This window comes from Cygnus olor, chromosome 3 (assembly GCF_009769625.2).
Source record: "Cygnus olor isolate bCygOlo1 chromosome 3, bCygOlo1.pri.v2, whole genome shotgun sequence".
In the NCBI taxonomy this organism is placed as follows: Eukaryota; Metazoa; Chordata; class Aves; order Anseriformes; family Anatidae; genus Cygnus; species Cygnus olor.
Window position 1 is genome coordinate 63,716,969 of NC_049171.1, and position 121,896 is coordinate 63,838,864.

Sequence of the window (121,896 nt, forward strand, 5' to 3'; positions counted from 1 at the left end):
CAGCACTACTACAGATTCAGGACTTTAATGAGATGACAATAGAGTAATATATCTACTTCTGGTTTCCATAACTTTAGAAGGGTAGTGAAAACTGGAGTCTGTGCTGAGAACAATATAGAAAAATTACTGAAGGATTGAAGAAATTATTAATGCCTTTAAATTTGAAGAAAAAAAAAAAAAAGACAATGATGATATTTGTTTACAAGATAGACGATTCTTTACAAGGATGAACTACCAATCAGTAAACAGCTCTTTAGTCTAGTGAAGAAAGGCGTAATAAAACCAATGATTGAAAGTAAAAGCCAGACAAGTTCAAACTAACAAATTAAGCATAATCTTTGACTATGATTAAACCATGAAAATCAATTACCAAGGGTAATACTGCTGCTTCTGTCTCTTGTTATCCTTAGACAAGGCTGCCTGTTTTTTTAAGATGAAAATTTCTAGCTAAATATAACAGGATGAACTCAGTACGGTGGTGGTGGAACTTTGTGAAGCTCACCAACCTGATTTAAACACAGCAGTGTGGATGATCTGGTATCTGTTCTGCAATAAATTACAAGCACCTAAACATCTGATAAGGACTGTAAAACTTGTACAGTCTGTCTAGAGTAACAAAACTAATGAAGGGCAGATTCATATGTAGCGTCTAGGAAGAAATTAGACAGATACAGAGACTAAGGAAATCAACACTACTACACCAAAAAGTTAGACATTCAGTTCCAGGACTGAAATTCATTCACAATGCAAGTTTAGTTACCCAAATTCCATATGTCCTGAGTGTAAGACAATGGCATCTTAAAATGCAGGGGTGTTGAAAAAACATCTGACTATTGCACAAAACACTAACGGTTGGAGAAACTGAAACTCACTGAAGAAATGTGGGCTGAGCTTGGATCCATGGAGGAGTGTGAAATTTCACAATGCCAGAAGATTATCCTTTTGCTGTATAGTTTTCCAGATAGACTATACCTCCAAATAAAGCTAGGCCAATAACAGGCAAGAAGAATCACGGGGATTCTTCTGGAAGAATCATGGAAGGATGAGGCCAGAAAGGACTTTTGATTATAGAACACTTAGCTCAGGTAGATTTTAATTGAGGCCATTCTGCATAGTATTGATTCTTTTGGCCTTTCAGTGTAGATTTTTGCCATTCCTTTATGGTAGATTTCATCTCTTTTCCTACCCAGTGCACAAGGCAGATAGTGCAGCCTTTCCTTCAATACTGTTTAGTTTTTACTGCCTGGGCTGATTTTGAAGTAGAAATGGAATAGACAGTCACTATTCCATTTAATCTACTTCTGAAAGGACAACTGGCCTTTAAAATGCCTGCACTGAAACTTTTTTCCCTCTAGGGATGTTTCTTTATTGTGTGTTATGCTTACGTTCTTTGTCTATCCTGTGAAACAAGAAAGATGAAGGGGAAAATGTGAAAAAGAAAATATGGAAGGCTTTTTGGACACTCAGAGGACAAAAAAAAATTATCTCCCAAAATGGCCTTCAAAATTTTTAACCTCTTAACTGGCATACCAATATATATTTTTAACCCTACTTTTCATCATACAAATCCTACTAAAATTAAATATCTGAGTGATTCTACTTCTAAAGTTCTTTGTTCCTCATACATACATGAACTACTTAATTCCAAATCATCTGATCCCTTTATGAAAGTGCAATGGATATTTTTATTTTAGTTTGTTTTCAATTTCTTCTCTTCAGTACTGAGACAAGTTAATTGAATTACTTTTTTAACGAGCAAAGATAGTTGGCAGGAATGTACTAGTCTGTATCATGATTATGTCACCCCACTCTTCAAAGCAGAGTGAAGTTTTTTTGGGGGACTCCTCTATCTGATCCATGTCAGAAATTGAACTGAAAGCTGAATTTACATTTTGTCATTCTGATGTGTCAGGGATACTGAGGAAAAATGAAATGCTAGCATCTTTACGATGAATTTCCATATGGAAACTCATACACCTCGTGGTGGTTTTTTTTGTTTGTCTGTTTGTTTCATGTTTTCAAGGGAATGAAACTACAGCTTTATGCATTTTTAAATACCAAGAGATGTATTTGGCATTGTTACCTTTCTCCTTCTATTCAACACATATAGACTTAACCATAATTCAGACTAGAAGCTCTAGTAGAGCAGAGACCGTTTCTATGTCTCCACTCTTGCTTAGCACAATGGGATATTGGTGTACTGTGAAGATCCACCAATAAATAATAAAACCTGAATGATTTGGTTACAGCAATATGTATATTAAGGTTATACTGGGTCACTGGAATGTTTCATTTTCTACTTTGATTGACTTCAATAGCTGAGTGACTATAAGATCTGTGGCATTGATCTACACTGGTATTGCTTTCAGCAAACAGCTTTATTACTTTACCGTTCTCAGTTATAATGATATATATAGCTAAATCGATGGAGTAAGAAATATGGTGTTATCATTACTTTTGAAAATTAACACCCTTTAAAGTTGAATTGGTATAAAAGAAGTATAAAGCATAAGTAATTTTAGGTCTGTTATATCCAGGTAATTAAATAGCTATTCAATACATCAGCAGTGATTTTATTCAAGAAAAAGGAATTTACTAGAATACCGTACATAGAAGTACAGAGACAGTTGAAAGCTAATGGGAAGTGCCCTCACCAATGCCTAGTGTCATGTTATTTATAATATCACAGTGAGTCCTAGGTTTATTGGAGCAATACCTTATACAACTCTTACAATGTGCAAAAATTTCATCAAAGATCAACTCAGTGCAATAAAAGGTGATCTTTACTATCATATTTTGCCCATGATTAAGATAAATGTGCATTGATCTTTGTGAAGCTCAGAAAATTGCAAGCTGACATGGAAAACTGCTGCAAGACTGGCATTACTGTGACTTTTAAAGCTTTTAAATCCCCTCTCTGACACCAACAAACATTCTGGCTGTGCCTGTGTTAGTCAAAATCTAAGCAGATGTTGCTTTCTGTACTACGGCAAACAATTGTGTTTCCCAGAGTCTGAGACAGATATTCTGCAAAGGTGATTAACAATTTTTAAGCAGAATTGGAACTTCTTAATCAGATATTGGCAAAACAGAAAATCTGTTGGGAATGAGGTGTTGAACCATGTATTTATTTGCAGTCATTATTTGAAGTAAATTGTTGTATGAAAGTAAAATTCATTTAAAATCTATTTAAAATAAGCCCAGCTATTTAGTTACAAAATAACTCTATTAGTTTAAAACTACAAAAGTTACCTGTTCCATTAAATTGTCTGGGTCACTCAGGAAATCATATGCCTTACTTGCAATAAAACGAAAATAAATATACTATCAGGAATTGTATCTGTGTTAATTAAAAGATTACAGAAATATTGTGTAATTATTACAATGAAATCATTTTAACTGACCAAAACTTTACCACATCCATTTTGCGGAATAAAATCAAAATGAAAATGAAGATGTTTGTAGCACTCATGGATTATCAAATACAGTAATACTTTCAGAGATCCAAATAACTGATCAGGAAAAGCAACAAAAAACTTTGGATGGTCTTAGAAGCACACACACATAGAACCAGTTTGACTCTTCAGACATTCAACAAATGGGGATGCTGCTGTGCAGATATCTATTTTGGCTGCACATGAACTATCTGTGGTCTGAATCCTGTATATATGTATATTTGTGTAGTACCTGCTAACCTGTCATCATGTATCTGCAAGTACATAGCCTCTAGCCTGAAGCATGTGAGTCTGCAAAGTGCTGTGTCACACTACACATGAAGGGGAGAGAGACAAATTTACCTTAGATTTCTACCCACTACATGGAAATCTTCACCACAATGCATTCCATGCCATAGTCATGTTCATAATACCGTTCTTCTCTCTTCCAGAAAGACCTCTTTACTCACCCTCACCCATTTAATCTGTATACTGAAAGGCAAAAAGTAATTAGTTTTCCAGTGATATCTCAGCTACTTTTAAATCTGAGGTGAGAAGGATTACTCCTGAGGTGAATAGCACAGCAGGTGCTATTGGAAGCCTCTGAACTAAAGATATTCATCCAGAGAAAGGACTCAGAGGGGAAATTCAGTAATATAATGATAAAGAAATTAGGGGAAAACAAGAAATACAGCAGCTCTTTTTTATTATTTCATAAAGAGAGATGTGTCTTTCTTATCCTTTCTTCTTACTAACAGTGCAAGAGTGCCTTTGACTCTGGAAAGGTATGAAGGGAAGTCTGCCTCACCTTGGTACAGCACTGAGATGCCCTGAATCCACCCCAGGCTCTTCTATGACAGCATTACAATGCTGTCTTTCTTTCCTTTAGAGAATAATTTTTGTTTTGTTTTGTTTTGTTTGTGTTTTCTGTGCAACTACTGTGTATTATAATGGTATTATTCAGAAACAGTGGAAATGTGTTATGTTGTGCATGTTCTAGAACTAGTTTGTGGAAGAATTAGGAAAACCACACTGAAAAAAAAAAAAAAAAAAAAAAAGGAGCATTTTATTCCTGAGGATGAGTACAGAAACAACAGATTTTTCTTCTCAACATTTTGGTATGCAACAGATTACATTTATTATTACAATAATATTACAATTTATTATTACAATAAAGGAGCATACTTGAAAGGGTTGTGGGTTTATCTGCCAAGCTGGAAAGCACCACTGGGGAGAAGCATATTAATGTAAAGAGAAATCACAAACCTTGCAAACAGACCATGATAAGTGCATAAGCAGTAAATTACACATTCATTTATAGATTAAGAAATATTCAGTGGCTGCCTTACTGTGCCAGTATGTATCTACGCAGGGAGAGGAATCCAGAGTAAATTCTCTGCAGTCTCAGGGTGGATCTTCCACTGGAGACACATGGAGGTGCAGCCTTCCAGCAGGCAGCTACCTGGGACATCTCTGCAATGACTGAATCAAACCTCACCTTCTGTGACAATTACAGCTGAACTACAAGTCGTTTCCTCCACTCTCCCCATTGTGTCTGTATATTTCATGTCTAGCATCAAAACAGACCTGTGTAATGGCATCCACATTAAAGCTGCTGGCTTATCAGCTTTTCTTTAGTTGTTGTTACTGATTAGTAGTCATTTCACAAAAGGTTGCCATGGCTATATTGTCAGAAGTTAAAGCCTGTTGATTATAGAAAGCCGTTGATGATATTAAATATGTCTGCCTATTTTTTGATAAACCAGTTCTGCTTAAAAGTTTGGCAAGTATAACACAGGCATCACAATGTAGTCTTTACAATTTGTCATAACAGTTGTGGAGAATTGAAAACAACGTAATGGAAGCTGTCATGTGTGTCGGGAAAGCCAGGAGGATTGGAATGGCTCCAATTTTCTCTAGGAGATATTTGAACTAAAATATTCTCTTTTAATCCATTTTGCAAATCTGAGTAGGTTTACAAATTAAATAACAATTGAAGTTTATTGAAGTCCTCATTAAAATTAATAATAATAATAATCATAAAAACCCTAATTAGATGGCTTCTTGGGGGAAAAAATGTGGGGGAAAGGTAACTTTTCTATAAATAATATTATACTGCATGGCTGCAAACCAAGACTGGATCTAAGAGGTTTAGAGACTTAACCCAATAAACACCAATAAACACATTAAAACTGTGCTTCTGGCTCAGGAGATGGAGAAGTTAGGCCTCCTTAAAATAGTAAGCACAATGAATGGGCAGCTCAATGCTGTAATCTTCATTGTATATCAGCAATAAGCCCTGTAGGTTTATGGATTTGCCAAACTGCAAAATTGGAAGGATAGACAGTGAAAAGAGGGGCAAGTGTATGAGAAAGAGAGTCTGGAATAGCAGCTGAAGGCCAAAGTAATTGTAAAGAGGCTATCTACGACTGTGAGGTGCCAAACTGTCCTGTATTTTGATGAGCTGACTGTAGAACAGGATTAAAACATTCACACTGTGCTCATGAAGAGGCAAGTGCCAGAATAGCTGGGCTATGGCAAGCTAAGCTCAATTATACCTGCAGAAAAAAAATCCAGAATTCTTCTGGAGTTTGTGCCTTTCTGTTGCCTGTGTGTAAATGTGTGAGTGATTGGAAAGTGTAAGCTTGAGAACAAGATCAAATATGTGATATTTGATAAACCTGGAGTTTCCTAGACACGTAAGTACTTGAAACATTTTGGCAAATTTCCATTTTTTTATTTTTATGACTGAAGGACTTGGCACACATTTGTGGGAAACAAAAACAATGAAAATAGAACAAGTCTCAGACACTTCTATGTGAGCTTCCCACAGGCTGATGTTCTTCAAGAACTGCTCCAATATGGGTCCGTACCACAGGATCCATCCTTCAGGAGCTGACTGCTCCAGCTCAGGTCCCCCACAGGTGTCAGGTCCAGCACAGAGTCTCCTGCTGCAGGGGTTCTCCATGGGCTGCAGCCTCCTTCAGTCCATATCCGCCTTCTCTACTGTGGGCTCCTCCATGGACTGCAGTGTGGAGATTTGCTCAATACAGAAGTGTTTCTGACAGGATCAAGAACACCCTTTGCTGAAAGGGAATAAAAAAATCACTCATAATAATTTCCAAGATTATGTTATTTCAAGGCTCCTGTTTAAATAGAACAAGGCTGACAATTCCCAGACAGAGATCTCGACGATCTTCTACGATATTGCTTAATTAACCCTTTAAGAAGCCCTGAGATAAGTAAAAATCAGGATTTTTATTCCCACAATCAACGTTAACTGAACGCCACTTGGCCTTACCAAAGTACTTTATACATGAATGTATTGGATCTATAAAGGTAAGGTTTTGGCAGCATGGAGGCTGTAGGCGTGGCCTCTATATGATGTCCAGAAGCTGCCCCCTGTCATATAAGACTCATTTCCAACTGACTCCAAGGGCCCCATCACTGGCCAGAGCCAAAACAAGGAGTGACGTTGGTTGTGCCTCTGTGAGACCATGTTTAAGAAAGGGGAAAATGCTGTGCAACAGCTGCTGGGAGAGAGGAGCGATTTAAAATGTTGAGAGAAACAAATCTGCAGACAAGGTCAGTGAGGAAGGAGTGGAGGAGTTGTTCCGGAGGTGGTGGAGCAGCAGTTCCCCCGCAGCCTATGGAGAGGCCCTTGGTGGAGCCGGCTGTCCCCCTGCAGCCCATGGGTCCCATGGCGGAACAGATCTCCACTCTGCAGCCCGTTGAGGAACCCCCACTATAGCAAGTAGATAAACTTTGAAAGAAGCTGCTGCCCATAGGGGACCCATGCTGGAGCAGTGTGTTCCTGACGGATAGACCCTGCGGTACAGACCCATGCTGGAGCAAATCTTGAAGAACTGCAGCCTATGGAAAGCTCAGGTTGGATCAGTTCAGGAAGGACTGCATCCTGTGGGAAGGACACCACACCGGAGCAGGCAAAGAGAGAGACAACGAAGGCACAGCAAATAATTGTTATGGACTGACTTCAACCCCCGTTCCTCATCCCTCTGCACTGGTCAGGCATGAAGGAGGTAAAGAAGCTGAGGTTGAAGCTCAGCCTGGGAACCAGGTGATAGGGGCAAAGTGTTTTAATTTGGTTTTAATTCTCACTATCCTAATCTTCTTTAATTGTCAAAAAAATAAATTAATTTTCCCCAAGTCAAGTCTGTTCACCAAGTACTCTCATGGGCAAAACAATCTCCCCAACCTTATCTCAACCCATGACTTTTTTCATCTTATTTTCCCCCCCTGTCCTGCTGAGGAGGAAAAGTGTAAGAGTGGTTTGGTAGGCAACTGGCAGTCAGCCCAGGGAGACATCTGTACCATCATTCCACACGAGGATGATGAGAGACTATGAGAGACTATAGCTGCAGAAATCCAAACGCTAGCTTTTCCATGCTCCCTTGATGTACCCTGTTTATAATCTTTATCCTTAATAACGCCAATAAAAAATGAATCAGGTTTCTTCTAGTTTTGAATATGCACTTTGAAGAAAACAAGCTCATTTTCTGTCCTTTTAATCACTCACCCAAATATAATGTAGCATCCCCATCTTCCTCAGATAAGTTTTTCCACAAATCAAATTACATTCATTTTTGACTAATTACAGTTTTAGGCTTGGCACCCTGATAAGACCATTATGTTTTATTCTATTGGTTGTTAACTCTGTCAAACGCAACAAGTATCCTGTTCCTGTAATGGGTGACAAGGAGTATAATTAGGCCCAGATGCTCAGCTTTAGTTTTCCATCTTGAAGCTATTAGAAACATGCTAATTGTAACACAGCAGGTAAATAATAATCTGAAACTCTATTTCATAGCAATTACAAGGAAGCTGAGATAAATGTGTGAATTACAAATGGATCTAGAAAACAGTGTTTTTATTAACTGCTAATACATAATAAAAATCTTGACTTCATAATAGTCAAACATATTAATCTCAGTCTAAGTTGTAAAACAAACAAACAAACAAAAAAACACATTCTGATGAGAAGGCAAGAAGATCTGTAATGTTTCTGCATCTTCCAGATCCACATATACAAGACTGCATAAGAAATTTTCAAATTTTCATCCTTGGTATTACAAGGATGAAATGTCTGACTCCTGATATTAGCAGTTCTTTGATCCCAGGCAATAACAGGCCTCCTCCATTGCAGACAAACAGTCTTTCAGCACAGCAGCAGCTTTAATTCTTTTCCAACAGTGGAGATGTCAAAAAGCCTACCTCATTAAATCTGTAAAGGCATATAGGAGAGTGTCTGCTATTTTAAGAATATCTGGTCAAGAACCTTTTCTAATGCAACAAAGGATTAATAAGAAGAGGAGGAAGTGATGGGAACCAAGTCTGATCAGTCACACTAATTGATGAGGGCACGTGAGAATGTGGGAATGTTTATTCATAGAATCATAGAATGTCTTGGTTTGGAAGGGACCTCAAAGATCATCTAGTTCCACCCCCCTGCCATAGGCAGGGATGCCACCCACTAGATCAGATTGTTCAGGGCCTCATCTAACCTGGTCTTTCCAGCTGGGTTATCTGATTGAGGACTTCTAATTTGGAAGACTGCCCAGAAAAGCCTAGTGAGTTGTACTAATTGATAGGGAAAGATGGAATATGGGATTGTTAATTCAAGCAAGTGAGAATTCTGAGTGAGAATCCATGGATCAGGATGATAAGAAGTAAAGAATGGGAAACAATAACCAAAATGCTGAGACACAGACCTGACAAAGCAAAAATGGAGATAATAACAAGAAACAAACCTCCCAGCCACACTTAGTTGAGGAGCTATCAAGCTACAGGGAACACTTCTAGGAAGATCAACAGCTGATAATAACAGCTTCACAGCTGATAAGACTGTGAGCCAGGGAGGGGTGGGGCTGAGAGAGTGCACAGCCCTGCAGACCCCAGGTGGGCATGTAGGGGGAAGCGGGAGCAGGAGCAACAAAGATGGCTGCTAGGTAGAAGAGGGTATAAAAGGGCCAGTCACATGTAACATGCACAGCTGGTCAGTATGCTTGTTTGCCTGATCACTACAGTCTGTCCTGTCTTCTTCTGTTTTTCTCTCATTAAATCTTTTCTTAGCTGTCTCTCTGCATATCTGCCCTTTCTCTGCTGTGTGTACTTGAGCTGCAAGGATTAAGTGCTAGCTATTGGTGAGATCTGGATGTGGGTGAATGAACCTTAGTATCAATGACTGGAATCAGGTCAGTGAAGGGCCTGAGTTGCCAGCTTCAAAAGCAAGTGTGGGGGTCTCAGCCAGTCACTGGTGCAATCTGTGTGAATAGAGTTGATGCTAGCTACTGGAGTAAGTCCAGGGGTGTAGGTGCCTGTGGACTATAGTGCCAGCTACTAGAGCAAGTGAGGATTTAGTGTCAGTAGCGAGGGTGGGGGGCATAGCTCTCTGGATCTAGTAATGGTCCTATGGATTTTGTGCCTGGAAAAGTAGCTACTGGTGAATTGGTGTGTGAACTTGGTACCAGCTACTGAGTCAGGCTGAGTGTGTAGGCCCCACAGACTGTGGTGCCAGCTACTGGAGCAAGTGGGAGTCCTAGCATTGGTAGTTGGAGGGGCTGTAGCAGTCTGGATCTAGGAAGGGCCCTACACGCTTTGAGCCCAGAAAACTAGCTTCTGGAGGTACTGGTGTGAGAGGAATTCTGGTGCAAGCTACTGGAATCAAACAAGGGGTGTAGGCACCCATGGTCTGTGGTGTCTGCTGTTGGAGCAAGTGAGGGTCCTAGCATTAGTACCTGAAGGTTCCTCTCTAGACCTATGGAGATCTCCAAAGACTTTGTGCCCAGAATGCTAGCTACTGAGGGACTGGCACGAGTGAACTGGGTGCCAGCTAGTGGAGTCAGCCCAGGAGGTGTAGGCCCACAGACTGTAGTGCCACATACTGGAGTGAGTGGGGTCCTAGCATCGGCTCCTTGAGCGAGTGGTGTCTTCTGCTCCCATCCACCTGGGATGGGAGCAGTTCAGCTACTTTGGTAGGGGGGAGGCTGGCATGAGTGAGGCAAGTGACAGGCCCTGCACCGGCAGCTGGAGCAGGGCTATGTGTCATAGCCCACATGCCTGGCTGAGGTGGGGTGAGTGTATCTTCCCCAACCCAGTGTGCATGGGGTGTGTATGTGTATTCACTAGCAAACATTAAGCTGGACTTACCAGCGAGTAGCAGGGGCTCTGGCTCCTGGCCAGAGTATCAGGTGGGTGGTGGGTCTGTGATGGTAGTTCCAGGTGGACTTACAAATATGGTGTGCATGAGGGTCAGGTATGTGAGTGTGCATGTTGCAGCAAACTTCAAGCTGGAACGGCCAGGGATTGGGCAGGGGTGCTGGGCTGACAGAGTGGCCACACCAGTACTTTAAAATCCAGGCAAGGGCTGCTGGACAGACAGAGGGGCCATGCCACATACTTGAAAGATCCGTGGATGTGTGCATGCTTTTGAGCCTAGAGATTGGTGTCTGTGTGTCAGCCAGAGAGGAGGAAGGGGGGTCAACCATCTGTTTCTATGTTTTATGTGAGTCCTGTCGAATGAAGCCTTTGGCTAGAGCTGCCTGTGTGGCCAATCGTGTCACAGCCCTCTTCTCTGGGACACATGCTCAGCTTTGCTACGGGTTGAGCCTACAAAGGGGAAAGCAGAAGCTGCATCCCCCAGCCTGGTCAGAGACCCACAGTCTGCGGGTACTGGGCTGGGCACCAGCACCTGAACAGGAGTGGTCCTGGGCTAGAGAAGCTGGACGAGGCACAGCACTCAAGTTGTTCTCCTTTACCTCATTTAACAAATTTCATTGTAAAATGCAGGATCAAAAGGCAACTCTGTCATAAATCCTCACTACGTATTTTATGAACAGAATGACAAGAAGGCTGGTTGTTGGGGCCTTACGCCTTTCTCATATTTAATGTTCCTTTCTCATACACAATGTTCTTATGCTTAGCCCATACAACCACACACCTTCAGCTGCAAGGATACCCTGCAAACCCCCAGTGGTGGGCTGCTGCATGTGTGCAGTGCACTGCTTCTGGCAGTGGGGGCTGGCTGGGTGCTGGGATGGCCAGGTGGAAATGAGGTTCAGAAAGATGTTACCCAGAAGTTCTTTGTGGGGGTAGACCTCAATATACACAAAATAAGAGCCACGCCTCTGATGTTATATGTGTCCAAGAGTGAAACATCACCCAATGTGTTGAGAACACTTACAAGAATTAGTTTCTGTTTGTGATGCAAGTTGTACATGCATTTATCATTTCTTCTTTAACAGTTACGAACTGGAACATTTGCCTTATGAGTTAAATTCTGTAAAGCTCATTTATTTCTGCTTCTTGAAAATGTGTCTTGATAAATAAAGTGTTGTTCACATAACTACAATGTAAAACATTATACAAACTACTTACAGTTACATAGGATTGTCAGCATTATAAAATATTGTTACGATGGTTGAAGCAAAACTAGATATGATCTCATCCTTGATGGCTCAACACATTTTTCCATGTGTGAGCAGTTAAAATGCAACTGGAGGTCTGGCATAAGACTTCTGTGGCTGCTCAGTTTCAACCAGCTATCTGCATACTGGTACATTCAGTCAGGATGCCTGACTTAATATATCCTTCATCACCATCACTTTTGTCAGGATCAGCTCCAAAGCACCACTACAGCAGAAACTGGGAATGGGTAAGGGGAAATACGTTAAACTCTCCCCCTACTCATTCTTCTGCAGTAGTATTTTTAATGAGAAACAAGTACAGGTCATTGTTACAGATTTTATTGTGAGGATGTTGCCCTCAATCTAACCCTTTTGTTAGAAAGTATGTTTGAAGACCAGATCCTGGTTGTTAAGCCTGTTACTTCACTAGTAAAAGGATTACATTGCAATAAATCGGTTCTTTTAAGAAAAAAATATTGAAAAGACACTCATAACATTTATATCAATGAAATTCTGATAGAAATATCGTGAACCTCTGCTGAGACAGGAGATGTACAAAGGTAACAGGACAGAGATAATGAAATAAAAGTATATAAGAACAGGAGAGATTTATTGTTTTTTCTCCTTCCTCCCCTGCAAATGACAAAGAAACTAGAAGGAAGAAACAGAGCCTGAAAATGACAGAACAAGCATATAAAAAATTGAAACAGACAGAGGAAATTAATAATTTCCTGTACAATCAAGACAATGTTTTCAAGATACACAATATGTTTACAGATGAAAACAGTAAAGAAATATAAAGTTTTTAGAGATCATTGTTACTCTTTGAAATACCGAATATCACAAATTTGTTGTATATTGTAAAATCATCTTGAGAAAAAGCTTTGGAATTGATCTAAATTTAGGAAATATATTTCATTGCCCTTTTTTTTTTTACAAATGGCTCTGAAATATATAACAAAATTTAGCCCAGTATATTTATCGTAGTAACAGCTTTTCATGTGGATACTAAGAATAGCCACCTAGAGTGTTCTTTGCATAAAATTATGTGTGCTGCTTTATGATGGTTATGTTATTTGCATTAAATAGCCAGTGCTGCAAGTTAAGGATACATTATATTAAATTATCTAGGACATTATTATCATATAAATAAAACATGCCTTTAGTAATGTAGAGTATAACAACACTACTTAGGGGTTAGAATCCCTAAAAATTAATGTAGAAAAAAATACACTCTAAGGAGCAGAACACAGCATGGGCCAGCACATACTGGTGCAGCTCTATTCACATCGGTGACACTGATTTCCATCAAGTGAGGATTAGGAATGAAACACTCCTTTTTCCCATTAGCAGTCACCAAGGAAAGTAGATGAAGATATGATTTAGGGCAACTGATTGATACGGTGCAGTACAGCTGCTCTGTGGCCCTTTAATATCCTGTGGCTCATGAGCAGTTCACAAGCAGCTCCCAGCCCAGGGCAAAGTCACACAACTAGCAATGAGATTTGGTGACAGCAGGTTGCCAAGTAGTTCAAATCAGCAGCTGTGGTAGCTGCTGAACCAGGCACAGGCTAATGAGTCTGATATCAGTGACTGCCTTGACGTCCAAAGGGACCTCCAGGCATGCTCTGCAGAATCCATGAAAATCCATGAAAAACAGATGTCACAGTTCACAGTTACAAATTGTAGATAGACATAATACTGATTTTTCATTTGTCATAGATTTTCTTTTTAAAAAGAAATTGAAAATAATTTCCATTTAAAAGTGAATAAAGAGCATATTAAAAAAAAAAAAAAAGATGAACAAATAGATGACACTTTTCTGTTTGCTTGGGACATAGGGGATATCATATAGAGCTGCATTGTATCCTTTGGGCCTCACAGCTCCATAGCAAGAAACAACACACTTTTGTGATGTAATAGGGGCCTTTCTATTTTCAGTGGCTTGTAATATAAGTCAACAGTCATTTACTAGTCTTGACAGGTAGGCCAAAGTCTAAGATTTTATAAAAATCATGATCTTCCTTTCCCTACTCATATATTGAATCACAATATAAGTACAAGATATATAGAAATGCTCTAGCATCATCCATGTGGCATGATTCTATGATTCTATTTTGCTCTACGAATTTGAAAAACGACCTAGTATTGTTACAAGTATGTTTCATGTGGTTAATGTTATATACTATCTTACTCATGCAATAAAATTAAAAATAAATTTAAATGAGCAATCTGTGGCTTCACTGTATTATCTACATTCATCTTGCAGAAAATTCCTAACTACTGAATTATAACTTGTGAGCAATAATTTATACACAGGTGCTTTATATTTAAAAAGCAAAAATTAACCTCTTGTTACTTGGATCACACAAATTGTCTGAAAGCACAGAATTTAACACTCTAAGAGACAATTTGTTCAGTAGTATTAACACTCAATAAGAGCTCTGTGGTACTGTCCTGGAAGATAGTAAATCTTTCATCTACAAAGTGTTTTAAATCACAACTCTCCCTTACCTGCAATGCTACAGTAAAAAAATAAAAGTGAGAGATATCAAAATAGTATTAATTACAAAAAAGTCTTCATAACATGATAAAGTAATTTTAGTTGGGAAAATGTTTAATAAAATTATTTCTTATTCTGAATAACTTTTAATATTCCTTGAGAATGTAAAAACTGAATGTGTCTCTTTTTACTCTTTTCATAGATGCATTGAGATGAAGAATCTCAAGCAACAAAGTAGAGTTCACATTGTTTTGCCTACAGAAAGTAAATATACACTGCTCTGATAGAAACCTGACAGAAAGAGAGGATGCCACAAGGGGGGCTCATGTTTAAAGCGTATATTATTACTTCCTATTAACAACTGCCAAGGATAAATGACTCTTTGCATGTATAAAAGGAGAATTCCTTTTTGCTTTCATTGCTTTCATTTTCAGATTTTGGTTTAATTTTGTTTTCATTTTCACTCATAGTATTTCTATTCTTTTTGGAACAAGTAAGATGAATCCACAAATAAAGCAGTTCCCTGAAGTAAGGAAGCTGTAGGACACTCCATCTCACACCATGAACAAAGATATGAGACATTACAAGGGAAAACATACAAGTACTAAGAGGAAAATTAGCACCACAAAAGTTGTCTTTTAATTTACCAAATAAGGTGTAAAAGCATAAACAGGAGAAGACGAGTGTAAACTTAATAAAAATAATTTTTCCATGCATAAATTTGCACCCCACAATCCCACAATCAGCATTTGAAAAGGACAAGTACCTTAGAAGGTCATGTAGTGGTCCACAGTAATGAGAATAAAATATATTTTCATTAGGATTGGTAGAAAAATTAGCTTCATAGGTGATTCTGAATAAAGCTAGGAAATGATACAATGGAAACAATTAATAAATTTAGGAAACCTTAAAGATATTCAAAGTTTAATGTTTTGTTCATAATATTATAAGTAGGTATATATAGTATATATTATTCATACTATAGTCTTACATACAAAGTGCACACATATACACACACATACACATGTTTATATGCACACATATATATAATTTCATTATGTTATAGGCTATATAACATATTGCAAACAAATAATATACCATAACATAATATACATGATATACAAATGGGGAGGAAGGAAAAGAGGAGAGAGTCATGTATATACTCATATATATAGGTAACACATTTCTAATATTTTACTTCTTGACCATTTTTGTTTTGAGCATCTATGAAATTTTTATCAAAAAACTTTTGTTTGGAAAAGGCTTGACTCTGTTTAGAATCCCATATTCTAGGGATGTTGTAATGTTGGTTGAGACCTTTATAATTTTATAACATTTATGCACATTGTCTTTGCCAAATAAAAAATATTTTTGGCATAGTTTTTAAGCATAATTATAATTAACATTATCACTGGTGATAATCTTTAGTTACTTGGCACACCGGCAAGGACTAAACTGGCATATACTTTGAAACTGCCAAGGCAGAAGTGAGAGACACCAGGCAGACTATTGGCCTCAAAAGCTTTCCAAATAAAGAGCAGTTACAGTAATTTCAACTGTTTCCAAGAGGCTAAAATTATAGTCGCTGAATCCAAAATAATGAGCTTCCTGCTAAGCCTTAATGGTTTGGATTTTGAGACATTTGATTTATTAAAATGCACATAAAGTAAGAAAAAAAAAAAAAGGAAAAAAAAAAAGAAAAGATATCGCTATAATTCAAATGTTTTCTATATGTTCAGACAGATGCTTCATTCCTGAATTTCCGTGCCAAATTGTTGCCAGTACCAGCTTGTTGCCATTGACAGAACACAGTAAAGGACAAGATGGTGAACCAGGTGACAGAGTGAGCTCTGTACATCTGTTCATCTCTGGAGACTGGATTGCTTGTATCAGCTAAGGACAAATGAAAGCGAATATAGTTATCCAATGTTAGGGTCTGCCAAAACCCAACACAATTTGGCTAATTCTTTCCTCCTGATTTAATTATCTGTTTAGCTCAAGAGTTACCATATTCATTATAATTCTGGACATCTCCTCAATCTATATTAATTATATGGATAATATCATTTAAAACACAGAGCTCATGGAGTCACATAGCCAGTCAGGGAAACACATTATCCTCAGGCTAATTGCTCTAGCAAATTGCTCCTCTGTATGTACCATTTAGATCCTAATTCTGTTCACAACATAAATACTCACTAACTTGGACTAAGATATCCCTTCTGTAGAAGTTCCAATACATTCTTAGAGGAGGGAAGATTCTCCCATGTGCATAAAGAAAAAGGTTTTATTTATCTTCAGGTATGTATAATTGCACAGTAGTCCTCCCAGCACTGTCCCTTTTGTTTGAGATGGAGGGATGATGAGAAAGAAAGGAAATCAGTATGCTCATAGACTTAGTGGGATCTTGCTTCATAAATCATTTGTAGATCTAAGTTGAGACTGCATAAGACAGGATGAATGGCAAATGATAAAGAAAGTGCAAGGCAAAATGGGCAATGCTATTTATATCAATCATAACTGATAAATCAATAATTAAAGAGAAATGTGGATAAATTTAGCTGGTTTTGTCGACAATCAACAAAGGCCACTATGTTCATGAATTTTAGCCTTGCTGGGAGATTGATCTAGATGTATTTTGCAGAGCACAGTGAGAGAGTATCTTCCCTTGCACAAGAAAAAAACACGTTATATCAGGATATTCCAGCAATGCATAAAGCAAGTAGATATAAACAGCCATCATTCTTGGCATGGTAAATTAAAAAATAAATAATAAAAAAAAAGTAAGCCTGTTTTGTCAACATTTCCTTCAATTCCAGATATGGCAGTCAGAACCTCTACATAGCAAAACATTACTTAAGATATCATTTCTGTGTCACACTGGTTTATGAAATGGGTCATTGGTAAACAGAAGTGTTTAGTGTCTGCTTTGGAAATCAATCAGGCTGTATATGGGGAAGCATGGGACTCTGGAACAAACAAATTAACACTAGCAGATTCAGTGAAATCAAATCAAATCAGACCTAATTCAGGATATGTTATCAGTGCAAACAGGTGCTGGAAACAAGATGTATAGCCATTTCCACCAAAAGGTTTTTAATTGTATAAACTGGTCTTGGCTTGTCACCAGTCAAGAAAATGGCTTCTGTGTTCTCAAGACTACTCGATGCCATACTAAACATGCCTCCCCAAACATGACGGGTAATCTGAACAAATGAGATGCTCTGCTCAGAAGAGCTGTCCTTTTCTGTGGAGTATGACAGAGCCTGGAGCTGTCAGCTTGTATTTCCTATGCTACTAATTAAATGATCCTTCAACACAAGAGAGGGCTCACGTTAAAATGTTCTAAAAAACACATTCAGGTTCCTTTGAAGTTTGCAGTAGTCTTTCTGCTGACTTCATACAGCTTGGAATTGGCTCTGCTATGGATAAACAGAGAGAAAGAATAAGGAAAGCAAGGAAAACACACTTAAAAAATAATGTTGGTACTGATCTGAAAAGAAACAACATGTATATTATAGAGCATGTGATAAAGGCAGGGAGCTCTCATGTAAAAGCTGCATTATAAATAACACATTTTATGTGCATGCGCATTTAGGAGGGAAATTTCACCATAATTATCAAGATTGCAGGTGGTATAGCACTGAGCCTGATGCTTCAATATAGTACACTGGTGAGGTAAAATTTTCCAGAAGACTTTCATGCCAACAGAACCACCAGACTATTTCTACCATACTCCAGTCCACCAAAGCTACTTCTAAAAGCCATGTTCACCTAAGACTGCCTTGCCCTGCCTAAGAGACAGCACCTCGTGACTATTTCTGGATCTGACCTGCTGTACCCACTAAGAATTTCTGTTGTAGCTTGTTACCTTGGTGTCCTTTGTTAAATTAGGAACTCTCTGCCTTGGTCTACATTAGTAGTGCAAGCATGTTCTCAGGCATCCTAAGCATTAATTTTCCATGATATCCACTGATGATGATGATGTCAAGTTATAATCAGGTGTTTCATCACAACCATACAAACGTGAGGTATCCCTGGTTGCTCCCAGTATGAGCCTGGGATGAGACACTGCCAAATGATTGCCTTTCTTCATGTACAAAACTTTCAGAAAGTAAAGGAATTCATTAATTAGAATGCTGCAACTTTGCTTTGGGAAAAAATAAAAAATAAGATAAAAAAGAGAATTAAAAAAAAAAAAAAAAAAGGCCATGGTTTATCTAACAGCATTTTCTGGGGGGAATAAATACTAACTCTGCATTGCACATATTCTACTTAGCAGGCCACGGTCACAGAATTTCCCGTGGCTTGATCTTTATGTCATCTACAGTGTTGTTCTGAATGTTCATCAGCTTATTTTTTGGTCCTAAAAATTTCATTTCACTACATGTTGGAGCAGAAATTAGGAAAGGTAGGGTTTACTACCAATCTCCAGATTTTATTAGATATCACAGCTGTTTTTGAATGATTATGTGAAACAACCTCCCCCCTGCCTTCTCCCATGTGCTTTGTGGATTTATCAGTTGAACTGGAAAGTGCAATTGAGACATAAAAGCATTTTTCAAAGTATTATCTCTATAGAGCTTTCTTATCCTTCTAAGATAAATCCTTCTTTATACAACCTCAGTATTAGGAAACAGCCCTGAAAGTTTTAAAGAAAGGGAGGAAAGCAGAGAAAAAGGCATTGCAGGAGATGTACAGAAGTAGATTTCCTATTCCATCACTACTTCTTTATACACATCCCTTATGCCTGTTTCATGCATTGCTACTACATACACAGTAAAATTTTTTTAAAAGATAGACATAGAAATGTTGATACAAAACCTGAAGGCCAGGAAGAACTCCCATATTCTTTGATTTAGAGTACATCTTGAATATCTCATAGTTATTCTCATATTAATCTCAATAATTTGAAATTGGCCAAAATGTTTTCCTATAAAGTATTTAATCTCAATCAAAAGACCTTAATCAATAATAGTTCTGATTATAAAAATACTGTTCTTGCTTATATTTACTTGTTTCTTTTTCATATTTATATTTAATGTATCTTGGTAATTTGTATAATTGATTATGGCTTTCATCAAAATGTATTTAATTTCTCATCTAAATTATTCAGCTTTGATTCCAGATCATTGACTTTCTTCACATTTTCTGTTTTAGTGAGCTGGAAATAATTTTAATAATCCCAGTCCTTTCTCCTTCTGAAGGAGAAAAACTTCCAACTGAATGATGCCATTTCTCATTTTCCTTTTGATATACTACTCTTCCTTTTGATACACTAAACAAAGTGAACTCTTCCGTTCTTTAAAAGAAAGCCATATGTTACAGATCTTTCATCACTTCTAGTCTTGTGCAATTTTTCAACATCCTTCTGAAACCCTGGATAACCACAGCATAAAGTACACCCATACTATAGGAACAAAGCCCTTTACAGAGGTGAAGCCATGCTTCTACTCAATAATTCCATTTTCATGGCACTAAGGGTGACACTAGACTTTTTGTTACACCATAACATTGTAATTTTATCCCCAGTTACTTACCTTTTTAGAAAATACATTTTGCCATGAAAGAAGCATGGTGGTAACTTCCGTATTTGCAATTGGTAATGCTTATGCATCTTTTTCTTTGGATGGCTACTATTTAACAAAACTTGAAACTATGACTGTCTGGCCATCATTATTTACCACTCAGAATCATCTTTGTGTAATATGTACATTGTTTTTTCTTTTCTGTTTTGTTGTTGTTGTTGTATTTTAAATCTGGCTCTTGATTACTGATGAAAATATTGTGTCGCACTGTGCTAAAAAGTGCTCCTTGAAAATCCTCAGTGGAAATTCCAGCACTACAAACTCCATTTGCTTGTTATTTCTTAGTAATGACAAGGTTTGAGAGCTATATGTCAGCTCTCATCTAATTATCACAAGCTAAGTGTCACTTTTCAATCTGAAGGTCGTAAATACAATTTAAACTGCTTACCTAAGGCTTTGTGTTTTACAGATTATTTTTTTCCTTACTCAGACAAAATTATTATCTCAATTTAAGAAGATGATATATATCATATATATATAGATATATAGATATATAGAAAAATGGATATACTCCAGTACTCTTTTTTTGTTGTTGTTGTTTTCTTTTTCTTTTTTTTTTCCCAGCTTCTTTGTTTGTTTTGTGTGTGTGTTTGTTGGTTGTGGTTTCTTTGTTCCCCCACCACCAACACCCTCCCGGAAGCTACAATGGCTGCTACTGAAAATATTCTCTCCCATTAAGTCTTTATGGATTGAATCTAGGCCAAGTTTTTCTCTTATTATCCCCAGGCAGACCGTGACTCTCCAAGTAAAATAGCGTCTGGTCTGCAGGAGGTGTAAAACAGTATTTGATGCTGGTGTCATGACAGCCTGTCTATAGAAAAATATCTGGATTGTTAGTCAGAATTGTAATATAAGCAATAACAGCCAGCATGGCAGATTTTCTTTCTAATTCATTGAACCTCCAGAAGTTAGGAAAGTTATCACCAAATATCCTGCACTCTGCAAAAAGTCTTGTATTTCACAACACACCCTTCTAGTTGTTAAATCTGCTATAAAGCAGGCATAAATCCCAAGGATTTCAAATGTACTTGTCTGTGACCTTTATCCCTGATTTTTTGTGAAGTCTGAATCCAAACCTTGAAGTAACATCACATTTTTTGCTTGCAAACTTTGAACACTAGTGATTTTGGTCTTTAATTTTGTCTCAATCCTACCGGTCAATTACAGCTTTTGAAACAACAAGAATGTGTATGCTTACTTATGTTGCTATGGCTCCCTTTGTTATGCTGAGCAAAACCCCATGAAAAGAATTTGCCTTTTGCAAAGAGAAATCGGTCTTCTGCTTTTGCTCACCAGGAGATTGTTCTTTGTGATATTTCAGTCTCTTGCTGAGAACATTGTCTTAAAATCACAGAGGATTATGGCATTACATGAGAGGACAATAACAAAAAAAAAAAAAAAAAAAAAAAGGAAGGTTGCTCTTCAGAAGGAAGGTTGCTCTTCAGACAAATACAATTCTTTATAAAAGTGCTGTAGTGAAATGTAACAAAGATTATATCACCAAATTAACAAAATCAAGAAGAATCAAACAAAACACAGGATACTATTTAACAGTTTATAAAGGTTATATCAAATATATATATATATAACTTTAATATATATAAAGTTTATATCAAAACCTCAAATATAGTTTTCTCCCCGCTCCGTTTTAACTTCTACAGAAACAAGAAGGAAAGAACTAAGGCATTGGAGTAGGTGTGATGTAATACATAAACTTTCTGATTGCTTTTGTTTCCACATTTCACTATTTGAAAAAATCACCCAGATGTCAAGGAAAAACCTTCAAATATTTCAGGTTTTCACCTGAAATTGATCATTTCAAAGCTGCAAAATGCAAAAATATGCTATTGTTGCTATGCAATATTTTGTAAACCAACATTTTACATCAACGTCTGATGTACTTAATACTAATAAGATCAGATATAACTAAAGCGTTTAATTCATGGACTAAAGAATAACACTTGTGAAATGTCTACATCTCATGAACTGACCAAATTTATGATCAAACAACAACAAAAACAACAAAACAAAGCAACAAAAACAAGAAACAGAACAATGTTGCAATTTCAAAAAGATGTAGTGCTTGTTGCTCTGTTAAAATTACAGGGGTATGATTTTGGTATAGAGAAGTACTTCAGCCTAGAATTAAAAGGCTGAAACCCAGAAATCTAAATTATGTTCATTCCAGGATCCAGGTGAGGATGCAAAGTCATCTATATATACGTAGTATATGTAGACAGAGAGATGACCTCAACAAATGATGACCAGATTTGGAACTGGAGCCCATAGGACACTGGATTTTCTGTTCATACTGCCACACATACTGGGATGCTGTTGCTGGCACAACTTAAGGCGTTTTAGAAACAGATTAACAGCAAATGTCGGCTTGATATGCTAATAACTCTGTTAATGCAAACGACACAAGAGGTACTAAAACTGTGTCCTTGAGCTGCACCAAGCTTGAGCTTCATGTTGCTGAGGATTCATTCCAGATAATCAATGGGCATCCTTCTAGTTATTTGCAGTAATGATTGTATGGTTCTATTTTCACTTCAAGTTTTTGTTGTTGTTGTTGTTGTTGTTTGTCTGTTTGTTTGTTTTTTACAGCAAATAAGAACTTAGTCATAAATAGGAAATAACAAGCTGTGTATACGTGTTGAATAGAAGGACAGCTTCTCCTTTTTATGTCATCTACAGCAGGAGGCAGCAATAGATGTCCAGGTATACAGAAATGGAAGGGAAATAATTGAATGATACTCTAAGGAGTTGCATTCACTTTTTGATGTTTAATACTTGCAAATTAATGCTCCTGCACTCTAGCAAGTATTAGGTTCAGTTTGTAATAAGTTACTTTTGGTGAAGGAATTACACATATTGAAAACCATACTGTAAGGGAAATGTTACCACTCCACTGCTGCATTAGCTGAGAATATTGACCCCACAAATTAATCGCATTTTTACAACCAAATATTTCAAGCCATGTGCAGCCACACCCACCTATTCCATTCACACTTTAATATCTCAAACATGCTAGCACTTACTGTAGTTGCACCTAAAAATGGTCAGAATAACAGTATGAGGAAGAAAACACAGGGTAACCATTCTCTTCTGCTTTTCAAAGCATAAAGGAGCATTTTAAGTCCCCTGCCTTCACAAAAAATGGCCTTTTGAGTGACTGGGTCCCACTTCCGCTGCCCTCGTCTTCCCTCTGCCTTTCTTCTTTGGAGCTGGGGAAGCAAGGACCGGGTGATCACAGGGTAAAATGCAAGCACTGCTACTGATGTTAGCAGATCCTAATGCTAGTATGTGGAGTTGCAACCTTTGTCTAGAGGTGAGATAAATGTTGTTTCTAACAGACAGTCATGCAAAAGAAGGTAGACAGGATAACACAGGTATCTCTAGAAAAGGAAAAGCTGTATTACTGACTGGCATTTTGATTGTTAAGAAGAAAACAACAAATCTAAATGTAATTTGGGAGATATTAGTGCATTCCAAAATGTTTAAAATCATTCTTCATAGTGTCTTTCTAGTAACTTGTGAAGCTGCTTATTATTCCGGGCTATCAGAAAGAGATGCTATCTTCAGACTCATAATGAGAAAAGCTGATAACTAAATTGGCTGTGTGAGTTATTGAAATTAATTTCCAGTGCTAGACTTAGACTCATAACACCTGCAAGCCCCACAGTATTAGAAAGCATTGCTAGAGCATTTGTGCCTAAGACCAGTTCCCTTGTCAGAAAGCAAATCAGAGAGCATTTGTTCATGAGCTGAACTTTGCACAATCATCAATAAGAGCCAACATCCACCTGAGCTTCATGTACAAGAGTATTCTTCTTCAAAAACTCGGTCAGATGCTTGATCACAACCAGCAATTATTCACGTAGATAAGTCAAGATTTTATCATTGGTGTAGACAGTAACGGAACAGCAGTGATTAATGTAATTAAGTGTAAACCAGAATTCAGACTTGTAGTCTGAATTGGCATTAGGTATTATTCACAGTTTAATTTTGTAAGAAGCAGCTTCACTTACTCAGTTCCTCAAACTCCACACAAACGTGTTCATAAAAAAGATTAAAAGGTATTTTGCTGCTGGAGATACTGCCTCCTATGGAGATAATAAAAAAAAAAAAAAAGTTATTTTCGTTATAGAGACAAACACAAATGCTGAGTCTATTGGGGTGAGGAAAGCTAGAGATGAGTCTATTTTCTTTGGCATCCCTGTCATATTTCAACATAAGTATCTCTGGAAGTCACAGGTTTTATGATCAGAGCAGAAAGAGCACCCACATGATTTGTTTTGTCTTCGTATTTAACATAATCATATGAGTAAAGCTTGCCTTTTAAAAAACAACAGTACTAAAGAACAAGAGAAGATAAGACATATCCCTTAAAATCATGGTTAAACTTTCCATCTTTCCTGTAACTGTGTGTGGTGGTTTTACTTGGGTGGGCAGCCAAGCTCCACCACAGCTGCTCTCTCATTCCCCCTCCTCAAAGGGGAAGGAGGAGAAAATACAACGAAAAGAGCTTAAGGTTAAACACAAGCAAAGGCTGGACGGAAGCACAGAGAGAGAAAATTACTCTCTACTTCCCATCAACGAGCGATGTTCAGCCACGTCCTGGGAAGCAGGGCCTCAATACACATAGTGGTTGTTTGGGAGGACAGACATTTTCATAACGAGAGCCCACCCCTCTCTTTCCGCTTTCCCACATTTTATTGCTGAGTGTGACATAATATGGTATGGAATATCCCTTTAATGGGTTTAGGTCAGCTGCCCTGGTGATGTCTCCTCCCCATCTCTTGCTCACCCCCAGCCTGCTGGCTCCTGGGGTGGTTGGAGGGAGTCCTGATGCGGTGCCAGTATTGTGCAGCAGCAGACACAACACTGGTGTGATACCAGTGCTGTTCTAGCTACAAGTGCGGAGCACAGCACTATATGGGCTTGTCCTGGTTTCAGTTAGGACAGAGTTAATTTTCCTCCTAGTAGCTGGTAGGTTGCTATGTTTTGGATTAGGATGAGAAGAGTGCTGATAACATGCTGATGTTTTAATTGTTGCAGAGCAGTGCTTACACCAAGCCAAGGACTTTTCAGCTTCTCGCTCTGTCCTGCCAGTGGGCAGGCTAGGGGGTGCAGCAAGAGCTGGGAGGGGACAGACCCAGGACAGCTGACCCAAACTGGCCAAAGGGGTATTCCATGCCATTTGACGTCATGCTAAACAATATATAGGGGTGGCTAGCCGGGGTGGAGGGGGGGGCCAGCTGCTCGGGGATAGGCTGGGCATCGGTCAACGGGTGGTGAGCAATTGCATTGTGCATCACTTGTTTCGTACACATTTAGTAGTAGTACTATTATCATTATTATTATTATTGTTATTATTATTTTCCTGTCTTAATAAACTGTCTTTATCTCAACCCACAGGCTTCACTTTCCCATTTCTCTCCCCCATCCCAGAGAGGGAGGGGGGAGGGTGAGCCAACGGCTGTGTGGTCTTTAGCTGCCAACCATGTTAAACCACAACAGGGCTGCTACAGGGAAAGGTAACTCCATCCCAACCAGACCCAGCACATTGGGAGGGAATACTCATATGTTACTTAAATGTAATCTAAGCTCTTGGATAAGAGTACAGGGACCTTCATTTCCCACCTTACTTAGGTGGTGGTAGATGCATGCCATCATGGAAACCAGGCTGGCCTGAGTCACACCACAGCATGTGGTGTTTCCCTCTGCAGTTACTGTTTTGAATCCTCACAAATGCTTTTTAGGTCTAACATGAGATGCCAAATGCATGTTAAGTCCATGCTGACTTCCATTTCACTGTCTGAGATACGGAAAATAATGATTAATTCAGATAATCTCTTGTGCCTTAATATCCTTTCTTCTGTACATGCAGTTCCTTGGAATCCCATTTTCATGTATTCATGGTGCAAAAAGCTATCAGCAGATTTGTACAAGGAAATACAAAGTTTTAGGAGCTGTGAGCATATCTGCAACTACAGTGAAAGAAACCCTTGGGAATGGAAGGGCATTTAATAGGACAGTCCTTTTTCGGCAGTAAGGTGTCTCCAGTTTAAAATGGAAGGGCATTTAATAGGACAGTCCTTTTTCGGCAGTAAGGTGTCTCCAGTTTAAGTCTTTTTTTCTTTCTTAAGGTACATCTCCTCTGAGAAAGCTATGTGAGGCTGTGGGATGGGGTGACATTGTAGAAATGTTTAATGGCTTAGACTGTGTCCTAGTCCTCGGCTACTCATAAAAAGGACTTCTAGGAAAACAACATGAAAACCACTTTGGGATCTTCCAGCATGCAAAACTAAGCTAAATCATGATAAGATTTTTTTTTTAATTTCCTCTAAATTGTCTGCTTTTTTTTCAATTAAATTCAAGAATATAGAAGAGGAGTGTAAGCCAATGTTTTAATGAATATAATTCAGAAAGCTAACAATATTTTCCTAAGGAGTGATAAAGAAATCAAAGGGTTTTACAGAGACACTTCTCTGATTTATTTCTTTATTCAGAGACAAAGGAATGGGAGACAAATCTGACAAAGATCATGTAATTCAGTGCTTGAGATAGAACAGAAACCAGTTTTTCTATTTACTTAAGAGGATAAAATAAGTTACTGTCCTCTTCATACGAGGAAGAAATAGGCTAAATATCAAAAGAAAAGTTCTATAATGGCAGTGTATCAAACATCAGGTCAATGGTGCTCAATGGCAAGGCAGATCATGAAATCATAGTGAGTGGATTCATCCTTTTATTTCAATCTAGACTTCGTATCTCCTTATCAGAGACAAAATATCAGTGGTTAAACTTGCTGCGAGAGAGAATAGGCTAAGGAGGCCTTTAAAGTTCGTTTTAGTTTTTGTTATTTCAGATTTCTCCTGTATATCTCTCTTTTCACCCCAAGACATAAACAGTAATATTTCAGCCTAGGAAAAGTCTGCATTAGAGATCTCCTGACTACACAAATCATTCTGGAAGTTAAAAGGTTCATTAAATGTATTTAAGCAAATCATTCATGCTCATGATTTACCCTTATGCCCAAATTCTCATAAGATGATGTAGCTCAATTGTTTGTGAAGTATGATTTCCTCCAGCCAAAAAGGAACAGATAAAAGAGATAAAACAGATTTTTAAAATCAATTTTATTTTCCTTCCATTAGGATGATTCTCTAATTTGTTCTCTTCCCTTTTTCTGACAATTCTTCCCCTTTCTTTCATCTTTTTCTATTCACTATTGGCTACAATAATTGTAGTGAGTAATAGTAACTCATGCTCTCTCAAAAAAACATGTGGTATCCATGTGGTTAATAATATAATTAAGAAAGTGATTGCTGCAACCATTTTGGGGCCTGTATAGAATACAATAATACACATTGTAGAGGACTGTGCTGGATTAACAATGCATATAAATGACTAGACAGTGCAGAAATGTTGTTGTACAAATATCTGAGAAAAAAAAAAAAAAAAAGCAGAGAAGAGAGAAGGGGATTAAAGCAAATTTATTGTGCCTGTGATTAGGATTGGCTTTCTTCCCAGTCAAAGAAATCAAATCCCTTTAATATTATTATGAACGAATATTGTGCTGAAAAGGCAATATATTTTGTTAACTCATCAAAGCAGATCTACATATTCAGATCTAAATGAAAGATATTTCATTTATAATCATCTCCTCTTTTCTCTAATTGCATATCCATTAATTTAGCTCTTTCTTATCACATTACTGAAAATGAGTTTTCCCGTCTTTCTATCATCATTTGCAAGCAATTTGGTGAGGAAAGAACACCTAAGTTCTCATTTGAGTTAGTAGTTCCTTGAGCCTTGCTTTCATCAGGAGAAAAAGGCATTTTCACAGTTTTCACAGCTGAAACACAATGACTAATCCTTGTGAAGAAAAAGTGGTCTTGTAGCTGTCACATGAATCAGCAGGCTATAGTAAAGAATGATAGGAAACCAAGCATATACCTTGTGCTGATATGCTGACAAGAGCTATTTATGTTACTCCTATGTCATCTCTTGCTTCATGGGTTGTTGCCAGAATATGTTATGTATTTTAGTAAAAATTACGTGGCTTTCTTTAACATTTCGAAGTTTTGTCCTTGGCCACAACTTAGTGTCCACAACAGAAATAAATAAATAAAGAAAGAAGCTAGAGCGAAATAGAGCAAGGAAATGTATTTTCTCTGTTATTAAGAGATGAAGTTTGTCTTCCATGAAGGCAGAAAGACTTCCCTGCAAAATCATTAATTCATTTCTAAGTAAATAAGTGGCCTGATTTATTTCTGTCAAACAACTACCTGTCTTCTCTTCCAGTCATTTCTCGAAGGTTTGATAACATGATTTTTTTTTTCATTGGAACCTTTGTCTGAAGTGTTAAAATGTCAAAACTGGAATAATGAAGTCTGAAATATCAGCATCGATGCACTGACAATTAAAATAACTTGTTAGATCATTTTTACCCACTTATTTTATGAGTCTCATGGCCACAGATGACAGCACCAGCTTTGGAGTGAATGAATTCAACACAGCAGATACACAGAAAAGAATTTTTTAATGGCACTTCCAAACTCTCATTTCAAATGCATTTTTCTATTAAATAATTGAGCCAGTCCACTGATGACACCACATCCTTTGCTTTGCATTTTTTTTCTGCTAAAAGCTCACTTTTCTCTGTTCAAAGAGGTTTATATTTTTTTCACGCTGACATTAGATTGGTAACTAGAAAATTTCATTACCACAGTATTAATACCATAATTATCATAGCCTGGTATTTAATTAGTCAAGTGAATTTTGCTGAACCTTAGAAATCATTTATATAAGCTGGTATTTAATTAGTGTGCTGATTTTTGCTGAACCTTAGAAATAATTCTGTGTTTATAATACTCTTTTCTTAAGCAAAAGGAAACAACTGTTGCCGGGTTGTTGCCAGAATATGCTATGTATTTTAAAAAATAATCTCCTGACACTTATGCTTAGCAGAAATTTTTCTTCTTGCACAGAAAAGTGTTTACTCAGGGAAGGATGACTAGAAGCTATAAGGTGTCATTTATGGTTCCTGGATGCTGTAAGCTGATGTCAGTTGGCCTTAAGGCTGTGCCAGGTAGGAACTCGTAGGGCACAACTACACTTGTCTCCTGGGCTGGAATCTTCTTTCAATGCAACTGGCAGTGGCAGGGATGTTACCTAGACTGGGTTTAAACTAATTTTCATTTGAAGCTTCTTTCTTCTAATTTGTACTGCTTAAACAAATGAGCTGAAATGGAAAAGAGACCCTGCAAAACATCCAAAGATTATGAGCCAGCTATTAGCTAGATGCCTGGCAGGCTTTTTTTAGGCAGATGAGTACAAGGCCAACCAATTTATGCTATTTAAATAACTAATGACTTTGCAACTTGCCAGTACAGGAACAAAAGGCGAAGTGAAACTTCAAGGTTAAGTCCTAGATGGGACATGGGAACCCAAATTTGCCACTTAAATTACCTACAGTTTTGGTCCCAGGATCACAAAGTTCAGATCACCATTCAACTCCAAAAGTATCTACATTTCTTCTGTGAGGTGTGTCTGGGACCTCCCAACAATAAGTGCCTTGGCAGCAATAAAATGATCAGGATCTAAACATCTGAAATATTTGCCAGTTGGCTATTTTTGTTCTTGTCAATGGAGCCCCATCCAAGAGGCTTTCTCTGAACACATCCTTCCTCTTGCAGGGGAAATGAGTAGGAGGCACTAATAGTGAGAAGTTGCCAGTGAGCCAGAATTTAAAGCATACAAGAAAGGCATACAAGATTTCTGTCCAATTTGTTATTTGAACCTGCTTCTCTGAGGGGTATTGTCAGTCATACTTTCCTCTGTCTCCACCATGGAAGCTGCTGTGGAAAATACCTGGATGCTCCCTGAAGCATGGATCCCGGAGGGTTTGGACTTGCTGATTAATATATATATACATAACATAAATATATATATATTTTTTATATCAGTGTTTCCTGCTTATACTTAAGTTTTATTAGAGCAGGAAACATTAGCGCTGCAAAAAATACTTCTTCATACAGAGAAAATCTCAGATCAAAGGTCAGGTGAAGTAGATTAAAACTAATTGTGTGAAAGGAAATCTCCTCTGTTCCCACTGTTTCTTTAAAGGACAGGATATTTTCATCAGAAGCTGCCATTATTTCACTCTGGTCCCTTGAATTTCCTTCTCTCTGTCACTTATATGTCTGCTTTTTGCTGTAAGAGCTTCTCTCACTCCTCTGAATTATTTTCTAGCTGCAGTCTGCTTTTCTGACCCACACAGATTTTCTTTCCTGGCATTGCCCAGTTGCTTTCAAGAGAGCTTTCAAGAGAGCACCACCAGAGAGTAGTGCAGGAGTCAGACAGCATCACCTAGAAATAAGCAACCTTTCTCCTTGTTTCTCAGCTAGACCTTTTTCACAGAAAGCAATATAGAGTAAATTGAAAACAAATCAAGCTGTTACAGCAGCTGCCAGAAGTCCCACAGGTGCTACACAGTTTAGCACTGAGCCACTTTGTACAGCTGTCTTCCTTGAAGAGATCTTCTGCATGGCCAAAAGACACAAGACCACAGCCTACTGACAAACATACTGAGTAGCTTCAGCTTTCCTTAGCCTTTTTCCCAGCTCACTGCTGCCTCTTCCCTCTGAGGTACCTTATTTCCAAGCCAACAGATCCCAAGTCACTGCTTGGTTTGTCTGTCCAGCCCAGGGTTTCCTGTGTGCTTTTTCCTCATTACTGTATGACAGACTCCTGGCTTCTCCTCAATCTCCACAGTTAGTCTGTCTTCTAAAACCTACTCTACTCCATTTTAGGTAGCTGCTGGCAAGCAGATTAATCACTTGCTCACTCTCCTTCTCCTCCCATTTGCTCTTGTCATTTTCTCAAACGCCAAGATGATCATGAACACACTGTTGGCTTTATTCTAGCAGATATGTCCTGTTTCCGATTTTGGATTCACCATTCAGTACAATGCATGGAAACAGCTGATGGTCCACACTCTGCTTGGATTACTGACTTCCCTGGCAGATTTTGTGAAACACACACTTTAAAAAAGCTAAATGAAATTCAGCAGATGGAAGATAAGATGGGATCATATGCTATGCACATTAAGCAGAAATATAACTGCAGAATTACCATACTTAAACTCATTGTGAATCCCCAGAGAAAGTGGTGGGTTGGTAGGGTATACCAGTGAGCAAGATTTAGATGTTGAAACTCAGCTCATAGGTTTCAACTTCTTGTCTACTTACCTAATTAGTACTTGTTCTTGTGTTTTCCTGATTTTCAAAACCCCAAATATGACATTCAGAGAATACTTTCTTTCAAGTGAGACAGTCCTTTTGTGTGTGGCTTGCAGAATTGCAGCCACTTCACTTCATGAGTGCTGGGTTGAGCCATTGCTACTTTAAGTCAATGACATTGTTGTAGACTTACCTAAAGAGCACACATTTATCCAAGAAGGAGAATTTTTGTCTTTTTGCAAGGTTGATCATTCAACCATTCAACTTCATTTTTTTTTCTCCCAATAAGCTTAAGCCTTCTCTGTGTTGAAAATACCTGGAAAAAGCGAGGTTTGAAATTGTGTATCATGAAATATTATTCTGGGGAAGTTAACTGGCAAAAGTTTGAGGGGCCAGTCATTAGGGGATTTAAAGTAATCTTACATTCTGTTCAGCTATGTCACCAAAGAGCCCAATCCATTATGGTTTACAACCAAAATATGAAATTCAAAATCTTGGAGAGAAAAGCCTTCATTAGAACAGCTACTATGCTATGTAGTACTCAATCCTCTTCTTGGCAGTCATTACAGATAAGTCAACAGCTGAATGAACATGAAGTCTGAGGACCAGGCAGCTGCTGACAATTTGGGGATATGCATAGTGTAAAGTACACCAGAGACAATTTTTTTACTATATGTATTAGGTATTGAATATTGTCATTAGGGGAGAAGCATAGTATTGGCCTAAGGCTAACATAACAAAACTAGTGATTAGGTTTCTGATTTATCCCCTTCTTTTTCCCATAATAATCATCTTTGTACATACTGTTCTTACCCTTTTTTAACAGCCATATTAAATGGTTTTAGAGAGAATCAGGGAATCAAGCACCACACATTTTTTCAGCTTTATCAAAAATATTTTCAAAAGATAGCTAAGCTGCATAGTTTGGCCGACATTATTCCTTCCAATTAAGATTGTATTTATCATGATAAGGTAGGGGAAAAAAAATGAAATGTCTCAGAAAAGAAATGTAAACCAATGTCTATATAACTTAATGATACATCTACTTGTCTGCTTAGTACAGGAGACAGTAGGTCTGAGTTTATTAAATGTTCTTTCAGAAATAAACCACAAGACGAGTAAAATTCAGGCTCTCAATCCTCACTGTTATTGGTCCAAATGGTAAGCCACTGTGTCACAGATGAGAAACACACTTCTCTCAGAATAGAGAAACAGCAATGTGGTTTATTGATATAAAGTATTGATTTAGTAAAGCTTACATGAGTTCACAAAAATTCAATGATGGGAAGGTACACATTTGATAATTTACTGCATAGAGGATAGGGATAGATAAAATTGTTAGGGAGGCCCTCCCATTAAGTCACAAGGTTCAGAATGCTCTCCACTCCCACCCCCCATTGCTTTCTAAACTCCTTGAGACAAGGAGGTAAGGAGTATAAGTGTGCCTGAATCCAGTCTTAGTCCCAGACTTGGTCAACAGTTTATGTCTAAAGGATTCTGTATGTGCAGTCCTTTATGTTGCTTAGCTAAGATCTCCCTATAAAGCATGCATAGCAAATTACTCTCTGTATGAACAAGGCCTCGAGCGTAACTAGTACTGTAGTCACCATCTGCTTGAGCAAGGCCGGTGTTTGAGCAAGGCAATGGCCAGACCAATGTCAGGGAGGAGCACATCATCATACATCAAGGGTCACAGAGTATACAAAAAGCAGCCATTTTATACATCAGCATTTACGATAAGAAAAGAGTTGTGAAGAGATATTTTGAGTAGGATGTAACAAAAACATTCCCCTAGCATTACACCCAGAGTTCCGAAATAGATAACACAGCATTATTTTTATTAGCATTGGTTTCATTGTGCTATTTAAAATGCCAACAAAGAGTGGGCACCTTCAGAAATACTGTTTATATATACATATTTACAGGATAAATAGATAATCCAGTGAAAGAAGAGGAAATGAAATGGAGGACCACTTATCTTAAAACACATCATGGCCAGGAAAAAACTGCACTGCTGTGATTGTCATGTCCGTGTTCGTGCTGGACCGGTGGAACATCTTAGCACTATAACACACCTAAAACTGCCTGAGACTGGATGAATGGCTAGGTGAGCACAGTTATACGAGCACATAGAGCCGGAGTATAAATGTTTTAAATTACTGCCGATCTTTATCATTTTCAGCAAGACTTTCCATTTTCTATTAATTCTTCTTATCAGTGTGTGCATGCATGCGTGTGTGCGTGTATGTCTGTGTTAAGGGAGTGTTTGGACTTGTCATGGACCATGATTCTGTTTTCTTACAGTATACCCAAAGATAGGAAAGGAGGACAGTGACTGTCAGGTGTACCTATAGAAGGGAGTTGTAGGAGGTGCAGTATAGCCATGTGCAGTTCCCAATCTGTGTGTAACATAAGAGGTAGCAGAGGTATGTAAAGAGTGTGAGGTCTACTCAGCCAGCCCACACAGCCTGATAAGGCCCACAGGACCAGCACATTGGTGCCTTCATATCTTGCATGCCTGACTGCCTTGAGCAGAAGCTAACCCTCACTCCAGAGTTCTCAACTGGTGGTCATGATGGGATGCATATTGTGGTCACCAAAGCTCACAAGTCAGGGTTTTTTTTGGAGCAAAATCAGGCTGATCTGGTCAGCATAAAAGGCAGTCATATTCATGTACCAGGAGCCTGAGGATCTTTAACCTATTGTGGTACCTCAAGTACCAGTCAGTTTTCAGATGTAAAGACTGGAAAAAAGGATATTGAGATAGCTTTTTTTCTCAGCAATAGTTTGAGAGTTATCCCAGACATGCAAGCTGCCCTTGAAATTTTCTTTATCTCCTCAGGCTGAGATAGCGGTGTCTTATTTCAGCAAGGCTTTAAAACAAATATAAGATCTCTTCTGTTGATACAAGATGCTAGGATTTACTTTTAAACTAAATAATAGTATTTTATGATTCTTTTACCATGACTCTATTTTATGATTCCTCTCATCTACTTTCCTCTCTTTCTATCATACTTACAATAAAGTGTTCATCCGAATTACAGTAAGGGTCCTACCACAAACACCTACCATTCCTTTCTAACGTGATCACAAAACAAGAGAGTTTCCCTCTTAATTACCATATATATGAAGTATTAGTGTTTTAGAGACCAGCCCCAATGGTATTATATTCTTTCTTGCTGAAATAACAAATACCAGTGCTGTAAGAGTATGTCTGTATTACCTGACACATTCCAGCTTCCAGGTCAGGGTGAATGCCCTACCTTTATCCCAACTTTATAACAGCACAAGACCCTGGCACATATTACACTCTTCAGTCGCCACATAGGGCATATCACAGCTGGTTGTAAGCACAGATGTATGTAAGCACCAGCTTAAGTTGCCTTCCTAAGCACCATAAACCTTCTGTAGGTAAAGTTAGTACTGCATAGCCTGTGAAGTCTCATATATTACTTCTTAAGACTTAAGGCTGGTCTCAAATGTCTCCTTTCCCCATCTCCAGAAAACTATAATCTTATAAGGACCATTGATTTTTCAAGTTAATGTTCTATGTTCAGTTCCCAACATGGCGAAAGTGGTTTTATCTTATTATTTGTACCATGGAGTTTTTCCAGAAAGAACAATACTAGCAGTGCCACAGTAATAGGGAAGAGAAGAAAAGCAAAATGTTATTTATCACCATAGCCTGGGGCTGTAACAACAGACTGAGAAAATCATATTCCTCATTTTTTCTTTCAAGGCATTTCTATCATACTACTATATGAAAGATTAATTTCTGGTGTTTGTTTTTTTCCCTTCTTTCTTGGAACTGAAAAACTCACTGAATTTAAATAGGAAGAAAAAAATTCTCTCAACCACCATAGAACATACCGCGGTATACAAAATTGTCTAGATATTTCTCATGGTATGGACTATCAGAACACTCAATAAAATCGAAAAATCCATCTGTGGAGCATGACAGTGAAGTGCTCACTGAAAGAGGGTGGGAGAAGTTCTTGTGTTCAAACTCCCTGATGGCGGATATTTTACCAGACTCGTCCTCTTTGTTCATGCCAAGCTGTAGCTATGCATTTTCCTAAAGAAAGGGCTCTCCTACCAGGAAGATGTATATCTACCTTTATGGAATTAACCTTTTATAGTCCACCATACCCCAAAAAATACACTGAGGTCCACTGAGGTCCTTGATGAAGTACATGTCCACTTCCTTCTGAACTGTAACTTCCAGGATGAAACCAAGTCAGGTTTCCAGAGTATTGTTCACTGTTTTGGGAATCCTTAGGGGTTTCTTCTCTGGTACCTTCCCACTGTCTTCTCCTAGATTATTTCCCCATCCCATGTCAGAGGAAATTCTCTTTCTGGAAAATGAATCAGTCATCATGGTCGTGTTACAGTATTCTCTGAGAAATCCCACCACTTCTGCTTTCAGCACAGGTCTTATAGATGCTGCACATTCCATAGGATTCCTCTGTTATTGGGTTTTAATAAGCAGAAATAGTTTATTTTATTTTATTTTATTTTATTTTATTTATTTCATTCCATTTCATTTCATTTTTTACAATAGAGAGTTATGTATTTGATGATGACAAAGGAGCACTATGTACAGAAACCAGTGTTCACTTGTGACTGCCCAGCAAGCACCTACTTTCTAGTTGCAGTACTATATAAACAACCAGGCATTCAGGCTCTGCATTATTCTAGATGAGGGCATAGACATCTACAGTGCAAAGCACTCCATAGAAGGTGAATTAAACATCTGTGCTAGGAGGGGTGGATAGCAGTTAAAAGGAGCACCAGTACAGGAAGATGCGTCTAGCCTGTATTTGAATGAATACTTAGAGCCAGATGAAGTATTCTGATAATATTTCTATCAACATAATTAACATTTATATTAAAATTAAATTAGTATCTAATATATTTATGATGTCACCTGAAGAGTGATACTTGTCTGATTTCATGGGGTTCTGTCAAGTTCATGCCCAGGTGGCCAAGAAGGCCAATGGCATCCTGGCTTGTATCAGGAATAGTGTAGCCAGCAGGACCAGGGAGGTGATCGTGCCCCTGTACTCTGCTCTGATGAGGCTGCACCTCGAGTACTGTGTTCAGCTTTGGGCCCCTCACTACAAGAAGGACATCGAGGCCCTGGAACGGGTCCAGAGAAGGGCTACAAAGCTGGTGAAGGGCCTGGAACACAAGTCCTATGGGGAGCAGCTGAGGGAACTGGGCTTGTTTAGTCTGGAGAAGAGGAGGCTCATGGGAGACGTTATTGCTCTCTACAGCTACCTGAAAGGAAGTTGTGGGGATCTGGGGTCGGCCTCTTCTCATAGATAACTAGCAATAAGACTAGAGGGAATAGCTTCAAGTTGCTCCATGGGAGGTTTAGGTTGGAAATTAGGAGACATTTCTTCTCAGAAAGAGCAGTCAGGCATTGGAACAGGTTGCCCAAGAAGGTGGTGGAGTCTCCATCCCTGGGGTTGTTTAAGGAAAGATTGGACCTGGTGCTTAGAGACATGGTTTAGTGGGCAATATTGGTGGTAAGGGGATGGTTGGACCAGATGATCATGGAAGTCTTTTCCAACCTTAATGAATCTATGATTCTGACAAGTCTTGTGGTGTTAGCTGTCCCCACTTCTGACCAGTCCCCTAAGATAACACACTTTATGAAGAATATTGAAGACCTCAGCAGGACTATGTGAGTGTCTACTCAGCAGTATCAGCTACGTGACTTATTCTGGTCTTCTATGTGTTTACAATTCATGAGGGTTTTTTTATCCCTCTAGACATGTTTGCCACTAAGCAAAGTATATAATAGATACACTACAAAATCAGCATTGTCCCATTGTCCCACCTACAATATTTTCTATTTTCTATGTTCTTTATGAGCAATCTGCACAGTCATTGAACCAACAAAATTTCATTAAAGACAATTTACAAAACAGGAAAACTTTTAATATATTTAATATGAATGGAAGGGTCTATATCTGTTGCGTAAATTTTTGTCACAGTAAGAGGGGAAACTGTTTTTTTAATTAAAACTTTCTTTCTTTTTGTTCTGCCATTATACAAGCTCTGGGAACAAGATGAAGGGTTATGATCTACCCTGTCTTCAGCTGAGCAGTGTCTGATACAAGAATTTGTCAGAAAATATCTTTATTTTCACCTTACACACTAATGGAATGACCATTTTAACTTTCTGCACTTTTCATCAAATTACTATATTGGGCTTGTTCATATCAATATTTTTCATATGAAAAAAAAGACGTGCAATTTTCTGAAATATCAAGGGGATTCTCTAGTAAAAATTCTCTATACACAGGACAGACCCTTTAAAATTTGATTTTTTATTTAGCTTGCTAAATAAAAAGCATCACTGCTGCATGGGAACTGTCAGTCACTTCCTTAGATTTAAAACCAACACCAGAGAGTATGAATTGGGCATTTTGTTCTTCTCCTCAAAAACAAAGACTCTCTGAAGTTAAATCTCATTTTTCTCTGCTTCTTGTTTAGATTCAAAACAAGTTTGTCATTTACTTTAATGGATTTTCTATTACCTTTTTTTCACACAAAATGTGACATTTTCAAGAAAAATTGCTTTGTTTTGTTTTCATATGATTTGTTTTCTTGGGAAGGATTTTAATATATTTTTTTTTCAGACAATCCTAGTGAAAATCATAGCTCAGGACACCTGGGTTTGGTTTTTAGATGTTCTTCATTGTTTTTTTTGTACTTCCATGGGAATTATAGAGGCCAAGTGAGATAAATAAATGGATTTTTAACAGGCTTATTACAGTGAACACTTGCCAACATGCTCTCAGCTTGAAAAATAAAGCTTTTAAGATTTAATTTTTTAGCAGCCTTTCTCCAAAAGTAAAATTTAATTAGAACCCAATTATACAGAAATTAAGATAACTGCTGAGGTAGTGCAATGAATACTCAGTCCCATATGGTCTGATTTATAGTCCACAGACATTTGAAGAACCACTTTATTGTCCTTTCTGTATTCACATGCACTTCCTATTAATATCAATGACAACTGTATGGCTTCTACAGAACAAATAACTTTACATTTATTTGAAAGATTTTTAAATAAAGTCATATAAGAATCTCAACTTTATTAAATATTTATCATTGCTTTCCACTGCCAAAAATAAACATGTGTAAGTTTATGTTAAATTTCCAGACCTTACAAACCATGTGAGAAAGGTAAAGAAGACAGTAAGTGGATATTTGATAAACAGTATCGCATTTATTCTTTATTACAGTAAAGCCTTCCTAGAAAACGCAGCTTAAGGTTTCCTATTTTGTACCCACTTACTTACACCAATGTAAGACCAAAATAATGTTTCCAAACTCATCATTTCCAGTTATTCCAAAGCTATAATTGTGTCTAACATCTCTAAAGCTATATGGCTAACAATATGATCCTTGTAGGATCAAACCAAAAGTCTATAAAAGTAGTATCTCCTTCAGTGGTCAAAAGAAGATGCCGAGGGAATAGTATAAGAAGAGGGTACATCTAAGTGGTAACTTCCATGAGTACCTTCTAAGTGTCTGGCCTTTTGCAGCTCTGAGATCTCCTGAGCCAGACATGGTTTTGCAACTAGCAATGCCAGTAAGATACAGACATATGAGGATCTAGGACAGATCAAGGTAACTCTGAGGATCAGAACTTGCAGAGGTTCATTGTAAGAACAGCCATAAAGCATCAAGCAATCTGCCCAGGTTCCCTGTCTCCTTCTGGGCCAGTAACAAACACCCAGAGGTATTTTGCCAGACCACTTTCTCACCCTCCATCATGTTTATCTCAGAGAATTCCTAGCACTTTTAAAGGACTTGTATCTGAGACTGTTAGTTAATTTCATGACCAAAACATAGAGCAGAAAGCTGTCTTAGTACTCTCTCTACATCAGGGACAACAAGAGGTACAAGACAATGGAGAACGAGCAAGGTTAAAAACGGTAAAGAAAGTTGGTCTGGAGAAACGACCTTTTTTGACTCATGCTCGAAATGACTTTCAACAAAACTTCAGAAGTAGCAATTGCAAATTTTTTAAGTCTAACGGGAAATGTTAATTGTCAACTGGTAATTAGTTACTTACAGATTAACATTTCCTGTGAGATAACTCTGAAGTGGACTTAGGCTAGCTAGTTAAATTCAAGCTATTTCTCCAGATGACGTTTTGTATTTTCAAAATTTCTGTAAGATAACAACCTACATCTAAAAAAAAGAAAAAATAAATAAATCTGATTTTGCAGGCTAGCTAAATGGCAGTAATATACCACATTAGTCTATTAAATAACTGTAAATAACTGTTTCGTAAAGATAAGACCTAAAAAAAAAAAAATTAATTAATAATTGCACTGAATGTTGACAGGGCACATCAGCTTGTAACTTCTTAGATCACACCTGTATATACGACCCAAACACTGCCAGAAAAAAGTAACAGGGAATACTAAGAGGAGGCCGGACTCTATGATCTCCCATGCAAACAACCATTAATCTTCAGCATTCAATACTTGATTATACTCTATTGAAAAGTAGAAAACACTACAGCAGTGTATTCTTCTTATTAGCCCTGTTCAGACTGAATTGCCCTTATAAAACCATCATAAAACACCTTTACAGTCAGTTCAGAATTCAAAAGGAGTTGTGAAGTTGGTTAATTGCAGAGCACATATTTGCCCATTCAGGAGTCTTTTAGTGTGTGATCATTTGCATGCTGGCCTTCTTGTACATGTGGTGCAAAAGTACCATTTTTGTCCTCTGCATGTATTCTCTCCTCTCTTTTTCACTTGTGGGTAAAAGAGCCACACTGTGAATTTGCTTCTGGTCAGGTTCTAATAATATTATTTGGACATGCATCTTTATTAGTTGCGTTTATGGTCAGGCACTGCTGAATACTGCCTAGGTATAGGCTGGCTTGAAGCTTTGATGTTTAATTGAATTATGTTTTTGAGCTTGTTAGTATTGGCCATCATGCTGGAAAATGCAGCCTGACTTCTTGTGATACAAGCTGTTAGAGTGACTGGGACACTTCATTTCAGTAAAGGATAAACCCCCATACACAGAGACAAAAATACTTTTTCCCCTGTAAACATCACACAGAACAAAGGTCATTAGCAAAGTTAAGCACTTCAAAATTAGGAAATGTTGGATGTAGAGTGATCCTTGCTATCTTCAGGACCTGTGCTGTGCAATGAATAAAGAGAAATCCCATTAGAGTGAAGAATCTCTGGTCCTAGAAGTAACAACTACCTCAATGAAGTCTCACCCAAAAAAGAAGAAAGAGGCATCGGTGATTTTAGCTTTCCCTTCTTTGTCAGTGCTCAGGTCCAGAAGCTGAGCCAGACTATTAGAGCATCCATAGATAGATATAATGTCAAACTGAAGCACGAGAACCTACACAACTCCTGAGGGTAAAAAGGTGGTTTAAAACAGACTCGTTCCTTCACTGAGTGAAACGCTGCTACCAAAACCATGTGTTTTCTTTGCTGAATCTGTAGGAAAGTGATAACAATAAAATATGGTGAATACATCTGTCTTTGTCTAGAGGAAATGAAAGCACACAGTGTCTAGACATGGAAGAAGCATTTAACTGCGGCAAGTGCCCAGCAGAATCTATAACGTTTGCCACTGCTGGCATTCTCTCTTACAGATATTTCCTCTGCTACAAGATCAAATCAGAGAAGTTGCTGTAGAGTCCCAAGCTCAGACAAAGATGTGCTGAGCTCTGCTGAAATGGCCGCTCTGTTGCAGAAATCAGGTAACTGCTCTGAGACTGGCAAAGCTGAAGAAGGCTTGACAGTATTTAGTTTCAGACGTTAGGATGCTTGAAGATAAGGATACCTTGTCATTTTGTAACTGGCAATGCTTTTCTATCTTATTGATTTTATTTTGTTGTCTTCAGCTCATCTACCCTTCTCTCTGAGTATAACTCGACTCTCACAAATCTAAAAATATATACAGTCAAAGGCTATGTGTAATTGAACACTGGAACGCAATCTGCAGCTCCACCTGGGCAGTGGGCCGTGTACAGCTGTGGGCAGCGCTGCAAAAATGCCAAAAGACGGTACTGTCACTGGGAATAGCAGGGCCCCAAAAGCAACAGCCTTGGCACTCAGTAAAGGATTAGTTTTCCATGCCAGCTTTTGCAAAGATTTTCAGCAACGGTAGACAAACCTTTGGATGTGCTTATAGGTTTTATGTAAGTCTGGGGTTTGCAGCGCGAGGAGTGACAGTCACAATGCATGGAAAGAGGACACAAGCAACTCTCAGGCACTCACCCTCTATGCCTATTATATACATACAAGAATTTATTTAGCAGCTCAGATGTAACACAGTTAGTGACATCAAGCATAGCTAGCTTTCCAAAGGTGTTCACCCATGTTGGAACTGATTTTCTTTTATGCATATAGGAAGCGGACAAGCATGTATAGGATACAGCTGAAGTACCTCCCTCTCATCCTTTCTCTGCTCTCCCCTTCAAGTCTCCAGCTACTGTGAGAAGCTGGCTGCTACATGCCTTGGGCATGAAATGGGAGAATGGTGAGAGAACTGTAATGGGAGGGACGTTATGTGACCGGCAGGTGAGGGGCTGCCTGCTATAGAGCCAACGCTTGCAAAATTGCTAATGTCCACAAGGATATCTTGTCTCTGATGTCATGTGGAAATAATTGTCCTACTCCATAGCAGTCTGCAGTTTTTGACACAGATGGGGCCCTCCAGCTTTACGGGAACTAGGGCAGAATGTTGCGGCCCATATCTGCACAGCGATTCTGATGGAGGTGGACTGCTGGAGATGCATGGTATTGGCAGTCTGTAGGCATGGGGCAGTAGCAATACAGACAGCCCTCCACACTGGTTCATGGAGCAGCTCAAAAGTGGGAAGCATTGAAAACTGCTATGCTATGCTCTCTTGGGAGTGAGGCATTATCAAGACCTTTTTGTGTTCACTCCGAAGCATGTATTTTCTGAATAAAATACCATTATGAGGCGAATGTGTAGTGCATTGACCCAGTAATGATACAGAGCTTCTGACTTACACATGATTCCCCTTGTTTAAAGAATGAAGTAATAAAATCCCTCTCCTGACTGATAGCTTAAAAACTGTTCACCATATTAGTTGAGTAAGGGTATAGATTTTACCTTTCTGTTCAAAACCAATGCTACAGAAATGTACTAAATGTATCAGTATAACATAAAATCCAAACTTCTCTGATTTACCTTGTTTAATGACAATCCCTTAACTATACACCCTAAAAGACAAACAGAGGGGTGAAAAAAAACATTTTCAGCTCCAGTATAGTATTATTTTCCTTTTGACGTAGGTCATAAAGGTCATTAATGGATGTTTGTTTAAAAGCAAACACAATTCTTTTGCATTACTGCTATTTGCCAAGATAGAAGTAGTACTTGGAGACAGAAATAAGTCAGAAACAACCAAAAATGAAGGTAACCTGTCCAAAATTAATTAGACAGTTGTCTAAATTAAAAACAGATATGACTAAACCATGTTTTTGGTGTCATGCTGCCAGTTTAGCAGCTGCAAAACATATTGTAATGTACGGACACAAGTTCTTTGCTCAGACTTCTCCCTTCACAGAAGATTTGACTTATTGCTGTGATGTTGGTTTGCTTTTGAAAGATCCCCTCTCCACTGGACCAAGACCGGCTCTAGAAGTGTCTGAATGAACTAGTGAATTGTAGTTGGTTCTACCTTCGTTGTGTATTTCCACAACTTGAAATATAAAACTTTCATTCTCTTTTGGAAAGCTACATCTCTTGAGCTATAGCAGCCACATTTTCAGATGTCTTTTTTCCTGTTTCATAATCCCCAGATCCCAAGGGTCCCCTAACTATTAAAAGTTTCTATGGTTTCAAACTGTGTTTGCCAAGATGCAGTCATGTTGGCAATCTTTGAACCAGCAAAGGCCACTTGAAGGCTTATTTTTGGTCTATCCTTGTTCTCATTCTTCCTCCTTCCATACTGTCTTTTGGCCTGGCAGATAGGGTCCCTCTAGTCTTTCTCAGGGAGGAGAATGTGAAGACTCACCATAGTACCAGAAAGAGGGAAGAAACCAGTAGCAGGTAATACTGAGCATCAGTGTAGAGCCCTGTGATTGTTGCAAGTACTAAAAGCATTCAGATGGATTTTTGAATTGTTTTTTTAGGCTCAAATTGCAACATCTTTGAAAGGCTGACTAATATGTGACAGACTCTTATTTTAGAAATAAGTGACAAAACAAATGGTACTGGAAATCAACACTGCAAGTCTTCAACTTAATATGAGTCTGTTTAGATTATGAGAAAACATCTTTTCTCTCCTACTCCCAAATTTACTCTTTTTGTGCTTGTGTTTCTGTGAATCTGTTTTCAATGAGAAAAAAAAAATATATAAAGGGGTCAGGTGTCTTATGAAACAGAAATGCATTGTTCTGTATTATAACTAATGTGGTTCTGTTGAAGACAGTTATCACTTCACAATGTACCTGAGGTCTGTCAGGTCTCAGGTCAGTCAAGAATTTAACTATACTGACATCCTTAGAATTCAGCATTGTAATGTTTCTATTACGGGTGGGGTGGGGTGAAAACATGCTATCAGACTTACCTTGAACTAGTTCTAGTCTAGGAAAAAAAAAAAAAAAAAGTCTTACACAGAGGAAAGTAATTACTTCTATTGTCTCATTTTTCAGAGACTGTGTGGTAGTTTTATCAACAATTGAAAACAATATTAGTGAAAGATGCTAGCAAAACTCAGGAGAGAGACAAAAAGAGAACTGATGTTTCTGAAATAAGAAAAAAAAATCACAATAGAAGAAGAATCAGATGGCTTTTTAACCACTGTTTTGGCATAGACCTCAATGTAACACCTGAAAAGTTGCCATTAACTGATTGACAGATTTCCTTTGTTTGTTTGACTCCAAAATTAGAAGAAAATACTCCTTTTTATACTCCATCCTACAACCATCTCTTTCATTGTTAGCAAGCAGTGTTTTCTGGAAATAGAATAGCATCATACATACAGCTGTATCTGTACTAATGTGTATGAAAGCACAGTAACAGAGACTTTCAAAATGTTCATGTTGTATTAGCAATATGCCTAGCAAAGCTCTAGACAGATTAAATAATTCTCCCACATTGTGCTACAGGAATTTGAGAAGAGGCATGTACAATTTAGGTTACTTAATCAAAACCAGCTTTGAATATTAGCCTTAGGAAATAATGAAGCAAAATTATGTGCTGATTTCCTGACAAGAAGGAGTTACAGTCTACCTGGGAGTACCTTTCCCACACAATTGAAAAGAACAGGTTGCAGCTTGCAGTTCTGCCAGAAGGCACAGTCTCACTGTCTATACCACACATAGCAATTTAAGATGCCGAGTAACAGGAATATCAGTCAAACATAAGCATCAAATCTAGTGTAAATTAGATTATTATTTTTTTGGTAGGGTATCTATCTGTATCATCTGGTAATGTTCATATCAGACAAATGCCTTTAGGAAATTAAAATAATATAAATAAATAAATAAATAAAACCACAGTGGATTTAAAAGTCCTATGAAATGCTACATTGTGTAGAGATTGCCAAATAAAATGATAGGCAGAGAACCAGAAAAAAAATGCAGAAATAGAAGGGAAACTTGATCACAGTCAATGACAACCATTGAAAATTGAGAAAGGAAAGCTTCAAGCTTTTGTGTTTTTTGGGTGCAAAGTATCTGGAGCTAAAATTTTTTCAAGACTGACCAGAATAGGGGAACTGAAAACTCTGGCTGGTATCCAGGAATTAGTGTAGTAAAGAGAAGTCCTGAAAAGATGTTAGCTCATGCAGAGTTATGGCATAGAGGGAGAGAAGAGGAGAAATGGAGATATGGAGAGGATGAAACAGTATTACACAGTTATGGATGGCAGTTTCCTTAACTGTTCCAGATAGAGTTACAAGATCTTGTCAATCTGCATCTTCACGTAAAGTCTGCCATGGATCCACTGTCGTCACTGAGATACTGCAGTCAAGTAGGGCAAGCAGTATGGAGCTTGTCTACAATGGACACAATTTTGGCTACAGCAGTTACATACTACAGGTCTTACCATGTAAATGTTATAACAATATACCTTCTTGTTGTTTTAAAAATAGCAGTTGGATGATGACTATCCTTGAAGTTATGGGATCTGGTAAAGAAATTTTGAACTTCAGCTCATTCCAGAGTTACAAATGGAACTAAGTAACAGCAAGTGCACTGTTAAGGACAAAAGGAAATGTAAGCTACTACACTGCATTAACACTTCAGCTTTCGAATTTATAAGGCTTGCAACTAATTTTGAAACCAATCAAAATTTCTGGTGTCATTTCTACTATTCAATTTAAAGAAGTTGCTGCAGAAGTGCAGGTTAAAATGTTGTAACAGAAGAAGATCTGTGATGGACCAGTTCCATCCAATTTGAAAGGAAGAGCTAAAATCACCTTTGCCTCATGAACTGGCCACAAAAAAAAAAAAAATACTTCCAGAAAGTGCCATTGTCTGCCACTACAGACTCTTCTTGTAAGAATGACATTATAAGTGTCTCCTCTCTGGAGCTCAGACCCAGAACAGACCATGTCCCAGTTAACCTCTCATGCGGGATGGAGAATGACAGTGCACAGCTGTATAAGGGGAGAATCAGCTCCTACCCCATCATCTATTTGAACAAGATTTCGTGCAGCCATGTTACAGTTTAGAAATGTTCATATAGATGCCCTTACATGACTTGTTACAGCAACAAATTTCAGTCATTGTGTCTATTTGACTACTTGTCATGACCTGTGAGGTGATTCTCAGAATACTAATAAAGAACAGCTCTTTTTCTTAGCACAAAATGATATGCATTGTTCATGGCACTGGAAAATGATTCACCAAATAAAAATAAAAATAAAAATCCTTATAGGCAGCCCAGATAGAATTTTCATAAGTGCATTGGCTATTTATACACAAGGGTCTTCAGGAAAAGAAACGCCTTTTAAAGGTGAGATTTTCAACTGTATTTACATTTTGTTTAGACTGGTAAACCACGTGCAAGAGGACTGAGCATCCAATGCTGGCTGTTGGTTATGTTTCATTTGGGCATATTTCATATTAGAGCTTGCCTGGTCCCATGGGCTGGATGATCATTAGTGGTCAGAGAATGTAGGTGTGTTTCAGCAGGCCATCCTTTAATTCGGTTTTGCCTGGATGTGATCTGGTTTCTATGTAATGAGACTACTCTGAGATGTAAACTGAAACCCAGAAAGAGATGATGACAGGGAAATTCACTTTAAAGGAGTATCTCTTGTTTCAGCTCAAACACAGACACGCATGTGAGTACCTAACTTCCTGGTCATAACTATCCTAAATTAGACTTGGTCCCCAAGCCAATTAATTTCAGAATAATCTTATTTTTGCTTTTTAATTTTAATATTGGTTTAAGTTTATAGTACTCATAGGAAGCCTTGCCACAGACCCTTTGAAAAAGCCACTCTGAACTTTATGTTTCTGAATGTTCTATTCCATTTAGTGTCCTTCTTAGCTGCGTAGTGATATCAGGAAGATCTGTAGCTTGTAGCAAATATGAAGTATGTAATTACTCTAAGCCAAGGTTGCTGCAGAATTAACAAATCAGAGAAATGAGGATTCAGACAATGAGTTCTGCATGTCACACACAACATTTTTCTTTTGAGTTGTTATTCTTGACAAGAATGAAATTTTAGCAGATAAAATTATGACCACTACAGAAAACAGTAAACAGATACGCCCAAAAGTAAATTCTCATCTTTATAACTGCCAAAATGAATAAACAAGGCAGATTTAAATGAGGCACAGATCTGGCACTTGATGCTTTAATATTTTGTGTCTGAAACTAGAATCTATGCCTTTGAATGGCTCCTTAATTGGTCCAAAAATGCCTACAAGTCTTTAATGAGAAATGCTTGTACAAACAGCACAGCTAAAATCATGCAACAATCTATTAGAGTAAGACATAAGCCTGGATGAATATTCACTTAAAAATACATATTTTTTAGATCAGAAAATCTGTAATTTTTCAAGCATTAAATAAACTATACTAATATTCACACCATTATTTTGTTTTCTTATATGTTAATTATATACTGTCATCTCCTTTAACATATAAAATGGAGCCAGTCAGCTTTGTCTTCTCAATAAACTATACTCTTCATGTCTGTCTAAAAGTAAAACTAAATGTGAAATAACCTCGTATTGGACAGACTTCAGTAGATCCTCTGTTTAGACCATCTAAGCATATGCGAGCCAAAACTGAGCTACAAGCCACAAAGAAAAAGTTCAGATTTGTTCCACAGTCAAAGATCACACCTATTAAATCATAATGACATTTCTTGTTTCAAGTTGTGCCCATTCAGTTGTGTCACACTAGTCACTGTGTTCCTGGTATTGCTTTTCAGGGAAGTCATCTGAACAGCAGAAGAGTTGTGCGAGTAACTGGCAGATCTCTCTTGCTGAGATTTCTTCCTGCAGCGAAGCTGGTTGTTGAAATGTCTTCTAAAACTCTCACTGAGAAAATACAGTGCAAACGGGTTGACACAAGAGTTGCAGAAGCTTAGTACTCGGGCAACTAAGGTAACAACCATATGACCTATTGATGAATCAATCTCATTGTAATTAAAAGACCGGTACATGTATAACACATGGTTAGGAAACCAACAGATAGCAAAGAAGGCAACAAAAACTAGAACTATTTTTGCCAGACGTTTCCGAGTTTCCATCTAAAAAGATGAAGAGAATCCAAATGAACAACAAGGAATAGAACTACTATTACACATAACAGACAATTAAAACATGTAGCATTTCACTTTATATTAACTTTAACAATTATCATAAGTAAAAATACTTCCTTTAGGGGCTCAGGTTTTTTTCCATATCATTCACTTTTCTTTCCCACCTTCAGTTTATTTACAGAGAAATATCATAGATGTCTGCAGTTACAGAAGGTTGCTTTTACTATGTGATATACTCAACAAGAGCAATTCATGACCCAAGTATGCATTGGTGTATAGCCTGAAAGCACGCACCAAAGGGTGCCATAAAATATAACATTTTCTGATGAGATGTCAGTACCTGGCTTGAAACTTAGCTTTAATTAGAAAGCTATTTAGAAACTGTTGGTTTTGAAATGTAGAGACATTGCAAGTCTGACACCTAGGGTTTTAGCCATAACGTGCATCCCATTATTTTGCTTGAAATGACTCAGCTTGCACCTCTCTCCTAGGGAAATGAGTAAAATGGTGCATCACATACGCTGAAGCATCTTAATTCCAGGGTAAGTTGAAAAGCTTGACCAATCTTCAATAATGACTTGAAAGAAATGTACCTTAATTGCAGTGCTAAAGTATAATCGGATTACAATGTAAATATTTAGAGCGGTTGAAGAGCTGAAAGGAAATAAGCCTACACAGCGGTTCCAAAACTGAGAGAGAGAGAGAGAGAGAAATGGGCCAGGTGGAAGGTACAAAAGGGAAGTAGGAACTTTCTATATGTTCCTACCAAAATATTTACTATGTACGTCAGGTACCAAACTTTCCCAGAAAGAGGAAATTTTTCTGGCTTTCCTCAATTTTCTATCAAATGTGACCTGAACAATATCAAATGATTTTTTTTTAAACAGGTTTTCAAAATCTGTGAAATAAATCTGTAAGTACAGTTTTCTCTGCTCCACATTAAAAAAAATAATAATAATAATTAAAAAAAAAAAACCACAATGGAGAGTTCTCAAAGGATGGGAAAACTCTACCATTTCAATTTTGTAGGATTTGCACTGTACCAGTTGGCAACAGCAGACTAAAATATTAAACTTTCATGCTATTGCCTAAAGAAACTTGAGTTGAAAACAACAGTCTGAATTTACTTTTTCTTGCTGGGAGATATGTAAGTACACTGGATTTTTCTGCTCTGCTGAGTCTCATAGATTAAATAAATACATACATAAATAAATAAACCTAAGTTGAATGAAAAAAAAAATGTTTTAATTTTGAAAATACATTTCAGAATGTGAGTTCAGAAAGGTGATATAAATTAAATATTTTTTCTAACCTGAGGGTTCAGCCAAAAGGCTCTCTATATTTCAGATGAAAATAAAATAGTACATGAAGTGCTAATATGCTTGCATTTTGACAAGAAACAGGCTAGAGTAGAAATGAAATGCTGAACAAAAAGGGCATGAGGGAATGTGGTCTTTCTTTTTCAAAGAATGTGTATGTTCTATGTATGCAAACAAATCTCAGTGAGTAAAAAGGTGTTTTCTACAATACTGTCACAGAAAACTCTTCCAAATTGTTTTAATGGGCATAAGTATTTTTCTCTTTCAATACCAATGTGTTTGTAAACTGTTTGAGTTACTTTACTGCAAGAGCTGTGGTTCATATACAAATGTTCCTGCTAATGAACAGCCTGTTGCTATCTTACTGCTTGATACTCATTACAGGGAAGCTGGCTGTTAAAATGCTCTGTCTCAAAGGTGTACAGAAGCTATACTGAAAGTTCTGTAGCAAATATAATAGAAAGGCTATTAAGAAAAGTTTAATTGTTAGCTCAGGATTGTATCCAGGAAAGATCTACTCAGAAAGACAAAAAATAATCATTTCATGCTCTGTGTTGATATTTTCAGCACTCCTTGGTCTGGGAAGAATCTCAGAGACCCTAAGAAAATATTTACCTTCCTATGTCATTTTTTTTTCATTTTGAAGTATGAATAAAAGAAGATGAATTCAGTAAGAACACAAGCAACAGTTACACTAGCAACACATACATACACATAAACCAGTCCTATCTCTTTTTAGGAATATGCTTTGATGGCATTGAATTTATGTTTTTCCTCATATTCATTTACATACTGGGCCTAATACTAATTAATTGTGAAAACAAGGAGATTTTTCAGATAATCCTGAGCTTAGCTCATACATGTGGAAACTGAATTAATCCTCTGCTAAATCCAACAATTTGGATGTTTAAGTTTTTGTGCTTTCATTTATAAGTGTACACAGCAGATAAATCTTTCATTGGAAAGTAAATAGCAAACTGCTTACCTGTCTTTTGGAATGCTCGCTGTATTCTCCTGGGATGTTGTGGGCACTTTTTATTAAACTCTTTGCAATATGACAGTAGTAGATACTAATAATGGTCAGAGGGATAAGAAAATACACTAGGAAAATCAGCACAGAATGGATCTTTGGGTGCATGTCATCCTTCATGGGGTATGGTATGCATGCTTTGAAAGTGGCGTTATCTGTGTTATTGATATGGGCCAGCTCAGAGAACACTGCTTCAGGAACTGCCAGGAGCATGGAGATTATCCAGATGGTAATGGCTTTAACACAGGTCCATAGCACTGCACTGGAGGTCTGGATGTCCATGGGATTTACAATTGCTTTGTACCTGAAAGTGATCAAAATGCAGATGCAAATTAAAAGGTATCTTTTTGTATGATGCATAAGGCCACTTCATAACTTTGGTTAAAAAAAGGTCATTTTTTGTTCCCCTTTGAAACATCAAGGGGTGTGTAATCTTTAACAAATTTACATTTTCTAAATCTCTAAGCTTCCAGTTCATATATACCCATTAGAAGTGGCAAATGAAGCCCTGGTTGCAATCTGTGGCTGTAGGTGCCCATTCTGTGCCAGCCTTGTGAAAACACAGAAGCAGGCACCACTCCACTTTTCCTTTCCTGAGACTGTCCCACCAAATCCCCAAATCCACATCCTACCTCCATACTTACATCTGAGTCTCATACCAGCACATTCGTGACAGGGTTTGTTTTCTTCATCAGCTTCTCCAGCCCACGACTCCTGCCTGGCATCACCTCGTTTCCACTCACAAACTCAGTGCCACTCCACTAGCCCCGCCCCCCCCCCCCCCCCCCCCCTTGTTTTTTCACCTCAGCACCTTTGTATACATGGATATACTGTCCTGACTGCAACACTCAGAATATAAGCCTCTTCATAAACTCAGGCAGGAATGACTCCCAAAAGCCTGGGCAGAAGTATTAAACTCTTAAATAAAGTAAACATTTTCACATAAATAGTTGGAAACTGCTGCCTCCACGTTTTGGGAAACTGTCCCATAATGTATGATTACACATAAACTTTTGCAGTATTTATAATTTCACGACCATTACAATGAAAACAGGAAACATTGCAGAGGAAGGCAATATCACACTGCAGTAAAGCAAAATAAAAGAATAGAAGTAGATACGTGTTAGGAATTCTTCTATAAAAAAATGTTGCAGAAGTTGACACAGAGGGATACTTTCCACAAGAAGAGGTCCATTTTAAAAGGCTAGATGTATTTTGAGAAAAATGTTTCAAAACTCCCTTAATGTTTTGCTTATTTGTTTAATTCTGATTTTGAAAATTATTTATTTTCAAAAAGTAAATTAATTTTTATGCTTCTATTAAAAACTGAACATTTAATAAAACATTTCAGTTTAATTGAAAAGTTGTGGAAAATTAGAATTTTAGAAAATAAAAAAAAAATAGAAAATTAAACTCAGTAAAGTGCTTCTGTTAATGCTGTAAATGTTGTTTAGCATTTCTTCTAATACACAGTGAGAAACTCCCTGGACACAAAGGTGTAAGGAAATCCTTTATACTGTCATAGCAAGGATAGAAACTTCTGCACAAAGCACAAAGTCTCACCAGCATAAACTGTGACCTTATTAGTCAGTAATTTGCTTCCTATTGTTGTCTGCCTTGATTTCATTACATGAAGACAGACCTTCTATTTCATTTCATTCAACTTAGGTGACGTCAAGTCCTGCTCATTTCTTTTAAACTTTACATTGATGGAGAAGAGCTGGTTTGGGGACTTAAAGGGGAAGGGCATTGGATTAAAAAAATATATATATTGTTTTGTACTGTAATATTTTTCTTTCTTTTTGCAATGCAGTGATTCATAGAATCAGGGAATCACTGAATATCCTGAGTTGGAAAGGACCCACAAGGATCATCAAGTCTAGTTCCTGGCTCCACACACAACCGCCCAAAAATCAGACATATCTGAGAGCATTGTCCAACACTTCTTGAACTCTGGTTCAGGCTCAGTACCATGACCGCTTCCCTGGGAATCCTGTTCCAGTGCTCAACCACCCTCTCAGTGAAGAACCTTTTCCTAACACCCAGTCTGACCCTCCCCTGTCACAGCTCCATGCCATTCCCTTGAGTCCTGTCACTGTCACCAGAGAGCAGAGATCACTGCCTTCCCCTCCATTCTCATAAAGAAACTGTAGGCCACCATGAGGCTTCCCCTCAGCCTCCTCTTCTCTAGGCTGCACAAACCAAGTGACTTCAGCTACTTTACGCTATTTTGATCACTTCGTGCTATTTTGTCCTATCACTCAAGTCAGTGACCTTGTCACAATACATTGTTTAAGCAGCATTTGGTCTGGTTAGTATCTAAATGGGAGACTTTTCAGAAGCCTTTATAATACCAGAAAAGGTGGCATATATTTGTGCTTTGGCACATACTGCTGTTTCAGCAAATAAAATAAAATAAAAATAATATAATATAATATAATATAATTAATATAATAAAAACAGTTCAGTCCAAAAAACTTCAGAATTGTACTTTAGCTGACTAGCCAACTGCAAGACAGCACTCTTCTTCCAAGGTGTTGGTAGTCTGTGTCAATGGGAACAAAAAGGCACTAAGCACTTTACAAAATCTGCCATGTTGTTTATATCTCTGATATAAAGATAGAGATATATCAGAGATATATCTCTGATATATCTCTGATATCTATCTATATATCAGAGATATATCTCTGATGTAAAGATAGAGACAAAGATAGATAGAGAGTAGAGACAGGTGACAGGTAAAATCAAATATAAACTAGGTGAACTTAGAAGTGTTCCCAAAATGAATACCAAGCCTCTTTCTTTGTATAAAAACAACATAAGGCTAAAGCATATCACCAACCATTAAAATTAGAAAGTGTGTATTTTCTATAAATGGTAAAACATTGGCAAGCCAGAGTAAGAAGCAAATTATTTAGTCAGATTAGTAAGCAAAATCCATCTTTTCCTTTACTTCACAGATGAAAAAATAAAATTATAGGTTGTCATGAAGATCAGGAAATAATTATAAGTATGCATTTGGTTTTAATTAAATGCTTTCATGTAAATTCTGTCTTCCTACATCATCTGTTATTATTGCTGCTGACAAAGGCATCCCAATTCAGGAAACATTTTATAGTTAGTTTCCTTTCTTTGAAGCTATGGTTTCTGCCAATGGACACAAGCAAAAACTTGCCCACTCTGCAAATACTATTTTTATTTGTATAGTGTTTTTTCACTACAAAGCCATCTCTTCCCATACACAAAAACCAAAATAATCATGAAAGAAAGAATATCTTCTTCCTATAGAGTTATAACTTGTTTCTACCTTATAAACTGTAAGTATAGCTTGTCTACTCCTCCCTATCTGTATATTCAAAGACCTTCATAAATGTATGTCTCAGTTCCCAGTTAACATGTAAAGCTAACTGGGAAAAACACTTGTCTGTACTGAGTCCATAATGCTATTCCTCTCTCACATACCTGACTTCAAAAGAAGCTGCTTCATGGTTCATCCTAAGCTGTCCCTCCATTACACTGGGACCTCTTTCTCTAGAGTGCTTTGCTGTGATGCCCTTCAAAAACACATTAATAATAATAATAATAAATAAATAAATAAATAAATAACAGACAATACTTAAGAAGCCACTGGACTATAATTACAACCTATCATAATAACCTGGGTTGCCTTAATATTTCTTTGCCCTTTTGTTTATGTATCTTTTTTTCTCTTACTTAAAAAAACTTTTTGGTCAGCGACTTTCTTCTTCTTGTTCATAAAACCACGAGAACAAATGTAGAAGGTCATATATTATCAATAAGATAATATAAGTAAAGCTGAATAGAAAACAACATCTGTTTCTCTTCCTCCTAATTGTTTTCAAATCTTTACCAAGCAACAGTTTCTAACTCGCTGAAGATAAAGCAGAAAGGGAATATATTCCTTCAAAAACTGCCATTTTCAAATGTTTAGTTCAAAGATTGCAGCCACCTTCTACTTAAGGGTCTATCTCCTCTCCTAGCGGTGCACTCATGCCTTACTTGTGCCCTAAGCTGCTCTGAGTACTCTCATATACAAAGATATATAGTAGATCTTGTGGTGGAGCTGGTTTACATGCTTCACTTCCATTTCTTAACTGCTGGATTAGACTGTTTATTCATAAAGCCCTCAAGCATACTAGCCTCAAGCTTTCCAATGTTCTTCAGTCATCTAGTGTGTACTGTTTCAACACAGAAGAACAAACTGAAAATATCACTCTGTCTGTCTGTGATGTTTCTTTTCATTCTTGTTTCCCAGCTGTCTGCTTCATGTAGCACCAGCCCAAGGAAATATTTGTCACAAAAATGCAATGCCAGAATTTTCCTAGTATTTCTATCATTGACACAATTGGCATGTGTAGGTCTTAAATTCACACCATTAAAGACTGAGGGAGTAACTGAATACACAAGTAGAACCTTAAAACGATCTTATCTAATTGTTCAAGAAAACAATTGCAATACTGGCCAAGAACAGTGATTTTCATATTAATCTCTAAGAAATGTCTTTTTAAGTTTCACATTCTGGAAAGTCCACCAGTCTGACAGAATGAAAACCCCCAGTTCTGCAGTTTTCCATAAACCTCAGCCTTCAAGTTATGTCCAGTAGTTGTCCACTCCACTAAGTAGAATGAAGTTTTGCATGGGGCCAAATCCCTTTCCCTAGTATTGGCAGTTCTGTTGACTAAACAGTTGATCATTAAAAAGCAGAACAATATAACTAGTTGAGAAAAAGATGAAATCATTTGGTGTCCAGTGTCGTGGGAACTTCTTTGATAACATACAAGAAGTCTGAGATTATCGAGTATTCTATTTTATTCTTTTAAATTCTTGCAATTTAAAGTGCATATATATGTATATATATAATTAGTGCTAACATTTTTGTTCTTTGTTTATCTCTTAAGTGCAGAGAATTGCATTCACCAGGAATGAGGTCTGATGGCTTAGTATAATAAACAGTGCTTGAAGTGAAGACTAGCAGACCATATATAAACACAATTAAAATGAATATCAATGGCAAGTGCTCTGTACCTCCCAGGGGTAAATTCCTAAGATTTTTTGAAGGGGAAAGATTTTTCCACTCTGTAGAAACGCACTATTTTGAAACAAAAACTGTCAGTAATACTTCAACAAAAAGTCTGATTTAGCGTTTTGGATGATGATTTCCCCACCCAGGAAATAATGAAAACAGAAGATTCTCAGGATGTTGGAGGTTTTTTTGTTTGTTTTTGTTCTTCCACATGAAATATACTACTTGCCCTGTCCACTCAGCATTTCAGATGAGAGTGGTGATTTTTGTCTGTTTCCTCTTTATTTTTAATTTTCCCATCTCTTGCTATTCTTTCTCTTGCTACTCCCCTCATGTTAGCTAGCTATATTTCTTATGACCTACTACAAATCCTGCAATAGCTCACTGCCTGCAATCTGGCTTTTTAGTTGTTTAAGTCCATTTACTTGTAACTGCACTAGTTAAAAGCACCATCATTCATTTGTTCAATTGTCCTCCTGAGGACAGTAATAGTAAAGTGCTTCATTGACTATTATTCAGAAAAGTTAGTATATACTAGTATTTCCAGTAGATTCACATTTCACTTCGATAATGCCCAGAAAGAGTCACTGATGAAAATATTTTTACACATTTTTAAGATAGACAAATGAAAGGAAGAGGAGACAATGGAAGGGAAAAGGAAGAGGAGTGGAAGGGGAGGGGGAGGGGGAGGGGGAGGGAAAGGGGGAGGGGAGGGGAGGGGAGGGGAGGGAAGGGAATGGAAGGGAAGGGAAGGCAAGGCAAGGCAAGGCAAGGCAAGGCCACATTGTGGGCTGCTTTAACAGTTTGATAAGGTAGTTGACTTCAGTGCTCAGGCCTATGTTTTGACACTTCTGAATATGTTTGTATGTGTGTATATATGTCTATATGCATATATGAGCACATGTACATACATGCACAACAAAAAATATACATTTTCCAGTGCCTGATCCCAAGAAAACTACCCAAAAAACTCACTCAATGGCTGGCCTACCCTCTTCCACTCTGTCCCTCCTTTCTTGAATTTTAAATTATGCAAGTAGCTGTTATTTCCCCTGCTGTGCATGACCAGAGCTCCCCTGACTCTGATCTACTTAGTTTGCATCTGAACTTTATTGGGATCCTGAAACTAAGCCCAGTGAAGCTGAGGAACCTGAGCTCAAAGTAGGGTTTAAATAATGCCTGGAGCCCACCAAAGGCATTAGATTTCTTAAAACAGCTGTGACTGTGACAGAGGGAACTGTGGTACCTGCCTCTCCAAGAAGAAAATGGAACACTCATTCAGCCAGCACATCCAAGAGTCATTGTCCAGGCCTGCCAGACAGTGGTGCAAAAGTAATATTTCATCAAAGACAAGAGAAGCTTATTCTTACTAGGCTGTGTCATACAAATCCTAGATTTTGCATTTCCCCCTGGGAAGTATGAGGCAGCTTAGTATGTATTTTCTCTTGGTTTTTGGTGCCTTTCTGGAGCCCTTACCTCAGTGCAATACTAATTGGAATTTTGGATTTTGGATTCTGCTTGGGAGGGTTAGGCAGGAGGAGGGGAAGATCAACACCTAGGTTAAAGGATAGGCATTGCAACGTATAGCCTAGACAAGCTCACGAACTGTATGGGTTTGTCCCTTAGTGCTGTTTGGATTTGTCTCCTAGTGCTCTGTTCTCCATTTAGATATTTCTTCTACCTTTCTATAATTCCATTTCTTAAAAAACAAATAAATAAATAAATAAATAAATCATAGAAAATCACACCTAACCTTCTCTTGTTCTTTCTGAGTTTATATTCTGGACCTTGAAAGGTCAAAGGATTTTCAGGAAATAAACATTTCCCAAATGGGGCTCAGTCCAAATCCTGTTGATACTCGTGCGTTTAGAGTGATGAGACAGAGTTGTGCGCTTATCTGCATATCAACTATATGTTTATTGCATGTCTTGCAGCAACGATATCCATAGATACTTGAATGAAAAAGATCATTTCCTATCTCGTAAAAGCATGAGACCTATCTCATAAAATCATCAGTGCTGGAGCAGAAGATCAGTAAGAAATGCTCTGCCCAGAAGCAGAAATCCCACATGTAAAATATGCTCAGTGCTAGTTTACCCTTATAAAATTGTTGTTGTTACAAAAGCAGTGCTCCTATTTCCTTGATTAATTCAGTAATATCTCATGCCTATGTTAGATAACAGTTGAAGAGAACGTTATATGGTCAGATGATTTTTAGAAATGATACAAGCCAGGAAGAATTAAATAACTAAATCTCTATTAATGGATCTGGAACAGACTTAGAGTTTACCATTTTAAAATCTAGACCCAAAATCTCTGATTTCTAAATTCAAAAAGCTACAACTTAATAGATTTGCTCCAGTATTATCATCTAGGAGGCTCCACTCTGGCACTTTTAAGCTTGTTTCCATTTCCATTTAATTTGTAACTTCTGTTGTAAATTGCCATTGAAATCAATGTAGATTGCATTGAACATTAAAAATAATGGAGGAAAAGAGTTAAAATACAAATCCCTAAATTACAGTCAAACAAACTTTGAGCCAAAGTACAAACATGACACTAAGTTTAAAAAAAAATTTAAAAAAAAATGTTAAAAGTAGTTGGAAAAAAAAATGAAACAGTATTTGGGTTAGACATTTAAAGAACAAAAGATAATCACACAAGATAGAATGATAACACATAACATATTAGAATAATCCACTTCTTTCATATTCATACACACACCATAATATTATTTGTAAATATGTTTGTGCAAAGCTGGAAATATTTAATTAATACTACACACAGCAGAATTAATTGCATCAAGGTGCATACAGGTTATTTGTCTCTGTTACTTTCTCTAACATCCGACAACTTCTATCAACATAATTACAAAACAAACTTCTCTTTAAGGGAAACAAATTTGCCTCTTGCCTTCCACAACTTTTTGTGAACTTGTAGGAACTTGCTATTTGTGATCATGTCATCAAACTGGGCTTGGCATGGATTACTAAATGTTAATAGCATTAATAGTAAATAGTAAACACTTAATCAGGCTTAGGAATTGTGGTTGCACATGCTTTGTTTATTAGTACATACTAAAACACACGCAAAATTCAGCACTAGGAATATATAGTCTGGAAGAATGGGCCTACAGATATAACCTATGTGAGAAATACAGCAGTTCCTCAATATTTAAACTATTTAAAACAAGGATTCAAAGAAATTGTCCCTTTTGGGGAGGACATTTGAGTGATCCATCACTCTGCACATCTATAATAGACAAATATATTTATTACTCATTGTCTAACAAATTTATCTTCACAGAAAACATGTGAAAGCTTTTCCCTCAAGGTAGAATTGGTAGAGCATATCTGATCTTCCACATTATTTCTCAGCACCTGATAAATGCAGACTTGAGGATTCCAACAGTCCAATTGAGATAAACACATTGCAACAAAGTATATAAGGGAATCGTGTTCACCATGTTATTGGGAGAGGCAAACAAGCAAAATAAATGTATGGAGATCTATGTTCAGCCCTGCTTAGTAAAAGTTCAGCTAGATCTGCTTTTCAGTAGCTATTTTACCTGTCAAAGGCATAGGCTCTTACTGAACTGATCAAAGAAACAGGAAACAGAAGAAATGGTTTTGTAACAGTTCTCCAGGTTTTAGGCTGCAACCTACAAAAGGCTATCGGACACTAGCATTTACATTAATCAAAGCTAGGTTGGCTGCTGTCAGCACAATAAAGGCATCGCACTGATCACAGACTAGGATAAACACCACAGCCATTTCTCACTTTGCCATGTTGAGGACTAATCTGTTTTTGTATGAGTTGAAAAGCACACACAAGACACACACACACAGAGAAAAGAGTTTAACAGATGCTTCTATCTGAGAAATTTAAGAACAGGAGAAACACAGTTTGCCTAATGTGGGTAGAAAATGTTGTTTTTGAGATATCACTTTCAGCTGTGCCAACATGAACTTCTCCAACAGCTGATTTGAATTGCCTGACTTAGACTAACTTATCCTAGAAAAGGTAATTCCTGAAACAACTTCAAACATAAAATTTCTCCTGCATTTTTTCCCATCCTCTTTTTCTTTCTGAAATATTTTCCATCATATTCCTTTTAGCTGTATGGAATGGTTACAAACAAATTAGAACATTTTGGGGTGGGAACAGGTGAGAAAAGGTTTCACTGTTAACTTGACAAAAGTGATTGTTCCTGTTTCTGGGTGAACTTCAACCTAAGGACATCTTATATGCAAGAAGGCAGAGAAGAGCCAATAGACCAATACATGTAAAAACTGAACTTCCTTTTATAACTGGCTATCTATAAAAACTTCTCTTGAACTGTAATGCAGGCTTCTTGTGTGAGTGTGAGACTAATATGATAATTGCCCTACTAAGCGCAAATATCCCACTCCCCTGCTTGTCTTGTGCAACCACAAAGCCGGGCAATTAGTAACATGCTATGTTACTTGGAGCACCACTTTCAACATGCTGGCTACCCATCTTCACAAATATTTGTCCTATATGTGAGGTAATGGCAAGGAGAGAAGCTCTTGAAGAGGGTAGGCCCAGCTCTGCCCAACAGGAACCCTCCGGGTTTGTAAACACACAAAGGACATAAAGGTGGTCATAAAGGCAGAGCTCCAGTAATGACAACCACCTTGCTGTGACTGGGGCAACACTGTCCCACCCCTCATCATCTTCATTTTAAGCAGCTGAGCTGGGAGGTAGAGGGTTTTCTCCTGTACGCATCCTTTATCCTGTGTGATGGCACTGAGCTACGGATTAAATACAAGAAAAATCTCTTTCAAAACATAAGGAAAATAAATGTTTACTGTTAGGGTGATCAAAAAGGTTTTCCCAGAGAGGTTGTGAAGCCTCCATCCTTGGAGAGATTCAAAACTCAGATGGCCATTGCCCTGAGCACCCTGCATTAGATGACCCTGCTCTGAGAAGGGGTTTGGACTAGGCAATTTACCAGGTGTTCCTTCCCACCTCACTGGTGCTGTGATTCAATACTTTTATATCATGCCATTCTCTGTTGGACCAAAATGCTTGAATTTTATGCAAGGAATTGTTTTACATGGCTGCTGCTGCTACATGAGCTTCACACTGCCTTCTTCTAATCCATATAGCCTCCCAAGACAGAAGCCACATGACCAGATGGAGTTTCTTTGTATGAAAAGCTGAGAAAAAGTCCAGTCCCAACCCCATGTCTCTCCTAAATAAAAGGTTGATAAGGATCAGAGACTGTTCTGATACATTTTGATCCCTACAAAATAAACCAGAGTTTCATGTCCAGAAAGCTTTATTTTGTGAGTCAAGTTTGCACATATAAACTAAAAGGTGAGCTGAAAAAAATGTAAAAGACAAAGCTTGCCCAACCTTTCTTCAATTTATTTTGCCTTGCCTGTTATCACATAATTATAACCATACTGCTACAGCCTACAGTGAGAAAAACATCTGGACCATCAATTTTGTTTAATATATTTCAGTAAGTCATTCATTCAATATTTTAATTTCAAATGTTAGGGTTTCCAAGATTTACACTTACAGATTTCATAGTTCTACTAGCTCCACATAATTTTGTTTTCATATCTATTATATATTACAGCCAAGGTATTTTTTTCTCTCTTACACAGATAGACTCTTATTCTACTTCTGGATATTTTTTTCTTTCTTCTTCTTTAGTTATAAGTCATTTCCAGGATGTCATTTAATGCTACTTTCTTCGTCAAGGCTCTTTAGTCATTGGATGTTGGCTATTAGAACTCAAAAGGAAATCATGTCCACTTTTCTGCTCCACCTATTCCACTACTTGTAATAAGAAATGAGGATTTTAGAGGTCTCCAACCATTATATTTCAGCTTTAATCAGCACCTGACAAAAGAAGAAACTTTAAATAAGTTCAGAAGAAAAGTAACAAGAAGACAAGGTGTGCAAATTGAGCCAGACTGTTTTTTGTCATCTGCTGCAGTCAGAAGTCAGCACATCGATATTAAACTTGCACAAAATGTTTTTGAATCTCTGTACACTTTTAAAAATGCCAATTGCAATCTTCCAAAATTAAATCAAATAAATAATCATCATCATCATCATCAAAGAATCAAATACTTTAGCTATTCAAATTTATAGCATTTATTTTTAAGCATTTCATTCAGGCACTCTAGTTATTTAAGTGTGAATTTAAATTTTTAAAATACTTTCTTATTAAAATATAGGAAAGGTGTCATAGAACTCATAAAATAATTCTGTTACCCGGTTACTCAAGTAAACGTCTCATCAAAGGTCATATTTTTGGGGAAGAATATGAAGAAGATGCTATTTGAATTGCAGTAGGGCCAGTTGCTTCACTGTTCAGCTTCACTGTCTTCATTAGAATGCAGCAGGACTGTATTTGAGTTAGCACATTTAAACCCTTTATTAGAAAGAAAATTAAATCTAGAAAAAGTAGCAGAGTTAAATTTAATCCTAGTTTTATAGTTCACATAAAGAATGAGGCATAAATAACAGTCAAAGAGAAAGGGACAATTCTAAAGCTGTTGTAAGGGGCTGCCATTTATTCCTTCAAAACCTGTTCACCCTTAGCTCTGAGAGGCATTTTGGAAACACTTTTCTGGTGTTTCAATTCCTTACCCTACAGTCCTTCCCAGGCACAACATTGCAAGATCCCTTACCCTGAGAAGAGGGTGAGGAGCCCCATGGCCCCAGTTTACATTCTGAGCTAATTTTGTGTCCCACCATGGATGTGATTTGGAAAAACACAGTGAACAAGTTCAGGTCAGGTAAGCTATGACTTCTGTCCTTTTTCCAGCAAGGAGTTGCTGGCACAACTTGTCTTCATGTATGCCATGCTGCAATCCCTCTGGCTACAATTCTGTCACCTCTTATCCTTAACATCCTCATCCAAGACCACACTGAGTCCTGGGGCTTCCTCAACTCCCATTGGCCCAGTCAAAGACTGCAGTCCATGGCCCCTGGAGAAGAAGCATTGGCAAGGGTCCCATTTTCATTTCCTCAGACCACCACCCCTCTAGTAAGTGCATCCCTGGCCATCATGCGCAAGATCTGTGTGTATCTTCAGGGTGTGCCGAGTGCTACTGGGGATGTTTTGCCCCTTGGTTCTCTTGTGTTGTTGTGTTTTTTTTTCATTATTTTTATTTATTTATTTTGTACCCCAGTCTCCTTCCTTTTTTTCATTTTTCATCCACTCTAATTATTATTTTTTCTCTTTCTGTAATCCAACTTTGTATTTTTGTTGTCTTTTTTTTTTTTTTGGTTGGTTAGTTGGTTGGTTGGTTGTGGTTTTTGTTGTTGTTGTTGTTGTTGCTTAAATAGGGAATTGTTAAGTTACCTAGAGGTGGTTTGGTTTCTCTGTGATAGAGAAAAATCAATAGGAGCAATGGCCATGAGAGGAAGGGGTGCTGTCCCTGTACATTACATCTGTGTCAGTGAGAGGGGACACCTGGCTCAGCAGTACTGCTCCTGCGTCACATTCTGCAGCCCCAGGCCTCTGCCAGAGGAGGAGATTGTGCCCACCTCTTATGCCAACACACTGTACTGACAGTTCCACCACTGCACTGTCTCTGCTGCCACACCCTCCTGTTCCCCAAAGGGTGGGGCCACAGCAGGCCACTACTGCCCACCTCAGCAGACAGACATGGAGAGACAGCTTGCACAAGCCCAAGGCTGAAAAAGTGTCTCTTTGGGACCCGCAGCTAGTCTTGGAGTGGAGACAGACAAACTTGAGCACATTTGTTGTGTGCTGTTGACTGTAATCTGAAAGCATGCTTTAGGGAAGACTAGGAAGTACTGTTAAAAATTTCATATGACATTTGTATGCCGATATAAATAAATAAATAAATAAACAAATCTCAGTATCAGGTAATGAAGCTTAAAAACAGAAGGTGTACATATCTCAGACTAAAAGCACTAGTGATGTTGTGTTATTGACTAGAGACTTCTGCGGCAAAAAGCTATATGAAATTAAGACAGTTTAGAAAAGAGATGTACTTAATGTATTTTTCTTCCTTACGGCTTCAGTTTTAGGTAGTGATATACCAAAGTTTAATTCTACTGTAGCTCTTACTGCTAAATGTATCACATACATGTAATTTGCTATGCCAAATTTCCTACATAAAAACTAAGTGCTAAATTCACTCTGGAAACCAAGATATCCTTTGTTATTCTAATTCATGCAGGCAAACTATAAAGAGTTGTAAATATTTTTAAATCTGTTCCTTTGTGCACTCACTGCCTGGAGTTCTATATATTTCTGTGGTAATAGTGAGTAAAAAGTAGGAAATGTTCATATATAGAAACATGCTTGGAGCATTAACTGTGAAAGAAGCCACTGTGAAGACATTATAGTCTGCCAGACCAAACTTGTACCGGATTATAACAGAGCCTTTTTAGCCATATCACTGCTACCAAATTGCTAAAATCCTGTTTTGCCTATCTTGAGACAATATTGTCCCCACCAGGCCTTGCCTCCTTATCAGCTCTTAGCTGCAGAATGCTTCCACCACTTCCCATGTGCCGACATAATTGCCCGTACATAATTTCTCCATAACTGAATCTTATAGAGATGATGCAGCTTAGGATCTGGCCACAAATTATCATAACAAAAACCCCTCCACACCAATGCCTCCTCTTTGAAGACAAGTTTCTGTTGTACAAAAAAGTAGAACTGAGTCCAATTCAAATTCCATTAAGAGTCAATCCAGCTTCACTGAGAGATGACTTGGGCCCCAGGATAAAAGACACTGATTTATGAAGTCAGTGGCTTCTCTTCCTCACTGAAAAATAAGTGGTTTTTTTGTTTTGTTTGGTTTTGTTCTTTTGCTTTGCTTTCTCAAAAACTGAAAATGTAACTACAGAGGTTAAAGAAACAGTTGCCAAATTCTTTATATAACCATTTCTGATACTTGCATATAATGTGCACTTCAAATTTCTGGAGGAATACATTTATTATGAGCTTATATGGTCACATCACACCATCTGTAGCTGTTTGGTAGGATGTGTAATTCTAAAAGCATTCAGTGCAAACAGATTCAGCATTATGACTTCTTGAATTTATTCTGAAGTTAAAAGAAGAATATAAAATTATATGAGAAGAAAAATGTTCCAAAGCTATAACAAGTAAATGAATGAATCCTTAACATTAAACCACCAACATTTCTTCTCATTATATTTCACTAGAGATATCTCTTCTGCAAATAAATTCTTTCCATTTCAAGTAATATGCCACATTTGTTCTTTTTAAACAGTGAAAATAGAGCAGAAAGGAAAATGAAAGGTCTGCTTGTCTCTCTGAGGATAGTTTTTGACATATTCCTTAACTGAGCTAATCAGGGAGTTACAGGTGTTCACCTTAAAGTATGTTTTGCATGCTCTTGTTCAAGAACACAATCCATTTTCATATATTATAAAGCCTTTATACAAAAGTATTTCAGGTCCTGATTCAACTACCAGTGAAATTGATGGCCACTGAAGAGTATTGTTAAGTGGAATCAAATGATTTACTGAACTGTCTGGGAAAAATAAATAAATTACAGTTATACTTTATGGAGGAGAGGAGAGGAGAGGAGAGGAGAGGAGAGGAGAGGAGAGGAGAGGAGAGGAGAGGAGAGGAGAGGAGAGGAGAGGAGAGGAGAGGAGAGGAGAGGAGAGGAGAGGAGGAGAGGAGAGGAGAGGAGAGGAGAGGAGAGGAGAGGAGAGGAGAGGGGAGGAGAGGGGAGGGGAGGGGAGGGGGAGAGGAGGGGAGGGGAGGGGAGGGGAGGGGAGAAGGGTACCTCCTATGAATAAGGATTTTAACCTTTTCATTTCTGTCTGAATAAAAGTGTTTAGATAAGAGGGGTAAGGTAACATAATTTAGTTTAAGGTTGCCAATTACATTGCCAGATTTGGTATTTCAGTGCCTGAAGCACAGTCCAACAGCTACCAAGTTTCTATAAATAACTTTAAAATCAGTTTAAATTAATTGGGAGGAAAAGTTCTGGGTCCAGGTCTTTGTTTCTTCCTAATTTGACAATTACTAGAGATGGATTTTTTCCTTTTTGGTTTTGTTGCCCTCCATCCCCTTTTCTTAAGTTTCAAAGAAGACAAAATGGATAGTCTGAATCAAAAGTTTAAGGCTGACTAGTCCAATAGAACAGTTTGGTGCCTCCAAGTTCCCAAAGGCTGAACAATTTCTGGCGGTCACCTTAGGTAACATGGTGTTTTCTTAAGGCACAAGCACACAAAAACACACACACATGCTCTCACACACACTTTCTCAGCAAAAAGAAATAAATCTATTAAAAATCCTCCTGTGCTTGATTTGGTTTAAGCTGCTTGCTGACTGTTGACATATCACTGTGGCTTGGCATGAATCATGTTTAGAACCTAAACCCTTCCTTTAATGAGCAAAATTCTAATATGCAGGCTGTATTTCAATACACAGGTTCTGGGATGGCTCTGGGCTATCACAGAGATGCAGACAATAGGAACCCCAGTCCTGCTTCCAGCATCCTGGAAGCTGGAGCCACAGGCACACCCATCTCCAGAAACCCTTTAACTTCAGTTAGTAGCAGACATGCCATCAGTCAGTGAGGGAAGGAGACCTATAGGTGACTCACAAGTTGGACTGAGGGGATTGAAAACCAGGGATAGCTCATCAGAGGGGTGCCTTACCTTTCGTGCCAGCACTGGCTAGCTTTAGCCCAAGCCACAGAGGACTGGGAAGGGCAGCCTAGCTTTCCTACCTGTCAGCACTGAGGGCCGTGAGCGTGAAGACAGAGACGCCAACAGAGGTGAGCTGGATGGCAGGGATGATCTTGCAGCCCACCTCCCCAAAGAGCCACTCCTCGGAGAAGTAGCGGGAGGCATCCACTGGCACACAGGTCACCAGCAGCAGCAGATCACCAGCAGCGAGGCTGGAGATGAAGATGTTGGGCACGCTCCTCATGGCACTGTTGGAGATGAAGATCTTCATAAGGGTGACGTTTCCCAGCAAGCCCACAGTAATGATGAGCAGATAAAGTGAAGGGATCACACAGCGGACGGTGAACATGGCCGTGCCCTGCCCCGGGGGCAGCAGGACTTCGTCTGGCACCAGCTGGGCACTCCCATTCCCCTCGAGGGACATAGCCGCGAGCTCGGACAGCAGCTCTGCCTCCATCCTTCACCTCCCAGCAGAGCGGAGGTCTCCCGTGTAAAGTGCAGTGGGAGTCACTGAAAATCTTCACCTCTCTGCCAGTCAACCAACTTTATCCCCTTTCCCTTCTGCCTTTCCTCCTCTCCCTTTTTCTCTGTCAGGGTTTGTCAGCTCAGAAATGTGAAGGGCACACCATTTGCCAGCAGAGTAGGGAGGGAAAGAAGGGAAAAGGAAAAGGAAAAAAAAAAAAAAAAAGAGAGAGAGAGAAAAAAGAAAAAAAGAAAAGAAAAAAAAGGGGGAAAATGGGAAAAAAATGAAAAAAAAAATAAAAGAAAGAAAAGAGAACTATTCCACTCCCTTTCAGCTCTGTGGACAAGCCCTTCTCCGGGAGGGCAGGAGGGCGAGGTCCTGAGCCTGGGGTTCAGCAGGAGCCATCACGACAGCAGCCTGCCCTCGGCCCCCCGGACCCCCCGGACCCCCTGGCGGATGCGCGGTGCTGCCGCCCCCCGGGTCCGCGGGTCGGGGCCGCACCGCGGCGGAGCCTCCGGAGCTGTCCAGCGGCGCCGGTGCTGCTGTCCCCGCGGCGGCGGCGGGCGGCTGGCGGCTGGCTCCCGGCTCCCGAGCCGGGGGCGAGGCGCAGAGCAAGCCCCGCTCCCTACTCCGCGGCCCCGATTTATACCTGGTGCTGGGAGGAGACTCCCCGCCCTCCCACCAGCGCTCGTGACCTCGCCCCAGCCCCGAGACGCCGAGGAGGGCCCTGCGCGGAGGGGAGCCGCGGGGGTCCCCGTCCCCGAGAGATGGGGACGTCCCCGGAGGGGCCGAAGGGGACGGTGCCCCCCGCCGCTGCCATCCCGGAGAGGCGCCGCCTGGGAAAGCCGGAGAGCTGGCCTCCGCGTCGGATGGGAGGTGGGCTCTCCTTCGGGAAACCCGTCTTCCAAGCACGGATCTTCCCAGTTCACGCAGCTGAAACCGCAGCGCTTTGAAACTCAGGGTACCGGGGAGCAAGGGACATGGAGATGAAGGGGATTTCTTCCTGCCACCCATATGTGGGTTCTGAATAGCTCCTACTGAAAGACAGTAGCTGCCTTTAAAGTTTTGGGGTTTACTCTCCAAAGTTGCAACTCATATTAGTCTCAGATAGGGAAATGGGAAAAGCTGATGAGTTAATCCATTACTTTTTATGCAAATTGTATATCTGAATGGAGAATAATGTTTTCTTCTATGAAGTGTCTCTTGCTTTTCATTCTTGCTTTTCAACATTTTATTTCCTAGTGCATGCACATGTATTGGCTTTCCAAACAGTTTCATCTATTTCCAGGGGAAGCCATGAATTTAGGTAGCAGTTCAACTATGCTGCAAGACAAACAGTTCTATTGGACTCAAGTTTTCAAGAAAAAGAGTTAACACAGAGGAATAACAGCATTTGCCAGTAACATTCTCCATGGACTGATCGTTGCCCTTCCTCTTCTCAGAAAGGAGGATGTATAAGTTTGCAGTGACCTTGCTTGCTCATATTATTAAAATAGTTCCCTTGAAGCCCTAGGGGTTTATGACAGGTATACGGAAAAAGAAAATGAATGCATGGATGACTTGCTGAAGTGGGAGAATGAGTTTGAGCACTGAAATACGAGAAGTGGTGTACCACATATGTGCAGTTATACATGGCCTGCCTATGATTTATCTTCTGGAAACAGTCAGTGCTAGTGTTCGGAAATAATCAGGCTAGAAACTTCACGTTTACTAGGCAGGTAATAGGAATTTTCATGGAGCTCCCTCATAAGTGATTCCTGGCACTGACAGTGCTTTCCTCCACACTGTGTTAAATTCATCTACACTCCCTTTCAGGCAGCCTTACAGTTTGCTTGGAAATTATCACAATTGCTAGCCTGCTCTACTTTGCTGAGTGCACACAGACTTTGCTAGGAACATCAATATGCATGCTCCTGCAAGTAATCTGAACCATTCTTTTTGATTTCCATTGGTTGGATCCAATATTTGTCTTTAACCCTGTAAGCCCAGAATATGAGCTGTGGTCCTTCCACTTATTTGAAAATGGGCTTATATGTGAACAATCAATATAACTCCCATATCACATAGTTTAAAATCAACATGTATCTGATATCAATTTACCAAAACACCAGAAGGTGAGTCTTTTTACATGAATATCAACAGAAGAACAATTTAAAGCTTCTGTTGGCATAAGCTACACTTACAGCTTGCTTGGAGAAAGCTGAGACCCCTTGGGTTTTGTTGCACTGAAACTACACTCCCACTGCTGCCCTCCAGGAGAATTTCTTCTACCCAAGTAAGTTATACCTATCATCTAGACTGAAATATGGAATTCCTTAGAATTAGGTAGAATTAGGAACATTTCCAGCAGGAATATACCTTCCTGATTTTCACCAGCACTTGATTTTATCTACTCTGTGTTTTCAGAACTCTAAACAGCAAGGAAATAACCTTTGGAGACTATGAGTGTCTCCAGCTCAAAGGAAACAGAAAGTTAGATTATGTTTCTAATGTCATTCAGCGGATGTCTGTGTAAAGGCAAGAGAATATACTCAAACAGCATGAATATAATTTCCTGCAGAAGCAAAAAGGAGAGGGAAAAGCTCCACAGACCCTGACATAAAACAGCCGGAATTTAGATCCTCACAGGCAAACTGTTCGTCATTCTCTTTTCAAACAAAAAAATCTATCCATCTCTTTGGATTTTATTTCAGATTATAGTCTAGAGACAACTTCATCTTGCAGCTATGACACAAAATTTAGCACAAGAGCAAAGGAGAGAATGAGCAGTGCAGGTGTGTCTCCTTAGTGGGAAAGAATCTGCGCACAAACTGAAATCAGGCAGCACACAGGGAGCATATCTGGGAGTGCAATATCACAGGGCAGGGACTGTGACAACTGGGAAACGTGGGAGGCAAATCTGCTTCATCAGTAATTCCCAAATGTGGGGATGCCAAATCAGTCTGTGTAGGAATGAAGAACTCCACGCATCTCACAAACGCCCTCTACTGAGACGTGCTAACAGCAGGGAAAAGGGTTCCCTTCCCATGTATTCGGGCAGTTTGAGGCACTTGATACTCCAAGGGCTAATTGCGGATTTGCACATCACAACAAACTTTGCATAGTCCCACAAAGATCCAAGTATATCTGCCACTAAAGCTACCTACAGTAAGTAGCCTGTAATTAAGTATGCAGGCTTGCAAACTGAATGAGAGAACTGTGTAGCTGCATTTAAATACAGCCTTGAAAGTGGTCATGTTTAAAGCCTGATCATCAGTCACGTGAAGAAGAAACAAGACAACGAACAAGCAACAACTATTATTTGACTTTAAAACACTGAGCATTAAGGACCAAACCTTCGGGAAAAGTTTCTAGTATCACACATTAGACCAACAGTTGGGAAAAGTGCATTGTAGTGCAGAGTAAATTCTCCCAGACAGCTGGATATATAATAACCTTAGGTAAGTCATGTCTTCTTTCTTGTTACTTGAGTATAGCCTTTCTTTATTTGGGCTTGTTTTGGCAGAGACTTCCATTACCTTCCAGCTTCTTGAGTCAGAGGATCTATTTAAAGAGTAAGAGGACAGGATTTAAAGGGTAGAAATAGAGCACTTCCCCTCTCCCCAGGTTTCAAAACAGATAACAGGCTTTGCCACTGCTGCTGTGTGGGTAGCAGGAACTCAAGCAGCTCAAGCAGTAACTGGGAGCAGTAGCTGGACCTCGAGAGAGGAGAGGATGTAGACAAAGTTCTCCCTGAATATGAAACACTCTGTGCTGTGTCTCTACCTTGAAGGAAGACAATGTTCAGCTTCTAAGGCTACATATCTAAGGATAGATCCCAAACTTTAAGGTTAGACATCAAACCCCTACAATTCTTTTACTAGTAGAACAGCACTGAAAGTTAATCATCTCATAGGCAATGCCAAAGGTTTCCCTGGGAGAAATGGATGTGGGAAGAACTACTCTAAAAAGAATTGTTGTGGTTTTGTGTAGAGAATGTCACAAACAGCGTGAGCTAGCAAACTGTGTATATTCAAAAGTGAAATGCCAAATACAACTATGGCTGCCCAGGGACAAGCTCTAAACAGCAGCTAATTAATAGAAATGATGTCAGATATGTGCCACGCAGCCCTTTCTTCTCCTGAGACTCCAGATAATGGAAGAAGTAGCTACACTTTGTGGTCAGAGCCAAGCTGTGTCTGCCTGTGTACAGGCCTGGGAAAGCTGCAACAAACACCAATATGAAATCCCCTCTTTGTTAAGGCTGGATTACTGGACATGAGGACTGTAGAAAAGAAAACTAGAGAGTGATTCTTTGTGCCTACTTCTTAACTTTTTAAAATATGCTTTTTCAATTACAGATTTTGTATGTAAAAAAAGCTGTGATGAAGAAACTTAACATATGACATGCACCTCCCCAGACTAGGTGCCATGGCTGAGGCCATACCCTTCTGTAATAAACCCAGGCTCTCTTTTGTCCATCCTTCTCAGCTCTCAGCCTTTGCACCCTGACACATCCTGTAAGAAGCATGTGGTCCTGCCTACCGCTCTTCATGCTAAACATAAAAAAGTTGGGACGAAGTGAGGAAGCCACCGATACCATGAGTCTCCTGCCCTAGCTGAAGGTGAGCCAGCCTCCATCTCAGGTCAGAATTGCAGTGGAGGCACCAATCTGTACCTAGCAGAGGCTTCCACTGGCCCTAAGCTTTGATGCATAGGGAACTCTGCAAACCAAAACTGACAGAAGAGGCTACTTTACAAGATTTAGCCATGAGAGTTCTCTTTTGGCAGACAAAATCTTATCTTACTGACACCAGTTTATTTTCAACAAGTCTTCTTTCATTGTAATTATTATTTAATAATGATAATATGTGCCATTACATTTAAACACACTAATAAAGCAATGAACTGGGTACTTACTGTTATTCGTCCCTATCAAACTCTAAGCAAAAGTGCATCTTTATGCGTGCATTTTTTTTAATTGTTTAACTGTGATTGTTCAGTAGAACTTAAACTCATTAAAAGGTTAAAGAGCACACTGCTGAGTTGCAACCTCGAGCTACAAGACAGGGTAAAGACACACTTAGAAACAAGGATACCAGACATACCAACATCTTCTGTCTTATTTGTGTGAAATAGACAACCAACAGGCAGCCTCTCCTGCAAAAAAAAAAAAAATAAGACAACAACAACAACAAAAGATTTTCTGTCAAGAAAGTCCCAAAGAACTGTTTGAGTTGCCTTAGCAGATAGTATTCAGAAGGCACAATGCCAGCTTACTCTACTCCCATCTCAAGTCATCCTCTTAATGCAGTGTTATGAAACACATTATTGAACACACAAGACAAAAGAAAAATCACTGCTTTCCGTTCCTCCTAGTGGGAAGATAATGGGCTTCCTGTACTTCAGCTCATAGGACACGTTTGAAGCACTTCTAAGAATCTGACAGATTTATTATGGACCCATTCATCACGGTCGGTGGGGTTCAAGCACAGACACCCATGGGGTTTGTATCAGGCTTATTTGACAGCCTCGCCAAAATTCATTTTTAATTTCAATTCAGCTGTAGTCATTATGTGCTACCAGAACTAGAGCAGAGCATTGCCAGCTAACTCTTAGCATCTTTATCACAAGACAGATATCCAAGTTTCCATATTGTTACTGCAGTCATACAAAGAATGATTTGATTGTCTTAGATTAGGTGACTCAGTCAGGTAAGTAGTTATTTTATCTCCAACTAACAACAAAAAGCTATAGAGTAGCATTTGTATAGTGCAGTTTTTTACCCAGAAAGCGTCCTTAAATATTGCTTCTATCTATAATGAAATCAAAATCTTCCTGACCAAATGTAGTGTTTACTGTAGATTCATGTTCATGGATTAACATGAAAATAATGGCTACTATATATAAAGCATAATAAAAGGCATTGCAAGATCTATCTCAGCTTAGAAACTAGTAGATTTCTCCATTACTGTCTTTTTAAACATTGCTTAGAGGCCATAAAAAATACCACTACATATATTTTTAAAGTACATTCAACCATATGTTTTCAATGACAACTGACATTTTAAAATAATTAAATGATTAAAATATTACTGATATTAAAAATCTGTCCAGCATGCTGAGCTAATTTAGTGATTTTATAGTATTGCGGGAACAATAAAAATTGCTTTGGATGCTAATTAAGTTCCACATGTATTATGAGTAGAAGAAAAAGAACGCACAGTAATTGTAATTACTGCATTTTTTTAAATGTAAAGGTTCATCACATACCCTGAGAAGCACAATATTTTATTGCTGATCACATACCACTATGAGATATTATTGTTTGTAGTTGATTCAATAGGCACAAGCATTAGCATTTTCTATATGCAGCAGAGCACTTTTAAAAAATTTAGAAACCCAGTCTCACTACTAACACAACACCTTTTACAGTCCTCCAAGAGATAAATAGACATTAATTAACTGCTTGACAAGGGAGATGTAGTAAATAACACAGTTACAGAAGCATTTTTCACCATCTTCATAACTGAGCACTCAGCTAATCTTGGACCAACAACTTCCAAGTTTGGCTACATCCCTCTTTTTTATGGGACTTTAAATATAAAATATTTTTAACTTAATAACCCCAGATGCTGCAAACTGAACCTGTCAGCTTCCCAGCTGGCGTAGGAAAGTGGTGGTGCCGGGGGACTCCTGCAGCTGAGAGGTGATCACTGGTACCTGGCGAGCAGGGCTGTGTGTTCCCCCCAGCCAGGGGAGAAGGACTTGAGTGAGCCGGGTAGTGAAACTGACAGATTAGTTGATAAAGGTTAGATAAATGAGTGCTTATGGAAAACACGTAGCAACAATAACTTGTTCTAAGCCATTATTTTGTTAGAGAGCTACTACTGCCTTCACAGGCAAACTCTTTCCTTTTAAAACAGGGAGGATAAAATAAATATTTTGGATAGTGATAAAGAGCAAGTAGGCCTCCAACAATAATTATTTTGCTCATTTTTGTTTTCATGTTGAATAACTCTGTGATGTGCAGCTCAGGCCACCAAGGGTAATTGGCGAGTTCCACACCCTTTGCTTTGGCTCAGTCCTTATGTTTTTCCTTGGTGTTTTGGGCTTTGCTGTTTATGGAAATGAGGCCTTGCATTTCAGCTGTGACCCAGATGAAGGTAACCCAGGGAGGTTAATCTTTTCTGTTACAACCAGTTCAGCCCTATAATTCCTCAGGTAATTCTCTCTCTCTCTCTTTTTTCTTCTTCTTTCTTCTTTCTTTTTTTTTTTTTTAATTGTAGAGATCCAATATTAAGACAATAAACTCCTAAAAATTAAACATAATTTTTCCATATAAGAAGCAGTAACTGATTGGTCTAATTATCACTTAGCTTTTTCATGGATACTTTCCTTTCAATGACCTTTCATTTGTGACTAAATATGGAGTTGTACTTTCTGTCCTTCATAAAAACAATCCAGACCTTTCAGAAAGCAAGTGAGCTTTTCCAGTTGAAACATAACAGTGATTTCTACCTTTACTGTGTCACCTATGTTCTTATACATTTGATTTTTTTAAAAAACAGGCTTGCAAATTATTCCAGTATGTGCCAACTTTAGCTGTCCCAATGCAGTTTTAAATGACCTAACAATGTTTCTGCTACAGATTAGGTATTCTGGGCATTACAGCTGGTGATTGTAATGGTACCCAGAGCATTTTTTTCACCTTTATGCCACATGTAAGAGCATCAAACAGGAAGACATCCTCCAGAAGATGTCCCACACTATCTTTTATATCTTCTCTGTTTTGTTAAGGATTATTCTTGAAGTTGTGGCTTTTAGGCTTCAGGTTCAACTTTTTGGTTTTGAAGTGAATGCAATATACATGTGTAATGTGGCAGCACTTGATAAAATATTTAACATTACCTCATGTGTGTTGCCAGAGGGCATTGAAAATACAATTTTCCTTCCTGCTATGTACACATTCACTGTGATTACAATGGTCTTGTGTGTTGCTGAATTTTTTGAGATCACATTTAGAAGGCTATGTTTCATAAAAAGTCAGTGATGTCAATCACTTTTAGTCATTTATTACCCTGTCCACCTGCATATTTATAAAGATCTAAAGCTATAACAAAAAAAAAAAATCTCCTATCCTCTATGTAGCATTGCAGAAGAGAATCACACTCATGATTACTGCTGAAGAGAAGTCATCTAACACTTAATCCCCACCTAAAAAATACCTCATTATGTGAATAATTTTTGTTTCTATGTATAGGACAAAGGTAATAAGATTCACACAAGTAACATGTTTATGACCTGCTGCCTACAGTAATTTGTCTTCCAGAGGAATGCCTTTGTGATGAGGAGGTTATTTATATACATATTTTTATTGACAGCTTCGTAGAATATGGTACTTTTCTTAACATATGCAACTGAATTTGTTTGTTACTGGTTAATAAGGTTGTCAGCCTGCCAGGAAAAGCTATTCCAAATTCCTTCCATGTTCATATGGCTTGAAAATTAATCAGTAATGTGGGATATTCTCTAAGTATCAGAAACTGTTCAAACATTTTTCCCAAGCAGCACCACTGTTGCAATCCACTGTGGTGACAACGCATTCATTGGTATCAGCCTAGGGTGCAGCATTCCAGCTGGAGTCATCTGCTAGCTGTGAATCTCCTTTTAGAAGTGAAAGACTGGCATGGTATTCTTCATGCTGATTTGAATGTCTTACCTTCATTATCTTTTGAATTTAAAATAAATTTTAGGGTTGCTTTGTTGTTTTTTGTTTGTTTGTTTTGTTTTGTTCTGTTTTTGTTTTTTCTATGTGTGTGTGTAACTTGCTAGGACATATACTTACGGTTTAAGATGCAGTATTAAAGGGAAAAATGGAGCACTTTCACAAAGCATTTACCAATTTTGTACAATTACAATTTGAAGGAGTAAAGGGGTTTTATGACTTCATTTTGCATAAGAAGCATAAAAGTGTGAAAAGAAAATCTCAAAAAAAAAAAAAAAGCCTTTTTTGGGTCCAGTCATACCTTGATTTCAGTGAGAGTTTTGCCTGTGTATGACTGCAGAATTAGACCCATAGAATTTTCTGCAATGTCACAGAATCACAGAATCGTCTAGGTTGGAAGAGACCTCCAAGATCACCTAGCCCAACCTCTGACCTAACACTAACAAGTCCTCCACTAAACCATATCACTAAGTTCAACATCTAAACATCTAATCTTAAAGACCTCCGGGGATGGTGACTCAACCACTTCCTTGGGCAGCCCATTCCAATGCCTAACAACCCTTTTAGTAAAGTTCTTCCTAATATCCAATCTAAACCTCCCCTGGCGCAACTTTAGTCCATTCCCCCTCGTCCTGTCACCAGGCACGTGGGAGAATAGACCAACCCATACCTCGCTACAGCCTCCTTTGACTAGCTATTGTTTTGACTAAGTTGCTAGTGTAACAATTAAAAAGAAGTCTGCATACAGAAATCATTCAGTGAAATATGTGTATTTTTCTAGGTTAGGACAAGAACAAGATGTTTTCTTGTGCTACAGTTCCATTTTAAGGACTAATAGGTACCTCAGCTTAGAAGTAATTTCATTCCTTGTGCTGAAGTGAGGTCATGGAAAAAATCAGATTTCAGAAATGGAAAGGAGGAGATAGCTTCCTGCATAAAATATGGACAAATTACAGTCATAACAATCAGCTATTTTTCATTTGTTTTTCAAATACCCTCAATTTCCAAGAAAAAAAAAAGAAAAAAAAAAAAGAAAAAAAAAAGAAAATCTCCTTTGCTAATAATTTTCCGCAGCTACTGAACTGAACAATTTCTGTTCTGAATCTCAATATGCCAAGAGACTCAGACATAGAATCACAGAATGGCTGAGTTTGGAAGGGACCTTTGGAGGCCATCTGTTCCAATCCTCTGCTCAAGCTGGGATACCCAGACCAGGCTGCCCATTGTGCTAGTGTTCAGCCAACTGCACAGTAACGTGCTTCCTGATGTTCATATGGAACCTCCTGTGTTCCAGTTTGTGCTCATTGCCTCTTTTCCTGTCACTGGACAACACTGAAAAGAGCCCGGCTCCATCTTCTTTGTATCCTCCCTTCAAGTATTTATACACATTGATAAGATCCCCCCTGAGCCTCCTCTTCTCCAGGCTGAAAAGACCCAGCTCTCTCAGCCTCTCCTCATAGGAGAGGGGCTCCAGCCCCCTGATCATCTTGGTGGGTCTGTGTTGAATCCTTTCCAGTATGTTCAGGTCTCTCTTGTACTGCATGGGGAGCAGAACTGGATACAGTACTCCACGTGCGGCCTTAACAATGCTGAGGAGATGGGAAGGATCACCTCCTTTGACCTGCTGGCAATACTTTGCCTAATACAGCCAAGAATACTGTTAGCCTTTTTAGCAGCAAGGGCACTCATGTTCAACTCAATATTTGCCAGGACTCCTAGGTCCTTTTTTGCAAAGCTACTGTTCAGCTGAGTGGCCCCCAGCGTGTACTGGTGCCTGGGGTCGTTCCTCACCCAGGGGCATTCCTCCCCCAGATGCACTGAGCAGTGACTCTTTGTCACTACTTAACAAAGACTTGGGAACCAGCAAAGTCAAACAGAATCTATTAGTGTCTTTGGGCACAGTCTGAGGCCTGTAACACTGAAGGAAATAAGAATAGCATTACCTCCTGAATTAAGTGTAACTTTGGGAAGGGAAGGGGAGGGAAAGGAAAGGAAAAGGGAATGGAAAGGGAAAGGTAAAAGGGAAAGGGAAACGGAAATGGAAACGGAAAGAAGCATTTAAGAATACATCCAGTAGAAAAGCATATGAAGTTGAGATCCTGCTGAGAGGAAGGGTCCTTTTAGGAATATTTGAAAAAATCTGGAAAAATTACAAGAAAACCTTTTAGCACCAGCTGTTAGTTAAGCAGTCTCAAACAAGGCTGGGTTATAAATGCTTTGTAATCCTCACCCACAAAAGTAGTCCTCCTTATGTAAATGGAATTGCGTGATTTAGATTTCTAGGAATTGATTGCTCCTGTGCCATGGACATCAAAGTAGCTCACAACTAGCTCTGTCTTTTTTTTAATGTTTATCAAGAACAAGATACATTTCAGTACTTTCACTGTATTAGGGCATTAATGTTGTGACATTTTTCCATATGGAAATAAGTTATACGTTGTCTTAAATATATGTGCAGCCAACACTATCAGATCTGTGCAATGATAAACTAGTCATTTGATATTTGTAAGCATTGCAAGTGGAATAACAATCACCGTGCTAACTTCTTATTTGCATAATATGACATGTGCCTTGGTCAATACATTTAATTTTTTGTTGTATACATTGGTATCCATCTGGAATTACTTTTTGCAATTTAAACTTGCAATTTCAGTTAAAAAAAAATACTTATAAATAAAACACTATGCATTTATTTCTACTAAAAAGAATTACTTCTATGTTTTAAGTACAGTGGCAAACAATTGTACTCAAATCACACTTAATCAGACCTTCGTACAATAAGAAAGTAACTTCATCACAACCCCATCATTATTTTTCCTAGTACTTCATATTTCCATTGCTTGTTGTTCTTCTGCAGATTTCAAAATACTTCAGAAAGGTTAGAAGAGTGTCAGAGTCCCCAGCCGCTCAGGGGACTTCACTATTACCTCCAGGAGCATTGCAGAGACAGGACTGGCATGGGACTGCCTGAGGACCATTTGGGTGCGTCTAGGAGCTGGACTACTCATCACCATGCCCTTTCCTTTAGTGGTCAAAGCCTGGAAAATTTCAAAACCTGTTCTGGTTCAAAATCAGACCAGATGTAGATTTTTTTCTACATTTCCAGTGAAATGAAATTTCCTCGGTTTCAGTTTTTCATTGTCAAACAAAATGTGCATTGTTGCCTTTTAGTGCAAATGTTTTTCTGTGACTGATTCCATCATTAGTTTCTTGAACAAATAGATTGTGATTTTACATCCATGTAAATAAACCTTTTCCCCACGGCTGTCAAAACTTCTCTTTCCTATATTTGTCATCTGTTTTCCCGGAATTTAATGTATTCTTAAGTGTCTCTCAACTTTTCTTTCTTCTAGTCTTCCCAATTCCCATCACTTTTGTCATCATTTATGTTGCTTTCTATCAGCTTCCCTCCACCCTCACGCCCTCCGAGATTTATGGCATGCCTGCGTTTATTTCTCAATGTTGTGCTGATTTTACTTCAAATGCTTAGCAATTATTTGAGATGATCTTGAAGGCTTTTTTTCTCATTATGAAAGGAATTACATGTTAAACTTGGGGATTCTTTGATTCGGTTCTATTTTTTTACAGAATGAACATAAAGTCCTGCCTCCCAGAACGCAATACAGAGTATTTTTGTGGCTTATATCAAGCACACATTTTAAGTGCTTCTTTGACTTTTTCATTGCTTTCCACCCTACTCTAGCTGCCTCGTTTTCTCAGACAGCGCTCAAAGCAATCCCCAGCTCATGCGTTTGCAAGTCAGATTTGTCTCTAGCCAGACATCACACCCATTTCAGTTCTCTCTTAACAAACAGCTGTAATTGTTCCCTCCATGATCTTCAGTGAAACAAGCCCAATACACCCAGCAAGTGACGTGGCTGCCTTTACATCAAAGGCATAGCTGCTTTGGGCCGGCCAGCTTCTACACCACCACAACATCCCAGTCCTATAACCACTCGTTGTTCTGTTGGTTTCTTGTCTTCCTTTCTTCTGCTCAGCCATCGTTTCCCTTCCACTCTCCTCTCGGCACTCTCCCAGGACAGCTATGAGATGATGCAGCCATCTCTCCTGCCCCGTGGCTCCCACCAACGCGCAGCTTCCCTTACGCTCTGGAGCATTGACATTCTCCTGCCTCGCAGACAGCCATTTGGAGCCCAGGGGAAGCTTGGCACCAGAGCTATTTAAAACAAATCAAAAAAAAACATTTAACCACAACGTCAGAAGACAACAGGTGCTACAATATCACAACTTGGGAGATCCATTTTAAACGATTTTCCTCCAACAGCTCCCCTTTCTTTCGCTGCTCTCACCCCCTCTCGGCAAAACCGCAAAACCCCCGGGGGTTTCTCTGAGGAGGGAGCTACGGGGGAAGCGTGGGGACACGGCGCTGCGCCCGGGGCACGGAGAGCGGAGGCACCCGGGACCGGGGTCGGCCCGAGGGCGTCGGCGGGCCCCGGTTGAACGGCTCTGGAGTCCCGCAGCCGTCCTCCCGGCCGGCAGGGGCCGCTCTCCCCGGGCGCCGCGCCGCCGGTATCGCCTCGCGTCCCGCAGCAGGCCGGAAGCGGAAGGTTCCGGCGCCGGTGTGGGGAGAGAGAGCCGCCCGCTCGGCGTTGCTGCGAGATGGCTGCCGCCGCCGCGCTCCCCCCCGCTGCCGCCGCAGTTCAAGAGCATCCAGCACCACCTACGGACCGCGCAGGAGCTGGACAAGCGAGAGCCGGTGGTGGCGTACTACTGTGAGTGCGGCGGGGGCAGCGCCGCCCATACCCTCCCATCCTTACCCTTCTCGTCCCGTCCCGTCCCGTCCCCTCCCGGCCAGGCCCGCCCCGCCCCGCCGCCGCCCCCGTTCCCCCGGCCCGGCCTCCTGCACGGAGGGAGAGCCCTTCCCCTGCTCTGCCTCTTGCGGGGCTACGCCTCGGAGCAGGCAGCCGTGGTGGGCCTGCCGGCGGGCTCGTCGTGTGCGTGGGGTGTTGGGGTGTTGCCCATGGGTATCGCTCGAAACTGTCATACGGGAGGCTCTGCAGGGTTGTCCTGTCACTGAGAAGTCCTCCTTTTTGTCCTGTATCTGATTAAGCAATTTGGGTTTGGCAGTCTTTAATCTTTTTATCAACGTCCGATTTATTTTCTAGCCAGCTACTGTTGTCACTTCTTCAGGATTCTTTGTTTCTTCTTCGTTTGTTTCGTTTGTTTGTATTTTTTTGAAATGAACAGAGCAAAAATCATGCTCTCTTCATGTACCTCTTTCAAACAAACTCATCTACTACCCTGGTTCTGATCTGTGAACCTTTCTAAAAGTTTCCCACTGCTAGTTAAGAAATGGCAGCCTGTTAGTCAGCTTCAATTAGTGTCACGGTTGATCACCACACTTGGAACATCCCTAAGATGAACAGATTATGAAGAGTTACAAAGTGCACTGACTAGAAACCTGTCTTTATGTTGTTTGCTTTTTTTTTTTTCTTCTATTTTTGAGTTGGGACATCATTTGGGGGGATTAATTGGCAATAGCTTGTGTTCAAGACATTAAAAAAATACAGGTGGAACTGATTGCTTGATTTGTAATAAACAGTCTTAGTTTTAGAAGGATGAACTCACAGAGTTCAGGCTTCAGAAAGCTCTGAAAAATTATCGACTTAGTGTCAGAAGACACTAATTTAATTTTCACATGTTATACAGGAACAGCTAATTTACACAGGTAATTAATTAATTAATTGCACAGCTAATGCAGAAAAGTACCACTAGAGAAGCCAGATAGCCACATATGAGAACCCTGGATGTTCTCAGTAGTATTTGCCACATTTTTACTGGAAGAACATAGGACAAATTGTTCTTTGTGTGACAGGAAACACTAGCTAGGTCAAGGTGCATTGTAATCTTGTTTTTATTTGTTCTTTTTTAACAGAATGTATGGCTATTAAAAAATGCAACAACACAAGTTCATTTTTATTTTAATTTTAAACCGAAATGTTTTTGTGGCAGATTTCTATTATTTTAATTCTGGCTTTGAACCTAAAATAAGTTTATGAACCATTAATTTTAAATGTTGCAGTTTTAGAACAATTGTATGGGGTCCCAAAGTGTTAATTATTAAATATTGCTACTGTCAAAAAATTGTAAAGTTCCAAATGTCTACTTCTACCACATTGTAAATAACAAAAGTTTTCCTAAAAAGATAGAACTGGATATGCAAAGAATGTTCAAGATGTTTTTCAGGTAATGTTTTGAAAGCAACACATATTAGAGTTAAGAGAAAGCAGTATGCCTTACTGAAAAGGAAAAAAAAAAAACAACCTCAGAGCATCTCACTGCTGAGCCTCTGAAATATGCCTCAGAGGAGCTCTGTACTCTTCCAATAACGTTCTGTGTGGAAAGGATTGTGTGAGAAAAGCTTGCTATGTGCTTGAACACATTGGCTCGCCTTCACTGCCCTTGTCTGTACAGGTATGCCTGCAAACACGCCTGTCATGGGACCAGGCTGGTGGTGTGGTGCAGCAGTCAGCCGGGGGGGCCCTGTGGTCACGAGATGGGCCAGTGCTGCCTGTTCTGTCATGGGGCTGCTTGCACAGCCACTGCGTGAGGGGGAATATCTGCAATTTGGTAATATGATGGGAGTAGCTGTCAGTGCAGAGATGCCAGGAAGGTGTTTATAGCTTTGGTGTATTGCCAGAAGTGGTTCATCCATAGCCAAAAGTTTTCATTCTAATAGTAACATCTTCATGGCACCGTTGCTTTGAATACGGACATATATTGGCTAGGATTTTGATTTATGTGCATTTTAATTTAATTCCACATATATTTCCGATAGTAAGAGCTGTTACACATTGTAATTTGAATACCAGAAACAGATGGATTCTGGTAAGATGTGATTGCAGCCTAAAATATTACAGTCTGTGCCTTAGCAATAAAATTGTCGGAAGGAACCACTTACTACACGTTAATATTTTGTGTCTCTTCAGCATCTACTGGTGCCAGAGGTATGTTCTTAAAGTCCGGAATTTCAATGGCAGTTGCACATTTCATTTGCATATACCATTTTAAATTTTCTTCTTGTACTTTTTTTTGGATGTAGTTCATCTGAAGCCTTAAGCTAGTATAAACCAGCACTACCGCCTAAAGAAGATATTGTAGTTTGATGTCACATTCCCACACCAAAAATACTTCAGAAGCAAACCTTGGTGTAAATGTATGGTGAACAAGAACAACAAGCATTTTCAGCCAGGCCAGTTTGCTACCACTTAAACAGCTGTGCTCATGCACAGAGGCAAGGAATAAGTAGCAGTAGCTTGGGCAGAAAGCAGGACTTTTTTGATGTTGCTGGCTTATGTTGATTTAAAGAAAATGTAATGTGATGAATGTTAACCTCTGTTTTACACAATGCAGGTAGCTGCAGCAGGGATGGTTTGTGTTTTTCAAATAGCACGTACTTTTCCACATGAAAAATAAAATGTTACAGAACAGCATTGATGTTCTTGTACAGCATGACAAGTGGTATTTGTTTTGGTGCTTCCTAGAAAATCCACAGAAATTGAGATCCGATTTTATTTCTTGTGGTCCTGTACATTCCTTACAAACCCTTCACTCAGTTTTTAGGTGTTTAGATTGGCACATGATCAAATTGGCTTTATACACTGTATGAAAATAATGACTTTTTTAGCCATGGCTGCTGTTAATAGCAGAACAGAACTTTCAACTGTTGGTTGAAACAATAAAAATATATTTGGTTTCTGACAGCATGTACTGTAAATTTACATGGTTGTAAAAATTGTTCTTCTTAGAACATAAACTGTAGAGAAACTATAATACCACGCTTATTTTTTAATTCGTACAAGACTATCTTCCAAGACTATTCTCCTTTTAAAGAGATTAGAAGATGCTTTATAGTTAATAAAATGTTCAGGCCTGTTATACTCTACTACCTTCCTTTAAAATCTGTACTGTTCCATATTATTCTACATTTCATGTAATTTTGTTAATTATAGTCTTACTGTAGCTATAAAATAGTTACTTTGTGTTCAGTAAAGGACAGTTGTTTCAATAGGTATAAGAGAATACCAGTAAAGAATGCTACATAGGTTGCCCAGCAAAGGAAAGGGAGTGTTTGGTGGTCAATAAAATAACTTTCATGTGTTAAAAAAACTTAAATGAGCTTGACTCTTTGGCTACTTTGAGATGTTGTACTGCAAACACAAGGAGGCAGGCTTTGATAAGAAATCTTTGGCCTGCTTAATAGTTGAAGAAATCTAAATTGTGCCATAGGCAGATTTATTGAGAAGTTACTTTTTGATAAATTGCATTGTTTGAGAGGTAGGTCTGTCTTTTGAAAACTTATGTTTTAATGTTTAAAACAAATCTTTCCTTAATAGCTGTTGTTTTAGGCTTTCAGTAGTGTTGCAGTAGTACATCTTTTCAAACATGGTTGGTAGTGCTATTAATTTTATTCTTTTGTACCTGTTACTCCTTGATGTTTTAATTCAAACGTTTTGGGAGCATGCTAGTGAGTTGCCAGAAAAACACACATTTGAAGTGACATCCTCAAACCCATATGGTGTTTGGATATCTAGTAAATGCAGCATGAAATCATATGATTCTAGTAGCTTCTGAAAGTCTTTGTTTGATAGTCAGCTAAGCATCAGAAAACATTAACATGAAATCAGTAGACTTGATCTGTTTAAAAAGATGTGAAGAAAATCTCCCACAATTCTTAAATTCTTCAGATAGAAAAGTGCAAGATAAGTGCTTCAGAAGGATCTTACTTTTGTGTTGACATTTTGTTTTTGTGGGATACAGCAGGACAGAAAAAGAGGTGATTTTTTTTTTTCCCCCACAACTAGTTGACAGTCTCTTGAATCAGAAGTCATTCAGCTCATAGTGGAAATACCCATCTGCTAAATTTGACTCTTTTTACTTTCAAGTTTAATCAGACATCAATGAAGCAAGGTTCTCAGTGCAAACCAATTATAAAACCCTCAATTTTGTGGGGGAGAAGGACAAAGTAGAGCTCATGTCCTGAATCAGAACTTTGGGAATACAAAATTACCTTTGAATTTTACAATTTAAATAGTATTTTGTCTAATGATCTTTCCTCAAAGCAGAGAACCCTAATAACCAATATTGAACTTCTATTTTATTCAACTTCTTACTTGTCTTGATGCATTTTGACCTAATTTGGAATGATTAGTTAGGAAGATGCATATAATTCAGAAGTATTAATGGAAATAAAAGTAACTAATGTTTGCTGTATTTCACTGGAGAGATTCTGCATATACTTACTGACTGGGTTTAACTGTGACATCCTAGAACTGAAATGCATAAAATAATATTATTAACGTCAGTTAACTACTAAAATCAAATTCTGTAGCTTTCCAGTTTAAATACTTACTTTTGTACAAGTTTTATATAATCCATTTGTAAGAGTACATTTACCAAATTCTTATGTTGCTGGTGTCATAAAGCAGTTTTGCTTGCTACTAATAGTACAAAGTATTTAAAGCCTATTATTAGAGATTAGGTACTGAAGAATAGATTTACTCAATCCTTTACCCAGAATAAGGTAATTGATCAAGTCAAATATTTAAGAAGTAGATCTCCATTTCATAGTGTACTGGAGAATTTTTCTGATTGTGCTATGAGTATAAACTAAAAGTATTTCTCATTTTTTTCCATTGCTTTCTTTTTTTTTTTGTCTTCAATCTTAGTTTATTTGCTCTGATTTGTTTCAGAGATTTGTAAGTAGGAAAAGTATACTTAGAAAACTGTTTTGTGACAGTAGGAAAAGTGTGCTCAGAACACTGCACTGTTTTTCTATAGAAACAGAGGAACAGGCAGAACTGATGGGAATAACGAAGATAAATACATGAAACCCACAGACCTCAGAACAAGCTGTATGTAGAACTAAATAGTAAAGATGTTAACTACTGTGTAGTGTTTCTGGCACGTGCTCTGATTACAGAGGTAATATTTTAAAAGAAACTGCTCTGACAGAGACAGGAATGAAAGTAATAAAATAGAACAAGTACATTTCAGAGATTAAAACTTAATTTCTGATGTGCGTGTATTTGTTTTAGACTCCTAAAGTTCAGTTGTACAGTGTAAATATACTAACATGCATTTTTCCACCAAATATTTCACATTCTTTTGGTGGATCTGTTCAACTTGAACTTCTGAAAGTAGAATGAAGAACTGCCTGAGATTTGCTGCTGCTCCTGAAGAAGGGATGCATCAATGTCAACATTTCAGTTTGCAGAATAGCAGAATCATTGAGGTTGAAGAGAATTGTGGACATCATCTAGTGTAATCTCCTGGTCACTAGTTCAAGTTAGTCAGGACAGTGTCCAGGCAGGTTTTGAATGTCTCTGAGGATGGAGACTCCACAACTTCTGGCAGCAACCTGTTCCAGTGTTTGACCACCCTTGCAAGTTTTTTTCTTATATTTAAATGAAATTTCTAGTATTTCATTTTGCACCTGTTGCCACTTGTCCTGTCATTGGGAACAACTGAGATGGGTCTGGCTTTGTCTTCGTTCCCTGCTGCCCCCCTTCCCAGGTCAGGTATTGATGCACTATCATGCATCAAGGCCAAACAGTCCCAGCTCTCTGTCTCTTCTGGTATGACAGATACTCTTAGTCTGTCATCATTTTTGTGGTCCTTCCCATGTCTCCTCTACTGGGGAGCGCAGAACTGGACCCAGCACTCCAGGTGTGTCTCGCTGGACCTGAGTAGGGGAGAGGGATCATCTCCCACAACCTGCTGGCATTCTCCTAATGCAGTGCAGGATGCTATTAGCAGTTAAGGTTAGGAAACATATCTCAGTCGTGCCCACCTAGAGTGCTTTGGTTCACCGCAGAGTAGTTGAGAGCACAAAATGGGTTTCTTCCACTTGAAACTGAACTGGAAGGTGTTCCACACGAGTGCTTCGAATTTACTCTCTAATAGCTACAAGCTGGTTTATTCATATGAACTTGTCTCTAAGTGAAGAGTATCTACCTTCTTCTTTTGCCTTCTTGAGAGCTCAATTACTACATCCTACAGTTAAGGTAGTTCTTCCATTTTAATTATAAAAGTTTTGTTATCTGTATTAGGATATAAAGATAGGCTTTAAAAACACTGATTGTTTAAATATTGTGCAAAAGTTTAGAAATGTGGCAATTCCATTTATAGATCTCTCATTCAAATTTTTGAGAGCAAGGGTGGTCTTTAAACTGTGGTGAAGAATGGCAGTATAGAATACTGAGTCATATCTTAGGATAAATAATAGATATTAGCTTACTTGGGTTGTCTCATCTGACCTTAATAATTACCACCCTTGTTTGGAATTGCAGTTTTTTTCATTATTTACCTTGTTTACAAGTTGCTGTTCTTCGAATAATTGTGAATTTTAATGTAACTCACTATAACTTTCAGTAGTTTTAAGAAAGAAACATTTTACTTGAGATTGTTTTGACTTGACGAGGTTTGTCTGGCATGTAACATAACCTTGGAATTCTGCTCTGTAGGATTTTAGAATATTATAAAAGAATCTGAAGTGAAGAGGGTGTCAAGCCTTTTATTGTTTTGGGTTTCTTAGTGAAATTTGTGTTGTCTTCCTCCCAGCCCGCACCTTTCTCCTCAGAAAGAAAGATTTTTTTTCCCTTGCGTTTCTCCTTAAACTAATTTTACTTGAAAGTATTTATAAATAATTTGTATTCTCTGGAAAAATTCAGATTTTGAGTGGATGCTACTAGCCTAATACTTTTCTTGTCTTGTGCCAATTTCCTTCAGCATCATATAATGGAGAGGAGGTATAGGACCCTCCAAAGTTTGTTTGTCAGTGCCGTTAAATCTATTTTAAAGTCTCTTAATTCAGACACCTTTGAGTTGGTCATGTAGAAATAGCATATATTCATGATATGCATGCAAAAATTACATGATTGATATGATACGTTAATGTTCATGACAGCAAGAATAATTCATTTTCTGTGCAGATGTATTCTTAAGGAAAATACTTTTACAGTAGTTTTAGCACAATCTATTTTTCATGTTTTTGTGTCCCCGGCTCCGCACGTTTGTATTCCAGCTATTGTTTTCCTGTTCCAAGCAGTTTACAGACATTTTTCTCAGTGGATTGATTGATTGACAGTGGGAAGAGGAAGGTGTAGAATATCAGTGAATAATAAATTACAGAGTGAAAAAGCTTTCATCTCTTAATCAGAATCAAAATATGACTAAAGGTTATGGAAATGTTTTTGTTACTATTTAATGTTAATTGTGGAATATGTGAATGAAAAGTATTAAAAGTATTCCAGTTCTTATTAATTTATTTTTCTGTACTGGAAGAGAATTAAATATGTGTTAGGGGAAAAGAGCAGTAATCTTTTGATTCTGGTATACCAGGAGAAATCAAGATAGATAAGTATGACAGAATTGAGAAGACAGAATCAGTGTATTGTGCATACTTGCTGGCTAGAACTTTGGTTCTCCAGTCTTTTTACTTGGCACAGAGTTAGTTTAAAATGGGAGCAGGGGGAGTGTCAGTTGTTATCCAAACATAAATCTGGAATAACTTACTGTGTATTAGGAATGAATGCCTGGCACATACTGAAGACGAAATACTCACTCTGAAATTGTGCTGTGTATTAGCAAAGGAAAAATAACGTGGTATTACGTGACATAAATAAAAGCAGAGAAGTTTCTGTAAAGCTCACTGTATAATTCCTTCCAGCACACCCACACTTAGTATTTACTGAACAAAGATTAAGGGCAACAAATCAAGACATAAATTTTGTCGTTGTCTTGGCAAAACATTTTTCTGAGAATGATTGCTTGCCAGGTCTTTATGAATTTGAAGATAAATGTCCTGTCTGCAAACTGAGAGCAAACCCTTTTTTAGTTAATAATTGGCTAAACAGTCCTGTCTTTGTGCGTAGAAGATTACAAGCGACTTTAGCCCTACTTAAAATATTAATAATATTTAGACATAAGCACGATGTAGTCTTTACCTCTTTTGTGCTTCACTTTCTGCTTATACTCCCGTTGTTAGCCACATTAAAAATCTTTCCTTCTGCTTGGTTTGGGTAAAGGAGACAAAAAATGTAGATTGTAAAACATAGATTGAAAACACCAAGTAATTTCATTCATTTGTGTGTTTCCAGGTATTCCAGATCTTCATCATAGTATTGAATAGAGATGACAATTATAGGTCAGTTATTTCCAAGAGTGGCTGTGTTCTCAAAATGCTTTGTTTAGGCTTTAAAGTCTTGGAAATTTTTCCAGCTACGATGTATAGTTTTCATTGTCTTTTTATATCAACAATTTTAGCAGCTTGGCTTCTCACAAAAGAAATCTAATATCAAATATTACTGAGCAAATGGTAATGTAAGTCTAGTTGTTTAGTTTTATGGAATATTACTGTGGTCATTAAGGACATTTTAAACATTTACAACTCAGGTTCTTGAAGAAAAGTGCTCCAAAATCATTTTGATGTAAAATGAGGTCTCTGGTCATTTAAAAAATCATGTGCTGTATTTTTAAAATGTGAAAATTTGTGTGATTTAGCAAGCACAGTAATAATGCACTCTATTGCTTTTACAGTATTATAGAAACCAAGATAGCTATATTTAAAAGAATGTAAATAATTTCTGTTTTCTTTCAGAAACAGAGAAAAAAGCTGAATAGGATAGAGAGCCTTCACAGCAAACAGAGATTTTGGAGGTGATAAATAGTTGGCTTCTTGCTCAGGAGGTCTTTGCTACTGAGATTACTTGTCAACATAAACATGGAGGACAGTTCTTTGAACATTAATTACTAGTTTAAAATTTCACTGAGGATACTAACACAGGAAAATGTTATGTTTTGTTTACTCCTGATGAAAATTCAGTAATGAAGTAAGTTTGCCTATTTGCTGCAAGTTAGATAGGATAAGGACAGTAAATGGATTTCCTTCACTAGATCAAAACGTATCTTTAGTTACTATTGTGTATGCTTACCAAAAGTAATATTTGTGTGATAAACTACATGTAAAAGCGAAAGGTACTTAAGACTTTTAATTGGCAAAAGTAGTAGTTTTGAAAAAAGTGTAGTCTTGTAGGAAATGTAAAAAATAGAACAACTGAGCACTTCGTCATTGTCTATAACAAGGCAAGGTATTACTCATTTAGGTCAAAATGCAATAAGTACAACTTTAGTGATTAGTGTCTTCATATTTACTTGCCTATTGCTCTTTATACACATAATTTTAAAAGCAAAAATTCAAAATATTAAAAGAATATTATTTTTATTTCAGTACTGTCTGTAGGGGCAAATACAATATTATTTCCTATCTATCCTATTCAGCTTTTGTCAGAAATACTGTATTCTTTCAGTTTTTCAACTATTTCATTTTCTTTCTGCATAATAAGTTAAAAGATTGATAATAGTTTTTCAACCTCCAGAGTTTTGACTAGAGCACCACTGAGTAAAGCAGTAGGTGTACCAAAGTGTACTTAGCAGCATTTTCATAGAATTACATGATGAAGGTTTGGGTTGGAAGGGACCTTAAAGATCATCAAATTCCAACCCTCCTGCCATGGGCAGGGACACCTTCCACTAGACCAAGTTGCTGAAAGCCCTATCCAGCCTGGCCTTGAACACTTCCAAGAATGGGAAGTGTCAACAGTAGTTTACATAAACGTCATAATCTTGGTCACCACTTACTTCAGGAAGAAGGAAAAGCTTTTGACCTTACCTCAATGATTGCGTCATCAGAGGTGTGTCTCTGGGCAGGTGTGTCTCTTGATATGCAGTATTCCTTTTGAATTTATTACTGTGTGTGAAGAGGTGAATATGTTAAAAATTCGGAACTTTGAAAGTTCTTAAAGGTTGCCACAAACTCTTTTAATTTGCTAAGTTAACTTAAGTGTGCTTTGACCTTGTGCCAGCTAATAAGATGCAGGAGTTCTCCCTTGTGATGTATATTGATGTTGGTAAATGTGAGAGGGTTCGATGGGTAGATGTGGTATATGTCTCGCTATGTATTTGGTTGCGTGATACAGAAATGTCATTGCTGCGACAGATGGAACACATTTAACCTTAGTTCAGATTCCATAAATAATCTGTAGAATGTCTGTGTTTGTATAGGTAGGGCATGTACTAAATTCTATGATTTTATGCCATGAAATGTGTTTAGGGAAGCTTGCAATCAAATAATGTACTTAAAGATCAGCTTAGTTGAAGACTGTAAGTTCCAACATGAGATTATGACACTTTAATCTGCAGTAAACTCAAATTAATTTGAGTTCCTGAAATGCAGATCTCTTTATCTTTGTGTGGATTTCTTTCCAATATAATTTCAAATTTACATGCGGTAGTTTCAGAATTTAAATGTTAATATGACAGGATCATGAAGATAAATAAGATGAGTCTAAGTTTATGTATCAGTAATTAGTTTAATTTTAGTGTTGTCACATAACTACATAACAAATACAATTTTTGTTAAACTTTGTCTTGGTCAGTTATTTTAGTTGTTCATAGCCTTTACTCATTCCTGAATATTGACTTTTATATGGTTGTTCATAGTATCACGGAATGGTTTGGGAAGGCCATCCAACTTGACCTTCCAAAGATGAGGCATACGCAGTGTAGGTAACTGCACTCTGGACAACCAGTTTCATTGCTTCTCTGCCCTAAAGAAGTAAAGAGTAAAGAATTTCCTCCTTGTATTTAATGTAAATCTGCCCTCCTTTAGTTTAAAGCCACTACCCTTTGTCCTATCACTATACTGATAAAGAGTCCCTCTCCATCTTTCTTGTAGGCTCCTTTTTGGTACTGAAAGGCCACTATGAGGTCTCCCTGGAGTCTTCTCTTCTCCAGGCTGAACAACCCCAAATCCCTCAGCCTGTCTTCATAGGAGAGGTGCTCCAGCCCCTTGATTATCTTTGTGGCCCTCCTCTGGACTCATTCTAATATGTCCATGTCCTTCTTGTGCTGGGGGCCCCAGAGCTGAACGCAGCACTCCAGATGGGGTCTCACGAGAGCAGAGCAGAGTGGGAGAACCACCTCCTTTGGCCTGCTGGCCGTAATTCTTTTGATGCAGCCCTGGATATGATTGGCTTTCTGGGCTCCAAGTGCACATTGCTGGCTCATGTTGAGTTTGTCATTGACCAACACCCTCAAGTCCTTCTCCTCAGGGCTGCTCTCAATCCAGTCTCCTCCCAGCCTGTATCAAATCAACATCTAATTTAGACAAGGATGTTAGGTGGGACAGTGTCAAATGCTTTGCACAAGTGCGGGTAGTTTCTCATCAGTTTTCTTCCCTTGTCCACGAATGCTGTAACCCCATCATAGAAGGCCGCCAACTTTGTCAGACACAATCTGCCCTTAGTGAAGCCATGCTGACTGTCACCAGTCACCCCCCTTATTTTCCATGTGCCTTAGCATAGTTTCCAGGAGGATCTGCTCCATGGTCTTGCAGGGCGCAGAGGTGAGACTAACTGGCCTGTAGTTCCCCAGTCTTCCTTTTTTCCATTTTTGAAAAATGGGAGTTATGTTTCCACTCTTCCAGTCAGTGGAAACTTCATCAGTCTACCACAACCTCTGAAATATGATGGACAGTGGCTTAGCAACTTCATGTGCCAGTTCCATCAGGAACTTTGGATGTATTTCATCAGGTCCATTGGACTTGTGCACCTTCAGGTTCCCTTCAGGTTCTTTAGCTGGTCTCGAACCTGATCCTTTCCTGTAGTGGGTGGTTCTTCATTCTCCTAGTCCCTGCCTTTCCATTCTGTGCCTTGGCTGGCTAGCACACTTGCTGGTGAAGACTGAGGCAAAAAAGTAATTGAGTAGCTCAGCCTCCTCCATATCCCAGGTAACCAGGTCTCCTGTTTCCTTCTGGAGAGGACCAACATTTTCCCTAGTCTTCCTTTTATCACTGATGTTCTTACAGAAGCTTTTTTTGTTGCCCTTGACGTCCCTGGTCAGCTTTTAATTGTCAGGGCTTTAGCTTTCCTAACTTGATCCCTGGCTGCTCGGACAATGTCTCTGTGTTCCTCCCAGGCTACCTGTCCTTGCTTTCATCCTCTGTAGGTTTCCTTCCTGTGTTTGAGTTTGTCCTGGAGCTGCTTGTTCATCCATGCAGGCCTGCTGGCATTTTTGCCTGACTTCCTCTTTGTTGGGGTGCATTGCTCCTGAGCTTTGAGGAGGTGACCCTTAAATACTCATCCATCCCCCAGCAGAGCTCCATGCACTCCAGCTGCTCACTGACGTAAAGGGCAACATCCCCTCCTCATGTCCCCATTCTTCACTGTCTCTCATCCTTCATTGAAAACTTAAATAGAAAGTTGCTAGGTTGTTCTGTCAGTTATTTATGCAAGAGCAGAGAGACATTAGAGGACACAGGTACTTCAGTGTATGTTTTTGTTATGTTTTGGTCTTTAAATGGTTGGGCAGCCCAACAGCTTTAACATTCAAAAATGTGTCAGTTTTGCAGTCCTAAATAAGGTGTGTATATATATATATATATATATGCTCTGTATGGTTTGAATAATCAGTTGTATACGAAACAGGAAATACTATTGTTAAAACCTAGATAAACTAGTTAAATTGTGATGCCTACCAGAAAAACGTAGGTAAGTTTTATGGAGAGATCTCATTTTATTAGACAAACTGCTAATAGGTGGAAAATGCAGATAAGCTTCTGTGCATATAATGCTTTCTTCCATAGCAAGCATCAGGTTAAGTACAGGCTGAAAACAGTTGTTTTATGTGTGTTTACTGAGATAATTTGAAGCGAAAAGGTTCTCCCTAGTGCATAAAAAGATGCTTGGAATAGGAGAGAGAGTAAAGATGTGAGGCAGTAAAGGTTCACTTGCAGAACGCTATCAGCACTGGGATATGCTGTAATGTTCATGATAATGTTCAGGAGAGTTAAAAAAAAAAAAAAAAAAAAAGTATAGTTCTTATACTCTGCATTTGAAGGTGTTTTGCAGGACACCTTTGATGGTCAGAAATGAGAATTCAAATAGAGTGGTTTTGTGGAAAAATGTTAATGTCTCCATTGGGTTACTGAATGTTTCTGTCCATTATCCCTTCTGTGTGTAGTAATTCTGGTAAATAATAATTGTTTGGTTACATCCGCAGTTTCCTAAAGCATATGAAATTTTGCCAAGTACATACATGAAATTCATGTTTTGATAATTCTGTTCATCATTTTTAACCAGAGGATAGTAATCATAAGCTTTTCAAGATCACACGAAAGAACTGTAACCTTTACTTGCAGGGAAAGTTTAATAAAGTCTGTTTTGTTTGATTTGAAGATCAGGTTTGTGTCCTTGTTTGCCTTTTGATGATGTGTATGCATTTATGTGGGTACAATAGATTGTTAATTCCCTTTGTTAAAGTAATGGTTTTAAAGTTGACTAGTTCCTGCTACAGGAAACTTTTTTTTTTTTTAGGTATATCCATACACTATGTACTTATATGAGTTGTGTGAAAATTATTTGTGGATACTTAGGGAAAAAATCAACTTGAAGCTCATATTAGAGAGTTGCATTGGAGAGTAGTGATTATTTAGAAAAGCACTTACAGTGATACAACCATCAATTTGAAATGAGCAGAGATACTCATTGTGAAAAATAAAGCATAAATCTTAGAAAAAAAATACTTCCTAGTATTTATGCAAGATTGAATAGATCTCAAATTACCTGTCAGTGCTCAGTAGCACTATAGTATTGCATTGTTTCATTGATGAGTTTCTTTCAGATATAATGGGAGGTGAATTGCTTTGTCTGGTAATGGGTTTTGCCTTAGATACTTAATCTTTTTTTTTCTATGTTTTGTTTCCTTTAAGGTCGTTTGTATGCAATGCAAACAGGCATGAAGATTGATAGTAAAACCCCAGAATGCCGTAAATTTTTATCTAAGCTTATGGATCAGTTGGAAGCTGTAAGTATAATTTATTGCTGTCCTTTAAAATTATTCATGATGTTATTTTAATTTCTATTTAAGCTTCTGCAAATACTGTCTTTCCTATGTCATCATTGTTTGAAGCAACTGTTCTGTATGCAGGCTTAATGTAAGAATTTAAGTGGTATGTCATAAATCAGCAGAAGGGTTGGAAGGAGATAAAGCTCTGTGTGTGTGTATTTATGTGTGTATATATATGCATGCATAATCATAACTGTAACTTCATACAGTGGACATTTGCCATAAGATTTTGATCAGACAATGTGAATTATGATACTTTATGTATATTCTCATGAGAAATCATAATTAATTATGAAATATATGCTGGAGACCTTTTTATTGATTTGTCTTTCCTTGAAGTCTGTGAGAGTTACTTGTAATGCTGTAGGAGTGATTAGCTTAGTCCTTACTGCTTTTAAAATCTTTGACCTAGGTTGTACCCTGGGAGTTTCTTTAAATGTTCTCTAAAAGATAAACGTACTTTTGATGTTATCCTCTGTTAGAGATTAGGGATCTTGTACTATGATTTTTCGTAAGCATAGTCTTATCTGTTGTGGTTAAGAGATAGTTATGCCTTGCTCTTTTGAGCAGACCTGGTAGCATTAAAAAGCAAACAGTCTTAAAAAGAACAGAGTTAAGGTAAGAAAGGTAGTCATTGTACAGATAGTTTAAATTCCAGGAGCTGTTTGTGTTCTTGTTCTGTAGAGTAGTTTTCAATAGTCTGGGAGGAAGTAGTGCATGGATTTTAAGGTTTAAGTGCTCATTTAGAAGCAGAAAGTAACACTGAAAAATGAAGTGGCACTTCTTTTTGTGTTCAGTGTTAATGATTCCATCCACAAACTAACCATAGAAATACCTGAAGAATTGGTGTGAAACTAATGCAACAGCCTTCAGTTCTTCAAGGAAAAAAATGATACGTGAACCATTTGCCTTGTATTCATACCTTGTTGTTCATGTTATGTTTTATTACTGATTTTTTTTGGCAATGGAAAATCCTGTGTACAGTGACTTGGTGTGTTATTGCATCAATTTTTGATATCTTCAGTGGATCTGGTTCTCATGCTGAAAAGGGAAGAGGTAGCAAGAGAGATAAGATTTAAATCTCTGAAAGGTGTTCCCCTTCATTCCATAACTATTCTTGAAGGTGTATTGAATCCCTTGTGGTACTGCAGCAAGTAATCTGTCTGTAGTGTGCGGTTACCCCTTTTGTTTCAAATTTGGAAAAAATGGAAAACCAGAAAAACCCCCAGTTTAATCTCTTAGTTTAAGGTTCTCTCTGTGACAACTGATGCGAAGGTATCAAAATTCCTTTTATGTAGCCAGGTGGTGGAAGACTGAAGAGAGTGCTTCTAAGCAGGTGTAATACAATATTTGGGAGGCTGGGAAGCTTGAGTATTGATAAGTTGGTGTGTGAATACCTCTGCAGTAATTTAATAGCAGCCATTGTCAGTCTACCCGTACCAGCAGGGGGCACAAAGGAGTGTTACAGGTCTGTGCTAAATGGTTCTCACAGCTTCCTGTGGCTTGCCACAATTATTTTAGAGGTTAAGACAGAAACTTACGAGTGATCCTGAATTTTTTAGTAGCAAAGAACAAAACGATATAGGTGTATCTGGAAATTACCAAATGTTTTAATTTGCAAGCAATTTCATACTATTTCAAATATGTGTAATTAATTAGATACAGTAATTTTAGATATAAAATGCTTGTTTCAGTCAGAAATATTTTTACATATGATTGTGTTGTTTTTTTTTTCAATAGGTAACTGTTTCATTTAAATGTGTTTACTAAAATTAAACCAATTTGCTTGATTTTAGGGTCGAATTATGAATAACAGTTTTAAAAAATGGTACTGCTGTACTGAATCACAAATTCAGATGTTTGAAGGATAATTTCAGAAGTAAATAACTTGGTTAACTTGAATTTTTGAGGAGCTTATGTATCTGAGTGCCATTTGTGCATTTGAAATTATCTCTATTGAACACTAGATTAAGTATAGCAATAAATTATTTTCCAAGTGTAAGGTATGCATATAGGCTGGTAAAATACATATTAGCAATTTGCTTTCTCTGTGAACTTCAGTATTTCATTTCAGATATATATCTTGCAGTTTACAAAGTATAACTTTTTTGTGTCATAATTTGTAAAATTAATACTTTTTGAAAAATATATAGGAGTTTGACAAGTCTGCAGATTTGAAGTACTCTTTAGAAAGTTTATTTTTCACTACTGAAATCAATTTAAAAAAAAATATTCTGTGTATTAAAAAGTTGGCAGCAACGTAAAAAATATTATGGAAGTGTAGCTTGCATGATTAAATTTTCCTCACACACTCAAAGTGAAAAATAACAGCCATTCAGATGCTGGTTTTAAATCTTTTGGCAAAATAAAGGCTGCAGGTTAGTATCATGCAGTGTTCCTGTTTTTGTTCTCTAAGGATAACCCAAGATTTCTTTATGTGCAAACAGTAAGCCTATTCAGAAGCTGTAAGTCCACCTGTTGTAACTGTTAGTGGATTATTTGCTTTACTGATTTTTATTAGGAAACCCGAGGATTCTTGTGCTCCAGCATCTTTGAAAAGAGGTCTTTCAATTGCAGTACACTGCTTAGACTGAAAATTCCAGTAAATCCATAGGTCACTAGACCAGTTAAGGTGGGGTTCAAACTTGGTGAAAGATGTAATGCACTGCAGTGAAATATCTTATAAGAAAGAAGATGCATAGTCACTCTGATCTACAGTACCTTAATAATGTATGCAATACTTTATCAATTGAGCTGTGTTGAATTGCAGTGCATGCTTCAGAGTGCTTTGTCCTTTGGATAAAAAGGGGAAAATATCTGCAGATATTCCTTCAGAATATTACAGTTGTATATTTTTGTGTTTGTTTTTAAGGTGATTTTTCTTTAAAAAGTATTTTCTACTAGAAGATAGTATTAAGATCTACTTATTCTTAACGTTTCTCTCTCCAAAAGAGTGTATTTTCTCTTTGGCATGCTACTTTTAGTGTTTGTTATGTTAGAAGGTGGAGATTTGAAAAAATAAAGTGCATATGGTTTCTTTTTTAAATTGTACTCGGGTTTGTCTAAATCAGCAGCTGCTTCTTGTGTTTGAATTAGATTGAAGTTCTAGGGTCTAATAAGGTAATGAATGTATTTTTTTCAACTTTTCAGATGAAAAAGCAATTTGGTGATAATGAAGCAATTACTCAGGATATTGTTGGTTCTGCTCATGTGGAGAATTATGCTTTGAAGATGTTTTTGTATGCAGACAATGAAGACAGAGCTGGGCAGTTTCATAAGTAGGTGAAAATCTTTGCTTTGTTGTCTGAATTAAGATACTGGTCAGGAAATTTGAATTTTCAAACTCTTTTCAATTTGACTATAAGCAGGAGTTGTGCTTTAATGCATTCATCTTCCAGAAAACTCCATGTGTTACTATTTCTGTCTCTAACTTCATTGGTATATTCCATCTTGTGTTCTTTAAGTGGTTGCTCACCTTCTGTCAAGCCTTTTAATTAGCTTTCTCAGACTAATATTGAACTTGTTGTCATGCATATTATGTTTTTTACTATCCACTGATATCAAAATTGTTGTGATGATGCATGATGTTATTTGATTTACAGTGATCACTACAGCATGCTGGTGATTTGGCTGGGCCCTTTTGAAGATAGTACAGGATGTCCAGTGTCCTGTATTGAACATTCCAAACTAGAAACTAAGTGTAGAACACATGTCCTGCTTGAAAAAATATGACCACTATGCAGAAAGTCTTCAATGATATCAGTCAGTATGTTCCTAAATTTTAACATTGTGAAGTTCTGTAGCATCAGATTAAAAGAAGAAATCAGGGAAGATTTGTTTGAAACAAGCCAGTGTAATCTAAACTGTTAAAATGTGATCCTGAGAGGATGACATTGCCAAGTTAGCAAAGTGTTTTCTTTTTTTTTTTTTTTTTTTATAGAAACATGATAAAGTCCTTTTATACTGCAAGCCTCCTGATAGATGTTCTGACAGTATTTGGGGAGCTCTCTGAAGAGGTAAGTGGTAAGGATGTATGATTGCTTTTCGTAGCACAGTTGCAAGTTACTGTTCTAGTTCTGCAATATTTTAATTTTTTTTATAATTTTGAATACGAGCTTCAAAGAACGTAGTGACGTGTATTTGACTACACAATTAGAACCTAAGTTGTAAGGAATTGTAATAGCCATTTCAAATTGTATTTAAAATATTAGATAAACATTAGCAGTAGAATATTAGAAATAATGTGAAATACTAGATATCTGTTATAAGATGACTTAGCAAATAAGCAAGACTTAACAGGTATTCAGTTAGAATTTCAAAGTCTGATTTTTACTGAGGGACAGCAGTGTTCTGTCAAGCAAATGAGAATGATTATAGGGAAAAAATGATGCAAGGCTCTTGGCTTTTTCCATCTTCCTATTTTTCACCCTGCAAGTAAGAACTTTAGTGCTAACATTTGAGTTGGAATTATATACACTTTTAGTTACAATGAGTATCTTTATTGTCACAACAAATCTCACTTTTAAAAGGTGATATTATTAAGTTGAAAGGATATGAATTTACTTTTTTAAAAAAAAAGGCTTGCTGTATGACCGTTTGGAAACGAATATTTTATTTTTAAAAACTGTCTACCAAAGTAACTAACACAGACACATTGTATCATTCTTTATGGCAGATTATTTGCAATCAAACAAGTTTTCCAGAACTGGCTGAACAAAATCATGATTTTATTAAGGTATACCAAAATAATCTTTTGGTCTGTTTTAAAGAAAACTTTTAAATTAGGTGTATAGTCAGCTATCCGTTATTCATGCCACACAGGAGAGTTACTCTCCAGTATAGTGGAGTAGATACTCTACTCTTAATAATGTATTTCTTGTTCTGAGAATTAATTTAGCAAAGAACACTTCAGTTTTTATTGAATGATAAAGTCACTTTGGAAATGTAATGGTATAGTTGATAACTTCTGACAAAGAAAAAAAGATATAGAAAAATGGTACTGACTGGTGAAAACAAGTTTCAAAGGCTGTTAAAGGAAGGTTGAAATACCTTAAATAAGAAACGGCAGTGATACTAAACAATTTGTGACAAAATCAGCAAGGACTGATCACGTAAGTGCTTAATATGTTTCAGGCCAACTAAGTCTATATAGGTAATCAAAAAATGTTTTATGCCTCACATACATGAGTGCTGTAGTAGGCTTCTTTGCTTCCGCTTGTAATATTTCCTTAGAAACAAACGTTCTGTTGCTTTGCAGCTCCATAACAGCCCTGTGGTTATATTGGTCCCAAACTACTCCATGCCATGTTAGGAATACACAAACTACACATTCTGTATGTAGATTTCAGGTCTGATAAATACGGACATGCACATGAAAAATAATTGTTACATTTAAAATGCAGTAACTGTGGCTACTTTCATTTGTAAACATTGGAAGGAAAGTAAAAGAATAATTTTGGTGGTGGTGTGCTTCAGGTTCATATTAATCATAGAGTTGTTGCGCAAGAAGGGGGACACTTGTGCAACTGTTCTTTCAAGATTCTACATCTTCTATAACCTGAGAATATACTAATCTAAATTTTTCATCTATCAAGTGCAACAAGTACAAGTGTTTCATGTGTTCTGTTAAAACTGGCTGCTCTGCACGCTCACATCCTTTATGATATGAAATAATAAGTCCCTAGAGCCAGAGAGTGAGTAACGTAATGGACCGAAAAGACACTCACCTTTGACTGTAGGAATCCAGTGCATTACCAATATTCAGCAAGCTTTCAGAAGTCCCGAAAAATTCCTTTGTGTATATACGAAACAACTATAAAACGTCAATGGAATGGAAAGCTAGCAGTGATGTGTTTACTGCTGAATGTTGTTTTTTTCATTGATGTTGAAAGTACAGAAGTGCTTTGTAATTGGAAAGAATTATTATCTCATTTTGTTTGTTTAATTAGTGAAGACATTAAGAGTGTGTACAAGAAATACAGTAAAAGGCTTGCACTTCTGGTTAGCATCATTAAGTTTCACCATTTTCCTTATCCAGTGCCACATGAAGGAATGTTGGGACAAGTATGACGTGACTGTCTTAGATTTTTTGCAAAAGCCTTTTTTAGCCTGAAGGAAGTCTCAGTCTGACTCCTGGTTGTGTAGTAAGATATCTAACTCTTCTACCCTTTCTGACTATTCAGACCATCCATGTTTCTTTTCAGTAGGTAGTTGCCTTTACATGTATGGAATGTTGACTATTAAAATGCTTTTAAATCAACAGCAAAAGATATTTGACACCTAAAATTAGAAATTCAGTATTCTAAATAATGTGTATATTTCTAACTGCCAAGTGGTTGATTATAGGTTAGTATGAATGGATTATATTAGAGGAAACACTGGATATTCTGTATCTCAACATTAGAGCTAGACAAAAGGGTTCTCTAGAAGACATGTTTTACACAGCTCATATGAGATCGGTAAGAAGCTGTGTGGTAATAGTTATTTTCCTTTACCTCAGTAATGCTGTTCAGAGGGCAGCCTTCTGAAAAGAAACAGATGTTCACATTGAAAAGAGACTAAAAGCAACATCTGGGTTCAGGCGTTAGAGGTTTTGCATTTAGGTGCATAATAACGTGTCAAAAGAGGGTTCACTTACTTGCCTGTAAATTTTGTGATCTTTTATAGATTATTCAAATTGCCTTGCTATCACTGCCAGAAAGAAAATGCCTTTAAATAAAAAAATCCAGATTACGCTTTTTTTAATGTTACTTTAACTGAAATGTTTATTACCAAAATACTAATTTTAGTCAGTGATTGTGGGCTGTCCAAAATGTCCCTAGCTGTTCTTTCCATTAATTAGGTATTTTCTTCTATTCATTTTGGAGAAAGCTTATGGAAATAATTTTGACTAATTTAAATCTCAGATAAATTATTAGTGGGCACGTCAGTGTTTCATGCGCTCCTGAAAAGCATCCACTGAAAACTAATTAGTTGACTGTATTTAAAACATTCACAGACTATATTTAAATAAAGCATTCACAGTTTCTGAGAAACGCAATTTTTACTTTTTCAGGGAAGTTTTCTGTAAACTTCAAGTTGTTTCAAAGGAGTGTTAAAAACTGTAATGGGGTTTGGAAGAGTTTTTCTAGCCCATAACTGTGAATCTTGAAGAGTTCTGTCTTAGTGCATCAGTGTGGCAGAACACTCCAGTTAAGTTTCTTTAGGTAAATTATCTTTAAAACGTCCTTTTGGTATTTAATATAGATTACTGAACTTTGTCAAATATTTTGTAGTGTAACGTTCCACCTCTTTATTAAAAATGTGAAACTAATTTTCAAGAAATGCTGCTGAGAATGTTGTATTCAATACTGAAAAAGTAGAATAGAATTCCAATACAGTTTAGCTTTTCAACTGCTTTTCAAAACATCTGTATCAATCATTTTGTGCAGTGTTGCTCAATAACTTCTTTAGGATCATCGACAAGTATACTGTTGCAGTTGAATTTTATGGTTACTTAATGGCCATTTAATAAAAGAACGGGAAATAGATAATCTGGTTTCAGACCTATATGAAGGAAAGCAGATTCCAGGGAAGAAAATGGTATCTAATTCCTGAGATCCTGAAGTGTAATCTAATCCCTTGTCTGATATGCTTTGCAGTGTTTTATATTGGTCTTTGGAGTGTTCTGATTGTTTTTTATATTCCTATTTCAGTCTGTTAATAACATTTTATAGATAATTTTAAAGGTAAAATATAAGTGAAAACTACATCTGTAGTACATCTGTTGGTGTTTTAACCTTAGTTAACAGTGTAACTCCAAGTCAACCACTTGCTCAATGCCTCTTCTTCACAGCACCGGTGGAGAAAATAAGATGAGAAAGCTTGTGGGTTGAGATGAAACAGGGAGATAGTTTACCATGAGAGAAACAGGCTAGACTTGAAGAAAATTTAATTTATTGCCAGCTGAAATAGATTCAGGTAGTGAGAAACGTTAAAACAATCCCTTTCATCCCTACTTTCCCAGGCTTAAATTTATTCTTTCACTCTCTGCTCCTCTTCTGCTCTGCCCTGAATACTGCATGGGTGGATAGGGCAGGTTATGGTCAGTATATACCGATTCCTCTCTGCTTCTCCTTCCTTCTCACATTTTCCCTTGTTCCAATATGAGGTCCTCCATAGGCTGCAGTGTGAATCTCTGCTCTGACACCATCCTCTCCACAGGCTGAAGAGGATACTTGCTACAGTGCTTGGAGCAACACCTTCTCTTCTTCCTTCTCTGACCTAGGTGTTCCCCCTGCTGTTTCTCACTCTGATTGCTCCCTTTTCTTTGGGTTCAGGTTTGGGCTTTTTTGCCCTTTATTAAATACATTGTCCTAAAGGTGCTGTGCCTGTGGCTTATAGGCTCAGCTGTTCCCAATTGGTCTAGGATGAGGCAGCCCATGGCCTCTTCTCAAAGATGATCCCCCAGCTGCCAAAACCTTAACGCGGGCACCCAATACAACAGCATTTCTACATTCATATTATCTATGATAATGTTTATAGAACACGTTATCAAGAAATAATTTCAGTATACTGGAAACAGAAGGGAGATGTACAGGCTGTTAAGAGTTGCATATATGTAAAGAGTTGCATAATGTTCTGGATACATAATTCTGCATTTGGTGGCTTCCAGAGTATTTGTGAATGATGAAAGAATTTCATCTGCAACGCTACCTGGCCAGGAAAGATTATTCAAAGGAAGTATATAACAGAAAGTCATGCTTTCTATTTGTGCTTTTCCTTTCTGAGGTATAGTGAATGCATTTTACTAGATCTGCCATCAGGGTATGCTATTTTGGAGATCATTTCATTTGCAAAACAAAAGGGCATATCTTTCTACTAGGCTGCATAAGCGTTCTGGTGGTAAGAAGGGAGCTTGCTGGAGTTATCCAGTATGCTATAGCTCTCTCCCATCATAGATAATAGTGCAGTAGACATTTTAAAGTAAAATTTGTCACTTCAGTTTACTAATTTTCTTACTTTGGATGTGATTTCAGTCAGGACTTTTAAAGAGAAATTAATCTGTCTACCGGTTTCCAAACTACTCTTCCTGTGATTGTTACTGTGGAAATTTGAGTTCACCAGTGCCTTGCAGATGTTACTGTTGGTATGAAGCACACTACCAACCTGCATTGTTCACGTGGATAAATTATTCCATTCATCCTTCCACACTTCTCATCTCTGTTTACATTCAGTCATATCCCATTAGCCTGTAATTGTCAGAACATGTGACTGGTTGCTACTGTTACAACTTTTGACAGAGTAGTTGATTTGCATAATCAGTTTAAGATTTCTCTTAACAATTGAGAACTCTTTGTGGATTAAAAGAAATCTATTGTAACAGCCCCAGGAAATATGAAATGGCCCATCCTCTTGTCATGTTTTGACATGTTAGTGTTGTACGTTAAAAAATGAAATGGAAAACCTCAAACTAGGTGAGATTCTGACATTTATTTGTCACTCATGTTCTACCCTGTGAGGAGAATAATCTCTGAAAACCCAAGTGAAATGCTTCTCCTCAGTGCTTTTTTTCCAGAAACTGAAAATAGTGAAAAATATTTGTTTTCTTTAAAATAATTTAAAATACTAAAATCTGGCTACTACCAGATTTTTTCATGTTCAAACCATGGAGGTAGAATCAGAAAGGCAATTGGCAGATTGGTTTCTCACTTCTATTATTTCATAAATACACTGCTTCACGAGATAAGAATTGGCAAAAGTGAAATTGAGTACCAATATAGTAATTAATTTTTTTGAGAAATACTCATGTTACAAATAACTGAACTATTGACCTTGCAATGAGGGTTTTATTTAAAGTCATTGTTATGATAAGCCCTTTCTTTGCAGTTAGTTTATATATTGCTAAAGTGCTTTATCTAATTTTAAGCAATGTTGTAAAGATACAAAATTAAAACATTTTGTCTAGAATATCCCACACATACTACATTAATCCACAACTACACCAGCCTTTCTCTGTTCATGCTTTTAAATACCTATTTGTAATTTAAAATAATGTAATGAGAAAAATTATAATATTGATCAGAAAGAGTAGCATTGTTTCAGATTTTTTAATCTGAAGTAAATAATCATCTAAGGAAGTTTTCTTTATTATTTCACATCAGTAATTACATGGTGGTCTGTCTTTCACAGTAGATGGTCTTTGTATAACTGATTTCCTTTTCCTGACATGCTGCACTAATTGAAGATCTCTACATTTTCATTTCATGCTGAATCCTGTCAGAGATATTCTTTTTATATTTTTTTTTATTCACTGATTAAATTCACATGCCTTATCTTTAAATGAGTGTCAACCGATAGCAGCTTAGAAATCTCTTGTCAGGGTGGAAAACCTACTTATGTTTCTGTCTTGAATGCATTAATTCACAGAAGTGAGTGGTTAAAATAGCTGGCCTTTTACCTTCCTCAGAATGTTCAGCACAGAAAGTATGCCAGGTGGAAGGCAGCATACATTCATAACTGCTTAAAGAACGGAGAGACTCCTCAGCCTGGACCTATTGGAATGGAAGGAGAGAGCTTTGGTATGTATTGCATTTTTCTATGAGCACCCACAGGAAGCATAGCTTCCCTGTTCAGTGTTGCATTCATGATGAACCCTTTTCTACTTTTTGTCAGCTTCTCCTAATTCTCTTTTAATTGAACTTCAGTATTTGATTGACTTACCTAGTGTTGTTTTATTTTTCCTTTGTTATACTGGAGATAAACATGAAATGGGACTTAGTGAACTGGTACATAAAGTTTTGGTTGATACAGACGATCCATATGTCACGTGTACGCACATGTAAACAGACACTTAAATATTTATATGTTATTATTCATTCATGTCTGGGGTCTGTACCTGGATCTTTGGTAGATTTTGAAATCTGAACCTGTAAATTTCAAATATGTTATAAATAGACTTGTAATTATCTTTACATTGGTTTTGTTTTATACATGTCGAAACATCAGAAAACTGGCATTTCTTCCAGTTTTCACATTTTTGTCATGCAATTCATATTTTGAAGCTTCTTTCCTGTTCGTCTGTGAGAAAAGAGGATGGGTATGACCTACTCTTTACAGACTGGTTGTCCCTTCCAAGAAGGTATAGCATCCTATTCCAATTGGCAGCCACTAGCTGATTCTTTATCAGAAGTTAAATGTGCAGGAGAAGATAAAAAAAAAAAAAAAAAAAAAAGACAAAGTAGCTTGAGTGAAAACAGTGACTTATTTAGCTTACCACCTTTATCTGACAGTGAGCAAAGTAGAAAAAAGGTAGGCAGTCTACTCCCTCCAAGCCCACCGTTGCTAGAAAGTAGTGTACCACTTGAGGTATGAGGTTTCTTTCTATTGTCTTCCAAATGTGAACTGAAGAATATGACATACAAGGAGTTAAGTGGGTTTCTTTAGTCTTTAGAAGAGAAGTCTAAACAGAGTTCTTAATGCTGTTTTAAGCTACCTAATGGGAAAGTGTAGAGGAGGTCAAGACAGGTTGCAACAAGGAAAATGCTGATTAATTATTAGGGGAAAAATAATTTTCATCATGAATCTGATCAAATGCTGGTAGAAGATCAAAGAGAGACTGTAGCATCTCTGTCCTTGGAAATTTCCAAAATCTGGCTGGACGCAGTCCTGGGCAGCCTCCTCTAAATGACCATGTTGGAGCAGGGGGTTAGAATAGATAATCTCAAGACGTTCTTTCCAACCTCAACAATTCAGTTGAAGTTCAAGTAATTGTGAGCAAGTAATGAGTATATTAGTGTGATTTCCAAGCTACTGTTTCATTCTTCTTGTTTTCCTTACCTAAAGATGCCCTACATACCTGATCATTGGAACAGCTATCTTACCCACTGTAATATGCCTGAGTCTTAGAACAGCTGTATTTCAATTAAAGCATTTTCAAACTAATGTTTTTTTCAACATATGATCTTTTTCAAGGCAGTTTTTTAACTGCTGGTGCAGCTGCAATGAGAGACTTACCTTGCAACTCCAGCTGCGAGTATTGCCACATCTTTAAGTCAAATTACACCAGTTTGATAGGAATTCAATGAAGAAGACGTGAGGGGAAAAATCTTTTATAGTGAATGTTATGAATGGCACAATTAAATGTTTATAGCTTTAGATAAATGTTCTTTAGTGATTGGGCGCATAGCTATAGGAATATTTACAAAGTTCTCCTGATACAAAATGAATTCTAAACAAAGACAAAAAATTTTTGCAAATTATATTTTACTGGAAGATACAGTTTAAAAAAGAAGTGTCAGTTCTTGCTTTGTGCGTTGTAAGAAGAAAAGAAACATTGTTTGAATGTACAGCTGGACCTTCCCCATTCCTTTCTGCTTGCTCATTCTCTTGCTTCCCTTGTAAGTGGAAAATGTCTGTTTAAACAGAGTGAAACTGGGTCTCTGTAGCTTGACAAATTACCATTTTTTCCAAAGTGTTATTTTCCTTGAAAACTATACTGTAACTCTTAGAGATGTTTTTACAGTAACATAGACATGCTTTATGCAGTTTTGCTGTTGGATTTATGGATGCTTTTGTCAAGTTGCCACTATGGAAACTTTAAAGTGACATGCTTGATTTATTAATGCATTCGGAATACAAGTTGTAGAGTACACATAAAGGTCACTTAGCAGTAGCCCCAGGTCATCCAACAAGTTTTAATACTAGTGTAAAAATTAAAAGTATAATTTCAGATGGGAAAAAGTTTTTGAATAATCACGGTGTAGCTACAGTAAAATGTATTGTCACTACTTTCATTGCAATATATAACAAGTATTCTACATTTATATTGCAGAGTTCTGAGAAATATTTATAGTCCCAACTAGCAGAAAGAACAGTATGTGAGCTGTCAGTGGATTATTTTTATAGTTTATTTCTCAATGCTGTGGTGGAAAAATATATATATTATATATATATATGTATTTTATACATATATAAAAGCAGTGTTCCAATAGAACCTTGCCTTCTGTGTCTTTTAGCAGCAACTCAAGCTAGAGAGAAACAGTGCAGCACAATGAGGAAAATAATTTTATTTACGTTACAATTAGTTGATGATGACCAAAATATTATCTTTTTAAATCTCTGGACTCCTTAAAAATAAATTATGCTAATTTTCAGTTTAGTCTTTTGGGCTGTTGAATTTCAGTTATGTTTGGCACTTCCTTACACTAGACAATATGTTTCCATACACTGTTTCTTGTTTTTCCTTGACGTCTTAATGCATAATACTTTGTAATGTTAAAAAGACATTATGATCAAGTTAATATTGGGAAAACATTTGTATGCAGTATTCTGATATAAAGCATGCACCCATTTGTAGTGATAATGTAGATTAAGTTACATACCTTATTACCCTGTCAACCCATAGACTCCAGACTTCAGAAAGGAGAAGTCACTTTATATATTTTCAAAACTGATGAATTCATGGATTTTGCAGTCTGTGTACTTTGCAGTGTGGTTGCAAAACCTCCTGTAGCAATTAAAAAAAGCAACTATTAATGTTAATAGTATTTTACTAAGGCTAATTTTAGACCTGTAAGCATGTTGATCAAAGTTATTTGTTGCATGTGTGTGTTGCCATGTAGTAAGATAATAACAATATGATTTAGATGATAGTTTTAAAGTGATGCAGAATGTATTGCTTTCACTGAAGATTTCCTGAGCGTGTTAAACATTGTTTGCTGCAACTTGTGGCACAATTCATATCAATACATAAAAGTTAACTTCCTGAGGTTTGTTCCAGTTCTACATGTCAAGCGTCTGCTTATTTCTGTGGGTTAGGGTTTGTCTCAAAATCACTAACATCCTGTTTTACCAGAAACTTAGTACATTTAATCTAGATGGTGAACAAGGAGTGCTGTTAAACCTAGAGAATCCTTTATTTATATAAAAGTATCTTTGGACACATGGTTTTAGCACCAACACTTGGTATCAGCCTTATTCCAGAAAGTCTTACCTTCAATAAAAAAATAAGCCAAAAGCAAAACAGATAGCTGGTGATAGCCATAGTACTGTGGCTTCTGAGGAAAATCTAAAGACTCCATTGGATCCATTCTACTAAGATCCCAGCACAAGGGCTTAGGAGGCTCCAAGACAAGAAACTCGACTGGAGCTGAAAATGAATGTGAAGCAATCGTGTTACTCTTTTACAGGCTTCTTTTAAAGCATTTCAGTAAACTTAGAGTTTAAAGGTCTTTCAAATTTCTTGAGTAATTACTGCTTTATGAGAAATGAAGTCTTTAATTTTTTAGCATTCATTCCCTGAAAAATATATATTTCTCAATAACGTTATGGATATTCTGATCACAGAACTTAAAAACAGTTTGTTGAATTAAATTTTTCCAGCAGCCTGAAATCCTTTTATTTACCACTACTGTTAAAACTCTTCAGGAATACTGCAAGCACATATCTCAACATAGTCTTAATATTTAATCTTTGATTTAATAAAATTTTAAATATTTACTTTGCAGTAAGAATACTTAGTATGCTTTGTTGACACTTGGGCACTGTAAACACCTAATAAGCGTTAATTTAAACAAAGCTACTTTTATGTTTAATACAGTTTAACATTTGCCAATTGCATAATGAGCAAACAGTTGAGCTTGATCTCTTTGTGCATATGCCTGCATAAAAGTATATTGCCCTCTTGTGAATTTGCCTCTTACACACACTGATGTTAAGGGTGGCCAACACTTTTCTTCTGGCTTCTTTCTAACATTGCTCGACTTTTAACCATTTGAGTTCCTATCTTCTATGGCCAGAGTTCTTTACAGTTGATTTTTGTTTTAGATTTTTTTTCATTTTATTAATTTTAGTCAGAATTGTTTCTGAAAAGAGATCAGAGAGAAAGAGGTGGACAGCAAGGGCTTGAAACTTGGGAAAGGGAGTTGGCAGGAGATTAGTTGGCGTTTTTTCTTTCCCTAGTTCCCAGGGATGGGCTTTTCCTGTCTCTAAGAAAATCTGACTATGTTTGGCCCAAGTTCTGTACCTTTGAGAAATTGCAGTTTGCAAATTCTTGAGCTTGCTAGAATTTTACAGCTGAATTCCCTAAAGGTTCCGTGTAATGGAGAATCCTAAGGCTGAGGGGAGTTTCCTGCTTCTACAGTTGTATCTCAGAGCTGCTGTGGGTGGGAAACTGGCAATTAAGAGCAGGAAGCGTATGTATTCTCCATACTGGCTTGGCACAGAAAAAGACTTCCAGATTCACAGACAGAGTCCAAACTGGGGGAGAGGTATGGCGGGGGGAGGGTAAGTTGGGACAGAGAACCAGAAGGGATAGGGAGAAAGGGACAACTACCATTGCAATTAGGTGTTCCTGGACAAGGAAATTAGGAGGTGATGGGAATGAACTAGTGTTGGGTAGCATTCCACTTCTACGTGATTGACTAGAAACCATTAACTGGTCACTCCTGTAAAGAAGCTCATCTGGTGCTTACCGGTGTGGATAAACTCATGAAACAGGTTAAGTTTGGAGGCAGTGACCACATCCTGGTTGAGTTTGTGATCTCAAGGAATCTGGGCCTCACAAAGAGCAAATTCAATATCTTGAACAGAAGACCAAAATTCCAGCTGTTTAAAAACCTAGTGGGTAAGATCCTCTGGGACGCTATACTTAGGGACAGAGGAACAGATCAGAGCAGGCAGCTCTTTAAGGACACTTTTCTCAGAGTGCAAGTGCTCTTCATCCGTATGTGTAAGAAATCAAGCAGGGAAGGCAGGAAACCAGCATGGCTGAGAAAGGACCAACTGAGGTGCAGTTGGTCCTTCCGACTTTTTTGACTTGCAGAAAGGTCAAACTGAGGTGCAAGAAGGAAATGCACAGGCAGTGGAAGTAGGGACATGTGGTCAGGGAAGAGTGCAGGGATACTGTCTGGATATGTAAGGATATGTAATGAGATCAAGAAAGCCAAGGCATGGATGGAATTTAACGTGGCAGGGGATGAAAAAAATAAGAAGAGATTCTAAAGGTACATTGGCCAGAAAAGAAGGTCTAAAGAGAGTGCACCCCCTCTGATAAACGAGAAGGGATAACTGGTGACAACAGACACGGAGAATGCTAAGGTACTCAACAAGTTCTTTGCCTCTGACTTCACCGGCAGCGAAGCTTGTCGTGTCTCTCATTTCCCTGAACCTTTAGGCAGGGACTGGGGGAGCAAAGTCCTTCCCACTATAAGCAAAGAGCAAGTTTGAGACCACCTGATGAAACTGAACAGGTAAAAGTCTATGGGCCCCGATGCCATGCATCCCAGAAGGGAGCTGAGGTCCTGAGGGAGCTGGTTGATGTAGTTGCCAAGCCTCTCTCCATCATATGTGATGGCAGTCAGGCAAAGTCCCCGGTGACTGGAAAAAGGGAAACATCGGTCCCATTTTTAAAAAGGGTAGAAAGGAAGACCTGGGGAACTACAGACCAGTGAGCATCACCTCTCTGCCTGGGAAGATCATGGAACAGATCCTCCTGGAGGCAATGTTAAGGCACATGAAGAGGTGATTGGAGACAGTCAGCACAGCTTCACCAAGGGCAACTCATGGCTGACCAATCTGGTGGCCTCCTATGATGGAGTAACTGCATCAGTTGACAAGGAAGTATAAAAGATTGTACTAATGAGCCAAAATGTTCATATTCCAACCAGTACTGAAATGATTCGTCAATTTAAACAGAAGAGATCTTTGAGAGTGTGAGAGCTTCTAGATCTTCATCCTGTGTTATGTTGCTTTTTTAACTTTGTTAAAATCAACAGTAAGTGATTTGGTTTGTTAAATGTTCTGTATCACAATGTGGTGGTAGCAATTTTTCTACTAAGAAAAGTTGAGAAGAGATTTTAAAAGAAACAACTTTTCAAGTGTTTTTACAAAAGAGCTGGAGTAATTTCTATTTTGTGTTGTCTTAACAGATCTTGAAAGAGAAGAAGCAGGGTCGTCGTCTCTCCATAGTGGAACAACTCAACCAACATCATCATCTACATATGAAGCTAATAACACACCAACTACTAATTTCACTGGCATACATATACCACCAGGTGCCCATGCGCCAGCCAATACTCCAGCTGAAGTACCTCATAACACAGGTATATTACTATCACATGCAAAAAAATCATGCCTTTTATTAAGCAGCAAATTCTATGATTAGCTAGGATAGGCCTCCATTTAAATATAAAGAAAAATCATTTAGATGTGTTATGTTTTATGGCAGATGCAACCTCGTAAATTTAAGCTGTAATAATAGCATAGGAAAAATACCGCTAAATATATTGGCTCCTACATCCTTCTTATTCTCTGTCATTTTTGGACCAAAACTAAGTTCTTAAAAATGTGAAGTTCTTCCCAATAGCTGCATTTAAAAAGAAAAAAGAAAAAAAAAAAGTTGTATTTTTAGATTATTTGTGAACCCACAACTTTTCCACTTCCTATTGCCTTTTTTATAGTTTTATGTAAGGCTACCAAGTGAGAAGCTCGTCTTCAATCCTGACGATCATTTGATTGTTCAGATGTATTTTTATATTAGGGGACATATGAGATGTTTTTCTCAAACATACCCACCTCTTTTACTTTCTTATTTTAAGAATGTTTCTATGGAACAATCTATGAAAATTCAGGATGCTCTTTTTTCAGCTTTATCAAGGGGAAATCCTTCAAATAGTTGTTGGGGGGGGGGGCAGGGGTGTTTGTGTTGGTTTTTTTATATTCAAACTAGGTAAATGTTTAGCTCTCTGTTTTTGCTAGAACTGAAAATTATGGAATATGTAGCTTGTTGGAGTACATTAATTGTTTGTATTACTTAGTTTTAACCCCACGGTGCTGTTTATTCTAGCATCAGCATTTCCCTTTCAAATCTATCTATCTTCGTTATTCTCACCAATTGTTTTCAAAGGAATTAGGAAGGGCATAGCTTGCAAGTGTTAGATGGCAGACATGGGGCTTTAAAAATATAAAAATAGAGACTCTAATGTTAAGAGGCAGAGTATAAACTTCCATTTAAAAGTTTACTAATACTCTTCCGTAGCAGATTTTCCTCAATACGCTAGGGTAGATGGTGTCTTTTGGACTAGTATTTTCTTAATTTGTTTAAAGCTTGAAATTTAAAATTCTGTGAAGTACTGTAGTGATAAAATGAGACTGTAAATTCTTCAGTATTATTTTATAAAACATTCCTAGTCTGAAGTGGAAGTTTTAAGTCTATAAGCAAAAATAATCCAATTCCAATTGTTTGCATTGATTCGCAGGAGTGACAAGTAATACCATTCAACCTGCTCCTCAGAATATTCCTTTAGTAGATCCTGCCCTTTACAGTGCTCAGTCTGCAGGTAAGGTGGTGGCATTTGTATTGTCCACACATGGATGTGCTGTCCTGTGTATTTCTCCCTGTCCCCTGCAGCTTCCTCATACCTTAATTTGCAGCACCTAAGGAAGAAGTTTGAGAAGTAATCATTACCATTAGAAGAATGCCATAATAATCATAACTATTATCAGCACACTATCAATTCACAGATTTTAAAAATAATGGATATCATCAACATTGTATGGCTGAAAGTTTAATAGTTACTGAAATCTTTCCGATAGTGTGTGCTTAGTGTTGTCTAGCTTTTTCAATGTGTGATTTTTATTTTTAATTATTATTATTATTTTTAGCCAATGAGCTAGCATTGTATTAAGCTTTTGCATAGTTGTTTCTCAGATGAGGTTCTGGGTTCTGGTATACTCAACAAAGTCTGTATTCCTGATAGCCTTTCTAAATTCTGTTTTTGGTAATTAACACACATTCCCTTTCCCTAAAATTTCTTCTTCGGGGTTAGTCTGTAAGTTACTTATTCATTTCAAGAAATAACCAAGAAACACATTCCAGTGGTGTTTTCTGTTGCAGCATAGTTGTTGTGTTCCATACCAGCGGTGCTTGTTGATTGTAAGTAGTGCCTGTATTAAATGAAATAATATAAGTAACCACTGCTAATGATGTTATTTTGATTTACCATTTAGTCAACACTTTTATTTTTTAAAATGTCACCTGTCTTTTATGTAGAATCACTGATAACCTATAATATATATATTTTACTTCTGTTTTGAAATATCAGCTTTACTGAAAAAGCATTTTTAATCAGTGGAATATTATAATAGGAATTCAGTATTTAGCTTAATTCTAGTCTGTTGTCATAAGAATCCTGAAGGATGTGTCCATCTTAATATATAAAGAAGCCAGTTTTGTCAATGATGTCTTAAAAAGATAAGTCATAAAAATCATGTTTGATAGTTACAAATCCACTTTTAGTGTTCCCTTGAAGAACAAAAGGTGCAACCTACTTTTTCTGTCTGGCATATTAATAAAACATCTCTTACTACAGTTATCTCTTACTGGAAAAAAAATCTCCAACCTGTCACTGAACCATTTAATCTGGGTGATGGTTTTGCAGTTTGGCTGCTATTATGAGTTTCGGTAGCTACTTAACCAAAACAGCTGAATACTTAGAAAATAAGCTATCGGTTATGCAGGAGCTTGAGAGGGTGTATAGGATATGTCAGTCAGTAGAAGTACAGTAACGTTTGTATGCATACGAGAAATCAAAAGCATTGGTCCTTGTCTATCATCATCCTGCCATACATGCGTGGTCATTACCCAAAATATTCTCCCTTCAGCTAGTCGGAATAACATTGTCATTCTCCCCATACTGCTGAGGATTCCTTTTTATACCCCCAGTACTCTGCTGTGGAGTAGCCTTGTCCTGTAGGTAGATTAGGAAATGGCTGTATTTCACAACAAACATACTAAGCTGTGGGACCCAGGAGCCCTCCCCAGTTCCTGAGTCACAAAATATATTCAGGCTATATATTCTGACTACATATTGAGGTTAGGTCTTGGTATGCTCTGTTCCTATGGAACTGAAGTTTCCTTTGGGAGGGAAGGAGGGATTGGTGTAGCTTTCCAGCAGATTCATACAGCTAGCTTAGTGTGGAGTACACTTACTCCATGATTTAGACACAATGTCTGTGTCTATACTAGTAAATATGCCTGTAAATATTTGTTTGACACTGAGAGCAGCTGGCACATAACTGCTCACATCCACACTATTAAACTTTTAAACCTTTTAAACAAGGTAGTTCATTACAGCTGCCAATATTGAATGGTCTTTAGCTTGCTCTAGCCACAAATCGTGCCCAGGAATTGTTTGGGAAAATGGTAGTTGTCATGGGCCAAAACCATACTGCAATCTGTTCCAGTAGTTTGACAGTGTAGACAGTCAAGTTTAAGTGCTGAGACACATTCCCTGGCACTGTTTCATGTACTAGTATAGACATAGCCAAACAGGATATTTCACATATTCCTGCAAGACTCTTTGTGGTAGTAAGATCAAATGTATATTTTTAAAATAAATCATATATTTTCTTTGCTTCCCATAACATGGGAGAAGCAATTTGATTAATGCTATGATGGGAAGGAAACTTTTGGTGGAGAAGACTGGAATATTTATCAAAAGAAAATTTAGTTAAAATAAGAGTATTCCTTTGATTTTAGTGAGCACAAGACCTTCAGTAATTGTCCTGTCCTATGGGAACAGGTTTCAGAGTTGAACATTGGCTTTTGAAAGTGTCAAAGTATATGCAATTAAGCGTTGCTTAATGTCTACTAGCAGAATGTAGAACTATATAGCAACTTTGTATAGTGTGTTCATATACTTCTCTGATGGTAGTGTGTTTAAAAATTTTATTACCTCTAGATTTTGCTAACACTAAATTCATTCATAGCTATATTACACTGAGTTTTTATAAAATGCTCTTACATTACCATATGTTCCCTTCCACAGGTGGTATAGTATAGAGAAACCATTTGTCCATTCTGGTTCATTCAAAATAATGTTTGTTTTTCCACACACAAAATAGAAATAAGAATTTCACATTTCATAAGTTTTTACGATCTTAAGAAAAAAATCTTTAAGGAATTGTATCCTGAATGTCATACCTGCTTTAATGGGTGGGGGAACGACATCTGGTTTAAAAAGCATTTTTATTCTTTGCCATCACCATTTTTATATACCAAGTTGCACTGATTTTATTACAGTGTTCTTAAATCATCTGCCTTGTATTTGGGCAATTTCATAAAAAAGGAAGAACATCTGATAAATCTAAAAGGATATCAAGGAGAGGCATATATACATATATATGTAAAATACCCCTTTTATTCTAAAACTGTTTTCTTAACGTGATATTTGGCATCACTAGTCTAATCGTCTTTTGGTTTTTATTTTATCATTCTCTTAAAAGAATGATGCTTTTTGACATTAGTTATGGATTCCATGTCTGCCACATTTCAGTAATAAATATAGCTACTAATAATTTCAGATTAACATAAGAGTGGTGTGTTTCAGTATACTTTTTCCCATCTCAATATTATTGGTAATCTTGGAGCTCAGAATCACAGACTGGTTAAGGTTGGAAGAGACCTCTGGAGTTCATCTGGTCCCACCCCCTCACTCAAGGAGAGACACCTAGACCCAGCTGCTCAGGACCATGTCCAGACAGCTTTTGAATATCTCAAGAGAGGGAGACTCCACAACCGCTCTGGGCAACCTGTTCCAGTGCTCGGTCACCTTCACAGTCAAAAAAGCATTTTCTGATTTTCATATGGAACCTCCCATGTTTCAGTTTGTGCCTCTCGTCTAGTCCTTGGACATTGCCAAAAGAGCATGTGGCACCACCTTCCTTACAGATTTCCTTCAGAGATCTCCAAGAACCTTCTGTGGGCTCAAGAGTCGCATCTCTTTCAGCCTTTCCTCATATGAGAGATGCTCCAGTCCCATAATCATCTTTACGACTCTTCTGTGGACTCTGCACTAGCTCCATGTCTCTCTTTGTGCTGTTGAGCCCAGTAACTAGACACAGTACTCCATGTGTAGCCTCACCAGTGCTGAGTAGAGGCGAAGGATCATCTCCCTTGACCTGCTGCCAATGTTTCTTCTAAGGCAGCTTAAGATACCATTAGCCCTCTTTCCTGCAAGGCCATGTTGTTGTCTCACATTCATCTTGGTGTCCACCAAGACCTGCAGGTCCTTCCTTTTCTGCAAAGCTGCTTAACCCTTAGAAAGTATAAATTGAAGTTAGTTAACAACTTTTGAGGTGACGCTCTTGATGTGAGTACATTTTATACATATGTATAATATATATACACATATGTATATCTCACACACACATATATATACACAGACATTATAGTTAAATTTCACAGTATTTTGAAAACTTTACAACACAGATGTTCTATTTCTATTCTGCTTGTCCATCGTGAATTGCTGACTTCAATAGGAGTTGAGTCCACTGAACACATCAAAAGACCAACACCCTTACTGTGTAAACTTTGGTTTATAAATTTAAAATTGTTTTTTTTTTTCCCTCAAGTTATGTCATAATAGCATCTAAAGTAGATTTCATAATAAATAAGGCTTTATGCCAGCAAAACATTAATAGAGCTCATACTGTAAAAATAAGATTAGAGTGGTGAATTTAGGCTTCTTTCCAATAAGTTAGCTGAATAGTGGACTGATGCCTTGGCCAGGTTTTAAAGAATCATTTTATAGTTTCTTTTGGCATCATAGCATAAAGCCACTTTGAGGGGAACTTGGTCATTTAAATTTCTTAAAGATGTTCAGTAATGTGGTCACAGATTTACCCCATCTGCTTTTAGTCTGTGACTTTATTTAGGTTGCAAAATAACCTAAGCATATGCTTATGTTTATGCACTCCCTCACATACATTTACTCATGTTTGTGTATTTTAAGAGATTTTAATGTGGTTTCACTTATTCAACGGTAAACTAATATACATTGCAGTGTAAACAAGGCCAGCAAATTGTCACATGCCTCAATACTCAAAAGTTATTTCGTGGTTAGATTTATTTATCGAAGGGAAAATGAAGTTCTAGAGTGCATTTTAAAAAATGGATAAAATTAATCTTAAAAGCAGTTACCCTCATGCTTTTTATTCAGGTAAGGTTGTTTTGAAAACCAGAAAATCAGTCTAGTTTTTATATTCCCAGGTTTTCCATTTTATTTGTTCAAGAACTGTTCTTAATAATAAGATTGGGGGAAGGAAAAGCAAATATAGTAGACATTTTCTGATAAGAATTGAGATTCTTTAGGAAACATTCTCACAGTATTGCCAACGGTAGAGTTTTATTTTGAAAGAAATTGATCCAGCTAACTAAAATTGTACCCTGTAAAATGCATTTAAGTATATTTGTGTCCTTGCTTAAAATAAGAAAGCTATACTTAAGGAACTAAACCTTTCTTTAAACAATTCTATAATAAAACCTGTGGTGCATTTAAAAATGCATTTGTTCACAGTTTGAAATCTCTTTATTGCTTATAAAATGCAGTGTGGGAAACCTACTAAATAAATGCCTGTTAGTTTCTACTATTGCTTATAATTACTTATCCGTGTTCATAAAAATTGGTCTTTTACAAATTAAGTCGTTCTGAAGTAGTTGAGTAAAGACTTTATAATTTATCCATAAGTTATTGGAGTGGCATGGAATTAGCCTTTAAACTCCCAGTGAATTCATGGGTGGGAGGAGGGATACTAACATAACTGTGCTTTATGTTATGCACACATCAGTGATTACATATTAAATGTTTTCTAGTGAAGGTGTAAGTCTCCACTATACTTTATAGAATGTTGAATACATGTGTGTGAGCATTAGACTTCATTATGTTGGACCTTATGTCAAGGAAATATTCTGATTAATAAATGACAATTGTTTTATACTTTATTAGGAGAATATTTTTGCTAGTGTTCTCCAATATGAAAAAAGTGGGGTAATTTAATAGAACCATAATTTGCGGTCACTTTACATAAAATTTGAAGCATAAACATTACTTAGAAAAACAGAAATATAATATGTGCAGAAACATCCCAATGAGAAATGCTTCTAAATCTTGAACAGTTACTCCAGTTGAGAGTGAACAGTTTCTAACTGATTTTATTATTCCTGAAGAAGAGAGCAAAGTAATCATACTGTAAGCACAAAAAACTCCTTTTCTCTTGCAGGTTATGATATGATTACAGCTAGCTTATTGTTAAAATGCTCTCTTTTGCTGCCTTAGATGAAGAGCAGATCTTTCTCAAAGGTATTGACTTACTTTTGAAAGGCACTGGGTCATATAAAAAACAGTGTTTTGAAAGGTTCTTTTATACATTTTCAAATGCCAGCAGCAAAGAAGTTAAGCTTTCTATGAATGGAAAGAAGAGTGAACAGAAGACCATGGTCTCATCTTTGTAATGTTACCACAGATATCAGCCTGATCTTTGTAATATTACTGCAAATATAAGTAAAACATAGAAATCAAGTAAAGGGAAGTGTCATTCAGATTTCCCTTTTTGTAACTTTTTAATAATTATGTTTTTGCAGGGGAAGTCCACTTGACTCCAGAGGACTTTGCCAGAGCTCAGAAATACTGCAAATATGCTGGCAGTGCTTTGCAATATGAAGATGTGAGCACTGCTGTGCAGAATCTACAGAAGGCCCTCAAGTTATTGATTACGGGCAGAGAATGAAGCCTTTATCCAACAGATAAATGTTGTTTGCCTAAAGAACTAACAGCTTATTACTGTACCTATTAGGGGAGTGGAAATATAAAGAAGTTCTCAATTCCATTACCTGTGACAACGAAATCACTGTTTCAGTGTAAGATTAGCAGTTAAGAGTACGGTAGGAATCTCTGTTTTCATTTTACAAATAGTGGAGCTAGAAACATATGAATGCGGTGGTTCGTTGTAAGCAAAATACAGAAGTACTGCGGACACTGCTCAAGAGTTAGAATTCATGTTTCAATATTTAGATTATCGAAATGGAAAAATGCTGAATCTGTTAAAAGCTTGAACATAAGAATGCTCTGTTAAAATTCTGGCTGATTTTATTATTTCAAACAATTATTTGATAACTATAATAGCTTTAAAATGGTAACTAAATTCAGGGCTTCCTCCTGAAATGAGAGCATGTGAGAAGACTGACAAATATACAGTGGGAAGGACTTTTTTCTATATTTAAATTATTTGGGTATTATCTGAGACATAAATCAAAGTTAAGAGAGTCTTGAGGATGTTTGTGTTTCATTTTAAAACGTGCAGGAAAAGCATTTCTTCATATATCAGAGCAAATAATTTTGATAGTGTTCCAAACAAACTCCCTACAACTGCATGGGCTGCTATATGTAGTCTTGATCATTGGTTCTTGCTCCTTTTACATGAACACTTACAATTTTCTTTATGTATGGATAATTAGAGAAAGTACTAATATTTATCAGAGATGAGGCTGAAACCAGAGGCAGAGATTCTAAACAACGTGAACTTTTAGGGAGATTTACCTTGTGGCTGTTCCATCTCTTTAATAGGCTGAATCAAAGGCCAGTTCTTCAACCATTAAAGCAGTTTAGGTTCATCTCTGGTACTAGTGTCATAGAACTTTGTATTTCCAGCTAATATTCTTCCTGTCAGCTTTGTTGTGGAGACTATTTGGACTTGGGAATTAATTAAAATATCTTGGAAATGGAATTTTGAGTCTTTATAAAGTGTACCCTTGCAATTCTAGAGCTCTTGATCGTTAAAAATTCATCCACGCTGTTTGAAAGAAAGAAAAAGTAGTCTTTTAACCAGTGTGACATAGTAATTGAGTACACCGCAAAGCATGTGCGATTTATGTAATAACTTTTAACATCTTTCTTTCCAACCAACCAGATCAAACACACACATTCTTTGTAACTGCACCATTTTTTCAGTGTCTGAAATATGTCTGATGCTCAAAGGAAAAAGGTGAGGAAAAAAAAAACATAAGCATGCATTAAAATTTCACTGGTCATATCATTTTAAGAGTGCAGACCTATTTGACAGCAAGTTTGAAAAGGGTAGTATGAAACTTATTAATGTATCATTAAGCAATATTTAATGGCTAGAATCATTTATTTTTTAATGTAGAAGTTTTACAACAGTTCACCAAACTTTGTTTGAAGCCACATATTTAAGCTGCTGATGTTTGGTATTTATCGTCCAAACTGATGCCTAAAGTAAATTATAGCAAAACATGTCCGTTACATTAAGTACAGCCTCTGGGACAGCTTTAAATGTGGCAGATAGCCCTAAAGTTCAAACCAGCGTTGCAGAACAGTTTGAAAAGTGTAATTATTTGAAAATGTCAGGAGAACATGGGTAGATAGACTAATTATTCCAAATTGGAATTTGTGGTAGGCACTGGAATTTATGGCCCCATTGTTAAATATTGTGTGAGCTTGTCTAAGTGTTGACTGATTCATTTTACAGCTGCTCTAAATGATAAAGCACCAACCCATAATTCCTCTAAAGCCAGTTCCCGACACATACAATAGTAACTAAAAGAGAGTGCTGTTTCTGTTGTTTGCCACCAACAGATCTCTCTTCTTCGCTGATGATTACAACCCACATTTGCTCACCTTTCTCCTTTGGATTGTGAGCTCTCAATCTTAACCTTGTTTAGCAAAGAAGAAAAATGGTTTTCTTTCAGATGTTCCATGTTCAGTTGTGCTGTTTATGTAAACTAGAATTTTAGTAAATCTGTTCAATATTTGTGACTTAAAAGGCTTTTCGGTGTTGCTTAATGCTTTTGCAGTTCTTTAAGCTTTTACATGTCTGCAGGGAAAGTCCCCGTATTATACTTCAGGATCCCTTCCGGAAAGTGTCTTGCAGATCAGGTTGCTGTTCATGAAATGTGTACTCTTGAGTTTTTTAATACCGAAGGTATACTTTCCAAATTGTTGCACTCATATCAGGTGAAATATTTAAAGGATTGTAAATGGAGTTTCTGAAGCACAGATTTAAGTATGATCATCATTTTAATTACACTATTTGGTGCTATATGGTACCTACCAGAAATTAACAACAGAGAAACTCACTGTCTGGGGTGGGAGTGGCAACATGCATGTGTATGAGCATCTGTAATATGCATGTAAATTCAATGGTGAACTGTAAGAATGCCTTCCCAAAAAGGGATTCTTGTACCTTGTTTACAAGTATTGGAAAATGTCAGATATGAATATATAGATACTTCTGACAAATGTTTTTAATGACCTTTAAATATACTACTATAGTGCCAAAAGTTACCTTTTAATTGTGCAGTGTTCCAAATGAGTGATCTTTGATTTTCTTCTTCTGAACAGTAAAAATAGGAGCCTGGTTTAAAAAAAGAAAAAAAAAAAAAAAAAGAGAGAGAGAGAGAGAACACAAATTTAGAGAAAATTAGATTTACAAGAGGACAAAAATAGTCTGTTATTGCAAAGTTTTTGTGGTAATGTTCTGATTGAGATTGCAAGGTTCCCCTGGTTTATAAAGTATTATTCTTGCTTCCTTTTAAAATTCCCTTTGTTGTGCAGTTTATGGAATTAGAGCCTGCACCTGGATATGTGGATTTGGGAAACCTGAAGTTTGGTGCTAACCTTCTAAACCATTGTTGCTACCTGATACTGATCGCAATTTTCTTCACAGTCATTATTTTTAAGTTGGAATTTTTACCCAGTTTAGTAGGTAATGCAGAGATGTTTCTTTCTTACTGCATTGCAACTTTCCAGTGCATAGGTGTAGTTACAGGAGAATTGGAGAAAACATGAATTTATATTAAATATTTCACTATCAGCAAGAAAGAAAAGAATCTGAAGTTGCCAGTGGAGCTCTTTTGGAGTTGCATGTGTATTGGAACAGTCTGGTGATAAAGATGTTTCAGAATATAA

At 37.7% G+C, this 121,896-nt stretch overlaps 3 protein-coding genes across 3 annotated transcripts; 2 read left to right on the forward strand and 1 right to left on the reverse strand.

The window, feature by feature from the left end:
* Window positions 1-47,452: 47,452 nt before the first annotated feature.
* On the reverse strand, window positions 47,453-66,620 carry NMBR (neuromedin B receptor). Its single transcript, XM_040553078.1, has 3 exons — window positions 66,098-66,620; window positions 50,267-50,615; window positions 47,453-47,950 (listed from the first exon to the last, which is right to left on the reverse strand). Exons 1-3 carry the CDS (start codon window positions 66,511-66,513, stop codon window positions 47,549-47,551), a joined length of 1,167 nt encoding a protein of 388 aa, XP_040409012.1. The 5' UTR covers window positions 66,514-66,620; the 3' UTR covers window positions 47,453-47,548.
* Window positions 66,621-68,598: 1,978 nt separating this feature from the next.
* Window positions 68,599-74,551, forward strand: GJE1 (gap junction protein epsilon 1). Its single transcript, XM_040551128.1, is given in 5 exon segments — window positions 68,599-68,633; window positions 73,537-73,663; window positions 73,666-73,722; window positions 74,155-74,199; window positions 74,201-74,551. Coding segments are annotated over 5 exon segments (615 nt in total).
* Window positions 74,552-79,499: 4,948 nt separating this feature from the next.
* VTA1 (vesicle trafficking 1) lies at window positions 79,500-120,745 on the forward strand (the record flags this gene model as incomplete). The annotated part of the gene is made up of 8 exons (XM_040551129.1): window positions 79,500-79,959; window positions 94,017-94,111; window positions 97,304-97,431; window positions 98,094-98,169; window positions 104,601-104,712; window positions 111,061-111,234; window positions 112,390-112,470; window positions 118,554-120,745. Coding segments are annotated over 8 exons (1,272 nt in total), but the record flags the coding sequence as incomplete, so codon positions are not given.
* Window positions 120,746-121,896: the final 1,151 nt, after the last annotated feature.

What these genes read in the sequence shown, in the direction of transcription:
- NMBR (XM_040553078.1), bottom strand. Translation starts at nt 66,513, where the DNA reads ATGGAGGCAGAGCTGCTGTCCGAGCTCGCGGCTATGTCCCTCGAGGGG. An exon ending in ACGGCCCTCAGTGCTGACAG is followed by an intron (nt 50,616 to 66,097) that starts GTAGGAAAGCTA and finishes GATCACTTTCAG; the next exon opens with GTACAAAGCAATTGTAAATC. An exon ending in GCGAGCATTCCAAAAGACAG is followed by an intron (nt 47,951 to 50,266) that starts GTAAGCAGTTTG and finishes TCATCTTTTTAG; the next exon opens with ATGGAAACTCGGAAACGTCT.